The sequence below is a fragment of the Xiphophorus maculatus genome, chromosome 14 (assembly GCF_002775205.1).
Source record: "Xiphophorus maculatus strain JP 163 A chromosome 14, X_maculatus-5.0-male, whole genome shotgun sequence".
NCBI lineage: Eukaryota > Metazoa > Chordata > Actinopteri > Cyprinodontiformes > Poeciliidae > Xiphophorus > Xiphophorus maculatus.
In genome coordinates, this window is record NC_036456.1 from 24002664 (window position 1) to 24127285 (window position 124622).

Consider the following 124622-nt stretch of genomic DNA (forward strand, 5'->3'; position numbering starts at 1 on the left):
CACATTTAATTCTGCCGTGATTTGGGCAGCCGTGGTTTTATGTTTTTTGGATACAATCCGGGTTAGCACCCGAACATCCCTTTCAGACAGCTTCCTCTTGCGTCCACAGTTAATCCTATTGGATGTGGTTCGTCCTTCTTGGTGGTATGCTGACATAACCCTGGATACCGTGGCTCTTGATACATCACAAAGACTTTTTAATAATAATTCTTTATTTAATCAGGTAAACCCCGTTGAGATCTAGATCTCATTTTCAAGAGGGACCTGCTGTCTTGGTCACAGATGCGCCAGCAAGACGTGCACCAACAATTTGTCCTCTTTTGAACTCTGGTATGTCACCCATAATGTTGTGTGCATTGCAATATTTTGAGCAAAACTGGGCTCTTACCCTGCTAATTGGACCTTCACACACTGCTCTTATTGGTTCAATGTGCAATTAATGAAGATTGGCCACCAGGCTGGTCCAATTTAGCCATGAAACCTCCCACATTAAATGAGAGGTGTATCAGTTTCATTGTCCAACCCCTGTAAGTAGGGGGTGTCTCTCAGAACACCAGAAGAACAGGACAAACAATTGATGCTGAGGAGACGAGACATAGGATGAGCAAAGAGAGGTGTGTTTCAAGCTGAATACAAAGACAGGAGAAAGAATTTGATGGGGGGAGAGGAAGCAGGTTGGGTTGACCACTCAAATAGCACAGAGACAGCTGAGGTGGCAAGTCTGATTATCCCACCAAAGAGCAGGAGGAGAAAGGTGTCTTTCAGACCAAGTACAAAGTATTGGGGGGAGAGGAAGTCTAGACCACTAAAGAACAGCAGCCTTTCAGACTCACCAACAGTACAGGGCTGTGATAAAGAATTACAATAAGCCAATAACATCCACTCTATCTCATGACATCAAGCACTACGACCCACAGCGGGAAGAGGTGTCAAATTCATTAACATATACAGTAAGCCCCCTCCCCCATACTCCTAATTATTCATGTTCCTATTCATAACCTGTCATATTGCTACATTAGCTGGCTAGCATGTCGCTAGCTGCCTAGCTCAGCTAGTTTCTGTTAGCTCCCAAAAATGACTGGATTTTTAACCCTGATAGGTTTTTTAAACTGGATTCTCCCTGGGAAAGGAGGCCATAATATTAACACATTTCTAAATTCATACAATTAAATTACAAGTTTACGTTCTTCAAAGTTTCGGACAGCTCCAATGACAAAATGATCGCAATTGTGGGTAATTCTGACTTTGACTGAACTTTAGTTTGGGGAACCATAATTAAACAACCTTACCGAGAACTCAAAACAAATTTATTATTGGCATAAAATCTGTCTCAAGTGCTACTGAACAAACATACAGACATTTACAAACTTAAAGCAAGTCATGAAACAAAAACAGAAGCTACCACTGCTGATGGACAAAAACCTTCATCAGTGTTCTTCTCTAACACGTAATTTCTCCTTTTCATGGAGCCTAAACTGTATGAATGGACATTATTTAGTTTATGTACAACTAAATGCATTTTTAAAAAACGCATTTAAAAACAAAATTTTAGGATTTTTTTTTTTTTTAGGATTTATTCATTTAGATTAAGAAACTTTTAAGAAAGTTTCTTAAAACTTTTTTAAAAAATCCTAAAATTAAGAAATTTTAGGATTTTTAGGATTGCAATACTTAAATCACACAATGTAATTTTACTTGTCTTTTAACAGAACACAATAACATAACATAGAGTTTATTATTAACATCACCAGCTTACCTGTAAATCAAAATATCTCTACTAGGAGTACAGCTACACAGCGCTCATAAACATCAGTGTTAGCGACCGTTATCTCTTCTTCTTCTTCTTGATGAAATTTATTGGCGGTTGGCAAAAAACGTTGGGTGAGCATTACCGCCACCAACTGGTAAGGAGTGTGGACCACATGACAACACAAACAAACAAAAAAAAAACTATATCCTATTATATAACTTACTTTGTTTCAAAAAAATCAAATATAGCCTGATATCCTCTGCTTCCCGAGTCCTTTTGCAATAAATCAACAATATCAAATTTCATTTTCATATTACTAAGGTTTCTTATTAACTTGTTTCTCTGAAACAGATCATTCCTGCAACTTAACATAACATGCTCCAATGTCTCATCTTCCCTGCAGTCACATTTCCCTGTCTGATGTTTCCCTATCAAAAATAGTGATCTATTTAGACCAGTGTGTCCAATCCTAAGTCGTGATGAGAAGAACCATGTTGGAATGTATATTGTAACTTTTTACTTTGTAAAAAAGTCTAATGTTATTATATCAGGTTATAGTCTTTCAGGTTGAAACTCAGTTGTAAAGTTAAACACTGAATTATTATACATGTTTTAGAGTTTTAGAATTCACTTTAAAAGCTGATTTTTCTCATAATCTGTATTACTAACACATCACATGAAATAACACATAGATGGATGTGTGAATAACTTTATTTCTGTTGAAAGATGATTTTACATTTACAAGCAATGAAAACATGACATTTAAAATTACAACATAACATTAAACCACTAGAAAAACATATATAGTACAGAAATATATACAGAAACCAAGTCAACCATTAGACCAGAACCATGCTTCTGGTTTAGTGTATGTCGTAGAGTTTTCTGAGACACCTCTACATCCAATGTATATAATAGTGTATATGTAGATTAAAGTCCAGGAAACATTATTGCTGAAGCAAAATTTGTCTGTGACTACACCAGTGCATACAGGAACGGCTAACAGTAATCATGAAACTAAAACAAAGTACAACAAAAAATAAACACACAAGGACTACAAAAGTTTAAATCTAAAACTAAAAATGTTCCAATGCATTGTTCCTTTAAAACGTTACAAATACACAGTACATTATTTCAAAAACACTTGAAGATTAAAAGTTCCCTTAAAATAAAAAAAAAAAGTTTCATGGAATGATAAAACTACTTGATACTTGAGGTTCAAATGATGCCGTTCTCATATGAACATTTAAACTTAATTTCTTGAGTGAAACTTTTTCCACAGGTCACACATAAGAAAGGCTCCTCACTTGTGAATCAGCATGTGACGATTCAAACTAAATTTGCTGGAGGTTGGTAGATAAGTATAAGTAAGTTTCCTCTGGTCCAATTCCTTTTCTGGGCTGGACAAACAGGAGTCTAAAAAGTAATTGCTAACGTAGTTTTCTGGATTCTAAGTTTGTTCTAATCCCTGTTCTGGGTTGTTAGATAAGCATAAGTATTCTCTGGACTTTCTAAGTATGCTCTAAATTTGTAAAAGTAATGAGTACTCCTCAGTTTCTAAGTAATAATAAAAACTTAATGTTCCTGTTCTGAATGAATTTTTTCTGGACTCTAAGTTTGTTCTAATTCATTTTCTGGTTGCAGTAATAGGAGTCCATCTGCATAATAATCTAAACATTAATCTAAGAAGTATAATATTGGTCTACATAGTGAGTACTGTACAGTTCGTAAAAAAAAATAAGCTAAAGAGTGACTAATAAACTAGAGTCTCTTGATTTCAAGTTTGTTCTAATTCCTTTTCTGGGTTAAAAGTGAGAACTCCACAGTGTCTAACAGGCAATAATCTAAAAAGTAACTGATAAGTAGGATGAAAAGACAACATTAGGAAGGATATGGCACATATGGCAAGACAAAAAAAAAAGCTGGCAAAGACATTGAGGTCAGGGAGTGTGTGTCTGTAACTATGATGTGTTTGCAGATTAGCCCATGTCTCTCACAGCCTGTTCTCCAAATAAGTGTCTGATAAAGGTGGAATAATCAAGAGCGAATCCTTGAGAGTTCAGCCATAAGATTCCCCGGGTGACTTCAGGAGGGTGAGGAGATGGGAAGGAGACGTTTGTTTACAAAAACAAGAACATTTCACTGCTTTCATTTCTAAAGTATTTTACATCCAGTCATACACAGAAACTTCAAATAAAAGCTAAACTCAATTATTCTACATGGTACAGAACTCCATGAAAACTGAAATGCACAGAAATTAATCCTGTCTGAATGTGTTCCCCTCTTTAACTTCAGTATCTAATGGGATACTGATGGGGATCTTAAGTACAAATACGACTGAGAATTAAAACAAAAAACTGGATTAAGGAAAACAAGCTGCTAGGCAAAAGTAGACCTCAGGTTTATCTTGGTCAGACAGTGAAAGACACAATCACAGTGAATCACTAGCAGCCTGGAAGAATCTGTTGACTTTAATATGTTCAACTTGCTGTTTACATCATCTGACCAGATTTTCCATAAGATTAGATGCCAAATTGGATCGGATCTGTTTTGGACCTATGGCTTCTCATCAGAGTGAGTCTTCATGTGACGAGATAAATAACTTCTGTTACTGTAACTTTTTCCACAGCTCCTACATGAGAAAGGCTTCTCACTTGTGTGAATGCTCATGTGATTAGTTAAAGTCCCTCGTTCACTGTAACTCTTTCCACAGGTCTCACATGAGAAGGGCTTCTCACCTGTGTGAATTCTCATGTGAACATTTAAATTACCTGTTTGAGAGAAACTTTTTCCACAGATCCCACAAGAGAAAGGCTTCTCACCTGTGTGAATTCTCATGTGATGAGTTAAAGCCCCTTTTTCACTGTAACTCTTTCCACAGATCCCACAAGAGAAAGGCTTCTCACCTGTGTGAACTTTCATATGAGCATTTAAATGAGTTTTTAGGGAGAAACCTCTTCCACAAGACCCACAAGAGAAAGGCCTCTCACCATTGTGAATTTTCATATGAACATTTAAATAATCTTTGCAAGAGAAACTTCTTCCACAAGACCCACAATAGAAAGGCTTCTCACCTGTGTGAATTCTCATGTGAACATTTAAATGAGTTTTTAGGGAGAAACCTCTTCCACAAGACCCACAAGAGAAAGGCTTCTCATCTGTGTGAGTTATCATGTGGACATTTAGAGAGTCCTTTCGAGAGAAACTCTTTCCACAGGATCCACAAGAGAAAGGCTTCTCACCTGTGTGAATTCTCATGTGATAAGTTAAAGTCGCTCGTTCACTGTAAGTCTTTCCACAGGTCTCACATGAGAAGGGCTTCTCACCTGTGTGAATTCTCATGTGAACATTTAAATGACATTTTTGACAGAAACGTTTTCCACACGACCCACATGAGAAAGGCTTCTCACCTGTGTGAATTCTCATGTGCCGAGTTAAAGGCCCTCTTTCACTGAAACTCTTTCCACAGGTCCTACATGAGAAGGGCTTCTCACCTGTGTGAATTCTCATGTGAACATTTAAAGTACCTTTTAGAGAGAAACGTTTTCCACACGACCCACAGGAGAAAGGCTTCTCACCTGTGTGAATTTTCATGTGCCGAGTTAAAGTATGTTTTTCACTGTAACTCTTTCCACAAGTCCCACAAGAAAAAGGCCGCTCATCTTTGTGAATTCTTATGTGTCTCAGCAAGATATCTTTTTGAGAAAAGGTTTCATCACAAATTTTACAAGAATATAATTTTTGCCCTGCGTGAGCTTTCTTGTGCTTTTCTTGTTTTGAAGTGTCAGTTCTGCCTTCCTGCTCTTTGGTTTTCTCGTATTTCTCCTTTTGTTTCTGTTCTTCCTTTCTCTTTTTTGCTGGGTGTTCAGAATTGATTCCTTCCTGATTCTCAGTTTCTGCAGAGCCATGAGAGATGAGTTGGTTCCTCTGTGGTTCTGTTTCATTGAGAACCTCCTCCTCTTTACACACACAACATTGTGGGAGATCTGGACAAAAAGACAAAACAAAAGCCTTTAAATGTCAATCAAACAAGGAATCCTTCACTTTAATCTCTTGATGCATCAAAACAGGATTTTCTTGGGTTATTCTAAAATTATAATCTTACAAGAATTAACATTAACTCAACAAATGAGGTTCTTCTGACCAGAATGTAATTAGATGTGAGTCAAAATATGATATTATGGACCTCCAGGTGAGCAAACAAGATGGCGATAGCTTAACTTAGTGGCTTCCTGACAAATATTACAAAAAGTTTTCTTTCTCTATGTAGCTACACGATATACTGTATATGACATTAAAGAGTGACATAAAATGCCTTACGCAAAACACTAAATGGTTTTTTAATCTCAACCATTGATATTGTCAGACATTGCTCCACTCACACACTCAACACAAACTTTCAAAAGCACGACTAAATCTCAGCCTTTACTTTCCTGCAATTCGCAGCAGAATTGGTAACAGTGGGGTGATTGTTGTTGTAGCAAACCCCCGCAACCCCTAAATGAAGTATTTTGGCTTGACTGATGAACAGTGAGGTTTATTGAACGTAAACCTTGAGTTTCACCATAAAAGCTGTATGCACAATCACACAAACAAAAAGACAGTGAAAGCTACAAAAACACGCTCTTACAACCAAACGTATCAACTAAAAATAACGTTCACTACTAAAAATATTACAACAAATAAGTTGGGGTTATTTCCACTCCTGCCAAAATTATAACTAATTGGTTTACACAAGAACAGAGATAATTTTAACAAAATAACCCATGTAGACATTACCTTAAAAACCTTCTAACAGAATAAAAACATGTCATGACTGTTCAGGTTATTTACAGTCAGGGTTTCACTATATCCATGACTTCATAAAATCCTTAATGAAGTACCACTGAGTGACTGAAGGCATTCGGCGCACTGCTAACAGTCCTTAAACAGTCCAAGCTACATTGTGTGAAGGGAGGAGACGCTTCAAACGCTGTGCAGGTAGGTCACTCATTCTCATCCCTCTGGAGCTCTGCGAAGCCTGCGACCGATGACACACTGGCGGATAAATGAAGCAACAGTTCTGCTTATCTCAGGGATTCAATGACCAACCCATCTGATTTTCCTTATGGTGAATCCTTTTTCTTGGTGCTTTACTTTGCCGTGGTTTTGAGATATGAAGAGTTTGCTTCGTTAATATTCCTTTGGGATCACATCTGGGTGCTTGAAGGAGTCCTTGAAAGATGGAAGTCGTCCTCCCACCTTGAGGAGACCGTCCATATCCATGACAACATCTAGTTAATGCAGTTTGTTGTGATGTGGTAGCTGGTTGCCTTTGGGTGTGGTAAGTGCAATGTTCACCCTGCATTCCTTTGTCGTGCACTTCTTCCACATCTTCAATTATATCATTCTTGTGTGCCACATAGTCCTTATTGTAACTTTCTTAATTGTTAAACCTTTGCTTTGAGTGTTTCAATGCGATTTCTGCAGGCCTTTTATTATCTGATGGGTCTGACGTTTGTTTAAATGGAAGAGCCTTCTCACTGTGTCTTTGTTTGTTTTTCTGTACGTTTATCCAGAAAAATGTGATTCTTTTGTGGGATTCTTTCATCCTTTACCTTTCCATCCTTAACACTGATCATATCCATTAGTGCTACAGAAGACCGTTCCTTTACCATAACTCTGTGGCACAGACTTGTTTCAGTTTCGTTTGACTCTGATGTGAAGCTACCAACAATGCTCCACCCTAGATCCATCTGTATAGCAAATGGCTCATTGTCCTTTCCCAGTAGAACCTTTTTTGGAGCTAAAGCTCTGGCACAATTAAATCCAATAAGTAATTCAGCATTGCAACTCAGGAGAGGAGGTAACTTATCCTCTATGTAGCTACAGGATATACAGTATATCACATTAAAGAATGACATAAAATGCCTAACACAAAACACTAACTGGTTTTTTAATCTCAACCTTTGATATTGTCAGACATTGCTCCACTCACACACTCAACACAAACTTTCAGCCTTTACTTTCCTGCGATTCGCAGCAGAATTGGTAACAGTGGGGTGATTGTTGTTAACATAAAGAAATTAATGGCAAAATGATCCTATGTTATGTTGCTGATTTAAGAAAAGCAGGGTTTCACAAGAAAAAGCCTTTTCACCTGTGTGAATCTTCATGTGATAAATTAAACTATTCTTTTGACTGAAACTTTTTCCACAGGTTGAAAATGTTAACGACTTCTTGTGTGAAGTCAAGCAAACATTTAGAGAGAAGGTTTTATCACAAACTTTACAAGAATATAATTGTTGGACTCTGTGAGCTTTCATGTGCCTTTTTTAGTTTGAACAATCAGTTTTACCTTTCTGGCATCTTTTGTTGTGTTTCTGTTCTTCATCTCTCTTTTCTCCTGAGTCCTCAGAATTGCTTCCTTCCTGATCCTGGTTCTCATCCTCAGCAGAGCCATGAGAGATGAGTTGGTTCCTCTGTGGTTCTGTTTCATTGTGGATTCTTTGCACATTAAGAGAATTCACCAAAATGTCATCAGTCTCTTGTTTCAGCACAAGCTGCTCTTCATCCTGACTGATGCAGAGTTGCTTCTCTTCCTCTTTGAACTCTTGATGTTCTGGTTCTTCTTTATCTGAAGTGGACTTCCTCTCCTGGTTGCTGAATTCATTGAGAACCTCCTCCTCTTTACACACCCAGCACTGTGGTAGATCTGCACAGATACACAAAACAAAAGCTTTTAAATGTGAGTAAAAGAAGGAGGTATTGATTTTAACCACTTAACGCCTTTTCAAGTTATTCAAAGACAAAAATTACAAATTTATAAGTATGAAAATTAATTTAAGCAATTTAGTCCTTCTGACGGGAATGGATATAGAAATCAATACTATGGATCTGCAGGTGAGAAAGCAAGATGGCGACAGCTTAACCTAGTGGCTCCCCAACAAAAATATTCCAAACAGCAGCTTGATTTAATCAAGCTTAATACCATAGAGTCTTAAACGTAGTTCTATACTGAAAACATTTAATACATAGAACAGTTTGTTTTCCAATGCACATTAAAGAATAAATAAGAGTTTCTTGTTTTTATTCCAGCCATCATTTCATAATCTTCTTTTCTTTATCACTGAAACGACAAAAATTAAAGTTGTAAACAACTTCGAAAAGCCCTTGTACTTCAGCAACGCTCTGGCGAATGTCGCTTCACCATTCCAATCCTACCAATGAGCGAAGCTCTGATCAGGTTTCTGTTGTCGATTCCAATACCAATCACGCATGAGGGCCGATCATTGCCGATCAACCTGGATTGGCTGTTAGCTTTTTTTGCGCTACGTATAAATGCTACTATGTTATCTGGCAAAATGAAAAAATGATCTGGCAATAATGTCACCGGATTTGGACAAAAAACATGGAAAATACTTGCAGCCCAATACAGCAGCCATTAAGTCAAAAAGACAACTGAAAAACCTGCAATCAGCAAAATAACATTTAACAGTATGGGCCTCAGTAGCCTAAATTATACATATGTCAAATAAATCTCATAACAGTGCCTATATCAAATAATATCAAATAAAAGAAGAAAACATTAATTCAAAGTCAAATGCAGGTTGCATTCAATAAACATCCCTAAGTTGCTAAATCAAAACTTTCTGAGAGCAGGTCCAGCTGATTAATGCTGGTTCTGGTTGGTTGTTTCTGACCAAGCTGAGTAATTCTGCAGAACACAGGAGGAGGCACAGGAGCTTTTTATTCAGAGATTATCTGTCTCATGTTAGGACAGCAAACTTCTTAATACATATGTAAAAAGTAGTTTTTTAAGCTGCAGCTTTAAGCAGACGTTCAATGTGAGAGTTTAATGTCTGGTGGAGGTCGAACGGCGATACGTCTGCGAAATATCAGTAGAGCATAGCGGTGGTTCAACAGCGAGAGCAGAACTCAGCGTCTTCCACTGCTGGTCCAATGATTTTAGTTATTTTTTGTGTTATTTGTTTAGTCTCTGACCGTCATGCTCATCCGGCTGAGTGTTGGTAGTTGTGTGATGCTTTACCTGCTGCCTAATCGCTCTGGATGTCTTTTTTTTCCTGCAGTGAGCCTTGATAACTCACCAAACCCACTCTGTGTTTGATTTTTGCATGTCATATTAAATCGTGTTGATGCATTTTGACGTCGTTCACCTTCCAGGTATTTTTCCGTCACTACATGCAAACTTCCCCTTTCACTCTCAGAGCATTAAAGTTCCACACAACATCACTTAGGATTTGTTGCCGCATGTTTTCGCAGTGTGAAGGAAAGAGGAGATCAGCTGCACAGAGGGTCTCTGCAGGCTGCCAAGTGAGATACAGGTGATCAGCAACAAAAAACAGTGATCAGCGATCACATACTTTTTCACGTTAATCGGCTGATCGACAGCCACTGATAAGCGGAATTGCAATAAGCAATTGAGAATGACTCTTTGTTATGTTCAGTCAGTCTCAGTTTAGCTCCGTGGAGAATATTCAATATTTGTCAGGAACCTAACGTTCAAGTTAAAGCCACTTCCTGTTTGGTGGCACAGGAACAATTAAGACTTCCTGTAGAAATTTACACTTTAAATTATTACGCATTATTATACAGTGGTTGAAGTGGGTGATGTCAGGACAGTCAGAATAAGTTCTGCTAGGCGATGAATTGTCCCAGAAATTATTGCGGTAAACGATAATATTGTTGTTTTGAGACCAATTTCAAAAGTAACATAATGTTAATAATAATGTAAGAACACATGTTGCAACAAATAAAAAAAAGTTAAGAAATCTCTATAAACAAAACTGTCTTTCAAAAAAGGGCTGGTTAAATCATGATTGTTCCTCATATTTCATTTCTTAAGCACACACACACACACACACACACACACACACACACACACACACACACGGACAGATCTGAGTATAAATACTTCCTGCTCTCAGCGAGAGTTGGGCGTTTCTGTGAAAATATTGAGAATATTATTTGTGTAAAGCCCAGAACCCTCCAACGTTGGCCCAAATGAAGCAGACATAAACGCCAGCTTTGGCCGAAAAACAACCGTTTCTACCTCTTTCCCGCCGTGCTCTTGTTTTAACATCCTCCTGTAAATATTCCGTGTTATGCAGCAGCACCCCTCCACTCTGACAGCCGCACCGGACGGAGACATCTCCCGTATTCTCAGATCCAAACCATGACACGGCTGACTAAAACGTGAAGGTGTTTCGTACCTATCCGGTGTAAGATGATCCTCGGTATCCGGGTAAAATCCATCAGTCTGCGCTGATCCTCCATCTCTTCCTCCATCTTAACGTTGATTTCTTTCCACTCTGTGAATGTTTCTCCAGCAGGAGTTACCTGCTCGTTGATAAACTCTCTCTGAGGCGGAACTGAAGATATTTTCACTGAAAACACGGAAATATTTACCGAAAACACCAAACCTGTCTTCAAACTACCTTCTAAGAGGAGCTAATGCTACCTCGTGAGCTCCGTAGCTTCCTGTGTGTTTCACTTTGGCTGCACTGAAGAAACTGTAAACGATTTTTAGTTCCCGCTTGAATTTTCCGCTTTGAGCCTCCTCTCAACATAAAGTTATATTAAATATTTTACAACATTAATAAAAGGTTCATATATTTCAGTGAGTGAAACACAGTATTAAAGTAATTACACAAACACACGGATGTTTCCAAGCCTTTTATTTCTGTTAATTATGAGGATTTTCCACATTTAATGGAAACACAGCATTTATGATTAGAATAATACATCATACTGACACTAATGAAAAAAAGAATTATTTAAAAATGTGAGCTTGGAGTCAGTTATCAGAAAATACTTTTAATCTTACAAAAGAACCATATTAGAAGGTATTTTAATTTCTTGTGTGTGATCGTTTCAGCTTGTGAAACAGAGTCTAATATTATAGTTTTGTATTTTGTGTATCAGTTTTGAAGTTAAACAGTAAATGGCTACATATATTATAGAGGAACGTGGAGAATTGTTGTGATCGTTTTAGCTTGTAAAACAGTCTAAGTGGTATCAAAACGTGCGGCTCAATCCCGGCATTTAGCTATTACTGTTATTGGGAATCGGAGTTACGATGGCGACGTAAAAAGCTAAAAACGAGCAAAATTTCCAACTGCAGAAACACAGAGCATAACTGAAACCAACTGCCGCCCCTTTAGAGTGAGAAATGAAGTGGATTTTTGACCCCAAAACAATTTAGAAATCGCCGTCACGCCCACAAATATCGCCCGATTGGTGTCAAACTCGGTCATGACATCGATACGCATGCCTGCTCCGGTAAAATGTTTTCAAAATTTCTCTAGGGCTTACGGTTTTCTGACAAGGTGCGTCAGAGCGAAATCATGCGGCAGGGTAACTGACGCTCTCCCAGATTCACTTCCATGTATTTCTGAAAAATTTCAGAACTCGGCGCACACCATCTATGTCTCATCACTGTTATTACTGAGAGTGAGGTAGAGATATGAATCGCGGGCAACAAATAGCCCTCTCATACGCTTCAAACTGTTTTATAAAATATCTTTCAAATGCAAAAGATATTTCTGACTTGTTTTTGTGTCACATTACAGTATTGTAGATCGTCTGCAATGTTATCTCTGGATACAGTAACTGAAATGTGCATGAAACGTCCATAAAGATGTAGTTTCTGACAATGCAGAATTAATTAATAACTAATGAAAACATTACATTTGAGATTAGAATATTAAATCAGACTAATTGATGAAAAAATACTTTTAATTTTGTAAAATGTAATGAATGTGACATTTTTTGAAAACTGTCTTGAATTCTGATATTGAAGAAATGAAAAAAATTCAATTTGTGTAAAAACTCATGTTTTACTGTTATTGCAAGGATCTTTAGATGCTTTACTTAAAGCTGACATTTAAAAATATGGCAACAGTTAATGACGATGACAATCACTGAATAATCCATCAATATTTATTCAAGTCAACAGTTGTTAAAAAGTATATTCTGCTCAAAATACTAGTGTATATTTTAACATACCTTTTTAATAATATACTTTTCTTCTCATAGCAAAGTGTAACAATGACAAAAATTTGGGAAAATAAAAACCTCTTTGTGGTTAGCTCTAAATCAAAATCTGACCAGATCAAAATTATTTTAGAGATTTTTTTCAAACAAACATCAGAGTTTTATTTATGGAAAAACAAGAACATTTCACTGCTTTCATTTCTAAAGTATTTTACATCCAGTCATACACAGAAACTTCAAATAAAAGCTAAACTCAATTATTCTACATGGTACAGAACTCCATGAAAACTGAAATGCACAGAAATTAATCCTGTCTGAATGTGTTCCCCTCTTTAACTTCAGTATCTAATGGGATACTGATGGGGATCTTAAGTACAAATACGACTGAGAATAAAAACAAAAAACTGGATTAAGGAAAACAAGCTGCTAGGCAAAAGTAGACCTCAGGTTTATCTTGGTCAGACAGTGAAAGACACAATCACAGTGAATCACTAGCAGCCTGCAAGAATCTGTTGACTTTAATATGTTCAACTTGCTGTTTACATCATCTGACCAGATTTTCCATAAGATTAGATGCCAAATTGGATCGGATCTGTTTTGGACCTATGGATTCTCATCAGAGTGAGTCTTCATGTGACGAGATAAATAACTTCTGTTACTGTAACTTTTTCCACAACTCCAACATGAGAATGGCTTCTCACCTGTGTGAATTGTCATATGATCATTTAAAGTTCTTTTCAGGGTGAAACTTTTTCCACAAGTCCCACAAGAGAAAGGCTTCTCACCTGTGTGAATTCTCAGGTGATAAGATAATTGTTCTTTTTGTGTGAAACTTTTTCCACAACTCCCACAAGAGAAAGGCTTCTCTCCTGTGTGAATTCTCATGTGAACTTTTAAAACACCTTTTTGAGAGAAACGTTTTCCACACGACCCACAAGAGAAAGACTTCTCACCCGTGTGAATTCTCATGTGAACTTTTAAAACACCTTTTTGAGAGAAACGTTTTCCACACGACCCACAAGAGAAAGGCTTCTCATCTGTGTGAATTCTCATGTGATTAGTTAAAGTATGTTTTTCACTGTAACTCTTTCCACAGATCCCACAAGAGAAAGGCTTCTCACCTGTGTGAATTCTCATGTGATGAGTTAAAGTACGTTTTTCACTGTAACTCTTTCCGCAGATCCCACAAGCGAAAGGCTTCTCACCTGTGTGAATTCTCATGTGATGAGTTAAAGTTCGTTTTTCACTGTAACTCTTTCCACAGATCCCACAAGCGAAAGGCTTCTCACCTGTGTGAATTCTAATGTGCCGAGTTAAAGTCCCTCTTTCACTGTAACTCTTTCCACAGGTCCCACATGAGAAGGGCCTCTCACCTGTGTGAACCTTCATATGAGCATTTAAATGAGTTTTTAGGGAGAAACCTCTTCCACAAGACCCACAAGAGAAAGGCCTCTCACCATTGTGAATTTTCATATGAACATTTAAATAACCTTTGCGAGAGAAACTTCTTCCACAAGACCCACAAGAGAAAGGCTTCTCATCTGTGTGAGTTATCATGTGGACATTTAAATTAGTTTTTAGGGAGAAACTTCTTCCACAAGACCCACATGAGAAAGGCTTCTCACCTGTGTGAGTTTTCATGTGGACATTTAGAACGTCCTTTCGAGAGAAACTCTTTCCACAGGATCCACAGGAGAAAGGCTTCTCACCTGTGTGAATTCTCATGTGAACATTTAAATTAGTTTTTAGGGAGAAACCTCTTCCACAAGACCCACAAGAGAAAGGCCTCTCACCATTGTGAATTTTCATATGAACATTTAAATAATCTTTGCGAGAGAAACTTCTTCCACAAGACCCACAAGAGAAAGGCTTCTCATCTGTGTGAATTCTCATGTGGACATTTAAATTAGTTTTTAGGGAGAAACTTCTTCCACAAGACCCACAAGAGAAAGGCTTCTCACCTGTGTGAGTTTTCATGTGGACATTTAGAACGTCCTTTCGAGAGAAACTCTTTCCACAGGATCCACAGGAGAAAGGCCGCTCATCTTTGTGAATTCTTCTGTGTCTTAGCAAGATATTGTTTCGAGAAAAGTTTTTATCACAAATTTTACAAGAATATAATTTTTGCCCTGCGTGAGCTTTCTTGTGCTTTTCTTGTTTTGAAGTGTCAGTTCTGCCTTCCTGCTCTTTGGTTTTCTCATATTTCTCCTTTTGTTTTTGTTCTTCCTTTCTCTTTTTTCCTGGGTCTTCAGAATTGATTCCTTCCTGATTTTGGTTCTCAGTTTCTGCAGAGCCATGAGAGATGAGTTGGTTCCTCTGTGGTTCTGTTTCATTGAGAACCTCCTCCTCTTCACACACACAACATTGTGGAAGATCTGGAGAAAAAGACAAAACAAAAGCCTTTAAATGTCAATCAAACAAGGAAGTCTTCATTTTAATATTTTGTTGGATAAAAACAGGATTTTTTTCTGGCTCTGGAAAGAGGTTCTGCAGCATCCGGTGCAGGTCCACCAGGTTCCGAAACAGCTTTTTCCCACTTGCCATCAGACTGCTGAACTCTTAACTGGACTGCACTCAAAATCTGGTCTCCACTTCATACCATGCACATGTACAGAGCTAAATAACTTCCATTTTACTGTCAGTCCTGCTCTTTATATTTTATATTCATATTTATATTCATATTTTATACTGTATTTTATTTTATTCTGGAGTAACCTCACAACATTGGAACCTCAAAACATTGTCCTGAGCCGTATGCAACGAAATTTCGTTCTGTATACACCCTGTGCATGCAAAATGACAATAAAGTCAGTCTAAGTCTATTTGACTATTTTGTTGATGTAACCAGGATAATTTTTCTATACTAGATTTAGTTATTTTATTTTTTATTTTGTTAGATTTAATTTATTTTTATTTAAAAGTTTAATTAAAATCCCCCTTTAATTTATTTAACACCAACCAGGTGAGAACAACATTGTTCTCGCGCGGGTTTGACGTCATGTGACAGCTGCACGTCAGCGTCCTAAATTGACAGCTACGGCTTATATGGCTGCTAACCGCACCTTAGATAGGAAACGCTGTCAGACCCTGACGTACAGGTAGGCTTCTGGTCTGTTCCCAAAGCGGTTTTCAGATATCTATTGTATATTCTTCAATCGTGTACCTCTGTTAACTTGCAGACGGGTGATTAATCAACTGAACGTTGTAAAGATCACGGTTGGTCAAGAGGGAACTGGTGAGTGTTTGCTCGGGAGCTAGCATGCTAGCGCTAGTCTCCCCAGCCTGTTGTAATTATACACCGATCTAAAGCACATTCAAATTGAAATGCTTACTGAAACTATTGTGTAAAAATACTGTTTTGCATAAGTTGCATTTAATTATTATGTAAACTCCTGCAATTATAAGAAAAACACATGTACATGTAAATTGATTATTTAGGCCTGTTTACACAGGCCAGGTGTATTGCAGATCCCTCGCTCAAGGAGTGGCTGAAGGGTCTGGAATACAGCAAGGATTGTCTGGCTTCATGCTGACCAGACTGGCGAGCTAACCGTTTAAGCGGATCCGGAAATACAACACCTATTATCTGAGGAAACTCTTCCGAACTGGTTGGAAATTCAGCTCAACAAGTCTTCACTGAAGGAATTGGATTATTATTATTATTTTGTTTTTCCCTTTCATCATCAACAAAGACTGGTTGACTTCCTTGGTGTAAGGAACTCTTTTGGACTCTAAACTGTGGACTAACTTGTACATATTGTAAATATTAATACAACTCACCAATTTTTGCACCATCTAACTGTCTCTGTGTTTTTACAAATTGCCACCTCCTCCAGCAGACGAACTAGTTTTTAAGGGATCACTTGGATTGATTTTAATTTGGATTATTTCAAATTCTACTAATCCTAGCATGTAACACGGGTTACATTACTTGGCGAGCTAGCCAGGAGGTTGTTGGCATTTTGTTAAACACATAATTTTTTTTTTCTCCTTCTGTCATCATCAATATGGATGAATTTCAAAACCTTGACGTAAAAATTCCAAACTCTGTTTTGGTTGAAGGTATTTCAGATGAAGATGATAAAGAGGAAGTATTTGACTTTTTGAAACAATATGGTAAGATAACAAAGACTGAAATCATTTCTGAAGCAGATTCTGAGTTTGAGGGCCAGCTTGTGGTTGAATTTAGCAGTGGTACAGCAGTAGCTGAATTGCGTTCCATTCTACCATATTCATTCAAATCATCTGAGAAGTCAGATACATTTTTATCTCTGAATTAGCTGTTGTATATGCAGAACATGTTGCACAGAATAAAACTCATTCTTATTTACTTGAGTTACAGAAGCTTGCAAAGCATTCCGGCATGGATTTTGCGGAGGTGTTAAAATCCACGATGACTCAGATTGGACAATCAGTTGCTGAACTACACTCAGCTGTTAAGATGGAGGATCCTGATGAGAAGTCTGAGGTTATTTCCTTTAGCGCAGCTCCATCTAATGGATGCATAACGTAACTCCAGCCTCTACTGTAGCGTCTATCCTATGCGCCTTAAACACGATGCAACTTATATATGAAAAAAGTTTTAAAATAGGCCATTCATTGAAGGTGCGCCTTATAATGTGGTTCGCCTTATAGTGCAGAAAATACGGTAATTATGCTTTATAATAATTGTAAAAAATAAAGGTAAATGCTTCACGGATTTCGCCTATCATGGGTTCTTTTGGGAACACAACCCCCGAGAAAAACGAGGGTTCACTGTATAGGTACATGTTTAAATAAAATGAAGATTGTTGAACTACTGACATGTCTCTGAAATTCCGAGCAAAAACTTTGTGTTTATTTTCAGAAAATGAGAAAAGGTCAAAATAATTTAAAAATGCAGTGCTTTCAGACCTTGAATAATGCAAAGAGAACTAGTTCATATTCATTAAGAAACAACAAAACAAATGTTTTAACTCAGGAAGAGTTCAGAAATCAATATTTGGTGGAATAACCAGGAGGTTTTCAATGGGGTTTAGTGCAGTGGTCTCTTCATTTTTTCCAGACCTGTATGTAGTTGTTAACGGTTTTAGTTGGACAAAACTATTTAATTTCTTATGTGAATGTATGTAAATAAGCAGTGAAGTTTAGAAAAATGCACCAACAAATAACTTCTCTTGGTCCTTAGCACTGCTGGGGGCTAAGGACCCCTAAAGGTCAGATCCTAGAATCGCCCCTGGGTTTAAATATTCTGCTATTAGAGCAGAATACTCCAGTCCAGGTTTGAAGAGTCTGGGTGTTGTAGTTTTTAAACTAGAGTCGATTAAACATGCGGAAGGAAAAAATAGGTGGAATCGCCCTTTAGCCATTTCCCGAATCGGAAGCTTGAATTGGAAACCAACTTCAGCTTCGTCTTTCTTAAACCTGATTAATCAGTAAAACATGAAGGTGTTTCGTACCTATCCGGTGTAAGATGATCCTCGGTATCCGGGTAAAATCCATCAGTCTGCGCTGATCCTCCATCTCTTCCTCCATCTTAACGTTGATTTCTTTCCACTCTGTGAATGTTTCTCCAGCAGGAGTTACCTGCTCGTTGATAAACTCTCTCTGAGGCGGAACTGAAGACATTTTCACTGAAAACACGGAAATATTTACCGAAAACACCAAACCTGTTTTCAAACTACCTTCTAAGAGGAGCTAATGCTACCTCGTGAGCTCCGTAGTTTCCTGTGTGTTTCACTTTGGCTGCACTGAAGAAACTGTAAACGATTTTTAGTTCCCGCTTGAATGTTCCGCTTTGAGCCTCCTCTCAACATAAAGTTATATTAAATATCTTACAACCAGTGTTGTATAAAGTACTGAAATCTCAGAGTCAAGTAAAAGTACAAGTACCTGTCCAAAATATGACTTTGGTAAAAGTCCAAGTCACTGACTGAAATGTTACTTGAGTTAAAGTCTTAAAGTATCTGAAACTTCTTGTACTTAAGTATGGAAATTACTGTAAAAATGGATGTACTCAAGTAATGTAATGAAAAGTACAAGTAAAAAGTAAAACAAAGCAAATGCAGTTTGAATGACATTTTTTATATTTTGGTAAACTTGTCAAATACACTTAAAATAATGTACCCAACCAAGTGCAGGCAAAATTAAACCTGCTAATAGATATACCTGCAGGCATCGTTTAGTTAAGAAATTTAGGTGCTTTACCTATAGCACAAGGTTAACTTAACCTGCTTTACAACTGAACCAGCTTCTTAGTAAACCCTCCAGGACAGAAAATACAAAGTTTTTGTAAGCCTTAAGTTTTCCCTTCAAGTAAGGTCAGTGCTGAAAATGAGAAAAATAAATAGTACAGAAAATGCTGCCACATTCCCTCCTAATTCAGGGATTGTGGTTTCTTAATTTCAGTGTTTATGCTACTGGACAAGAAACAGAGTTAAAATTGTCTTTTGTTCCTCACAGCACCTGTGCAGATCGATCACTGTGCGGTTTGAAGAGTTGGGTAGGAACTGTGTTTGCAGCCCCGGCCCTCATAATGAAGAACGGCTCTAGGAGCCGGTTCCCGTGGTTCAATTCAAAGAACCGACTCTAACAGCCCAAACATTCGGGACCGACCCATCAGCTAGATTCAGCAACCTATCTGTTTTTATTACGGATACGATAGTTTATAAAAACAGACATAGTATAAAACATATTTACTGAGATTACATTATAGAGTTCCAATTATAGCAGCATATTTTATGTTTCAGGTCAGTGTTGCTTCATAGACTGTCAGCTCCATCAGTATCAACCTCCAGGTAAAACAGCCGGTGTTGTTGCACAGGTGAGAGATCTCCTGCTGCATGTTTCATTGGTAATCGTTCTGCACTGATTGCTGGAGAACTCAGACTTCAATCATAGTAGCAGGCAGAAATGAGGAACCTTTACTGGGGTCAACAAAATGGAAGACACGGCGTGTCTGATCTCTCAAATATCAAATATCTCTACAAAAGGAAGAAAGGAGACCAACAGATTATTCAACCAGCTTTAGCTCTGTAGAGCAAATAATAATAATAATAATACAAAAGACTTTGAGGCATTTTTTTTAATCACATCACAAAAGAGAAAACTTTTGTCTAGATTAGTTCTGGAGAGCCGGTACCTCAGGCCAAACGGATTCAAAGAGAGACAGCAGACAGAAGCAGCACAAAACCAAGAGTAAAAAAAAAGACAAAAAGAAACAGATAATATTTCTGTGGGGACTTAATGGACCAAGAACTGATTGATGGATGTAAGCTCCCGCTGATCTCGATCATCGCTGAGTGTTTGTGCTGCCAAGCCTCTTGAGGGGTTTAAAGAAAGGCCAACAGGAAAACATCTAAACGCGAAAATGAATGTACAGAATCACAGAGGAGGACAAAAAAGTCCCAATACAAACAGATAGCCAGCAGCGACGCTACATATTAAAACAAAGATTTAAAGGAGAGTTTCATTTTTCTTTGCAGTTTTCAGGTTTGTAAAAGTGTGAGTGTGTGAAAACTTTTGAAAGGTTTTATGTTTCATTGGACACAATGAAACAAATCTGGAAATCTAAATTCACACATTTTATGTAAATATTGCCAAAAAAACGTCTCTCCATAAACTGCTTGTATAACAACATAGACAGTGTAACCAACGGTAACACATTCCAAAGATGAAGGAAAACTCTGTGATGTCACAACTAGAGTCATGCTTGTGATGTCATCAGCTCTCTATCTATGTAACAAACTTCTACCTTCTTGTCATTGCTTGCTGCACTACTGAGGAGTTCAGACGCACGCAAAGCGCTTTTACAGTGAGATTGTTAGCAGACTGATTTGAACAAGTACTATTTTGTCAAAACATGGCAGATCAAAGCCAAAATTGTTCCATCAGTGATTTAGCCAAAGGACGTCAGTATGGGTGGGTAGGGAACAGACCTCCTCCCTTTGATTTCCACATAGAGATACAACGACTTGCCTCTCTTTTAAAAATGGAGAAAGCAAAATTATTTGACCAGAACCAAAAGCTGGACGATACCCAAACAAAACTGGAGGAAACAAAAGCTGAGGTAGAGAGGCAGAGAGCTCTTAAGGAGATTTTCCTCAGCAGGAACATCGAGTTGAAGGAACAACTACAGGCAATTGAAAAGGGCAACAATCCAGAGATTCTCAGCCCAGCAATTATCGATTCTGAGGTGGACAGCCACACAAAACAGCAGCTGCAAGAGGACTTAGACCTAGCGAAGATAGATCATATTGCCACAGAGCGAGCGTTCATGTCAAGGATTAAGGAATTAAAAGAAAAAAACAGAGCACTCCAACAAGAGCTGGACGACATGAAGGCTAAATATGAGGAGCTTCAGTCCAAATCTGAAGCAGACATTAGTGAGATCAAACGTCAGGCTGACCTGCAGGTGGTCAATGAAGACAAGATCAGACAGGACCAAAATTTAATAGAGAAAATGTCCAAGGAGATCAGCAGCTTCAAGGAATCCGAGAAATACCTGTTGAGAGAACTGGAGCAGATTAATGGTTCATACGAAGAACTAAAGTCGAGGTATGAAGCAGATGTGACTCATATGACAGAAGCTAATTTGGAAAAAACCAAACATGATCTTGTTGAGCTCATCAAGGCACTCAGAGCAGAGAAGGACAACCTCAACCAGAGAAATGCAGAAGATATCTCTTTCCTGCAATGGCAATCAACTAAGGTAATAAAACATCTGCATTCTGTTCTGGAGTTCGCAACAGTTAATTACCACGAACTAAAAGCCAGATATGAAGGAAATGTTCTGACTCTAATGCAGCAGTTAGAAACATCTAAGCAGCATATACATAAAGAGATTAAAACTTATTCAGAGCAAATGATGAGTGTCCTGAAGATTATCACCGAGCTTAAAGCTGAGAAAGACAGTCTCCTAAAACAACTGACTGCTTTTCAACAACTTCCCTCCTGCTGTGAGCTTAACTCACAGCAGCAAAACATGAAAACTGATCATCAACTCAAACACGAATTAGGACCTGCGAGACAAAAAGAACCAAACGACAAAGACACTACCCCGGAAAACCAGGTTTCTGACACTGTGTCCTTGGATCAGGACCGTCTGACAGAGGAAACCCTGTCAGAAAACATTGATGTTCCTGATGCCTCTCCTAACCAGGTAAATGACTTTATGGAAAACATGCCGAGTAACTTAGAATCCATGGACGTGACGGACCGCTCTGTGGAAAATCTGTCACAGGAACCAGTGGGGGCAGTCGCCAAGGAAAAATCAGTGTGGAAGAAGATACGACACTGTTTGGGGCTCAGAAAACCACAAATGTTCAAGAAGAAAAGCAAAAAAGCCTCTGAGTCAAGCGATTAGGCAAAAATGTAATTTCTGAACCGTTTGCAACCCCAAAATATATTTCTTATTTTAGATCCCCCCCAAAAAAATGACCGTGGGTTTTTCTCCGGGTGCTCCGGTTTCCCACAGATTTCCAAAACCATATAAATTAGGGTTATTAACCAAAGTAAATTGTCCTCAAAAAAGGTAGTATTAATTTCTGGAAAATTTAATTTGCAAACGGTTCCGATTGGAGAAACATTTGTGGTGAGAAAAGCAAGAAAACCTCTAAAACAAGCAACTAGTTAAAGAGTCCAGGTCAGTCCTGAACCATTTTCAAAACCCCAAATTACATTTTATATTTTAGACTAAAAAACAAAAAAGGACAACACGGTGATGCAGTGGTTAGTGCTGCATCTTCACAGAAAAGCGTTCTTCATTCTCAACCAGGCGCCTCTTTCTGTGGGAGTTTGTCTGTTCTCCCCGTGTTAGTGTGGGGTTTTCTCCGGGTGCTCCGGTTCCCCCCAGGATTTCAAAAATGATTTAAATTGGGGTTATTGACTATAATGTACATTGTCCTCACAAAGGTATTAATTTCTAGAAAATTGAACTTGCAAATGGTTCAGATTAGAGAAACATAGTGAGAGTTGCCCTCCACAGGTTGCCCTCCGCAAGTTGCTCTCCGCAGGTTGCCCTCCGCAGGTTGCTCTCCGCAGGTTGCCCTCCACAGGTTGCTCTCCACAGGTTGCTCTCCACAGGTTGCTCTCCACAGGTTGCTCTCCACAGGTTGCCCTTCCTCACCAGTTTCTAGATGCAGTCAAGGTTTTTTAATGGGATCCGTTTTAGTGGCCTTAGCATCTCGTCTCTGCTTTTTGCAGATGTGATGAGGTCCTATTGGCTTCATCAGCTGTGGGCAAATAAACTTTGTCGTAGGCCTAACAAGGCGAATGCCTGAACTGGAAAAGGAGGGGCCCTTGCTGTTGCTGTTGAGCCATGTTGCATTGCTTGATAGCTAGTTGTTGCCAGGAATAAACCCAGTCCTGTTTTTTTCCTTTGCAAAAGTTGTTCTCACTGTTGCTTTTGATATATTTTAAAGAAATGTTTATTGTCACAATAGAAGGAGCAAAGAGTCGGGGAGGAGACAACAGACCAGAGGCCAGCAGCAGGACCATGATGTAGGATCTTCTCTTACCTGAGAATAATTTGCTTAAGACGAGCAAATTATTACAGACACACAATTACTTATCTTAGAGATACGTAATAATTTGTTTATTATCTTAGAGATAATTTATTTATCTCTAAGATAATAAGCAAATTATTACTTATTACAGATAATAATAAGCAAATTATTACTTATCTTAGAGATACGTAATAATTTGTTTATTATCTTAGAGATAATTCACTTATCTCTAAGATAAGCAAATTATAACTTATCTTAAATATCAGTGATAATTTGCTTATGCCCTAATTTCCACACGACTCACACAAACACAACCCTAATGCTCTTCATGTAAGTGGAGCACAAAATCAACACGATGTTTATGAGCCACACAAATACAGGCCACAAGCACACAAATGTGGACACGTTGTGTGTCTGACCCACACAAACACAAACACGCACAATGCAACACAGGCACACACATATATTCCTACATAGCTTATTTCTTACAAATGAAGTAAATCATAAAAATAGTAAAATAAACCCCAGCTAGTAGATATGAACGCTCCTCTTGCCGGTGCTCAGATTCTGTGTCTGTGACACCCAGAGGAGGTGAAATGATCCCATATGCCCCATTTATATTTTATTTGTAAATATTTCTGACAAACTGTTGTTGCACCAATTATTACAGTAGTTTAATTTTTAGCTTCACCGCACAGTCACATTTAGATATAGAAAAATCCATATTGGAATATTGGAATATTCCAATGTTAGCTATTGGAACAGTTAGCAGGCCATGACGGCAACACTGTCTTTAGAAGACTGCTTGATACTGGATATTACGACATTTAATTTCTATTTACATTGAACTGAATTTTTGATTTGCTGATGCATATTGGAGCATTAAATATTTGACCAATTCTGACATGTAGCAAGTGGTTACTGGACACTTTTGTTGTTCATACGTTGATTGATATGATTCCTTTGGAGCTGAACACAGTTCCCCGCCTGCTGCTGTTTACTCAGGATGATTTGCGTTCTCAGATCCTTTCTCAGGAATCATAAATGTTTATGCAGGAAATTACAACACCGTCTCTGTCCTGAATTTCAAATATAGAGGCAGAGGCGAAGGATGAGACAAAGTCAGTTGATTGTTTGAGAATAAATTCTCAGAAGGATGAAAGTTAGTCTCAGTTTAAACACAATCACACTGAAAATGTTCATGTCAATTGTAACAGTTATGGGCTAGGCAGCTAACTGCGGCTACATAAGCAGCATCAGAAGAGTGGCCTTTTAAGGAGCCTGAGGTGTGAAAAAAACAGGACGCAGTGCTTTTAGTTTTGGTGAAAATATATTAAGTGATTTGAATAAAAAAACATACAATTACAACAACACAATGAGACACATGAGAATTGAGTCAGAATAAATTGATTTCCAAATCATAAAGTCCATAGTCCATTTCTAGCTCGCCATCTTTCGATCCAGATGAGGATCTGATCCGACAGGTGAAAAAAAAAACCCGACCTAAAAGGTCAGAAAACCCGTTAAGTGTTTTATCAGAAACAATTATGTACAAATATAATACAAAGTAAATAATTATTAAATTTAAACATGTAGTTTATGCATACTAAATGCAAATGCAATATTTAGATTCCTAATAATTAAACAAACATTTCAATCAGGTTAAATTAACCATAATTTAAATAAAACAAAACTATCATATTTCAACTAACCAATTTAAAGTTAAAATGCACTTCCAAAATATCAATCAAGAAAAATAAAATAAATTAATCATCAAATACTCAAGCAGAGTGAGGGAAGGAAAATAAATAAATAAATAAATATACTGCGTAATATCAACTTAAGTGTAGCTACATTCTGTTCTGATCAATTTTATCTTAAACTTCAGTGCCTCAGCATCAATGTAAAGGTGTCAGAATACGCACAAAATTCAGCAACAAGTTACCTTTTAGAAGAGAGTGGGGCGTACTGAGCCACAATCAGCACTAACAGAATCCTGGTGGCGGTCCAGGTAAACAATGCCAGTGATTCTAATAAAACAACCCTCCAATGAGCAATCGAGCAGAAGTACCACATGAAAAAGTAATACTGTTAACAAATAACAAACTCACCCAGCAATCAAATCAATAGGTTCAAAGATTTTTGGAGGAATTCCTGAGGAAGACGCCAACAGCAAGCCACAATCAGTGGAACAGGTGAGGATCTTTTACTGCGCACTGGAGGCGTGGCTTTAAATAAGTTAGCAGAGTTCGGGCAACACAGGAAGTGGGCCCGCAAAAATAAAAGTCCTTTACTAATTGCGGGTTACACAATGCAATATAATCCCGTGAGTCCACTATGAATAATTCAGCTCCTCCGGGGGAATCCCGAGGCGTTCCCAGCCCAGAGACATAGTCCCTCCAGCGTGTCCTGGGTCTTCCCCGGGGCCTCCTCCCGGTGGGACGTGCCCGGAACGCCTCACCAGGAGGCATCCAGGAGGCATCCTGATCAGATGCCCGAGCCTCAACTGGCTCCTCTCGATGTGAAGGAGCAGCGGCTCTACTCTGAGTCCCTCCCGGATGACTGAGCTTCTCACCCTATCTCTAAGGGAGAGCCCAGCCACCCTACAGAGAAAACCCATTTCGGCCGCTTGTATCCGCAATCTCGTTCTTTCAGTCATGACCCAAATCTTATGACCGTAGATGAGGGTGGGAACGTAGATCGACCGGTAAATCGAGAGCTTCGCTTTTTGGCTCAGCTCTTTCTTCACCACGACGGACCGGTACAGCGCTCGCTTGACGGCAGACGCTGCGCCAATCCGCCTGTCGATCTCCAGCTCCCTTCTTCCCTCGTTCATGTACAAGATCCCAAGATACTTGAACTCCTCCACTTGGGGCAGGACATCCCCCCTGACCCGGAGAAGGCACTCTACCCTTTTCTGGCTCAAGACCATGGCCTCGGATTTGGAGGCACTGATCCTCATCCAGGCCGCTTCACACTCGGCTGCGAAGCGCTCCAGCAAGAGCTGCAGATCACGACCTGATGAAGCCAGTAGGACCACATCATCCGCAAAAAGCAGAGATGACGTCCTAAGGCCACCAAAACGGATCCCCTCAACACCTTGGTAAAAGGAGATAGGTAAACACCTGGTTTTAGACCACAATAACTTATTAGTATGGTGTAGGGCCTCCTTTTGCAGCCTTTTGCTGCCAGATATCACGTCTGGCAGCTGAAGGAGCAACAGCTTGTCCTGCTCTCTCCCGTCCTTACTGATAACTTTGCCTGAGCTACTTTTAAAGTGACAGTTTTTATAGTTATATTCACATTTTCAACGTCATAACTGGATTACTACAAACCTAAGGACTGGGGGATTTTCTTACTTTTATTTTTACCTTACTTTACCAACTTCATCTCCAAGCTGAACCAGGACAAAATGCCTCCGGCCGACCCCAAGGACATTAGCAGTATTATGCAACGACTTCAGTCTATAGAAATGAAGATCAAACAGCTGGAGGTGAACTTTGAAATCAACGCTAACTGTGGAAATCAGACAACTCTTCCTCAAATCAACGGAGAGGCTGTACGCCTCGCATCAAGCAGCTCACCCTGGAACGCTCTGGGTGCCAAGCCGAAGCAAACGTCTCACACCGCAGATCCAATGAGGCGACTACAGGGAGAAGCCCTCACCTGGACGAATCAGCGTGGCCGGCTCTGAGCCGAAACCCACCTTCAACCTCAACACCTGCTCCACCAAAGAAAAACAAACAAGCAGCTGCAACCAAAACGGTTCCACCGACCCCGCTCCCAAGGACAGAGCGACCAGCCAGAGCCTCAAAACATTCTGACTCTGTGGGAATCCCACTGAAAAACAGATTTTCTGTTCTCCAGCCTGAGCCTCTGAGTGAAACCTCGCTTTCAAACATCAACAATGAGGCAAGTCTAACACATCCACCCCCCAAAGCTCCAAAGGACAAAGCGGCTACTAGGAAAACGAAAGGTATGCCAAAAGTGCTTATTGTTGGAGATGAGGCAGTAAATGGAATCAGTCACGTTTGCAATCCCAAGAAAACGAGAGTGATTTCTTTTCCTGGTGACACTGTATCTGATTTAACTCGTAAAGTTCTTTCGCTGACCGCTGATCAGTCAGATATTGAGTCCTTAGTTGTGCATGTTGGAGCCAACGATGTGGCAAAGCAGAAATCTGAGATTCTGAAAAAGGACTTTAATATTCTTCTAAACACTATGGGAAAATTAAAAATGAAGTTATTTCTCAGTGGTCCAATTCCATCACCTCAATGGGGAGACGAAAAACACTCCAGGCTGGACATGATAAACAAATGGCTGATTAAAAGCTGCTCTGCCAGCTCAGTGACCTTCATCGATAACCTCTGGATCTATTGGCAGTGCTTTCACCTTTTTGGAAGAGGCGGACGCAATCTTAATAAACATGGGATAAAGCTGCTCACTGCAAATCTTTTTCACTTTATCAACAAGGACAGCAACGTGATCATCGCTTCAGAAGAACAGGCTCAAGGATTTCTGACTAGGAAGGAACCGTCGGCTTATCAGGCAAAAACAGCTGATATAACATCGACTGGAGACGGAGCGACTAGTTCCCTTCCTCCTTTTCCCCTCCCTCTCTGCTCACCCACTCATTCACAGGATTCACAAGATACACATGGAGAAATGTCTTCTGGACCGGAGTTTCTTAAATTTACAGATGGAATGAATCAACAGGTTGTACTTGGGATGTCTCTTCTTAGCGCTCACGTAGCAGACCTCACTTCATTTAAGCCACCTGACTCTAACGTCCCAGAGGATCCATCACTCTGCGTTTCTGAGGTCTGAGGCCGGGGTCCAGACTTTATCTTTACGCCCTTCTTGCTCCAGAATGTGTCTGGCCCCTCGGCACTGCAGAACAGGACATTACCTGTCCGGATCACTACAAGAAAATCTACAAGAAACAGAAACATAAAATATAGGGGACCTAATTCAAACCTCAGACTGTTCCCCTGCCTAAAGGAACCTCAGACTGAAGAACTCTTGGCCTCCAAGTCACTTAAACTAGCTTTTTTAAATACCAGATCTCTCTGTACTAAGGCTCTATTAATTAATGATTTCATCACTGAGCATAATATCGATGTTATGTTTCTGACAGAAACATGGTTGAATGATAATAATGAATCGATCGTACTAATTGAATCTGCGCCTCCTAACTACAATTTCTTCAGTGAGAATAGAAAACACAAAAAAGGAGGAGGCGTGGCTTCAATATTTAAGAAAACCATAAACTGTAGTAAAATCTCTTTGGGTCACTTCACCTCTTTTGAGTATCTTGGAATTGAGGTTAAAGGCCACAAACGAACTTTGACTGTAACTCTATACAAAACTCCAACTTTTGTGGAAAATTTCTTTACTGACTTGAATGAACTTCTATCTCTTATATGTATTGATTATGATTGTTTAATAATTGTCGGTGATTTCAACATTCATGTTGACAACCCCCAAGACAGAGGGGCAAAAAAGCTCGCTAATATTTTAGAGACTTTTTGTCTAACACAACATGTCAAACAAGCAACACACACTCAAGGACACACACTGGACCTGGTTATCAGTAAGGGTGTGAATATTTCCAATGTCTCTGTAACTGATGTCGCCTGTCGGATCACTTCCTGTTATCTTTGAAAGTTCTTTATCTTTTAACCCACTTGGACAAACAGCAACCATCACAAAACGTTCTCTCACTGAAAACACAGCAGAAACTTTTAATCAAATCTACTCTTCTTCTTCACCCTTAAGCTGTAATGATGTAGATAAGTTGGTAAATGATTTTCAGTCTAAAGTCTCAGATATTATTGATTCCATTGCCCCAATTAAAATGAAGGTTGTGTCTGGTAGGAAGAAATCTCCATGGAGAAATGCACAAACAGTTAGATCTGCAAGGCAACTCTGCCGTAAGGCAGAACGAAAATGGCGTAAAACTCAACTCCACGTTCATTGTGACATCTATAAATAAAGACTACGTAACTATCATTTAACACTAAAACATGCAAGAGAGGCTTTCTTTGCAGATGTCATAAACAAAAACATTAACAATGCTCGAGCTTTATTTGCAACAGTTGACAGAATCACAAACCCTCCTGTGACGTTACCGCCTGAATTCCAATGTATTGCCGCCTGCAACCAGTTTTCCAGCTTCTTTTCAGAGAAAATTCAAAAAATCAGAGGATTAATCTGTACATCCACTATAAAGTCAGTACCAATGCTGAGCCCAAACAAAACAAATACAGGAAAATGACCCAATTCCAACTACTTAATTATTAAACCCTACAGGAAATTATAAGTCAACTAAGCTCCAGTTCCTGCTGTCTGGATGTCCTAGATCTATAACTCTAGAACATTTCTTTAAGAAAGTCCTGCCTGTTATTGCTGCTGATCTGATCCAAATAGTAAACTCATCGCTCTCATCAGGCGTTTTCCCCCAGGCTCTGAAAACAGCAGTAATCAAACCACTTATAAAAAAGAACAATCTGGACAAATCACTAATGCAGAATTACAGGCCGACCTTTGACCTCCCATTCATCAGCAAACTTATTGAAAAAGCTGTGTGTAAACAATTAACTAGCTTCCTAACTATAACCAACCTCTTTGACTCCTTCCAGTCTGGTTTTCGTGCTCACCACAGCACAGAGACTGCCCTCGTAAAAGTGTTCAATGACATCCATATAAATACGGACTGTGGGAGAACCACAGTGCTGGTTCTGTTGGATCTCAGTGCAGCTTTTGACACTGTTGACCATGACATGTTACTGAATCAACTGGAGAGTTGGGTCGGACTCTCCGGTCCAGTGATTAACTGGTTTGAATCCTACATAAAGAACAGGGATTTCTTTGTTTCAATTGAAAACTTTTCATCAAAGAGGTCAAAGGTCACATGTGGGGTACCCCAAGGTTCAATCCTAGGACCCCTTTTATTCAATATTTATATGCTCCCACTAGCTCAGGTTATAACAGGAAATAATATTAGCTACCATAACTATGCAGATGACACACAGCTCTACATTACGATGTCACCAGGTGACCTTTGACCCAATCCAATCACTGAACAGATGCTTAGAACAGATAAATGTGTGGATGTGCCAAAACTTTCTCCAGCTGAACAGAAACAAAACTGAAGTTATTATTTTTGGACCTAAAGAGGAACAATCTAGAGTTATAGATCTAGAATCAATGCACAGCTTCAGTTATTACAACTGAAAACCAGCGATCAGCCCGAAACCTGGGAGTAGTGATGGACTCTAACCTGAACCTCCAGAGCCACATAAAGACAGTCTCAAAGTCGGCCTTCTATCACCTGAAGAACATTTCCAGGATTAAAGGACTAATGTCTCAGCCAGATCTAGAGAAACTCATCCATGCGTTCATCTTCAGTCGTATTGATTATTGCAACAGCGTCTTCACAGGTCTGTCCAGCAAATCAATCAAACAGCTGCAGCTGATCCAGAATGCTGCTGCTGGCGTTCTGACTAAAACCAGGAAGATAGAGCACATAACACCAGTTTTAAAGTCCCTCCACTGGCTCCCTGTAGCTCAAAGAATAGACTTTAAAATACTGTTGTTAGTTTATAAATCACTGAACGGCTTAGCACCACAATACATTAAAGATCTGCTGTTGTTGTATCAACCTTCCAGACCTCTCAGGTTCTGGTTCTGGTTCTGCTCTGCATCCCCAGAACCAGAACCAAACGAGAAGAAGCAGCTTTCAGCATCTATGCACCACGAATTTGGAACAAACTTCCAGAAAACTGTAAAACAGCTGAAACACTGACTTCTTTTAAATCTCAACTGAAAACCCACCTGTTTAGAATTGTATTTGAAATGTAATCAATTACAAATTTATTGATGTAACTTGACTTAATGATTGATTCTATATTGCATTGTGATTCTGTGTTTGTTATGATGTAAAGCACTTTGAAATGCCTTGCTGCTGAAATGTGCTATACAAATAAAATTTGATTGATTGATTGATTGAATACAGCGTCAATTCGTCTTGGGAATGGCATATACAAGTCCTGCACAGTGGTCAGAGGGATTTCAAGCCATTCTTCTTGCAGGATAGTGGCCAGGTCACGACGTGATGCTGGTGGAGGAAATTGTTTCCTGACTCGCTCCTCCAAAGCACCCCAAAGTGGCTCAATAATATTTAGATCAGGTGACTGTGCAGGCCATGGGAGATGTTCAACTTCACTTTCATGTTCATCAAACCAATCTTTCACCAATCTCGCTGTGTGTATTGGTGCACTGTCATCCTGATACACGGCACCTCCTTCAGGATACAATGTTTGAACCATTGGATGCACATGGTCCTCCAGAATGGTTCGGTAGTCCTTGGCAGTGACGCGCCCATCTAGCACAAGTATGGGGCCAAGGGAATGCCATGATATGGCAGCCCAAACCATCACTGATCCACCCCCATGCTTCACTCTGGGCATGCAACAGTCTGGGTGGTACGCTTGTTTGGGGCTTCTCCACACCGTAACTCTCCCGGATGTGGGGAAAACAGTAAAGGTGGACTCATCAGAGAACAATACATGTTTCACATTGTCCACAGCCCAAGATTTGCGCTCCTTGCACCATTGAAACCGACGTTTGGCATTGGCACGAGTGACCAAAGGTTTGGCTATAGCAGCCCGGCCGTGTATATTGACCCTGTGGAGCTACCGACGGACAGTTTGGTGGAAACAGGAGAGTTGAGGTGCACATTTAATTCTGCCGTGATTTGGGCAGCCATGGTTTTATGTTTTTTGGATACAATCCGGGTTAGCACCCGAGCATCCCTTTCAGACAGCTTCCTCTTGCGTCCACAGTTAATCCTGTTGGATGTGGTTCGTCCTTCTTGGTGGTATGCTGACATAACCCTGGATACCGTGGCTCTTGAAACATCACAAAGACTTTTTAATAATAATTCTTTATTTAATCAGGTAAACCCCGTTGAGATCTAGATCTCATTTTCAACATTACATTTGAGATTAGAATATTAAATCAGACTAATTGATGAAAAAATACTTTTAATTTTGTAAAATGTCATGAATGTGACATTTTTTGAAAACTGCCTTGAATTCTGATATTGAGGAAATAAAAAAAATTCAATTAGTGTAAAAACTCATGTTTTACTGTTATTGCAAGGATCTTTAGATGCTTTACTTAAAGCTGACATTTAAAAATATGGCAACAGTTAATGACGATGACAATCACTGAATAATCCATCAATATTTATTCAAATCAACAGTTATTAAAAAGCATATTCTGCTCAAAATACTGGTGTATATTTTAACAAACCTTTTTAATAATATAATTTGCTTCTCATAGCAAAGTGTAACAATGACAAAAATTTGGGAACATAAAAACCTCTCTGTGGTTAGCTCTAAATCAAAATCTGACCAGATCAAAATTATTTTAGAGATTTTTTTCAAACAAACATCAGAGTTTTATTTATGGAAAAACAAGAACATTTCACTGCTTTCATTTCTAAAGTATTTTACATCCAGTCATACACAGAAACTTCAAATAAAAGCTAAACTCAATTATTCTACATGGTCCAGAACTCCATGAAAACTGAAATGCACAGAAATTAATCCTGTCTGAATGTGTTCCCCTCTTTAACTTCAGTATCTAATGGGATACTGATGGGGATCTTAAGTACAAATACGACTGAGAATTAAAACAAAAAACTGGATTAAGGAAAACAAGCTGCTAGGCAAAAGTAGACCTCAGGTTTATCTTGGTCAGACAGTGAAAGACACAATCACAGTGAATCACTAGCAGCCTGCAAGAATCTGTTGACTTTAATATGTTCAACTTGCTGTTTACATCATCTGACCAGATTTTCCATGAGATTAGATGCGAATTGGATCGGATCTGTTTTGGACCTATGGCTTCTCATCAGAGTGAGTCTTCATGTGACGAGATAAATTACTTGTGTTACTGTAACTTTTTCCACAAGTCCCACATGAGAATTCACCTGTGTGAATTCTCATGTGAACATTTAAATTACCTTTTTGAGAGAAACGTTTTCCACACGACCCACAAGAGAAAGGCTTCTCACCCGTGTGAATTCTCATGTGAACATTTAAATAACCTTTTTGAGCGCAACGTTTTCCACAGATCCCACAAGCGAAAGGCTTCTCACCTGTGTGAATTCTCATGTGATGAGTTAAAGTATGTTTTTCACTGTAACTCTTTCCACAGATCCCACAAGCGAAAGGCTTCTCACCTGTGTGAATTCTCATGTGATGAGTTAAAGTATGTTTTTCACTGTAACTCTTTCCACAGATCCCACAAGCGAAAGGCTTCTCACCTGTGTGAATTCTCATGTGATGAGTTAAAGTACGTTTTTCACTGTAACTCTTTCCACACGACCCACAAGAGAAAGGCTTCTCACCTGTGTGAATTCTCATGTGCCGAGTTAAAGTCCCTTTTTCACTGTAACTCTTTCCACAGATCCCACATGAGAAGGGCTTCTCACCTGTGTGAACTTTCATATGAGCATTTAAATGAGTTTTTAGGGAGAAACCTCTTCCACAAGACCCACAAGAGAAAGGCCTCTCACCAGTGTGAATTTTCATATGAACATTTAAATAATCTTTGCGAGAGAAACTTCTTCCACAAGACCCACAAGAGAAAGGCTTCTCACCTGTGTGAGTTATCATGTGGACATTTAGAGCGTCCTTTCGAGAGAAACTCTTTCCACAGGATCCACAAGCGAAAGGCTTCTCACCTGTGTGAATTCTCATGTGATGAGTTAAAGTATGTTTTTCACTGTAACTCTTTCCACAGATCCCACAAGCGAAAGGCTTCTCACCTGTGTGAATTCTCATGTGATGAGTTAAAGTCCCTCTTTCACTGTAACTCTTTCCACAGATCCCACAAGCGAAAGGCTTCTCACATGTGTGAATTCTAATGTGCCGAGTTAAAGTCCCTCTTTTACTGTAACTCTTTCCACAGATCCCACAAGCGAAAGGCTTCTCACCTGTGTGAATTCTCATGTGATTAGTTAAAGGCCCTCTTTCACTGTAACTCTTTCCACAGGTCCCACATGAGAAGGGCTTCTCACCTGTGTGAACTTTCATATGTGCATTTAAATGAGTTTTTAGGGAGAAACCTCTTCCACAGGACCCACAAGAGAAAGGCTTCTCACCTGTGTGAATTATCATGTGATAAGTTAAAGTCCCTCTTTTACTGTAACTCTTTCCACAAGTCCCACAAGAAAAAGGCCGCTCATATCTGTGAATTCTTCTGTGCCTCAGCAAGATATCGTTTCGAGAAAAGGTTTTATCACAAATTTTACAAGAATATAATTTTTGCCCTGCGTGAGCTTTTTTGTGCTTTTCTTGTTTTGAAGTGTCAGTTCTGCCTTTCTGCTCTTTGGTTTTCTCATATTTCTCCTTTTGTTTTTGTTCTTCCTTTCTCTCTTTTCCTGGGTCTTCAGAATTGATTCCTTCCTGATTCTGGTTCTCAGTTTCTGCAGAGCCATGAGAGATGAGTTGGTTCCTCTGTGGTTCTGTTTCATTGAGAACCTCCTCCTCTTTACACACACAACATTGTGGGAGATCTGGACAAAAAGACAAAACAAAAGCCTTTAAATGTCAATCAAACTAGGAAGTCTTCCTATTAATATTTTGTTGGATAAAAACAGGATTTTTGGAGGGTTATTCTAAAATCGCAATCTTACAAGAATGAACATTAACTCAACCAATGAGGTTCTTCTGACCAGAATGGAACTAGATGTGAGTCAAAATATGATATTATGGACCTCCAGGTGAGCAAACAAGATGGTGATAGCTTAACTTAGTGGCTTAATCTAGTGGCTTCCATTCAAATATTACAAAACGTTTTCTTCCTCTATGTAGCTTCAGGATATATATCACATTAAAGAATGACATCAAATCTCTAAAGCAAAGCCCTAAAGTGCTTTCAAATCTTGACCCACTGATATTGTCAGACATTGCTCCACTCACACGCTCAACACACACTTTCAAAAGCACGACTAAATCTCAGCCTTTACTTTCCTGCGATTCGCAGCAGAATTGGTAACAGTGGGGTGATTGTTGTTAACATGCAGAAAATAATGGCAAAATGATCCTATTGAAAATATTTGACATGAATGTTGGACACATTGGAAGATTAAATATGAAAGGTGAAAATGGACAATGATATAAATTATTTAAGTCATTTATTTAATGCAATGGGCCCTCCCCCCTGGACCACCCCCATCTTATGTTCCTTCGTTTGCCTCCTCTCCCCCAAATCCAGGCGACATTTCCCATATTCTCAAACCTACAGCTTGACAGGTATGGGGCAAGGTGAGAGTTCATCTATTAAACTCACTGAAGATGAATATATAAACTAAAAGCTGGAGTACAGACATTTTTTATAAGATAAGACTGTCACGGATCACAAACTGTAATTTAGATATTATATGATGAATAGTAAACAGTCCAGGTCAAAGTTGATCATTCCAAGTATTTTAAATACTTAGAACGATATGAGATGCGTTTAAGGCACTTTTTAAAGTAGGAAATTAAACCTCAATGACACCAATAAGCAACTAATTTGTAGAATAAAAGTTAAATTATAGCTAAAATTAAAAATAATTGAGACTTTTACTATTTTTATTTTTTTAGGGCTAGCAGAGAAGAACTTGCTGGCCCTTACAGCCAACCAGTGAGTATTTAATATTTATCATTTGTGCAGATTGTTTAAACAGTTTTGAGACACAGCGATGTTTAACCAGTCTCTCCAGTAAACTGTATTCGGTGTAAAATTTCCTTCAGTGTAACGTTTGTTTTGGTTTTTTTTTTTGTTTGTTTTTTGTCTTTAAGTAGTGTTAATCATTGATATTTTCAGGCTAGTATCCTAGCTTTCCTATACTGCTTTGCAATTCACTGAAATGTCTAAACTAGAGTCGATTAAAGATGCGGAAGGAAAAAATAGGTGGAATCGCCCTTTAGCCATTTCCCGAATCGGAAGCTTGAATTGGAAACCAACTTCAGCTTCGTCTTTCTTAAACCTGATTAATCAGTAAAACATGAAGGTGTTTCGTACCTATCCGGTGTAAGATGATCCTCGGTATCCGGGTAAAATCCATCAGTCTGCGCTGATCCTCCATCTCTTCCTCCATCTTAACGTTGATTTCTTTCCACTCTGTGAATGTTTCTCCAGCAGGAGTTACCTGCTCGTTGATAAACTCTCTCTGAGGCGGAACTGAAGACATTTTCACTGAAAACACGGAAATATTTACCGAAAACACCAAACCTGTTTTCAAACTACCTTCTAAGAGGAGCTAATGCTACCTCGTGAGCTCCGTAGTTTCCCGTGTGTTTCACTTTGGCTGCACTGAAGAAACTGAAAACGATTTTTAGTTCCCGCTTGAATGTTCCGCTTTGAGCCTCCTCTCAACATAAAGTTATATTAAATATCTTACAACCAGTGTTGTATAAAGTACTGAAATCTCAGAGTCAAGTAAAAGTACAAGTACCTGTCCAAAATATGACTTTGGTAAAAGTCCAAGTCACTGACTGAAATGTTACTTGAGTTAAAGTCTTAAAGTATCTGAAACTTCTTGTACTTAAGTATGGAAATTACTGTAAAAATGGATGTACTCAAGTAATGTAAAGAAAAGTACAAGTAAAAAGTAAAACAAAGCAAATGCAGTTTGAATGACATTTTTTATATTTTGGTAAACTTGTCAAATACACTTAAAATAATGTACCCAACCAAGTGCAGGCAAAATTAAACCTGCTAATAGATATACCTGCAGGCATCGTTTAGTTAAGAAAATTAGGTGCTTTACCTATAGCACAAGGTTAACTTAACCTGCTTTACAACTGAACCAGCTTCTTAGTAAACCCTCCAGGACAGAAAATACAAAGTTTTTGTAAGCCTTAAGTTTTCCCTTCAAGTAAGGTCAGTGCTGAAAATGAGAAAAATAAATAGTACAGAAAATGCGGCCACATTCCCTCCTAATTCAGGGATTGTGGTTTCTTAATTTCAGTGTTTATGCTACTGGACGAGAAACAGAGTTAAAATTGTCTTTTGTTCCTCACAGCACCTGTGCAGATCGATCACTGTGCGGTTTGAAGAGTTGGGTAGGAACTGTGTTTGCAGCCCCGGCCCTCATAATGAAGAACGGCTCTAGGAGCCGGTTCCCGTGGTTCAATTCAAAGAACCGACTAACAGCCCAAACATTCGGGACCGACCCATCAGCTAGATTCAGCAACCTATCTGTTTTTATTACGGATACGATAGTTTATAAAAACAGACATAGTATAAAACATATTTACTGAGATTACATTATAGAGTTCCAATTATAGCAGCATATTTTATGTTTCAGGTCAGTGTTGCTTCATAGACTGTCAGCTCCATCAGTATCAGCCTCCAGGTAAAACAGCCGGTGTTGTTGCACAGGTGAGAAATCTCCTGCTGCATGTTTCATTGGTAATCGTTCTGCACTGATTGCTGGAGAACTCAGACTTCAATCATAGTAGCAGGCAGAAATGAGGAACCTTTACTGGGGTCAACAAAATGGAAGACACGGCGTGTCTTATCTCTCAAATATCAAATATCTCTACAAAATGAAGAAAGGAGACCAACAGATTATTCAACCAGCTTTAGCTCTGTAGAACAAATTATAATAATAATACAAAAGACTTTGAGGCATTTTTTTTAATCACATCACAAAAGAGAAAACTTTTGTCTAGATTAGTTCTGGAGAGCCGGTACCTCAGGCCAAACAGATCCAAAGAGAGACAGCAGACAGAAGCAGCACAAAACCAAGAGTAAAAAAAAAGACAAAAAGAAACAGATAATATTTCTGTGGGGACTTAATGGACCAAGAACTGATTGATGGATGTAAGCTCCCGCTGATCTCCATCATCGCTGAGTGTTTGTGCTGCCGAGCCTCTTGAGGGGTTTAAAGAAAGGCCAACAGGAAAACATCTAAACGTGAAAATGAATGTACAGAATCACAGAGGAGGACAAAAAAGTCCCAATACAAACAGATAGCCAGCAGCGACGCTACATATTAAAACAAAGATTTAAAGGAGAGTATCATTTTTCTTTGCAGTTTTCAGGTTTGTAAAAGTGTGAGTGTGTGAAAACTTTTGAAAGGTTTTATGTTTCATTGGACACAATGAAACAAATCTGGAAATCTAAATTCACACATTTTATGTAAATATTGCCAAAAAAACGTCTCTCCATAAACTGCTTGTATAACAACATAGACAGTGTAACCAACGGTAACACATTCCAAAGATGAAGGAAAACTCTGTGATGTCACAACTAGAGTCATGCTTGTGATGTCATCAGCTCTCTATCTATGTAACAAACTTCTACCTTCTTGTCATTGCTTGCTGCACTACTGAGGAGTTCAGACGCACGCAAAGCGCTTTTACAGTGAGATTGTTAGCAGACTGATTTGAACAAGTACTATTTTGTCAAAACATGGCAGATCAAAGCCAAAATTGTTCCATCAGTGAGATAGCCAAAGGACGTCAGTATGGGTGGGTAGGGAACAGACCTCCTCCCTTTGATTTCCACATAGAGATACAACGACTTGCCTCTCTTTTAAAAACGGAGAAAGCAAAATTGTTTGACCAGACCCAAAAGCTGGACGACACTCAAACAAAACTGGAGGAAACAAAAGCTGAGGTAGAGAGGCAGAGAGCTCTTAAGGAGATTTTCCTCAGCAGGAACATCGAGTTGAAGGAACAACTACAGGCAATTGAAAAGGGCAACAATCCAGAGACTCTCAGCCCTGCAATTATCGATTCCGAGGTGGACAGCCACACAAAACAGCAGCTGCAAGAGGACTTAGACCTAGCGAAGATAGATCATATTGCCACAGAGCGAGCGTTCATGTCAAGGATTAAGGAATTAAAAGAAAAAAACAGAGCACTCCAACAAGAGCTGGACGACATGAAGGCTAAATACGAGGAGCTTCAGTCCAAATCTGAAGCAGACATTAGTGAGATCAAACGTCAGGCTGACCTGCAGGTGGTCAATGAAGACAAGATCAGACAGGACCAAAATTTAATAGAGAAAATGTCCAAGGAGATCAGCAGCCTCAAGGAATCCGAGAAATATCTGTTGAGAGAACTGGAGCAGATTAATGGTTCATACGAAGAACTAAAGTCGAGGTATGAAGCAGATGTGACTCATATGACAGAAGCTAATTTGGAAAAAACCAAACATGATCTTGTTGAGCTCATCAAGGCACTCAGAGCAGAGAAGGACAACCTCAACCAGAGAAATGCAGAAGATATCTCTTTCCTCCAAAGGCAATCAACTAAGGCAATAAAACATCTGCAATCTGTTCTGGAGTTCGCAACAGTTAATTACCACGAACTAAAAGCCAGATATGAAGGAAATGTTCTGACTCTAATGCAGCAGTTAGAAACATCTAAGCAGCATATACATAAAGAGATTAAAACTTATTCAGAGCAAATGATGAGTGTCCTGAAGATTATCACCGAGCTTAAAGCTGAGAAAGACAGTCTCCTAAAACAACTGACTGCTTTTCAACAACTTCCCTCCGGCTGTGAGCTTAACTCACAGCAGCAAAACATGAAAACTGATCATCAACTCAAACACGAATTAGGACCTGCGAGACAAAAAGAACCAAACGACAAAGACACTACCCCGGAAAACAAGGTTTCTGACACTGTGTCCTTGGATCAGGACCGTCTGACAGAGGAAACCCTGTCAGAAAACATTGATGTTCCTGATGCCTCTCCTAACCAGGTAAACGACTTTATGGAAAACATGCCGAGTAACTTAGAATCCATGGACGTGACGGACCGCTCTGTGGAAAATCTGTCACAGGAACCAGTGGGGGCAGTCGCCAAGGAAAAATCAGTGTGGAAGAAGATACGACACTGTTTGGGGCTCAGAAAACCACAAATGTTCAAGAAAAAAAGCAAAAAAGCCTTTGAGTCAAGCGATTAGTAAAAAATGTAATTTCTGAACCGTTTGAAACCCCAAAATATATTTCTTATTTTAGATCCCCCCCCAAAAAATGACCGTGGGTTTTTCTCCGGGTGCTCCGGTTTCCCACAGATTTCCAAAACCATATAAATTATTGTTATTGACCAAAGTAAATTGTCCTCAAAAAAGGTAGTATTAATTTCTGGAAAATTTAATTTGCACACGGTTCCGATTGGAGAAACATTTGTGGTGAGAAAAGCAAGACAACCTCTAAAACAAGCAACTAGTTAAAGAGTCCAGGTCAGTCCTGAACCATTTTCAAAACCCCAAATTACATTTTACATTTTAGACTAAAAAACAAAAAAGGACAACACGGTGATGCAGTGGTTAGTGCTGCATCTTCACAGAAAAGCGTTCTTCATTCTCAACCAGGCGCCTCTTTCTGTGGGAGTTTGTCTGTTCTCCCCGTGTTAGTGTGGGGTTTTCTCCGGGTGCTCCGGTTCCCCCCAGGATTTCAAAAATGATTTAAATTGGGGTTATTGACTATAATGTACATTGTCCTCACAAAGGTAGCAATTTCTAGAAAATTGAATTTGCAAATGGTTCAGATTAGAGAAACATAGTGAGAGTTGCCCTCCACAGGTTGCTCTCCACAGGTTGCTCTCCACAGGTTGCCCTCCACAGGTTGCCCTCCACAGGTTGCTCTCCATAGGTTGCCCTCCGCAGGTTGCTCTCCACAGGTTGCGCTCCACAGGTTGCTCTCCACAGGTTGCGCTCCACAGGTTGCTCTCCATAGGTTGCCCTCCGCAGGTTGCTCTCCACAGGTTGCGCTCCACAGGTTGCTCTCCACAGGTTGCTCTCCACAGGTTGCCCTTTCCCACCAGTTTCTAGATGCAGTCAAGGTTTTTTAATGGGATCCGTTTTAGTGGCCTTAGCATCTCGTCTCTGCTTTTTGCAGATGTGATGAGGTCCTATTGGCTTCATCAGCTGTGGGCAAATAATCTTTGTCGTAGGCCTAACAAGGCGAATGCCTGAACTGGAAAAGGAGGGGCCCTTGCTGTTGCTGTTGAGCCATGTTGCATTGCTTGATAGCTAGTTGTTGCCAGGAATAAACCCAGTCCTGTTTTTTTCTTTGCAAAAGTTGTTCTCACTGTTGCTTTTGATATATTTTAAAGAAATGTTTATTGTCACAATAGAAGGAGCAAAGAGTCGGGGAGGAGACAACAGACCAGAGGCCAGCAGCAGGACCATGATGTAGGATCTTCTCTTACCTGAGAATAATTTGCTTAAGACGAGCAAATTATTACAGACACACAATTACTTATCTTAGAGATACGTAATAATTTGCTTATTATCTTAGAGATCATTTAATTATCTCTTAGAGATAATTTATTTATCTCTAAGATAATAAGCAAATTATTACTTATTACAGATAATAATAAGCAAATTATTACGTATCTTAGAGATACGTAATAATTTGTTTATTATCTTAGAGATAATTCACTTATCTCTAAGATAAGCAAATTATAACTTATCTTAAATATCAGTGATAATTTGCTTATGCCCTGATTTCCACACGACTCACACAAACACAACCCTAATGCGCTTCATGTAAGTGGAGCACAAAATCAACACGATGCTTATGAGCCACACAAATGTGGACACGTTGTGTGTCTGACCCACACAAACACAAACACGCACAATGCAACACAGGCACACATATATATATTCCTACATAGCTTATTTCTTACAAATGAAGTAAATCATAAAAATAGTAAAATAAACCCCAGCTAGTAGATATGAACGCTCCTCTTGCCGGTGCTCAGATTCTGTGTCTGTGACACCCAGAGGAGGTGAAATGATCCCATATGCCCCATTTATATTTTATTTGTAAATATTTCTGACAAACTGTTGTTGCACCAATTATTACAGTAGTTTAATTTTTAGCTTCACCGCACAGTCACATTTAGATATAGAAAAATCCATATTGGAATATTCCAATGTTAGCTATTGGAACAGTTAGCAGGCCATGACGGCAACACTGTCTTTAGAAGACTGCTTGATACTGGATATTACGACATTTAATTTCTATTTACATTGAACTGAATTGGTGATTTGCTGATGCATATTGGAGCATTAAATATTTGACCAATTCTGACATGTAGCAAGTCGTTACTGGACACTTTTGTTGTTCACACGTTGATTGATATGATTCCTTTGGAGCTGAACACAGTTCCCCGCCTGCTGCTGTTTACTCAGGATGATTTGCGTTCTCAGATCCTTTCTCAGGAATCATAAATGTTTATGCAGGAAATTACAACACCGTCTCTGTCCTGAATTTCAAATATAGAGGCAGAGGCGAAGGATGAGACAAAGTCAGTTTTGCTTCGTTCTTTTCATATTTTCTTCAGTCACTTAAGGAACCGCAAAACTGTTTCTAAGTCAGATCAGGATAAAAAATTCAAGCTTATGATTTTTTACTAAGTGTCCAGATGAAAATCTAACTGGGACTTAATGGCCAACATGGTGGAATACTTCAATAGAGGCTAAAAACACGTTAGATAAACTGAATGCAGTTGACATAAACTTCAACTCCATGATGATCAAAACATTTGTTTTTTTGTTTTTTTTTGCTGATAAAAGAGTTAAAAAGTATTTTATTGTGATGTGATCTACTATAAAGATCTTATCAGAAATAGTTTCTTTACTTGATGTAGAAAGATCATATGATTGTTAGAGAATAAATTCTCAGAAGGATGAAAGTTAGTCTCAGTTTGAACACAATCACACTGAAAATGTTCATGTCAATTGTAACAGTTATGTACGGTGGCCGACAGGTGCAAATGCGCAGCAAAAGAGAAAACATGCAAACAAAAAAGAAGACACCCCCGAATGAAATGCAGCAAACAAAAAGAGAGACGCAAACACCCCCGAATGAAATGCAGCAAACAAAAAGTGTTGACAACGGAAGTGCTCCAGACCACTAGGGGGAGTCAAAGAAAATAGTATTCATTTCTATGGGACCAGATGCAAGATTCTTCTTCTTCTTGGTATTTATTGGCGGTTGGCAACAAACTTACAGTAGCATTACCGCCACTTACCAGTATGGAGTGTGGTTCGAGATGGTCTATAAACTTTCACTTTCTACCTTTTCCCTCCATTAACTCCTGATTAAACATACCCCCACACATACACACCTGCTTATATTATCCAACTTGCTTATAACTTTATATACCCCTCTTTGATATTCTTTACACATTCACACCCAAATTGCTCTACTCATATCCTATGAAATAGCTTTGTTTTTTTAAGATACCGAATAATTATTTGAATATGTCTACTCCCGAAATCTCTCCTCAAAAATTCTATGAAATTAAACCTTTCTTTAATACCTACACACTCTCTCAGCATGCATCTTCTCTCTTCTTCATACTTACAACACTCTAAAATAACATGCTCTATTGTTTCAGACTTCTCACAATAATCACACTTTCCAGATGCAAGATTCAGAGAGATACCTTTACTTTCTTTCAAATTTCTTTCTCTGAATCTTGCATCTGGTCTCATAGAAATGAATACTATTTTCTTTGACTCCCCCTAGTGGTCTGGAGCACTTCCGTTTTCAACACTTTTTGTTTGCTGCATTTCATTCGGGGGTGTTTAAGTCTCTCTTTTTGTTTGCTGCATTTCATTTGGGGGTGTTTGCGTCTCTCTTTTTGTTTGCTGCATTTCATTCGGGGGTGTCTTCTTTTTTGTTTGCATGTTTTCTCTTTTGCTGCGCATTTGCACCTGTCGGCCACCGTAGTTATGGGCTAGGCAGCTAACTGCGGCTACATAAGCAGCATCAGAAGAGTGGCCTTTTAAGGAGCCTGAGGTGTGAAAAAAACAGGACGCAGTGCTTTTAGTTTTGGTGAATATATATTAAGTGATTTGAATAAAAAAACATACAATTACAACAACACAATGAGACACATGAGAATTGAGTCAGAATAAATTGATTTCCAAATCATAAAGTCCACAGTCCATTCCTAGCTCGCCATCTTTCGATCCAGATGAGGATCTGATCCGACAGGTGAAAAAAAAAAAACCCAACCTAAAAGGTCAGAAAACCCATTAAGTGTTTTATCAGAAACAATTATGTACAAATATAATACAAAGGAAATAATTATTAAATTTATACATCTAGTTTATGCATACTAAATGCAAATGCAATAATTAGATTCCTCATAAATAATTAAACAAACATTTCAATCAGGTTAAATTAACCATAATTTAAATAAAACAAAACAAAACTATCATATTTCAACTAATCAATTTAAAGTTAAAGTGCACTTCCAAAATATCAATCAAGAAAAATAAAATAAATTAATCATCAAATACTCAAGCAGAGTGAGGGAAGGAAAATAAATAAATAAATAAATAAATATATATACTGCGTAATATCAACTTAAGTGTAGCTACATTCTGTTCTGATCAATTTTATCTTAAACTTCAGTGCCTCAGCATCAATGTAAAGGTGTCAGAATGCGCACAAAATTCAGCAACAAGTTACCTTTTAGAAGAGAGTGGGGCGTACTGAGCCACAATCAGCACTAACAGAATCCTGGTGGCCGTCCAGGTAAACAATGCCAGTGATTCTAATGAAACAACCCTCCAATGAGCAATCGAGCAGAAGTACCACATGAAAAAGTAATACTGTTAACAAATAACAAACTCACCCAGCAAGCAAATCAATAGGTTCAAAGATTTTTGGAGGAATTCCTGAGGAAGACGCCAACAGCAAGCCACAATCAGTGGAACAGGTGAGGATCTTTTACTGCGCACTGGAGGCGTGGCTTTAAATAAGTTAGCAGAGTTCGGGCAACACAGGAAGTGGGCCCGCAAAAATAAAAGTCCTTTACTAATTGCGGGTTACACAATGCAATATAATCCCGTGAGTCCACTATGAATAATTCAGCTCCTCCGGGGGAATCCCGAGGCGTTCCCAGCCCAGAGACATAGTCCCTCCAGCGTGTCCTGGGTCTTCCCCGGGGCCTCCTCCCGGTGGGACGTGCCCGGAACGCCTCACCAGGGAGGCGTCCAGGAGGCATCCTGACCAGATGCCCGAGCCTCAACTGGCTCCTCTCGATGTGAAGGAGCAGCGGCTCTACACTGAGTCCCTCCCGGATGACTGAGCTTCTCACCCTGTCTCTAAGGGAGAGCCCAGCCACCCTACGGAGAAAACCCATTTTGGCCGCTTGTATCCGCGATCTCGTTCTTTCAGTCATGACCCAAATCTCATGACCATAGATGAGGGTGGGAACGTAGATCGACCGGTAAATCGAGAGCTTCGCTTTTTGGCTCAGCTCTTTCTTCACCACGACGGACCGGTACAGCGCCCGCTTGATGGCAGACGCTGCGCCAATCCGCCTGTCGATCTCCAGCTCCCTTCTTCCCTCATTCATGTACAAGATCCCAAGATACTTGAACTCCTCCACTTGGAGCAGGACACCCCCCCTGAACCGGAGAAGGCACTCTACCCTTTTCCGGCTCAAGACCATGGCCTCGGATTTGGAGGCACTGATCCTCATCCAGGCCGCTTCACACTCGGCTGCGAACCGCTCCAGCAAGAGCTGCAGATCACGACCTGATGAAGCCAATAGGACCACATCATCCGCAAAAAGCAGAGATGCGATCCTAAGGCCACAAAAACGGATCCCCTCAACACCTTGGTAAAAGGAGATAGGTAAACACCTGGTTTTAGACCACAATAACTTATTAGTATGGTGTAGGGCCTCCTTTTGCAGCCAATACAGCGTCAATTCGTCTTGGGAATGGCATATACAAGTCCTGCACAGTGGTCAGAGGGATTTTAAGCCATTCTTCTTGCAGGATAGTGGCCAGGTCACGACGTGATGCTGGTGGAGGAAAATGTTTCCTGACTCGCTCCTCCAAAACACCCCAAAGTGGCTCAATAATATTTAGATCTGGTGACTGTGCAGGCCATGGGAGATGTTCAACTTCACTTTCATGTTCATCAAACCAATCTTTCACCAATCTCGCTGTGTGTATTGGTGCATTGTCATCCTGATACACGGCACCTCCTTCAGGATACAATGTTTGAACCATCGGATGCACATGGTCCTCCAGAATGGTTCGGTAGTCCTTGGCAGTGACGCGCCCATCTAGCACAAGTATGGGGCCAAGGGAATGCCATGATATGGCAGCCCAAACCATCACTGATCCACCCCCATGCTTCACTCTGGGCATGCAACAGTCTGGGTGGTACGCTTCTTTGGGGCTTCTCCACACCGTAACTCTCCCGGATGTGGGGAAAACAGTAAAGGTGGACTCATCAGAGAACAATACATGTTTCACATTGTCCACAGCCCAAGATTTGCGCTCCTTGCACCATTGAAACCGACGTTTGGCATTGGCACGAGTGACCAAAGGTTTGGCTATAGCAGCCCGGCCGTGTATATTGACCCTGTGGAGCTACCGACGGACAGTTTTGGTGGAAACAGGAGAGTTGAGGTGCACATTTAATTCTGCCGTGATTTGGGCAGCCGTGGTTTTATGTTTTTTGGATACAATCCGGGTTAGCACCCGAACATCCCTTTCAGACAGCTTCCTCTTGCGTCCACAGTTAATCCTATTGGATGTGGTTCGTCCTTCTTGGTGGTATGCTGACATAACCCTGGATACAGTGGCTCTTCAAACATCACAAAGACTTTTTAATAATAACTCTTTATTTAATCAGGTAAACCCCGTTGACATCTAGAATTCATTTTCAACATTACATTTGAGATTAGAATAATAAATCAGACTAATTGATGAAAAAATACTTTTAATTTTGTAAAATGTCATGAATATGACATTTTTTGAAAACTGTCTTGAATTCTGATATTGAGGAAATGAAAAAAATTCAATTTGTGTAAAAACTCATGTTTTACTGTTATTGCAAGGATCTTTAGATGCTTTACTTAAAGCTGACATTTTAAAATATGGCAACAGTTAATGACGATGACAATCACTGAATAATCCATCAATATTTATTCAAATCAACAGTTATTAAAAAGCATATTCTGCTCAAAATACTAGTGTATATTTTAACATACCTTTTTAATAATATACTTTGCTTCTCATAGCAAAGTGTAACAATGACAAACATTTGGGAACATAAAAACATCTCTGTGGTTAGCTCTAAATCAAAATCTGACCAGATCAAAATAATTTTAGAGATTTTTTTCAAACAAACATCATAGGGTTTTATTGATGGAAAAACAAGAACATTTCACTGCTTTCATTTCTAAAGTATTTTACATCCAGTCATACACAGAAACTTCAAATAAGAGCTAAACTCAATTATTCTACATGGTACAGAACTCCATGAAAACTGAAATGCACAGAAATTAATCCTGTCTGAATGTGTTCCCCTCTTTAACTTCAGTATCTAATAGGATACTGATGGGGATCTTAAGTACAAATACGACTGAGAATTAAAACAAAAAACTGGATTAAGGAAAACAAGCTGCTAGGCAAAAGTAGACCTCAGGTTTATCTTGGTCAGACAGTGAAAGACACAATCACAGTGAATCACTAGCAGCCTGGAAGAATCTGTTGACTTTAATATGTTCAACTTGCTGTTTACATCATCTGACCAGATTTTCCATAAGATTAGATGCCAAATTGGATCGGATCTGTTTTGGACCTATGGATTCTCATCAGAGTGAGTCTTCATGTGACGAGATAAATTACTTGTGTTACTGTAACTTTTTCCACAGCTCCCACATGAGAATGGCTTCTCACCTGTGTGAATTTTCATATGAACATTTAAATAATCTTTGCGAGAGAAACTTCTTCCACAAGACCCACAAGAGAAAGGCTTCTCACCTGTGTGAATTTTCATGTGACGAGTTAAAGTATGTTTGTCACAGTAACTCTTTCCACAGATCCCACAAGGAAAAGGCTTCTCACCTGTGTGAATTCTCATGTGAACATTTAAATGAGTTTTTAGGGAGAAATCTCTTCCACAAGACCCACAAGCGAAAGGCTTCTCACCTGTGTGAATTTTCATGTGACGAGTTAAAGTATGTTTGTCACTGTAACTCTTTCCACAGATCCCACAAGGAAAAGGCTTCTCACCTGTGTGAATTTTCATATGACGACTTAAAGTATGTTTGTCACTGTAACTCTTTCCACAAGACCCACAACAGAAAGGCTTCTCACCTGTGTGAGTTATCATGTGGACATTTAGAGCGTTCTTTCGAGAGAAACTGTTTCCACAGGATCCACAGGAGAAAGGCTTCTCACCTGTGTGAATTCTCATGTGATGAGTTAAAGTCCCTCTTTCACTGTAACTCTTTCCACAGGTCCCACATGAGAAGGGCTTCTCACCTGTGTGAACTTTCATATGAGCATTTAAATTACCTTTTTGAGAGAAACGTTTTCCACACGACCCACAAGAGAAAGGCTTCTCACCCGTGTGAATTCTAATGTGCCGAGTTAAAGTATATTTTTCACTGTAACTCTTTCCACAGATCCCACATGAGAAAGGCTTCTCACCTGTGTGAACTTTCATATGAGCATTTAAATGAGTTTTTAGGGAGAAACCTCTTCCACAAGACCCACAAGAGAAAGGCCTCTCACCTGTGTGAATTTTCATATGAACATTTAGAGCGTCCTTTCGAGAGAAACTCTTTCCACAGGTCCCACATGAGAAGGGCTTCTCACCTGTGTGAACTTTCATATGAGCATATAGAAGGCCTTTCCGAGAGAAACTTTTTCCACAAGTCCCACAAGAGAATGGCTTCTCACCTGTGTGAATTCTCATGTGAACATTTAAATAACCTTTTTGAGAGAAACGTTTTCCACACGACCCACAAGAGAAAGGCTTCTCACCTGTGTGAATTCTCATGTGAACATTTAAATAACCTTTTTGAGAGAAACGTTTTCCACACGACCCACAAGAGAAAGGCTTCTCATCTGTGTGAATTCTCATGTGATGAGTTAAAGTATGTTTTTCACTGTAACTCTTTCCACAGATCCCACAAGTGAAAGGCTTCTCACCTGTGTGAATTCTAATGTGCCGAGTTAAAGTCCCTCTTTCACTGTAACTCTTTCCACAGGTCCCACATGAGAAGGGCCTCTCACCTGTGTGAACTTTCATATGAACATTTAAATGAGTTTTTAGGGAGAAACCTCTTCCACAAGACCCACAAGAGAAAGGCCTCTCACCATTGTGAATTTTCATATGAACATTTAAATAATCTTTGCGAGAGAAACTTCTTCCACAAGACCCACAAGAGAAAGGCTTCTCACCTGTGTGAATTCTCATGTGAACATTTAAATTAGTTTTTAGGGAAAAACCTCTTCCACAAGACCCACAAGAGAAAGGTTTCTCACCTGTGTGAGTTATCATGTGGACATTTAGAGCGTCCTTTCGAGAGAAACTCTTTCCACAGGATCCACAGGAGAAAGACTTCTCACCTATGTGAATTCTCATGTGATGAGTTAAAGTCCCTCTGTTACTGTAACTTTTTCCACAAGTCCCACAAGAAAAAGGCCGCTCATCTTTGTGAATTCTTCTGTGTCTCAGCAAGATATCGTTTCGAGAAAATGTTTTATCACAAATTTTACAAGAATATAATTTTTGCCCTGCGTGAGCTTTCTTGTGCTTTTTTTGTTTTGAAGTGTCAGTTCTGCTTTTCTGCTCTTTGGTTTTCTCATATTTCTCCTTTTGTTTTTGTTCTTCCTTTCTCTTTTTTCCTGGGTCTTCAGAATTGATTCCTTCCTGATTCTGGTTCTCAGTTTCTGCAGAGCCATGAGAGATGAGTTGGTTCCTCTGTGGTTCTGTTTCATTGAGAACCTCCTCCTCTTTACACACACAACATTGTGGGAGATCTGGACAAAAAGACAAAACAAAAGCCTTTAAATGTCAATCAAACAAGGAAGTCTTCATTTTAATATTTTGTTGGATAAAAACAGGATTTTTTTCTGGCTCTGGAAAGAGGTTCTGCAGCATCCGGTGCAGGTCCACCAGGTTCCGAAACAGCTTTTTCCCACTTGCCATCAGACTGCTGAACTCTTAACTGGACTGCACTCAAAATCTGGTCTCCACTTCATACCATGCACATGTACAGAGCTAAATAACTTCCATTTTACTGTCAGTCCTGCACTTTATTTTATATTCATATTTATATTCATATTTTATACTGTATTTTATTTTATTCTGGAGTAACCTCACAACATTGTAACCTCAAAACATTGTCCTGAGCCGTATGCAACGAAATTTCGTTCTGTATACACCCTGTGCATGCAAAATGACAACAAAGTCAGTCTAAGTCTAAGTCTATTTGACTATTTTGATGACATTCCCTTTAGCGCAGCTCCATCTAATGGATGCATAACGTAACTCCAGCTTCTACTGTAGCGTCTATCCTATGCGCCTTAAACACGGTGCAACTTATATATGAAAAAAGTTTTAAAATAGGCCATTCATTGAAGGTGCGCATTATAATGTGGTTCGCCTTATAGTGCGGAAAATACGGTAATTATGCTTTATAATAATTGTAAAAAATAAAGGTAAATGCTTCACGGATTTCGCCTATCATGGGTTCTTTTGGGAACACAACCCCCGAGAAAAACGAGGGTTCACTGTATAGGTACATGTTTAAATAAAATGAAGATTGTTGAATTACTGACATGTCTCTGAAATTCCAAGCAAAAACTTTGTGTTTATTTTCAGAAAATGAGAAAAGGTCAAAATAATTTAAAAATGCAGTGCTTTCAGACCTTGAATAAAGCAAAGAGAACTAGTTCATATTCATTTAGAAACAACAAAACAAATGTTTTAACTCAGGAAGAGTTCAGAAATCAATATTTGGTGGAATAACCAGGAGGTTTTCAATGGGGTTTAGTGCAGTGGTCTCTTCATTTTTTCCAGACCTGTATGTAGTTGTTAACGGTTTTAGTTGGACAAAACTATTTAATTTCTTATGTGAATGTATGTAAATAAGCAGTGAAGTTTAGAAAAATGCACCAACAAATAACTTCTCTTGGTCCTTAGCACTGCTGGGGGCTAAGGACCCCTAAAGGTCAGATCCTAGAATCGCCCCTGGGTTTAAATATTCTGCTATTACAGCAGAATACTCCAGTCCAGATTTGAAGAGTCTGGGTGTTGTAGTTTTTAAACTAGAGTCGATTAAACATGCGGAAGGAAAAAATAGGTGGAATCGCCCTTTAGCCATTTCCCGAATCGGAAGCTTGAATTGGAAACCAACTTCAGCTTCGTCTTTCTTAAACCTGATTAATCAGTAAAACATGAAGGTGTTTCGTACCTATCCGGTGTAAGATGATCCTCGGTATCCGGGTAAAATCCATCAGTCTGCGCTGATCCTCCATCTCTTCCTCCATCTTAACGTTGATTTCTTTCCACTCTGTGAATGTTTCTCCAGCAGGAGTTACCTGCTCGTTGGTAAACTCTCTCTGAGGCGGAACTTAAGATATTTTCACTGAAAACACGGAAATATTTACCGAAAACACCAAACCTGTTTTCAAGCTACCTTCTAAGAGGAGCTAATGCTACCTCGTGAGCTCCGGAGCTTTCTGTGTGTTTCACTTTGGCTGCACTGAAGAAACTGTAAACGATTTTTAGTTCCCCTTTGAATGTTCCACTTTGAGCCTCCTCTCAACATAAAGTTATATTAAATATTTTACAACATTAATAAAAGGTTCATATATTTCAGTGAGTGAAACACAGTATTAAAGTAATTACACAAACACACGGATGTTTCCAAGCCTTTTATTTCTGTTAATTATGAGGATTTTCCACATTTAATGGAAACACAGCATTTATGATTAGAATAATACATCATACTGACACTAATGAAAAAAAGAATTATTTAAAAATGTGAGCTTGGAGTCAGTTATCAGAAAATACTTTTAATCTTACAAAAGAACCATATTAGAAGGTATTTTAATTTCTTGTGTGTGATCGTTTCAGCTTGTGAAACAGAGTCTAATATTATAGTTTTGTATTTTGTGTATCAGTTTTGAAGTTAAACAGTAAATGACTACATATATTATAGAGGAACGTGGAGAATTGTTGTGATCGTTTTAGCTTGTAAAACAGTCTAAGTGGTATCAAAATGTGCGGCTCAATCCCAGCATTTAGCTATTACTGTTATTGGGAATTGGAGTTACGATGGCGACGTAAAAAGCTAAAAACGAGCAAAATTTCCAACTGCAGAAACACAGAGCATAACTGAAACCAACTGCCGCCCCATTAGAGTGAGAAATGAAGTGGATTTTTGACCCCCAAACTATTTTGAAATCGCCGTCACGCCCACAAATATCGCCCGATTGGTGTCAAACTCGGTCATGACATCGATACGCATGCCTCCTCCGGTAAAATGTTTTCAAAATTTCTCTAGGGCTTACGGTTTTCTGTCAAGGTGCGTCAGAGCGAAATCATGCGGCAGGGTAACTGACGCTCTCCCAGATTCACTTCCATGAATTTCTGAAAGATTTCGGAGCTCGGCGCACACCATCTATGTCTCATCACTGTTATTACTGAGAGTGAGGCAGAGATATGAATCGCGGGCGACAAATAGCCCTCTCATACTCTTCAAACGGTTTTCGAATCTGTATCACGGTTCCCGAACGGGAAGGAGCTGTTCGGACTGCTTTTTTAAATAAAAACTGACTAGGTGTCTCACAAAGATTGAATTCTTTTCCACCTTTCTGTCTCACACTCACACAACAGCTGAGCTGCTCTTTAGAACTACAATGACTGAAGGTTAGGACTACAACATGGCGGACACTCAGTGCCTACAAAAGAGGTCAGAGCTGAATGTCAGAACTACAAACATGGTGGAACTGTCAGTTACTACAGAGGAGGACTGAGCTGGCCTTTAGAATTACTTGTGTTTTGGGTGTTTTATAACTGATTTAAAATTAAGCTTACTCATTACATTTGTGTAGCCCTTTCAAAAAAAGCTTACAGAAAATTTCAAAATAAAAGCCTTGACAATTTTTACATCAATGTTCCATTCATCCATCCATCCTCTGTTCACCCTTGTCCCTAATGGGGTCAGGAGGGGTGCTGGTGCCTATCTCCAGCTATGTTCCAGGCGGGAGGCGGGGTCACCCTGGACAGGGCAACACAAAGACATACAGGATAAACATTCACACACGTGTGGAGAATTTAGATAGACCGATTAACCTAACAGTCATGTTTTTGGACTGTGGGAGGAAGCCGGAGTACCCGGAGAGAACCCATGCATGCACAGGGAGAACATGCAAACTCCATGCAGAAAGACCCCGGCCGGGAATCGAACCCAGGACCTTCTTGCTGCAAAGCAACAGTGCTATCAACTGCGCCACTGTGCAGCCCCTAGATCAATGTTACTCATGGAATTAGTTTGGACATTTAAAATGAAGCTTACTGAAAATTTCAAAATAAAAGCCTTAATATTCCTCTATGGTTAAATTAAGGCCATAGGTGGTGCAATAATATTAGCCTGCATTATCTTTTTCTCTCAGGTTAAGCATTTTCCCTAAAATAAGATTTTAGCTATTTTTCTTAATTATTATCCATGTTTAGGACACTGAATGTAGGAAGTCCATGTAAGACAACATTCTAATGATAGCCCACATGCTACTGGCAGCATTTAGGCTTACATTAGCATTTTGGCTCATTTTAGATTATACATTAATATTAACATACTGAATGGTGCAAGACCATGTTAATCAACATGCTTGTTACTCTCCACATGCTATTGATTACATTGCAGGTTTCTTTAGCATTGATGCTAATTTTTAGCATCAGAACGCTGGGTACAAACCGACGGGCACATTTTGGCAGGCCCCGGTTGAATTTCTTCAGGAATTTTCTAGTTTTGTATTTTGTGATTCAGTCTTGAAGTTAACAGTAAATATATACATATTTTATAGAGGAGCGCAGAGATTCGTTGTTTTGACTTGTAAAGATGGAGAATAACTGACTGTGTTGTGAAAAAAAGGTTCATGTTGCCAAAAAAGTAGTGAAAACATGAAAGGTCCCTGAAGAGACAAGAAGTGAGACCAAGACACATCACTTTAACTAAAGCCATCAAAACAATAAAAGTCTTCTGGTTATTTTGAAAAATTCTTGGCCTGTTTTTATGTCTGATATTTTTATAAGACAGATCACTTTAATTACAGCCATAAAATCAACAATTTGATTACCAACAAAACTGAAAAGGATCATTAATCCAAAGCTCTTAACAACAGAAAGCATTGGGCGAGTTGATTAATTTATGGATTTTTGATGGGTTTTTAAAAAAATATCCTTCAAATGCAAAAGATATTTCTGACTTGTTTTTGTGTCACATTACAGTATTGTAGATCGTCTGCAATGTTATCTCTGGATACAGTAACTGAAAGGTGCATGAAACGTCCATAAAGATGTAGTTTCTGACAATGCAGAATTAATTAATAACTAATGAAAACATTACATTTGAGATTAGAATATTAAATCAGTCTAATTGATGAAAAATACTTTTAATGTGGTAAAATGTAATGAATGTGACATTTTTTGAAAACTGTCTTGAATTCTGATATTGAGGAAATGAAAAAAATTCAATTTGTGTAAAAACTCATGTTTTACTGTTATTGCAAGGATCTTTAGATGCTTTACTTAAAGCTGACATTTAAAAATATGGCAACAGTTAATGACGATGACAATCACTGAATAATCCATCAATATTTATTCACATCAACAGTTATTAAAAAGCATATTCTGCTCAAAAAACTAGTGTATATTTTAACATACCTTTTTAATAATATACTTTGCTTCTCATAGCAAAGTGTAACAATGACAAACATTTGGGAAAATAAACACCTCTCTGTGGTTAGCTCTAAATCAAAATCTGACCAGATCAAAATTATTTTAGAGATTTTTTTCAAACAAACATCAGAGTTTTATTTATGGAAAAACAAGAACATTTCACTGCTTTCATTTCTAAAGTATTTTACATCCAGTCATACACAGAAACTTCAAATAAAAGCTAAACTCAATTATTCTACATGGTCCAGAACTCCATGAAAACTGAAATGCACAGAAATTAATCCTGTCTGAATGTGTTCCCCTCTTTAACTTCAGTATCTAATGGGATACTGATGGGGATCTTAAGTACAAATACGACTGAGAATTAAAACAAAAAACTGGATTAAGGAAAACAAGCTGCTAGGCAAAAGTAGACCTCAGGTTTATCTTGGTCAGACAGTGAAAGACACAATCACAGTGAATCACTAGCAGCCTGCAAGAATCTGTTGACTTTAATATGTTCAACTTGCTGTTTACATCATCTGACCAGATTTTCCATAAGATTAGATGCCAAATTGGATCGGATCTGTTTTGGACCTATGGCTTCTCATCAGAGTGAGTCTTCATGTGACGAGATAAATTACTTCTGTTACTGTAACATTTTCCACAGCTCCCACAAGAGAATGGCTTCTCACCCGTGTGAATTCTCATGTGATGAGTTAAAGTCCCTCTTTCACTGTAACTCTTTCCACAGGTCTCACATGAGAAGGGCTTCTTACCTGTGTGAACTTTCATATGAGCATTTAAATGAGTTTTTAGGGAGAACCCTCTTCCACAAGACCCACAAGAGAAAGGCCTCTCACCATTGTGAATTTTCATATGAACATTTAAATAATCTTTGCGAGAGAAACTTCTTCCACAAGACCCACAAGAGAAAGGCTTCTCACCTGTGTGAATTCTCATGTGCTGAGTTAAAGGCCCTCTTTCACTGTAACTCTTTCCACAGGTCCCACATGAGAAGGGCTTCTCACCTGTGTGAATTCTCATGTGATTAGTTAAAGTCCCTCTTTCACTGTAATTCTTTCCACAGGTCCCACATGAGAAGGGCTTCTCACCTGTGTGAATTCTCACGTGAACATTTAAATTACCTTTTTGAGAGAAACGTTTTCCACACGACCCACAAGAGAAAGGCCTCTCACCTGTGTGAATTCTCATGTGCTGAGTTAAAGGCCCTCTTTCACTGTAACTCTTTCCACAGGTCCCACATGAGAAGGGCTTCTCACCTGTGTGAATTCTCATGTGAACATTTAAATTACCTTTTTGAGAGAAACGTTTTCCACACGACCCACAAGAGAAAGGCCTCTCACCTGTGTGAATTCTCATGTGATTAGTTAAAGTCCCTCTTTCACTGTAATTCTTTCCACAGGTCCCACATGAGAAGGGCTTCTCACCTGTGTGAATTCTCACGTGAACATTTAAATTACCTTTTTGAGAGAAACGTTTTCCACACGACCCACAAGAGAAAGGCCTCTCACCTGTGTGAATTCTCATGTGCTGAGTTAAAGGCCCTCTTTCACTGTAACTCTTTCCACAGGTCCCACATGAGAAGGGCTTCTCACCTGTGTGAATTCTCATGTGAACATTTAAATTACATTTTTGAGAGAAACGTTTTCCACACGACCCACAAGAGAAAGGCTTCTCACCTGTGTGAAATCTCATGTGCCGAGTTAAAGTCCTTCTTTCACTGTAACTCTTTCCACAGGTCCCACATGAGAACGGCTTCTCACCTGTATGAATTCTCATGTGAACATTTAAATTACCTTTTTGAGAGAAACTTCTTCCACAAGACCCACAAGAGAAAGGCCGCTCATCTTTGTGAATTCTTATGTGTCTCAGCAAGATATCATTTTGAGAAAAGGTTTCATCACAAATTTTACAAGAATGTAATTCTTGCCCTGTGTGAGCTTTCTTGTGCTTTTTTTGTTTTGAAGTGTCAGTTCTGCCTTTCTGCTCTTTGGTTTTCTCATATTTCTCCTTTTGTTTCTGTTCTTCCTTTCTGTCTTGTCCTGGGTCTTCAGAATTGATTCCTTCCTGATTCTGGTTCTCAGTTTCTGCAGAGCCATGAGAGATGAGTTGGTTCCTCTGTGGTTCTGTTTCATTGAGAACCTCCTCCTCTTTACACACACAACATTGTGGGAGATCTGGACAAAAAGACAAAACAAAAGCCTTTAAATGTCAATCAAACAAGGAAGTCTTCATCTTAATATTTTGTTGGATAAAAACAGGATTTTTTTCTGGCTCTGGAAAGAGGTTCTGCAGCATCCGGTGCAGGTCCACCAGGTTCCGAAACAGCTTTTTCCCACTTGCCATCAGACTGCTGAACTCTTAACTGGACTGCACTCAAAATCTGGTCTCCCCTTCATACCATGCACATGTACAGAGCTAAATAACTTACATTTTACTGTCAGTCCTGCACTTTATATTTTATATTCATATTTATATTCATATTTTATACTGTATTTTATTTTATTCTGGAGTAACCTCACAACATTGGAACCTCAAAACATTGTCCTGAGCCGTATGCAACGAAATTTCGTTCTGTATACACCCTGTGCATGCAAAATGACAATAAAGTCAGTCTAAGTATATTTGACTATTTTGTTGACATTCCCTTTAGCGCAGCTCCATCTAATGGATGCATAACGTAACTCCAGCCTCTACTGTAGCGTCTATCCTATGCGCCTTAAACACGGTGCAACTTATATATGAAAAAAGTTTTAAAATAGGCCATTCATTGAAGGTGCGCCTTATAATGTGGTGCGCCTTATAGTGCGGAAAATACGGTAATTATGCTTTATAATAATTGTAAAAAATAAAGTTAAATGCTTCACGGATTTCGCCTATCATGGGTTCTTTTGGGAACACAACCCCCGAGAAAAACGAGGGTTCACTGTATAGGTACATGTTTAAATAAAATGAAGATTGTTGAACTACTGACATGTCTCTGAAATTCCGAGCAAAAACTTTGTGTTTATTTTCAGAAAATGAGAAAAGGTCAAAATAATTTAAAAATGCAGTGCTTTCAGACCTTGAATAATGCAAAGAGAACTAGTTCATATTCATTTAGAAACAACAAAACAAATGTTTTAACTCAGGAAGAGTTCAGAAATCAATATTTGGTGGAATAACCAGGAGGTTTTCAATGGGGTTTAGTGCAGTGGTCTCTTCATTTTTTCCAGACCTGTGTGTAGTTGTTAACGGTTTTAGTTGGACAAAACTATTGAATTTCTTATGTGAATGTATGTAAATAAGCAGTGAAGTTTAGAAAAATGCACCAACAAATAACTTCTCTTGGTCCTTAGCACTGCTGGGGGCTAAGGACCCCTAAAGGTCAGATCCTAGAATCGCCCCTGGGTTTAAATATTCTGCTATTAGAGCAGAATACTCCAGTCCAGATTTGAAGAGTCTGGGTGTTGTAGTCTTTAAACTAGAGTCGATTAAACATGGGGAAGGAAAAAATAGGTGGAATCGCCCTTTAGCCATTTCCCGAATCGGAAGCTTGAATTGGAAACCAACTTCAGCTTCGTCTTTCTTAAACCTGATTAATCAGTAAAACATGAAGGTGTTTCGTACCTATCCGGTGTAAGATGATCCTCGGTATCCGGGTAAAATCCATCAGTCTGCGCTGATCCTCCATCTCTTCCTCCATCTTAACGTTGATTTCTTTCCACTCTGTGAATGTTTCTCCAGCAGGAGTTACCTGCTCGTTGATAAACTCTCTCTGAGGCGGAACTGAAGACATTTTCACTGAAAACACGGAAATATTTACCGAAAACACCAAACCTGTTTTCAAACGACCTTCTAAGAGGAGCTAATGCTACCTCGTGAGCTCCGTAGCTTTCTGTGTGTTTCACTTTGGCTGCACTGAAGAAACTGTAAACGATTTTTAGTTCCCCTTTGAATGTTCCGCTTTGAGCCTCCTCTCAACATAAAGTTATATTAAATATCTTACAACATTAATAAAAGGTTCATTTATTTCATACTAAATCAGTCTAATTGATAAAAAAATACTTTTAATTTGCTAAATATATTGAATATGACCTTTTTTTAAAAACTGTCTTAAATTCTGATATTGAAGAAATGAAAAAATTCAATTTGTGTAAAAACTCATGTTTTACTGTTATTGCAAGGATCTTTAGATGCTTTACTTAAAGCTGACATTTAAAAATATGGCAACAGTTAATGACGATGACAATCACTGAATAATCCATCAATATTTATTCAAATCTACAGTTATTAAAAAGCATATTCTACTCAAAATACTAGTGTATATTTTTTTGAGATTTCTTTCAAACAAACATCAGAGTTTTATTTATGGAAAAACAAGAACATTTCACTGCTTTCATTTCTAAAGTATTTTACATCCAGTCATACACAGAAACTTCAAATAAAAGCTAAACTCAATTATTCTACATGGTACAGAACTCCATGAAAACTGAAATGCACAGAAATTAATCCTGTCTGAATGTGTTCCCCTCTTTAACTTCAGTATCTAATGGGATACTGATGGGGATCTGAAGTACAAATACGACTGAGAATTAAAACAAAAAACTGGATTAAGGAAAAGAAGCTGGAAAACAATCTGGTTTAAAACATAATCTTTAACCAGTATGAGTAAAGATAAGACTGTCACGGATCACAAACTGTAATTTAGATATTATATGATGAATAGTAAACAGTCCAGGTCAAAGTTGATCATTCCAAGTATTTTAAATACTTAGAACGATATGAGATGCGTTTAAGGCACTTTTTAAAGTAGGAAATTAAACCTCAATGACACCAATAAGCAACTAATTTGTAGAATAAAAGTTAAATTATAGCTTAAATTAAACATAATTGAGATTTTTACTATTTTTATTTTTTTACGGCTAGCAGAGTAGAATATGCTGGCCCTTACAGCCAACCAGTGATTATTTAATATTTATAATTTGAGCTGATTGTTTAAATAGTGCCCTGCGACAGACTGGCGACCTGTCCAGGGTGAACCCCGCCTCTCGCCCGGAACGTAGCTGCAGATTGGCGCCGGCAACCCTCCCGACCCGACTAAGGACAAAGGGTGAACAGAAAATGGATGGATGTCTGGATGTTTAAATAGTTTTCAGATACAGCGATGTTTAACCAGTCTCATCAGTAAACTGTGAAAGTGTTTCATGAGTTTTCGGTGTAAGATTGCCTTCACTGTCCGTGTACTTCCTTAAACTGGCGTCACGGAAACTGTAATTGTGAGATTATATGATGAATAATAGTCAGGGTTGTGATAGAATAGTCAGCAGTGATAGAAGTTTAGTAATAATGCAAATCTTTCATCACATTTGCCCCACATTCCCTCCTAATTCAGGGATTGTGGTTTCTTAATTTCAGTGTTTATGCTACTGGAGGAGAAACAGAGTTAAAATTGTCTTTTGTTCCTCACAGCACCTGTGCAGATCGATCACTGTGCGGTTTGAAGAGTTGGGTAGGAACTGTGTTTGCAGCCCCGGCCCTCATAATGAAGAACGGCTCTAGGAGCCGGTTCCCGTGGTTCAATTCAAAGAACCAACTAACAGCCCAAACATTCGGGACCGACCCATCAGCTAGATTCAGCAACCTATCTGTTTTTATTACGGATACGATAGTTTATAAAAACAGACATAGTATAAAACATATTTACTGAGATTACATTATAGAGTTCCAATTATAGCAGCATATTTTATGTTTCAGGTCAGTGTTGCTTCATAGACTGTCAGCTCCATCAGTATCAACCTCCAGGCAAAACAGCCGGTGTTGTTGCACAGGTGAGAAATCTCCTGCTGCATGTTTCATTGGTAATCGTTCTGCACTGATTGCTGGAGAACTCAGACTTCAATCATAGTAGCAGGCAGAAATGAGGAACCTTTACTGGGGTCAACAAAATGGAAGACACGGCGTGTCTTATCTCTCAAATATCAAATATCTCTACAAAATGAAGAAAGGAGACCAACAGATTATTCAACCAGCTTTAGCTCTGTAGAACAAATTATAATAATAATACAAAAGACTTTGAGGCATTTTTTTTAATCACATCACAAAAGAGAAAACTTTTGTCTAGATTAGTTCTGGAGAGCCGGTACCTCAGGCCAAACAGATCCAAAGAGAGACAGCAGACAGAAGCAGCACAAAACCAAGAGTAAAAAAAAAGACAAAAAGAAACAGATAATATTTCTGTGGGGACTTAATGGACCAAGAACTGATTGATGGATGTAAGCTCCCGCTGATCTCCATCATCGCTGAGTGTTTGTGCTGCCGAGCCTCTTGAGGGGTTTAAAGAAAGGCCAACAGGAAAACATCTAAACGCGAAAATGAATGTACAGAATCACAGAGGAGGACAAAAAAGTCCCAATACAAACAGATAGCCAGCAGCGACGCTACATATTAAAACAAAGATTTAAAGGAGAGTATCATTTTTCTTTGCAGTTTTCAGGTTTGTAAAAGTGTGAGTGTGTGAAAACTTTTGAAAGGTTTTATGTTTCATTGGACACAATGAAACAAATCTGGAACTCTAAATTCACACATTTTATGTAAATATTGCCAAAAAAACGTCTCTCCATAAACTGCTTGTATAACAACATAGACAGTGTAACCAACGGTAACACATTCCAAAGATGAAGGAAAACTCTGTGATGTCACAACTAGAGTCATGCTTGTGATGTCATCAGCCCTCTATCTATGTAACAAACTTCTACCTTCTTGTCATTGCTTGCTGCACTACTGAGGAGTTCAGACGCACGCAAAGCGCTTTTACAGTGAGATTGTTAGCAGACTGATTTGAACAAGTACTATTTTGTCAAAACATGGCACATCAAAGCCACAATTGTTCCATCAGTGAGATAGCCAAAGGACGTCAGTATGGGTGGGTAGGGAACAGACCTCCTCCCTTTGATTTCCACATAGAGATACAACGACTTGCCTCTCTTTTAAAAATGGAGAAAGCAAAATTATTTGACCAGAACCAAAAGCTGGACGACACCCAAACAAAACTGGAGGAAACAAAAGCTGAGGTAGAGAGGCAGAGAGCTCTTAAGGAGATTTTCCTCAGCAGGAACATCGAGTTGAAGGAACAACTACAGGCAATTGAAAAGGGCAACAATCCAGAGACTCTCAGCCCAGCAATTATCGATTCCGAGGTGGACAGCCACACAAAACAGCAGCTGCAAGAGGACTTAGACCTAGCGAAGATAGATCATATTGCCACAGAGCGAGCGTTCATGTCAAGGATTAAGGAATTAAAAGAAAAAAACAGAGCACTCCAACAAGAGCTGGACGACATGAAGGCTAAATACGAGGAGCTTCAGTCCAAATCTGAAGCAGACATTAGTGAGATCAAACGTCAGGCTGACCTGCAGGTGGTCAATGAAGACAAGATCAGACAGGGCCAAAATTTAATAGAGAAAATGTCCAAGGAGATCAGCAGCTTCAAGGAATCCGAGAAATATCTGTTGAGAGAACTGGAGCAGATTAATAGTTCATACCAAGAACTAAAGTCGAGGTATGAAGCAGATGTGACTCATATGACAGAAGCTAATTTGGAAAAAACCAAACATGATCTTGTTGAGCTCATCAAGGCACTCAGAGCAGAGAAGGACAACCTCAACCAGAGAAATGCAGAAGATATCTCTTTCCTCCAATGGCAATCAACTAAGGCAATAAAACATCTGCAATCTGTTCTGGAATTCGCAACAATTAATTACCATGAACTAAAAGCCAGATATGAAGGAAATGTTCTGACTCTAATGCAGCAGTTAGAAACATCTAAGCAGCATATACATAAAGAGATTAAAACTTATTCAGAGCAAATGATGAGTGTCCTGAAGATTATCACCGAGCTTAAAGCTGAGAAAGACAGTCTCCTAAAACAACTGACTGCTTTTCAACAACTTCCCTCCGGCTGTGAGCTTAACTCACAGCAGGAAAACATGAAAACTGAACATCAACACAAACACGAATTAGGACCTGCGAGACAAAAAGAACCAAACGAGAAAGACACTACAACGGAAAACAAGGTTTCTGACACTGCGTCCTTGGATCAGGACCGTCTGACAGAGGAAACCCTGTCAGAAAACATTGATGTTCCTGATGCCTCTCCCAACCAGGTAAACGACTTTATGGAAAACATGCCGAGTAACTTAGAATCCATGGATGTGACGGACCGCTCTGTGGAAAATCTGTCACAGGAACCAGTGGGGGCAGTCGCCAAGGAAAAATCAGTGTGGAAGAAGATACGACACTGTTTGGGGCTCAGAAAACCACAAATGTTCAAGAAGAAAAGCAAGAAAGCCTCTGAGTCAAGTGACTAGGAAAAAATGTAATTTCTGAACCGTTTGCAACCCCAAAATATATTTCTTATTTTAGATCCCCCCCAAAAAAATGACCGTGGGTTTTTCTCCGGGTGCTCCGGTTTCCCACAGATTTCCAAAACCATATAAATTATTGTTATTGACCAATGTAAATTGTCCTCAAAAAAGGTAGTATTAATTTCTGGAAAATTTAATTTGCAAACGGTTCCGATTGGAGAAACATTTGTGGTGAGAAAAGCAAGAAAACCTCTAAAACAAGCAACTAGTTAAAGAGTCCAGGTCAGTCCTGAACCATTTTCAAAACCCCAACTTACATTTTACATTTTAGACTATAAAACAAAAAAGGACAACACGGTGATGCAGTGGTTAGTGCTGCATCTTCACAGAAAAGCGTTCTTCATTCTCAACCAGGCGCCTCTTTCTGTGGGAGTTTGTCTGTTCTCCCCGTGTTAGTGTGGGGTTTTCTCCGGGTGCTCCGGTTCCCCCCAGGATTTCAAAAATGATTTAAATTCGGGTTATTGACTAATGTACATTGTCCTCACAAAGGTAGTATTAATTTCTAGAAAATTGAATTTGCAAATGGTTCAGATTAGAGAAACATAGTGAGAGTTGCCCTCCACAGGTTGCTCTCCGCAGGTTGCTCTCCACAGGTTGCTCTCCATAGGTTGCCCTCCGCAGGTTGCCCTCCACAGGTTGCCCTCCGCAGGTTGCCCTCCACAGGTTGCCCTCTGCAGGTTGCTCTCCGCAGGTTGCCCTCCACAGGTTGCCCTCCACAGGTTGCCCTCCACAGGTTGCCCTCCACAGGTTGCCCTCCGCAGGTTGCCCTCCACAGGTTGCCCTCCACAGGTTGCGCTCCACAGGTTGCTCTCCACAGGTTGCCCTCCACAGGTTGCCCTCCGCAGGTTGCCCTCCACAGGTTGCCCTCCACAGGTTGCGCTCCACAGGTTGCTCTCCACAGGTTGCTCTCCACAGGTTGCCCTTCCCCACCAGTTTCTAGATGCAGTCAAGGTTTTTTAATGGGATCCGTTTTAGTGGCCTTAGCATCTCGTCTCTGCTTTTTGCAGATGTGATGAGGTCCTATTGGCTTCATCAGCTGTGGGCAAATAAACTTTGTCGTAGGCCTAACAAGGCGAATGCCTGAACTGGAAAAGGAGGGGCCCTTGCTGTTGCTGTTGAGCCATGTTGCATTGCTTGATAGCTAGTTGTTGCCAGGAATAAACCCAGTCCTGTTTTTTTATTTGCAAAAGTTGTTATCACTGTTGCTTTTGATATATTTTAAAGAAATGTTTATTGTCACAATAGAAGGAGCAAAGAGTCGGGGAGGAGACAACAGACCAGAGGCCAGCAGCAGGACCATGATGTAGGATCTTCTCTTACCTGAGAATAATTTGCTTAAGACGAGCAAATTATTACAGACACACAATTACTTATCTTAGAGATACGTAATAATTTGCATATTAATAATAATTATCTTAATTAATAAGATAATTATTACTTATCTTAGAGATATGTAATAATTTGCTTATTATCTTAGAGATAATCCACTTATCTCTAAGATAAGCAAATTATAACTTATCTTAAATATCAGTGATAATTTGCTTATGCCCTAATTTCCATACGACTCACACAAACACAACCCTAATGCGCTTCATGTAAGTGGAGCACAAAATCAACAAAATGCTTATGAGCCACACAAATGTGGACACGTTGTGTGTCTGACCCACACAAACACAAACACGCACAATGCGACACAGGCACACACATATATTCCTACATAGCTTATTTCTTACAAATGAAGTAAATCATGAAAATAGTAAAATAAACCCCAGCTAGTAGATATGAACGCTCCTCTTGCCGGTGCTCAGATTCTGTGTCTGTGACACCCAGAGGAGGTGAAATGATCCCATATGCCCCATTTATATTTTATTTGTAAATATTTCTGACAAACTGTTGTTGCACCAATTATTACAGTAGTTTAATTTTTAGCTTCACCGCACAGTCACATTTAGATATAGAAAAATCCATATTGGAATATTGGAATATTCCAATGTTAGCTATTGGAACAGTTAGCAGGCCATGACGGCAACACTGTCTTTAGAAGACTGCTTGATACTGGATATTACGACATTTAATTTCTATTTACATTGAACTGAATTGGTGATTTGCTGATGCATATTGGAGCATTAAATATTTGACCAATTCTGACATGTAGCAAGTGGTTACTGGACACTTTTGTTGTTCACACGTTGATTGATATGATTCCTTTGGAGCTGAACACAGTTCCCCGCCTGCTGCTGTTTACTCAGGATGATTTGCGTTCTCGGATCCTTTCTCAGGAATCATAAATGTTTATGCAGGAAATTACAACACCGTCTCTGTCCTGAATTTCAAATATAGAGGCAGAGGCGAAGGATGAGACAAAGTCAGTTTTGCTTCGTTCTTTTCATATTTTTTTCAGTCACTTAAGGAACCGCAAAACTAATTTTGTGGTAAAATTCTGCAGAATTCATGTGGTTTGTTTCTAAGTCAGATCAGGATAAAAAATTCAAGCTTATGATTTTTTACCAAGTGTCCAGATGAAAAGCTAACTGGGACTTAATGGCCAACATGGTGGAATACTTCAATAGAGGCTAAAAACACGTTAGATAAACTGAATGCAGTTGACATAAACTTCAACTCCATGATGATCAAAACATTTATGTTTTTGTTTTTTTTTACTGATAATAAAAGAGTTAAAAAACATTTTATTGTGATGTGATCTTCTATAAAGATCTTATTAGAAATAATTTCTTTACTTGATGTAGAAAAATCATATGATTGTTAGAGAATAAATTCTCAGAAGGATGCCGGAACGCCTTCTCTAACACGTAATTTCTCCTTTTCATGGAGCCTAAACTGTATGAACGGACATTATTTAGTTTATGTACAACTAAATGCATTTTTAAAAAAACGCATTTAAAAACAAAATTTTAGGATTTTTTTTTTTTAGGATTTATTCATTTAGATTAAGAAACTTTTAAGAAAGTTTTAAGAAACTTTCTTAAAAAGTCCTAAAATTAAGAAATTTTAGGATTTTTAGGATTGCAATACTTAAATCACACAATGTAATTTTACTTGTCTTTTAACAGAACACAATAACATAACATAGAGTTTATTATTAACATCACCAGCTTACCTGTAAATCAAAATATCTCTACTAGGAGTACAGCTACACAGCGCTCATAAACATCAGTGTTAGCGACCGTTATCTCTTCTTCTTCTTGATGAAATTTATTGGCGGTTGGCAAAAAACGTTGGGTGAGCATTACCGCCACCAACTGGTAAGGAGTGTGGACCACATGACAACACAAACAAACAAAAAAAAACTATATCCTATCATATAACTTACTTTGTTTCAAAAAAATCAAATATAGCCTGATATCCTCTGCTTCCCGAGTCCTTTTGCAATAAATCAACAATATCAAATTTCATTTTCATATTACTAAGGTTTCTTATTAACTTGTTTCTCTGAAACAGATCATTCCTGCAACTTAAAATAACATGCTCCAATGTCTCATCTTCCCTGCAGTCACATTTCCCTGTCTGATGTTTCCCTATCAAAAATAGTGATCTATTTAGACCAGTGTGTCCAATCCTAAGTCGTGATGAGAAGAACCATGTTGGAATGTATATTGTAACTTTTTACTTTGTAAAATAGTCTAATGTTATTATATCAGGTTAGTCTTTCAGGTTGAAACTCAGTTGTAAAGTTAAACACTGAATTATTATACATGTTTTAGAGTTTTAGAATTCACTTTAAAAGCTGATTTTTCTCATAATCTGTATTACTAACACATCACATGAAATAACACATAGATGGATGTGTGAATGACTTTATTTCTGTTGAAAGATAATTTTACATTTACAAGCAATGAAAACATGACATTTAAAATTACAACATAACATTAAACCACTAGAAAAACATATATAGTACAGAAATATATACAGAAACCAAGTCAACCATTAGACCAGAACCATGCTTCTGGTTTAGTGTATGTCGTAGAGTTTTCTGAGACACCTCTACATCCAATGTATATAATAGTGTATATGTAGATTAAAGTCCAGGAAACATTATTGCTGAAGCAAAATTTGTCTGTGACTACACCAGTGCATACAGGAACGGCTAACAGTAATCATGAAACTAAAACAAAGTACAAGTACAACAAAAAATAAACACACTACAAAAGTTTAAGTCTAAAACTAAAAATGTTCCAATGCATTGTTCCTTTAAAACGTTACAAATACACAGTACATTATTTAAAAGACACTTAAAGATTAAAAGCTCATTTAAAAAACATGAAAAAGTTTTATGAAAGATAAAACTATTTGATACTTAAGGTTCACATTATCCCATTCTTATATGTACAGTTAAACTCTTTTTTTTTTTTTGAGTGAAACTTTTTCCACAGGCTACATGAGAAAGGTTCCTCACCGGTGAAACATCATGTGACGATTTAAACTAAATTTGCTGCGGAAGCTTTCTCCACAAGTCACACAAGAAAAAGGCTTTCTACCTGTGAGTCCTCATGTGATAAGTTATTTGCCATTTATAGAAAAAAAACTTTTATCAGCTTGTTCATGAGAAATTAAGCTCACCTGTGTGAATTCTCATGTGACAATTTAAATTAGATTTGCTTTTATAGCTTTTCCCGCAATTTACACAAGAAAAGGGCTTTTCACCTGTGTGAATCTTCATGTGACTCTGTAACTCATATTTGCTTCGAAAACTTTTTCCACAAGTCACACATGAGAAAGGCTTCTCACCTGTGTGATTTCTCATGTGACGATTTAAATTAGATTTGCTTCGATAGCTTTTTCCGCAATTTACACAAGAAAAGGGCTTTTCACCTGTGTGAATTCTCATGTGACTCTGTAAATAACACTTCATTCGATAGCTTTTTCCGCAATTTACACAAGAAAATGGCTTTTCACCTGTGTGAATCTTCATGTGACTCTGTAACTCATATTTGCTTCGAAAACCTTTTCCACAAGTCACACATGAGAAAGGCTTTTTACCTGTGTGATTTCTAATATGTACATTTAATTGGCCTTTACAGATGAAACTTTTTCCACAGGTCCCACAAGAGAAAGGCTTCTCACCTGTGTGACTTCTCATATGTACATTTAATTGGCCTTTACAGATGAAACTTTTTCCACAGGTCCCACAAGAGAAAGGCTTCTCACCTGTGTGACTTTTCATATGAACTTTTAAAGTGTCTTTTTTGGTGAAACTTTTTCCACAAGTCCCACAGGAGAAAGGCTTCTCACCTGTGTGATTTCTCATATGTACATTTAATTGACCTATACAGATGAAACTTTTTCCACAGGTCCCACAAGAGAAAGGCTTCTCACCTGTGTGACTTCTCATATGTACATTTAATTGGTCTTTACAGATGAAACTCTTTCCACAGGTCCCACAACAGAAAGGCTTCTCACCTGTGTGAATTCTCATGTGACAATTTAAATTAGATTTCCTTCGATAGCTTTTTCCACAATTTACACAAGAAAAGGGCTTTTCACCTGTGTGAATTCTCATATGACTCTGTAAATCACACTTCATTCGATAGCTTTTTCCGCAATTTACACAAGAAAAGGGCTTTTCACCTGTGTGAATTCTCATGTGACAATTTAAAGGATATTTGCTTCGATAGCTTTTTCCGCAATTTACACAAGTAAAGGGCTTTTCACCTGTGTGAATCTGCATGTGACTCTGTAAATCACACTTCCTTCGATAAGTTTTTCCACAGGTCACACATGAGAAAGGATTTTTACCTGTGTGAATCACCATGTGACTCTGTAAATCACACTTCCTTCGATAACTTTTTCCACAGGTCACACATGAGAAAGGTTTCTCACCTGTGTGAATCATAATGTGCCAATTTAAAGTTCTTTTGGTGCCATAGGTTTTTCCACAGGTCACACATGAGAAAGGCTTCTCACCTGTGTGAATTCTCATGTGACAAATTAAACCAGCCTTTTGTATGTAACTTTTCCCACAGGTTGAACAAGTGAAAGGTTTTTGTCCTGTGTGAGTTATCATGTGTCTCATCAAGTTACTGTTTTGAGAAAAGATTTTATCACAAATTTTACAAGAATATAATTTTTGCTCTGCGTGAGCTTTCTTGTGCTTTTTTTGTTTTGAAGTGTCAGTTCTGCCTTTCTGCTCTTTGGTTTTCTCATATTTCTCCTTTTGTTTCTGTTCTTTGTCTCTCTTTTTTCCCGGGTCTTCAGAATTGCTGCCTTCCTGATCCTGGTTCTCATCCTCAGCAGAGCCATGAGAGATGAGTTGGTTCCTCTGTGGTTCTGTTTCATTGTGGATTCTTTGCACATTAAGAGGATTCACCAAAATGTCATCAGTCTCCTGTTTCAGCACAAGCTGCTCTTCATCCTGACTGATGCAGAGTTGCTTCTCTTCCTCTTTGAACTCTTGATGTTCTGGTTCTTCTTTACCTGAAGTGGACTTCCTCTCCTGGTTGCTGAATTCATTGAGAACCTCCTCCTCTTTACACACCCAGCACTGTGGGAGATCTGCACAGAAACACAAAACAAAAGCTTTTAAATGTGAGTAAAAGAAGGAAGTATTGATTTTAACCACTTAAAGCCTTTTCAAGTTATTCAAAGACAAAAATTACAAATTTATAAGTATGAAAATTAACTTAAGCAATTTAGTCCTTCTGACGGGAATGGATATAGAAATCAATACTATGGATCTGCAGGTGAGAAAGCAAGATGGCGACAGCTTAACCTAGTGGCTCCCCAAAAAAAATATTCCAAACAGCAGCTTGATTTAATCAAGCTTAATACCATAGAGTCTTAAACATAGTTCTACACTGAAAACATTTAATACATAGAACAGTTTGTTTTCCAATGCACATTAAAAAATAAATAAGAGTTTCTTGTTTTTATTCCAGTCATCATTTCATAATCTTCTTTTCTTTATCACTGAAACGACAAAAATTAAAGTTGTAAACAACTTCGAAAAGCCCTTGTACTTCAGCAACGCTCTGGCGAATGTCGCTTCACCATTCCAATCCTACCAATGAGCGAAGCTCTGATCAGGTTTCTGTTGTCGATTCCAATACCAATCACCCATGAGGGCCGATCATTGCCGATCAACCTGGATTGGCTGTTAGCTTTTTTTGCGCTACGTATAAATGCTACTATGTTATCTGGCAAAATGAAAAAATGATCTGGCAATAATGTCACCGGATTTGGACAAAAAACATGAAAAATACTTGCAGCCCAATACAGCAGCTATTAAGTCAAAAAGACAACTGAAAAACCTGCAATCAGCAAAATAACATTTAACAGTATGGGCCTCAGTAGCCTAAATTATACATATGTCAAATAAATCTCATAACAGTGCCTATATCAAATAAAAGAAGAAAACATTAATTCAAAGTCAAATGCAGGTTGCATTCAATAAACATCCCTAAGTTGCTAAATCAAAACTTTCTGAGAGCAGGTCTAGCTGATTAATGCTGGTTCTGGTTGGTTGTTTCTGACCAAGCTGAGTAATTCTGCAGAACACAGGAGGAGGCACAGGAGCTTTTTATTCAGAGATTATCTCATGTTAGGACAGCAAACTTCTTAATACATATGTAAAAAGTAGTTTTTTAAGCTGCAGCTTTAAGCAGACGTTCAATGTGAGAGTTTAATGTCTGGTGGAGGTCGAACGGCGATACGTCTGCGAAATATCAGTAGAGCATAGCGGTGGTTCAACAGCGAGAGCAGAACTCAGCATCTTCCACTGCTGGTCCAATGATTTTAGTTATTTTTTGTGTTATTTGTTTAGTCTCTGACCGTCATGCTCATCCGGCTGAGTGTTGGTAGCTGTGTGATGCTTTACCTGCTGCCTGATCGCTCTGGATGTCTTTTTTTCCTGCAGTGAGCCTTGATAACTCACCAAACCCACTCTGTGTTTGATTTTTGTATGTCATATTAAATCGTGTTGATGCATTTTGACATGTTTACATTTTAGCCTTCCTTATTTCAATGTATGTTATTTGTTATTATGGGTTATCTGCCATTGCAATGAGAAATCTATAGGCTATTAGTTTAAAAAAGAAAGAAAGAAAAAAGTGTAGAGGAATACAGTTATGTTAAGAGTTAATAATTAAGTTGTTTGCCTGGTTTTTACTACAGTATGTTTCCAGCAGAAGGAAATGTACTGTGTCAAATGGACTGGGTCTCTCTGACCTAGAAGTCAGGAAGGAATTCAGATTTGGAGAGAGATGGAATAGCGATCACTAAACTGCTGTAAACACGTTTCCAGCCAAATGTTGAAAGGTCCCAGCTGTGGACAATTCCAGGAAGCTCTGTTAGCATTTCAGGAAATTACCAGCCAAGAGATATGCGTAAACCAAATAAGGACCTGGACTGGCTGAGGAGGCCGCACACACACACACACACACACACACACACACACACACACACACACACACACACACACACGCCCACACACACACACACACACACACACACACACACACACACGGACAGATCTGAGTATAAATACTTCCTGCTCTCAGCGAGAGTTGGGCGTTTCTGTGAAAATATTGAGAATATTATTTGAGTAAAGCCCAGAACCCTCCAACGTTGGCCCAAATGAAGCAGACATAAACGCCAGCTTTGGCCGAAAAACAACCGTTTCTACCTCTTTCCCGCCGTGCTCTTGTTTTAACATCCTCCTGTAAATATTCCGTGTTATGCAGCAGCACCCCTCCACTCTGACAGCCGCACCGGACGGAGACATCTCCCGTATTCTCAGATCCAAACCATGACACGGCTGACTAAAACGTGAAGGTGTTTCGTACCTATCCGGTGTAAGATGATCCTCGGTATCCGGGTAAAATCCACCAGTCTGCGCTGATCCTCCATCTCTTCCTCCATCTTAACGTTGATTTCTTTCCACTCTGTGAATGTTTCTCCAGCAGGAGTTACCTGCTCGTTGATAAACTCTCTCTGAGGCGGAACTGAAGACATTTTCACTGGAAACACGGAAACACCAAACCCGTCCTCTAACAAACTTGTAAGGGAACAGCGGTCCTGACCCAGGACTCGCCCTCCCTCTTCATGCTCATGCTCATATTGAAGGGTTTGAGTTCGCAGTTTGTCCCACATTCTCCACATCCGCCCTTCGCCCAGCCCATCTCCGGTCCTATTTCCGTCCTTTTCGAGGCGGACTTGCAGAAATCCATAATTCATTGCTGCATGTGACGTATTCAGTTAAAAAGTAGAATCCATGCAACCTGGGTATCTGGACTGGGCCAATAGCTAACGCTACCATCTGAGCTATGTGACTTTCTGGGTGTTTCACTTTGGCTGCACTGAAGAAACTGTAAACGAGTTTTAGTTCCACCTTGAATTTTCCGCTTTGAGCCTCCTCTGAACAAAACAAAAATAGTATATAGAATAATTACACACAGAGATGGATGTTTCCATACCTTTTATGTCTATTAATTATGAAGAAACGCAGAATTTATGAGGCGAATATTTCATCAGACTAATAAAATAAAGTTACTCAAAAAATGTGGGTTTGGAGTCAGTTATCAAAGGTATTTTGAGTCTTACAGAAGAAACATGCTGGATATATATATTGTAATGTAAGTATGATCTTTTTAGTTTGTAAAATAGTCTAAAGTTATATCAGTGTTGGAGCTATTTATTCTTTATTTCTTTATCCATTTGAATTTTGTTTGTTTATTCTTAAATTTCTAGTTTGTGTATTATTTGCAGAGTTTATTTGCAGGTTAATAATTGTTGATTCTATTTCTCTTTTGTTTTATTATTTGTTCTTATTTATTTGTTTTCTAAGACAGGAAGTAAGGTGGATCAGTCCACTTTCTATAAGTGGTAAAGGACCAGCAGGCATTTGGGTTTGGGGCCTTTGGTTTTTACCAGAGCAACAGAAGTAGACAGGAGAACAAAGGAAAGTTTGAACGTTGTAAATTTTTGCTGAAAAGGAAAATAAAAGCAACCAAGACAATCAACAAGTTTGGACATTAAACCTCTTTTGCCTGCGTGAAGAATCTTGACCCCAGTACCTTATAGTGGCTGATGGAACTTTTATCGGATGTTTGGTTTGACAAACAATCGCCACTACAATCAGGTTATAGTTTTTTAGGTTGAGACTCAGTTGTAAAGTTAAATAGTGAATTATTATATGTTTCAGAGGAACACAGAGATTTGTTGTTTTGACTTGATAATTGATTGTATTGTGATAAAAGGCCCATGCTGCCTTACAATGAGGTGAAAACATGAAAGGTTACTGAAGAGACAAGTAGTGAGGAGAGGAAATCACTTTAAAAGCTAATTTATCTCATAATATTTATTACTAACACATTACATGCATTAATAACACATAGATGGATGTGTGAAAGCCTTTATTTCTGTTGTTGTGACCAGTTAATGAGTAGTGAGAGGAGCAGAGGAAAAAGCTAGAGAGGAAGGAAGAGAGGCGTCTTGAAAACAAACAGGCAATTTTATTTAACTCATTTTATTATTGAGCTCATTTGCATTTATTGAGTGATTATAGTTTATAGTGACAAGGCTAAGTACAATGTGACTGAGAAGTAAAACAAAAAACAGGTTTAAGACAAAAGAGCTTATAGACAAAAATAGGCCTCAGGTCTATCTTGGTCAGACAGTTGAAGACATAGTTACAGGGAATCACTAGCAGCCTGGGCAGCCCTGTTGACTTTAACATGATCTATTTGATGTGTACATCATCTGACCAGATTTTCCATTAGATCCAATACCAAAAAGCATCCAAGGTATTTTGAGCCTAAGACTTCTTATCTGAGTGAGTCTTCATATGATGAGTTAAACTACTTCTATGACTGTAAATTTTTCCACAGGTCCCACATGAAAAAGGCTTCTCACCTGTATGAATCCTCACGTGATTAAGTAAATGCATTTTCCTCCCGAAACTCTTTCCACAGGTCCCACAAGAGAAAGGCTTCTCACCGGTATGAATCCTCATATGATTAAGTAAATACATTTTCAACCGAAAACTTTTTCCACAAGTTCCACATGAGAAAGACTTCTGGTCTGTGTGAATTTTCATATGATGATCTAAAGTTTGCTTTAGGGTGAAACTTTTTCCACATGTCCCACATGAAAAAGGCTTCTCACCTGTGTGAATTCTCATGTGAACATTTAAATGGCCTTTATTAATGAAACTCTTTCCACAAGTTCCACAAGAGAAAGGCTTCTCACCCACATGAATCGTCATATGATTAAGTAAATGCATTTTCAACAGGAAACTTTTTCCACAGGACACACATGAGAAAGGCTTCTCACCTGTGTGAATCTTCATATGATTAACTAAATACATTTTCAACCGAAAACTTTTTCCACAAGTTCCACATGAGAAAGACTTCTGGTCTATGTGAATTTTCATATGATCATTTAAAGTGTGTTTTAGGGTGAAACTATTTCCACATGTCCCACATGAAAAAGACTTCTCACCTGTGTGAAATCTCATGTGAACATTTAAAGTATCTTTTCGAGAAAAACATTTTCCACAGGCCACACAAGAGAAAGGCTTCTCACCTGAGTGAGTCCTCATGTGAACATTTAAAATATGTTTTCGAGAAAAACTTTTTCCACAGGTTACACAACAGAAAGGCTTCTCATCTGAGTAAGTTCTTACATGATAAATTAAACCAGCCTTTTGTTTTGAAGTGTCAGTTCTGCCTTTCTGCTCTTTGGTTTTCTCATATTTCTCCTTTTGTTTCTGTTCTTCCTTTCTCTTTTTTCCTGGGTCTTCAGAATTGATTCCTTCCTGATTCTGGTTCTCAGTTTCTGCAGAGCCATGAGAGATGAGTTGGTTCCTCTGTGGTTCTGTTTCATTGAGAACCTCCTCCTCTTTGCACACATAACATTGTGGGAGATCTGGACAAAAAGACAAAACAAAAGCTTTTAAATGTCAATCAAACAAGGAATCCTTCACTTTAATCTCTTGATGAATCAAAACAGGATTTTCTTGGGTTATTCTAAAATTACAATCTTACAAGAATGAACATTAACTCAACCAATGAGTTTCTTCTGACCAGAATGGAACTAGATGTAGTCAAAATATGATATTATGGACCTCCAGGTGAGCAAACAAGATGGTGATAGCTTAACTTAGTGGCTTCCTGACAAATATTACAAAACGTTTTCTTCCTCCATGTAGCTACAAGATATATGTCATATTAAAGAGTGACATAAAATGCCTAATGCAAAACACTAAATGTTTTTTTTAATCTCAACCATTGATGTCAGACACTGTTTCACTCACACACTCAGCATAAACTTTCAAAAACCTTTACTTTTCTGCGAGTCGCAGCCGAATTGGTAACAATCAATCAATCAAATTTTGTTTGTATAACACATTCCAGCAACAAGGCATTTAAAATTGCTTCACATCATAACAAACACAAAAACACAAAGTCATGCAACATAGAATCAACAATCAAAACATTACATTAAGTAAAGCGCCATCGGTAAATTTGTAATTGATTACCATAATTTCCGGATTATAGGCAGTTTTGGAGGTAATATCGTGTAACAGGTTTGCCAGGCAAACATTTAACTGTAAGGATATTGTGAAATTAATAAATTGCACAGCTTTGCGTCTGCAGCCCAGTTATGGTTCAAACAAAAATAATGTGGCTTCCATTAAGTGAGCAAGGAATTAGTTTGCATGATATCAGAACCGTTTACATTTATTGACATCTTTGCAGAACATGTCAGTCAATATAAGACCGAGAAGATGTAAAATAATCATCGGTACTCTAACAATGCTGGGTGATGGTAGAAATTCTTACAGATTAGCACAGTCTCCTCTTGAAGTGTGGTATATTTTGGTGATATTTCAATATATTCTTGAATATTCCTTCACATACAAAGAATTATTATTGTTTTGAAGAGATCATAGAGAAAGAGACATTTTCTAATCCATTTATTTACGTTCGTCGCATTTTGATCAGGAAACGACACAGCCACCTAATTTTTTTTACAAACATCTGCGTTGAGGACCCCGTTTGACTGTCACTAGTTAATTCAGGTCTTAATGAGGCTTGTTTTGTTTTTAAATTTCTTTCCCCTCGTCACCAGCCTGCAAACTGGTTCCCAGTAGAGAACACACAGACAAATACTGTAGATATGGCTCATAATCTGTTGGTGGGATCTGACAGTAATGTAGGAACATTTATTATTATAATTTTGGTTTGTCAATTTGGATATCACCACCATCTACGACATTGGCTGTTAACTTTATATCATTTAGATGAGATTTTATTGCAGTATAACTTATCGACATTACTTTATATTCCTCTCTACTTGGACACATAAACACCACAAGCAACACCATCAGGTATGTGATTTACATTCTATTAAATATGATGACACCAACCTCATTGTTTAGCGACACTTACTGTGAGTAGTGTCGCTAAAAAAAACAGAAAGTTCAGAAACAGTGAGGTTGCATTGCAGGATCTGAGCCAAAAACACTCACTGGGCTACAAGTGTTAAGCAAATCACATTGAAAGGCACTAGAGAGTCAATTCCAATGTTTTTCTGATCAGTGCTGGTTACAAAAAGCAGAAACCTTCCATTTAGGTTTACATTGTGTCTATTCATGAGATTAAATTAATTTATTCTGGTGAACCTGACTGAATGGGATTGTCGTGTTACTCATTGATCTGGTTTTGCTCAAATTCATTGTTTATGTGGCGCACTGAACGCTGCTCTGTATAAACTTGTTTTGAAACATAATTTTCACGTGCAGCATTAAACATATTTGCTTCAAATGGGATTTATAATAAAGTTTTGAAGACGGTTTTGTCACACAAGTAGCATTTTTCAACAGGCATCAACACAGCCACCTACAATATAGAAACATGTGCGGTGCGCATAGGTTTCAACCAGTTAATTTAACCACCAGTTAATCTGTAACACCGGGCTCCTCGTCTCCAACCACAGAGCGCAGCAGAAAACCCGGTGGGGAGAAGCGAGTTGAGGAAACGCAGGTTTAAAACCTGATGCAGTCTGGGAGCGCTGGACCGCAACACGGTCACTCAAACTGAATGGAACCAGTGAACCTGTGAACCCACTGAACCTTTAACCCGTATCATTAGTAAAAAAGTAAATTAAAAAAAGTTTTTGTACCTATCCGGTGTAAGATGATCTTCGGTATCCGAGTAAAATCCAGCAGTCTGCGCTGATCCTCCATCTCTTCCTCCATCTTAAAGTTGATTTCTGTCTGATCCTCCATCTCTTCCTCGAGTTTGACGTTGATTAGTTTAAACTCTGTGAATGTTTCTCCAGCAGGAGTTACCTGCTCGTTCATACGAGGCTGAATTGAAGACATTTTTTACAGCAAATACTCCCGTATTTACCCAGGACACTAAATCTAACAAAGGAAAAGCTAACGCTACAGCGTGGTTTGTGCTTTTTCGCGTGTTTCACTTCGACTGTCCTGATGAAACGAAACAAGCTTTTTGTTCCACTTTTAATGTTCCGCTCTAATTTAAGACTAATACATTTACGCGAAGACCTGCATCTAAATCTTTACATGTAAATGTGAGTTCCCACATTTAAGCAAAAATAAATAAAAATAAATTAGCAAATATTCGATGGGCATCCACCAGGAATCTATGAACATTATACACCGAATATGTGGCAAGTAAGCAGCAATTTACATTTATTCAGTAAATAAGAATATGATTTAAAGACCCGTTTATATCACAATCTTTATGCATTAAAACACACAGATGGATGTTTGAAAGCTGTTAATAAAATATGATGATTTTCAATTTATAGGAAATGAAAACATGACATTTAAAATTACAACATAACATCAAACTATTATAAAACCCAATTTAACACGGAAATGTGTGTGAGATGCATGATTAACGGTTGTTACTTTGTCTGCAACAATGGTGTTTATTTAGATTCAAATTCTGAAAACATTATTCTCAAAGCTCAATTCATTTGTGCTCAAAATACTGTTATATATTTTAACATATCTTTTCAATAAACTGCATTCTCATAGCAAAGAATAACAAAAATTTGAGAAAATAAAAAGCTCTCTGTGGTTAGCTCTAAATCAAAATCAGACCAGATCTCATTTATTTCTTTTTAGATTATTTTTCAAACATCACAGAGTTCTAGCTACATAAAAAAAGAACATTTCACTGCTTTAATATGGGAAGTATTTTACATCAAGTCACACATGGAATCTTCAAAAATGTAAAAGCTAAGCTCATTTATTCAACATTGCACAGAACATCAAGAAAACTGAAACCCACAGAAATGAATCCTGCCAGAATGTGAGCCCGTCTTTAACTCCAGTATTTAATGGGATACTGTTGGGGATCTTCAGTACAATTAGGCCTGTTGCAGTAACAAATTTTGCTGGCCGGTTAATTGTCCCAAACTTTGTCATCCAGTCTCTTTGGTAGGAAGAGAGAGACACAATGAAAACAAACAGTTTTATTTCCCTCATTTTATTATCGAGCTCATTTACATTTATTGAGTAATTAGTTGATTTATTGTTTATCGTGACAAGGCTAAATACAATGTGGTTCAGAAGTAAAACAAAAAACTGGTTTAAGTCAAAAAAGCTTATAGATGAAAATAGACCTCAGGTCTATCTTGGCCAGACAGTTGAAGACGTAGTTACAGGGAATCACTAGAGGCCTGCAAAGCCCTGTTGACTTTTACATGATCTATTTGATGTACATCATCCAACCAGATTTTTCATTGGATCTGATGCCAAAATGGATCTGAGGTGTTTGGGGCTCAAGACTTCTAGTCTGAGTGAGTCTTCATGTGATGAGTTAAACTACTTCTATGATTGTAACTTTTTCCACAGGTCCCACATGTGAAAGGCTTCTCACCTGTATGGGTCCTCACGTGATTAAGTAAAGTTGTTTTCCTCCCAAAACTCTTCCCACAGGTCCCACATGAAAAAGGCCTCTCACCTGTGTGAATTTTCATATGACGATCCAAAGTTTGTTTAAGGATGAAACTCTTTCCACAGGTCCCACATGAAAAAGGCCTTTCACCTGTGTGAGTCATCATGTGATCAAGTAATTGCCTTTCCCTCGAGAAACTTTTCCCACAGGTCCCACATGAAAAAGGCCTCTCACCCGCATGAATAGTCATGTGATTAAGTAATTGCCTTTCCTTCAAGAAACTTTTTCCACAGGTGCCACATGAGAAAGGCTTCTCACCCATATGAATTCTCATATGACCAAGTAAATGCATTTTCCTCCGGAAACTCTTTCCACAGTTCCCACATGAGAAAGGCTTCTCACCTGTGTGAATTTTCATATGAATATTTAAATTGCCTTTTAGGGTGAAACTCTTTCCACAGGTCCCACATGAAAAAAGTTTCTCACCTGTGTGAATCTTCATGTGGTCAAGCAATCTTATTTTCTTTTGGAAACTCTTTCCACAGGTACCACAAGAGAAAAGCTTCTCACCTGTGTGTATTTTCATATGATCATTTAAAGTTCCTTTTAGGGTGAAATTTTTTCCACACATCTCACATGAAAAAGGTTTCTCATCTGAGTAAGTTCTTACATGATAAATTACACCAGTCTTTTGTTTTGAAGTGTCAGTTCTTCCTTTCTGCTCTTTGGTTTTCTCATATTTCTCCTTTTGTTTCTGTCCTTCCTTTCTCTCTTTTCCTGGGTCTTCAGAATTGTTTCCTTCCTGATCCTGGTTCTCAGCTTCTGGAGAGCCATGAGAGATGAGTTGGTTCCTCTGTGGTTCTGTTTCATTGAGAACCTCCTCCTCTTTGCACACATAACATTGTGGGAGATCTGGACAAAAAGACAAAACAAAAGCCTTTAAACGTCAATCAAAAAAGGAATCCTTCACTTGTTTTCTTCCTCCATGTAGCTACAAGATATGTATCACATTAAAGAGTGACATAAAATGCCTAAAGCAAAACAGTAAGGTGTTTTATAATCTCAACCATTGATATTGCCAGACATTGCTCCACTCACACACTCAACATAAACTTTCAAAAGCACGACTAAATCTCAGCCTTTACTTTCTTGCGAGTCGCAGCCAAAGTAGTAACAATCAATCAATCAATCAATCAAATTTTGTTTGTGCAGCATATTTCAGCAACAAGGCAAAACATTACATTAAATCAAGTGCCACATTAAATTCGTAATTGATCACCGTATTTTCCGGACTATAGAGCACACTTTACTATAAGCCGCAAGCACAAAGTTTTTTATAAAAACTGGAAGCGGACATATATGAGCCGCACCGGGCTATAAGCAGCTGGTATCACCACCGTTCTCGCTTTTCCAATCTGCTATTAAGGACGCAGCCCTTTGTCTCCAATCATGGATTTGTTCACGCCGAGCTTACCTGCAGCGGCTATCGATCGAAGTTATAGGCTATCGATCTGTACTGACAGATCGATAGCCTTTAACTTAAAAGCTGGGGGTATGAGTTTGAAAACATTTCTCACTCGTTTCTCAAATCAGCACTTTCTTCTTTGATTTCCAATTTTGACTTCCAATGATTCACTTCCTGCTAAAGAGCCCCCTGGTGGTTGAAGAAAAATCCACAGAAAAGCTCCGGGCTATCCACCTTATTCCCAGCCCCCATCAGGCTTTGCGTAATTTATGGGCGTGACTTCCGCCGCAAACAGGAACCTCCATTTGTTTACATGTTAGCAACTCGCTAACCGGATTTCCACAGAGGTTTTAGGGTATGAAACATGTGGGAACTCCTGGTATCACAGCTTAAATGTGGCAATATTGTTCTACCGCTACCTGCAGCTGTTGAGTGGAGGGATGGAGACTTGAAGAAATGGCCGCAAATAACCCGCACTGGCATAGTTAGCTACTTCACTGACTCAGCTGCTGAGGATTTTCGGGTTTTCTTCTGTTGCGTTTTGTCCTTTTGTCACAAGGAAATTATGACACATAAAACATGTTGGGTTTTCTGTTCAAGTTTAGAATTATTAGCCAAATTCTTTTTGTTTCCTTATCTGTCAGTAGATGATGAAAACTACCTCTTATCACAGATACTCTGCCTTTTTGTTTTGGGAGCAGGTTCAAGACACATTGCTGCTGCAGCCACTAACTAAGCTTGGTCAGATTATTAGAGTACAGCTACGAACAGCCAGAGATGGCATAGATACTTTGAAAAAATAATTTTAATCCGATTACTGATTACTCCTTGAAAAATTAACTTTCTAGTTAATTTCAGCAGCTGCTAACAACAACGCTCCGCCTCCTGTTAAACTTACATTGAGCTTTGCTAATACTTAATTGCAAGTTATATTTTATAATGATTACATCAACAATGTATCTCTACTTATAAGGTTGAACTGAAGGGGAGATTGTTTAATGGATACAATAGTACAAAGAAAAACTTTAATAATTTGTGCGTGTTTCAGTTTTGTCTGGAAAAAGGATTTTAGACCTTTGAACCTGTGAAGCCGCCATGTGCTAAAACAGTAGCAACTAAACAATACAAACAACATGTCTGCACCTCATATCCAACGATGCAGGTGGTTGTATCAACTTTCCAAGACCTCTCAGGTCTTCTGGTTCTGATCTGCTCTGCATCCAGAACCAGAACCAAACATGGAGAAGCAGCATTCAGAGCTCTTTGAGTTCAGACCTGTCTCCAATTCCCTTTAACCTGCATCATCAGTTTAAAACATTAAGGGTTGTTTCGTACCTATCCGGTGTAAGATGATCTTCGGTATCCGAGTAAAATCCGGCAGTCTGCGCTGATCCTCCATCTCTTCCTCCATCTTTACGTTGATTTCTGTCTGATCCTCCATCTCTTCCTCGATCTTTACGCTGATTTCTGTCTGATCCTCCATCTCTTCCTCCATCTTTACGTTGATTTCTGTCTGATCCTCCATCTCTTCCTCGATCTTTACGCTGATTTCTGTCTGATCCTCCATCTCTTCCTCGATCTTGACTTTAATTACTTTAAACTCTTTGAATGTTTCTTCCGCAGGAGTTACCTGCTCGTTCATAAGGGGCTGAATTGAAGACATTTTTTTTGTTTACAGCAAATACTCATTTACCTAAGACACTAAATCTAACAAAGGACAAGCTAACGCTACAGAATAGTCTGTGCTTTGCCGCGTGTTACACTTTGACTGTACTGAAGAAACTGTAAACGAGCTTTTTGTTCCGCTTTTAATGTTCCGCTTTAAGTCCCCTCTTAGCGTACAATTATATTAAATAAATTTGAATGTTATTGAAAGATTCATTTATTTTACTTAATTCATCCAAGTGAAACACAGTACATAGAATAATTACATAAACAGATGGATGTTTCCAAACCTTTTATTTCTGTTAACTATGGGAAAACGCAGCATTTTATGATTAGAATATTACACTATACTGATTAATAAAAAATCAGTTTGGAGCCCACACTCCAAGAAAAGTGAGCTTGGAGTTAGTTATCCAAAGATACTTCTAATCTTACAAAATCACCATATTGGAACGTATATTGTAATTTTTTGCGCATGATCTTTTTAGTCTAATGTTATATCTGGTTGCAGTTTTGCAAGTTGTGATTCAGTACTAAAGTTAAACAGTGAACAACATATATTTCAGAGGAACACAGAGATTTATTAATTTGACTTGAAAAGATTCAGAATAACTGACTGTCTTGTGAAAAAAGGTTCATGTTGTCATAGAAAGAAGTGAAAACATGAAAGGTCACTGAAGAGACAAGATGTGAGAAAAGAGGAGATCACATTAATTAGAGCCTTCAAAAAAGTATTCTGGTTATTTTGAATGATTCTTGGCCTGTTTTTTAATATTTGATATATTTTCATTCATATATTCAGCTGTGTAGATACCAAACACACAATTTACTAGTTTATAAACGGTTCATTTAATGATACTGATATTTCAAGAGTGATTAGTGAATCGTAATGTAGTTATTGGTTCAGCTAGTGAAACTAAAATTAAACACTGTCATAATTTTATTGATTTTGATGTGGAAAACTGATTGATTTGAAAATATCTGATAAGGTGATTGGTCAGAGGAAAAGATAATTTAAGACAGTTAATACATTTACATGAAGACCTGCATATAAATGTAGGCCTTCATTTACATGTAAAAATGGATTCCCACATTCAAGCAAACAAAAAAAAGAAAGAAAGAAAAAACCCCCAGCAAATATCTGATGGGTATCCACCAGGAATCTATGAACATTATGCACCAAAGATGTGGCAAGTACGCAGCGATTTACAGACTCATTCAATAAATTATATAATTACCTAAAAGCCCTTTTAGCTCATAATCTTTATAACCAAGTCTAACTCGTTATATGCATTAAAAACACATAGATGATGTTTGAAAGCCTTTATTTCTGTTGAATACAATGATTTTCCATTTACAAGTAATGAAAACATGACATTTAAAATTACAACATAACATCAAATTAATTTAAAAAACATATAAAATAAAGAAATGTGAGTGAGATGCATGGTTAACAGTTGTTACTTTGTCTGTAACAATGTATATCAAATGCTGAAAACATTATACTCACAGCACAGTTCATTTGTTACTCCACCACTTCATACTGTAACAGCTAACATGTATCCACTAACCAATATATATATATATATATATATATATATATAATAATAAGTACGACAAATGATAATGACAAATGTTATCCACTCCCTTCCCGGCTAATAAAATACAAGCCCTAACTGAAGGTTTTCAGATCGAACGGTGAGCAGCTTGTAGAAGCAGTTTGCTGTGTCGTCTCCTTTTGCTAAAGCTTGGTTGAAAACTAAAAAACGTTGTCTGTGGTTCTTTTGTATGTAGGTTAAGAAAATACCTATCAAGGTGTTTTAGTTTAACTAGAGTAGATAAAAGATACTGAAGGTAGCAAATGAATAGGTGGAATTGTTCTTTAGCCATTTCCTGAACAGGAAGCTGCAATCGGAAACCAACTTCAGCTTCATGTCTCTTAGCATAATATCCTCATCTGGAACATCTCTAGACTGTAGGAAACATTGTAAATCATCCTCCACGTCTCTCATTTAAACTAAACCACCACTACCAGCTTTGCAGAAGCATAAACAGCCTTTTCACCCAAAAGAGAAATCCATGATTTTTCATAACGTTTCTCGGGATCTTGAGAAACTAAGTCGGGATTGTTTTTTTTCTCCATGTCCCCTTATGGACTGCATAATAACAAACACAAGAACTCCACATATTTAAGTCTAAATCTAATGTTCCTTTAATACTCTATAAATATCACTTGTAAAATAAATCTACAAACTATGTACATAATACTTTCTTTAAAGACACTTCCTCACTTAAAATAAACATTTTAAAAAAGGTAAATGGAAAGATAAAACTACTTGACTTTTGAGGTTCACATGCTATTCTCATATGAAGAAACTTAATTTTTTGGATGAAACTTTTTCCACAGGTTACAAATGAGAAAGGCCCCTTATGTCTGAGAATCCTTTCTCATTCATCACATATGTGACAATTTAAATTTGATTTGGTTGTGAAGCTTTTTCCACAGGTCGCACATGTGAAAGGCTTCTCATATGTTTGACATTTAATGTGTGGATCACAACAACCTTTTAGAAGGACACATTTTACACAAGTCTCACAAGAAAGGCTACTCGGCAGTGTGAATATTCGTGTGACGATTTAAATGAGTTCTACTTCGGAATCTTTTTCCACAAGTCCCACAGAAAAAAGGCTTTTCCCTTGAGTGAGTCATCATGTGATAAGTTAAACCAGCTCTGTAAGTAAAACGTCTTCCACAAGTCACACAAGAAAAAGGCTTTTCACCTGTGTGAATCTTCATGTGACTAGTTAAGCCACTGCTACAAGCAAAGCTTTTTCCACAAGTGACACATTTGAAACAATTCTCACCTGTGTGAAGTTTAATATGTTGATCTAAACGATCTTTTACAGGGAATCTTTTTCCACATGTCGCGCACGAGAAAGGCTTCTCACCTGTGTGAATTCTCATGTGACGATTTAAAGTAGATTTGCATGTGAAACACGTTCCACAGTTCACACACCAGAAAGGCTTCTCTCCTGTGTGAGTCCTCATGTGATAAGTTAAATTATTTCTATGGGCAAAACGTTTTCCACAGGTCACACACGAGAAAGGCTTCTCACCTGTGTGAATTCTCATGTGAAGCAGTAACTGAAATTTTGTTAGGAAACATTTTCCACAGGTCCCACATGAGAAAGGCTTCTCACCTGTGTGAGTCATCATGTGATAAGTTAAAGAAGCTCTTCTGGCAAAACCTTTTCCACATGTCTTACACGAGAAAGGCTTCTCTCCTGTGTGAGTCCTTATATGAATAAGTAATTGTGATTTCGTCCTGAAACGCTTTTTACAGGTCTCACACAAGAAAGACTTTACATATTTGTGAGTCTTCGTGTGAGAAGCTAAAAGAATTTTAGAGAAGAATTTCTTCCCACAGCTCGTACATGAGAAACGACTATCACTCGTGTGACTCCGCATATGACGATTGAACTGAGATTTGAATTGAAAGCTTTTTCCACAAGTCCCACAAGCAAAACATTTTTCACCACTGTGAGTCTTTATGTGGTAAGTTAGACCAATTTTATTAGAAAAGCTTTTTTCACAGCTTGTACATGAGAAAGGCTTCTCACCTGTGTGAGTCCTCATGTGATGAAGTAAATAAGATTTTCTTGTGAATTTCTTTTTACAGGTTACACACGAGAAAGGCTTCTCATTTGTATGAATCATACTGTGACGAGTTAAAGAGGATTTGAATCCGAAACACTTCCCACAGTTCACACAGCAGAAAGGCTTCTCTCCCGTGTGAGTCCTCATGTGATAAGTTAAAGTAGCTCTTCTGGCAAAACCTTTTCCACATGTCATACATGAGAAAGGCTTCTCTCCTGTGTGAGTCCTCATATGAATAAGTAATAGTGATTTCGTCCTGAAACATTTTTCACAGGTCTCACACAAGAAAGGCTTTTCACAATTGTGAGTCTTCATGTGAGAAGCTAAAAGAATTTTAGAGAAGAATTTCATTCCACAGATTGTACATGAGAAAGGCTTCTCACCTGTGTGAGTCCTCATGTGACGAAGTAAATAAGATTTTCTTGTGAATTTCTTTTTACAGGTTACACACGAGAAAGGCTTCTCATTTGTATGAATCATACTGTGACGAGTTAAAGAGGATTTGGCTCCGAAACACTTCCCACAGTTCACACAGCAGAAAGGCTTCTCTCCTGTGTGAGTCCTCATGTGATTAGTTAAGGTAGCTCTAGTGGATAAACCTTTTCCACAGGTCCCACATGAGAAAGGCCTCTCTCCTGTGTGAGTTCTCATGTGATAAGTTAAATTAGGTCTTATTGCAAAACTTTTTCCACAGATCACACATGAAAAAGGCTTCTCACCTGTGTGAATCATCATGTGACGAGCTAAATGTCTTTTGCTTTGGAAATCTCTTCCACAGCTAACACATGAGAAAGGTTTCTCTCCTGTGTGAATCATCATGTGAAGAAGTAACTCAAATTTTGTTCGGAAACTTTTTCCACAGGTCTCACATGAGAAAGGCTTCTCACCTGCGTGAATCATCATGTGACGAGTTAAATGTGTTTCGCATCGGAAACTTCTTCCACAGCCACCACATAAGAAAGGTTTCTCGCCCGTGTGAATTCTCATATGCAAGTTTAAAGCTGATTTCTTACTGAAACTTCTCCCACAATTAACGCATGATATCCATTTAGCTGTGTGAGTTCTAATGTGAACATTGAAAGAATTTTTTATATAAAAACTTTTTCCACAGGTTGTACACGAGTAAGGCTTCTCACCTGAATGAAGTCTCATGTGAGTCTTTAAAGCTTTTTCTTGACGGAATTCTTTTCTGCAAGTAACACATGTGAACGGTTTTTCATCTGTGTGAATTCTCATGTGATCAATTAAACTAGCCTTGGAACTTAAACTTCTTCCACAGGTATAACATGTGAAAGGCTTCTCGCCTGTATGAGTTCTCATGTGTTTAGTTAAGTAGCTTTTTTGAGAGAATGTTTTATCACAAACTTTACAAGAATATAATTTTTGGTCTGGGTGAGCTTTCTTCTGGCTTTTTTGTTTTGAACTGTCAGTTTTAATTTTCCACTGTTTGGTTTTCTGACATCTCTTATTTTGTTTCTGTTCTTCCGTTGAGATGAGTTGGTTCGTCTGTGGTTCTGTTTCATTGAGGATTTTTTGCACATTAGAAGGATTCACCAAAATGTCATTAGTCTCCGGTTTTAGCACAAGCTGCTCTTCATCCTGACTGATGCAGAGTTTCTTCTCTCCTTCTTTGGACTGTTGATATTCTACTTCATTTTGCATCTGATTTTTCTGCAGACGTTCTCGATCTGCGAATGAAAAAATAAAAGCTTTTAAAGGTGAACAAAATAATGAAGCTTTGTTTTAATCACTTGAAGCCTTTTCTTGGTTTATTCTCAAATTACAAACTTATAAATCGAAAAATTTACTTAACCAGTGTAGTCCTTCCGATGGGAAGGTATCTAGAAATTAGTCAAAATATACTTTGGATCTCCAGCTGAGAAAGCAAGAGGCCGATAGCTTAACTCTTTATGAACTAATTTTCAAATGTCCGACTGGATATTTTTGCTTGTTTTTATTGTAAGTAGTTCTTTAAAAGTCCTGTGAGTAAATATATTTTCCCATTTATCCATAAGAACTGGAACTTTCATTATCCAGCAAGTTATTTTTACATTTTACTGACTATTAAAAGAGTGCCCCTCAGATTAATTTCACTCCCTGCTACGGTAGATGTGAAATTACCGTAACAACCCGATATTGGCCCGTTGGAATTTTTCAGATAGCGCAAAGTGTGGCGGAATTACGGTACTGCAAATTTGGCTGTGTCGTCTGCGCTATGTTCATTCTGGAAGGGTTAACCTAGTGGTACCCCAAAAAAAATAATCCAAACAGCAGCTTGACTTAATCTTGTTGTAGAGTCTTACTCATAGGTCAACACTGAAAGCATTTAATGCACAAAACAGTTTGTTTTCTACTGCATATTTAAAAAATAAAATAAAAATAAATACAATGAGAGTTTTAAATCCTTTTGATGGTTTTGGTAGGCTTCATGTCTTTATTTCAATTGCATAAACAGCTGTTCTTCATTACTGAAACAATAAAAATTAAAGTTGTAAGCCCCTGCACTTCAGCAACTCTCTGACACTGCAAACTCATCGCCGCGTCGCCATTTGAATCCTACTGATCAATATTGCATATCGCCACTGAGCAGTGCATTGACAAAGACTTTATATTACATTCACTCACGAGACACAACTGTGTAAATTATTCTAGGGAGAGCACTTTATTCAAATTTCAATGTAATCCTAATGAGCTGATTGGTGATGACTAAGATCATTCATATGCAGTCTGGAGAAAGTTTTCTTCGGGATCTGAAGCAGACCAATCATAGCAGGTGTTGAGAATAAATAAGTCTGTGTTTTCTTCTATCTGTTTAGCTATTTGCATACATGCACTCATATAGGGCACATGCACGCAAAGCTAAAGTTAAAGGAAATGACACACTAGGGAATGCCCTCTTTGGGGCTAACACAGAAAACTACAAACTATTGCTTGGGGCCATTTTGCTCTGCTAGCCCATAAGGATAGCATGAACAATGGACCAGCTGTGTTTTGGTATTAATAAATGGAATTCATGAATTTAACTCGCTGACTCTTCTTCAGCCTCATACATCAAGAACCTAATAGAGAAAGGATAATTCTCCTTCACAGGTTTCGTGCCTCTGTGACTTTGTTCTTAGGAGTCATAAACATTTGTTTTTTTCTTTTCATGTAGTTAGAGTTTAAAGTTTGAGGCCCCCACTCCTTTATCATGCACGAAAAGTTAGAATTTTAATAACTTTAGATTTGTCGTGCCTTATGAGTAAACTCACCAAATTTCAAGCTGATCGATTAAAACCTCTAGGAGCATTCAATCAAATGCAAAGGCTAAATCACAATTCAATCCAAGATGGCCGACTTTCTGTGTGTTGTGGAGAATGTGTGCAAAAAACTTACTGGTACTTAGTACGATTTACAAGTGTACCAAATTTCATACCTCTATGATAAGAAGCTTAACGAGGAGGGCGGTTTAAGAACTGCTGGGGGCGCTGTTGAGTTATTTTTATTGAGGTTGCAAAACACTTGAAATATTTCAATTTTTTCTTTGTTTTTGTCTAAATTAAGGTGATTTTTATTTATTTGTTTATTTATTTATTTATTTGCCAGATCATACTAGCAGATACACCTTTAACAACAAATTAATAGCCAGTCCAGTGATTGGTCAGCAAAGATCGGGACCCATGGCTGACCGGTATTGGCAGCAAAAAACCTGATTGGAGCATGCTTACTAATTAATTATAAAACATGATAGGAATATTTTCTCCTAACACACGCACTCACACACACACACACACACACACATGCACACCCCCACACGCAAACACACACAGACTTCTCCAAATATGCTGTCCTCTGCCTTCAACGGTCTGAAAACCTCAACTTCCTCGATGCCCCGTTGCTATGGAGACTCACTAGTCTGAGGAACCTGAACTTCCCCTTTTTGTGATTTTACAATCTCCTGTCCATTTTACTTCTCATTGATTGTATGTGTATATTCAGTCATTACGTTAGTCTACATTTTTAAAATGGTTAAGGTTAAAATCTTCTGAACTTTTATAAACAACATTAAATCATCAACAAACCGACACAATTAACAGAGAAACTCTATACTTACACAAATAGAGAAGAAAAACTATGAACCATAACTTAAAATAGAAATTATCTAAATAATAAATGTACATCTTAGAAATCTGATGTATGAGTTTAGGTACCATTCCATGAACCTCAGAATAAATTTATTATGGCCTTAATAAACCCACAGTTCATCGTTACAGGGTAACATTCACAGCTTTGGCGACACTGGTGCAGTTATCTGCATAATTCATGTAATTTTTAGGGGTGCAAGATAAATATTGGCCGATTATTATGGGTTTGATAACAAGAAATTATGACTCCATTCTTACTGGTCCAATAAGACAGACTGATCTTTGTCCTTATAAGCTGTATTCAAAGGAGAGCAGCGTTCGAAGACCGTTGAATTAGTCAGAGAATTTAAGTTGCACACAGTTATTTCCAGTTATTTCCCCACATCCGACTTACACACACTCATGCACCCCCCCCCCCCCCCACACACACACACACACACTCACACACAAACAAGTGTGAGATGAAGAACAAAAGGAGGAACTCGGCCTCTGTCAGTAGAGAAGCAGGAAAGAAACATGTCAGCATGTGAAGATACACTCATGCCAAACTGCAACCTCAGGGTGAATCTGTTTCCTGCACCAGAGTTAAATTTTTAATATTCAAACAAAAGATGTCACATATTTTACCGGCTGAAATACATTTTTTTAAATTTGTATTCATTTAGAATGCCTTATCAACTTTAGAGACCTTGTTTTGTTTTTTTACATCTAAAATGAATAGATTTTTATTTGATATTGTTCATATATTTTTGCAAATGTCGGCTTAATAGTTTTTCATTTCAAAATTGTATATATTTTAAGGTTTGCTGTTTGTGATCTTGTTTAGAATATTGATGTCGACGCTTTACATTTTTGCTAACTAGTTATCAGCGTTTTGACTGAGAAAACTAAGATTATCAATTTAAAAAAGTTATAGTGCACCCTGTGTCTGAGATAATGTTTTTATAAGGATAATTAAATATATAATTAAATACACATAGTTAAACACAAACTCTAACCAGTACTTCCTTAAACTGGCTGGGTAGGCATAAGGGCGTTACAGATCACAAACTGTTATTGTCATTTTATATGATGAATAATAGTTCAGGTCGCAGTTGATCATTTTTAAGCATTTAATATTTACAGCTGTTGCGGATTTGCTATTACAGAGTCTTTTAGTTTGGTGTAAAAGCTCCAATTATTTTTAGCCAATCTCCAACTCTCTTTATTACATCTACAGCTTTACTCAACCTGATTAATCAGTAAAACATGAAGGTGTTTCGTACCTATCCGGTGTAAGATGATCCTCGGTATCCGAGTAAAATCCATCAGTCTGCGCTGATCCTCCATCTCTTCCTCCATCTTAACGTTGATTTCTTTCAGCTCTGTGAATGTTTCTCCAGCAGGAGTTACCTGCTCGTTGATAAACTCTCTCTGAGGCGGAACTGAAGACATTTTTTTACAGCAAATATTCACATATTTACCTAAAATACTAAATCTGCGCGCAGCCTTCTAACAAAGCTAAGGCTACCTCGTGCTCTGTGTCTTTCTGTGTGTTCCGCTTTGGCTGTACTGAAAAAACTGTAAACGAGTTTCAGTTCTGCTTTTAATGTTCTGCTCTAAGACCACTTTTTATATACAACTATATTAAATAAATTACAAAGGTTAATTTATTTCAGTAACTCAATTCACCTGAGTGAAACACTTTATATAGGATAATTACATACAGATGGATGTTTCCAACCGTTTTAGTTTGATTAATTAGCAGGAAACACGACATTTAGGATTAGAATATTACATCAGAATGATTAATAAAAATCACTCTGATGAGTTATTTTAAAATCCTAATTTTAGAAATTATGATTTTTTAAATCTTCTTTCATAAGATTTTTTTAATCTTATGAAAGAACCATAACATATGTTACATTTTTTTGAATATACATTATGTATGTATAAACTGTATAGACTCTGTTTTACAAACTGTTTAAGTTTATAAAACAGGGTTTAATGTTATTATATCAGGTTGTAGTTTTGTAGATTGTTGTTCAGTATTAAAGTTAAACACTGAATGACAACATATATGTTAGTGGAACACAAAGATTTGTTGTTTTGACTGGAAAAGATGGAGAATAATTGACTGTCTTGTGAGGAAAGGTTCATGTTGAACGTAGGAAGAAGTGAAAACATGAAACTGAAGAGACAGTTGTGAGAAGATGAAAAATCACTTTAATTAAAGCCATTAAAACAATAAAAATATTCCCCCGTTTTGTCTGAAGAGGAAGCGGCTGATTAAATTTCAGATATAACGAGACAGAAGTAGAGGAGGCAATTAACAAATTGAAAAAACAATAAATCCCCAGGGCCTGATGGACAACCTGGGGAATTTTATAAATGTTTCAAAAACATCACCAACATTAACTAAAGTCTTTAATTATGCACTTAAAAAGGGTGAAATATCAGATTCCTGCTCTGAGACCATAATTTCAGTTATTCATAAGGAAGGAAGGGATATAAGCCAATTAGTTTGTTATGCACAGATCTAAAGCTACTGACCAGTACTTTAGCTGAAAAGATACAGAAACATATTGAAATTCACCTGGACCAGATGGGATTTATCCCAAACCGACATGGTGGAGAACCCTGAATGTTGTAAGACAAGCCAAAGGGATTAGACAAGGGTTAAGGTTAAAGCTATGGGCTTTCATCCACAATTTGTGAAATGTAAAAAAAATATACATAAACCCTAAATTATGTGTTAGGGTTAATGGATGTTGCTCTGACTTCTTCATGCTTGAAAGAGGAGATGATTCTGATCACTCTGGCAGCAGAAATTACAATGAACAAGGTTTTTAAAGTTATTAGAGGCAAAAATACTACAGAACACAAGATTTCACTTTTCGCTGATGAAATTTTGACTTGTATACCCGGTGATGTTTGTTCCCCTCACTCATGGGGGAATATGGTAAACTTTCGGGTTACCAAATCAACCAGTCCAAATCTGAAGCGATGGCAATACACTTACCTGTAAATTTAACAGTTCGATTCAAATTTAAAATATCCTACCAGGGATTCAGATATTTGGAAATTTTCATAACTCCTCACCACAACTTTTCAAAGCTAATTATGGAAAATGAATGGATGAGATCAAGACAGATTATGTGAGATCTCACTTGTAGGAAGGATCGAAACCATCAGAATGAAGATTCCTCCGAGACTCCTCTTCCTCTTCCAAACCCTACCTATAAAAATACCCATATCCATATTTAATATACTGAATAAATGGCTCTCAAACTTTACTTGGCGCCCAGGAATTAGATTGAAAATTCTTATGTATCCTAAAGAGATTGGGGGACTAAATATACCAAATGTAATACTACTGGCCTGCCCAAACTAGGTCAATAGTCACATAGATACGCCGAGATGAAGATTTGTAAACCAAAACACATGGCCAAAGAATAAAATTCATAATGAAGTTTATCATATTGATAAGGTCAAAGATCAAAAAGATACTAAATCTACCCAACTCTTTATGTAAAGCTATACAAATCAACCATAACTCTGAATTTCTTCCTACGTTTGGATTACATAACTGGATTGAACAAGAATTAATTTTGCTAGATCAAATGTTTGAGAACAAAAGCATAATGTCCTTCCAACAACTTCAACAAAAATATAGTCTTCCAACCCATAACTTGTAAGAATATCCACAAATAAGACATTACTTACATAAACATAAGGAATGGAAAACCTTACAAATGCCTCTAATATGGAAATTTTTTTCTCTCAGTAATGAAAGGAAATATAACTACCAGACTCATATCCAGTATTTACAAAATATTACAAGAAGAAGTCATAGAGACATAAAAGACATTAAGATGAAATGGGAGTTAGAAATGAATGTGATAATCAAAGATGAGGACTGGGAGGAGATGTTTCGAGAGGGTCATAAAATATCAAATAGCCCAACATTAAGAGAATTTGAATGGAAAATCAAAGTGAGATTCTTCAGGACTCCAGTTCTCACATCTAGATTCAGATAAATGAATCTAGATTGATTGATTGGAGATTTCACCCATACATTCTGGGGCTATGATGATCCTATTGGAATACAACAAACACAACAACAGTAATCATGAAACTAAAAGCATAACTATGACAAAGGATAAACACACAAGGACGCCAAAAGTTGAAGTCTAAAACTAAAAATGTTCAAATGCATTGTTCCTTTAAGACGCTGCATATAGCACTTGTAAAAACTCACTCACACATTTGATTTAAAAGGTAGAGCAAACTTTTGGAAATATCTACAGATGAGACATTGTGTTACCTCAAAATTTAAAAAGATGATTTGTTGAACTATATTGGGATGCCTCGTGATCGACACACTACCTCTCAATTTTATAAGCTGTTAAGTTATAATTTGAGTAGTGAATCGTCAAATATTAAACTTTTATGGCAGAGAGATTTGAGAATAGAGTATACAAAAGAAAAATGGTTGAGTGTGCCGTCAGAAAGTGGTAAATATGTGGCAGAGGACAGAAGTAAATTCATACAGTAGAAGGTGCTATAGATATTATAATACGCCTACCAGACTACATAGAATGAAAATAAAGTCAAACAATATGTGTTGGAAATTTAAGAAAGAGGTGGGCACATATTTGCACCGTTTATGGGATAGTTCTCTGGTTTCACCATTTTGGATTAAAATCTTGGGGGCTCTGAGTGGCTTGGCTCAGAGACCCCTCAGACTCCAGAACTGTGTCTACTAGGAGGCAGATCTCAAATGCCAAACACCCCAAAAGGACTTTTTACAGTTATGGTGGACGGTCTGGTGACAGCCTACAGGATCATCTTAAGACATTGGAAGACCACAAAGTTTCCCGAGTTAAATGAGTGGATTAAATCAATGACGGACACAGCTTCCCATAAAGCCATGCTCAACAACATGGAAAGGAACAGGGACATGGACCTCTAGGAGCATTCAATCAAACACAGAGGCTACATACAATCAAAACACTTTATAAATCACAAAAGGATTATCGGTTATCAGTCTTTATAATGAGAAAACTATGGGTTATTGATTTTTTAAAAACTTATAGTGCACCTTGTGTCTGACATAAAGTTTTTATCTGCACATAATATAATTAATCATAAACTTTAACCAGTGCTTCCTTAATCTGGTTGGTAGGCATAAGGGCGTTACGATCACAAACTGTATTTCTCATATTATATGATGAATAATAGTTTCACCAGGTCGCAGTTGATCAATTTTAAGTATTTAATGTTTAGAGCTGCGACGGATTTGCTATTAGAGTCTTTAAGTTTGGTGTAGAAGTTCTTTGAGTTCAACACTCCTTAACCAGTCTGCATCTCTTTAGTATATATCCAATTTTACTCAACCTGTATCATCAGTAAAACGTGAAGGTGTTTCGTACCATTTCCATTAGCTGAGGAAAATTCTCATAATTAACAGAAATAAAAGGCTTGGAAACTCCAGTTAGTGTGTAATTATTCACAGTGAGTGATTAACTCACTGAAACAAATGAACGTTTCGTTCATATAATAAAATATTTAGTATAATTGTATGTTGAGAGGAGGCTCAAAGCGGAAAATTCAAAGGGGAACTAAAAATCGTTTACAGTTTCTTCAGTGCAGCCAAAGTGAAACACACAGAAAGCTACGGAGCTCACGAGGTAGCATTAGCTCCTCTTAGAAGGTAGTTTGAAAACAGGTTTGGTGTTTTCGGTAAATATTTCCGTGTTTTCAGTGAAAATGTCTTCAGTTCCGCCTCAGAGAGAGTTTATCAACGAGCAGGTAACTCCTGCTGGAGAAACATTCACAGAGTGGAAAGAAATCAACGTTAAGATGGAGGAAGAGATGGAGGATCAGCGCAGACTGATGGATTTTACCCGGATACCGAGGATCATCTTACACCGGATAGGTACGAAACACCTTCATGTTTTACTGATTAATCAGGTTTAAGAAAGACGAAGCTGAAGTTGGTTTCCAATTCAAGCTTCCGATTCGGGAAATGGCTAAAGGGCGATTCCACCTATTTTTTCCTTCCGCATGTTTAATCGACTCTAGTTTAAAAACTACAACACCCAGACTCTTCAAACCTGGACTGGAGTATTCTGCTCTAATAGCAGAATATTTAAACCCAGGGGCGATTCTAGGATCTGACCTTTAGGGGTCCTTAGCCCCCAGCAGTGCTAAGGACCAAGAGAAGTTATTTGTTGGTGCATTTTTTACAATGGTTCTCCCTCTCTTCACTTCTATTGGTCCAAAGTAATCAGCACCAACATAAGTAAATGGTGGAAGATCAGTTGAGATTCTGTCAATAGGAAGATCTGACATTTTTTGCTCACCTGGCTTTTGTCGTTGTCTTTGACACACCATACAGTCTCTGATGATCTTTCTGGCTGCTGAATTAGCATGAGGGATCCAGTACTGTCGTCGAAGGGTAGAAAGCATGTGGTTTCTTCCTCTGTGTCCAACCTTTTCATGGATATGTTGAAGAATGAGCTTTGAAACATGGCTTCCTTTAGGCAATATTGCAGGATGTTTTGTTTCTTCAGGTAAGGCTGCTTTGCTCACTCTGCCTCCCACTCTCAACACACCATCATTAACAACAGGATCAAGCTTGAACAGATGACTTGACTTCTTCACTGCACCAGAGCTCAGGGCAGCCATTTCATTGCCATAATGTTTTCTCTGCACAACTCTCACTATGGCTTCCTCTGCCTTGGACAGATCATCAGTAGTGAGCTGAACATCTGTTTTATTGTCCTGTTTATCACACATTTGATTTCCACAGTGTGCAGTTAGCAACTTCTTTGTTTGTAGCATTTCTTTTAGTTTCAGGAGCCATGCTACACATCTTTTTAGCTTTGTCCAACTGGAAAAATACATTAGCAGCTTGGTGGTGGGACACACTTCTTCCAGCACAGCTGCACATGTCAGGACTTGATCTTTAACCTCTGGATCAGCTTCCAAATGGACAGGCAATTCTTTAATCACTGCTGGCCATTGGATCTCAGGTTTTGTGAGGAATTCTGGCCCACTGATCCAGGTGGAAGGCTTTAAAAAAGAGCCAGCCTTCATGCCTCGAGAGGCTGCATCAGCTGGATTCAACTTTGAGCTGATGTATCTCCACTGAGTAACCTTTGTAAGATCAAGAATGATGGACACACTATTAGCTACATAAGTCGTGTCGTTGTGTTTGCATTGTACTGCAGGACGGTTGTGCTGTCAGACCAGAAGACTGATTCACTCAGATTGAGTCCAAGTTGAACTAACAGCATTTTGTCAAGACGCACAGCTAAAACTGCAGCAGCAAGTTCAAGTCGTGGTATAGTGATTTGTTTTAATGTGCTTGTTTACAATGCTAAAGGTGAAAACATCCTGGTCAACATCCCATTGCACCCCCAGGGCTCTTTCAGTGGGAAGCTGGTCCTGGCTTAGATCTAGCATCCTTACACCTGTTGCTCTGTTTTCCTCAGGGATCTGCGAGAGGACAGAGCGCTCACTACACACCCATTTATTGAGCCTAAATCCCCCCCTTGGCACACACCTCAGTGAGCTGTTGATAAAGAGAAATGGCCTGCTCAACTGTCTGTACAGACCTGAGACAGTCATCTACATAGAAGCTGTGTCTGATTGTATTAATAACCTCTTCTGGGTGCAGATGTTGGTTGTCATCAGCAGTCTTTAAAAGTGCATATGTGGCACAACTAGGGGAAGAGACTGCACCAAAAATATGGACCAACAATCTATGCTCAACAAGCTCTTTTGTGATGTCACCGTGGGGCCACCAGAGAAAACGTAAGTAATTTACATGTTCCTGAGCAACTCTGACTTGGTGGAACATCCCTTTAATGTCTGTCATAAGGGCTATTGGACCTTGCCGAAAACGAATGAGCACACCTAATAAGGTGCTAGTCAAATCTGGTCCCAGTAACAGCTCTTTGTTCAGTGATGTTCCAGCAAACATTGCAGCACAATCATAAACAACCCGCAGTGTTTTCTTACGGGGGTGGTAGACCCCATGATGAGGTACGTACCACACCTTTCCTTCCTCATGTTCCATTTGATCTTGTGGTACGATTTCTGAATGCCCTTCCACACTAACATTATGCATAAATTCTTTGTACTCTTCAAAGAATAACTTATCCTTCTGAAATCATTTTAACAGACATTGCGCCCTCTGCTGGGCCACCTGTTTGTTGTTGGGCATTTTTACTTCAGGATTACGAAAGTGTAACTTCAGGTAATAATGACCATCTTTAAGCACCTCTGACTGTGACATGATATCCATGAACTGTTTGTCTTCTACAGACATTTCAGTTCACTCATTGCACTTGTGCTCTATAAAATCCTGATTATACTGACTGACCAGCATTTCTTCCAAACTGCTTATAGAGATACGGTTCACCTGAATAGAACTAGCAACATGTCCATTTCCTTCACTACCCTGATTGAGTGGACCATTAACAACCCAACCAAGGCGTGTTAGCACAGCATAAGGCCCACTACCTTCACTGTTAACTATTTTCCAAAGTTCCAATGCTTTGGGAGAATTTACACCAATGAGCAGCCCGATGCCAGCATCTATTGGTGTCAACTCAACAACTTTTAGATAAGACCATTTTCTTAAGTCTTCTTCTTTAGGGATGTTTTCTTTAGTGACAGGAATGGACTGTTGAGTATAAACATCAGGCAACTTCAAGTACTCATTTTCTTTTAAAGCAGCTACGTCCAAACCAGATAATCTATAGCTACTTATAGGTTTTTCCTGACCCATGGTTTTTAGCATGATTTCCACTTTCTTTCCAGATGCATTTAACTGCATCATCAAAGCCTCTGTACAAAATGTTGCAGAGCTGCCTAGATCTAGAAAGGCATAAGTCTCCACAATCTTTGTCCCCTTTTACAACTTTACTTTTACTGGGACGACTGACAGAACCACTCATTAGACCCAGCCGCAGTGTAGCTACCAACATTCAAAGATACAAGAGCATTTGAGATTGGTGACTCTTTACCCTCAGCCTTAACTGCTTGGTACTGCTGCTCTGTTGGTTCAATATGCAGAACAGTAGGGTGACTTTTATTACAGGTGAGGCATGTTAGACGTTGTGGACAGTTCTTACTCATATGTCCCTTCTGTAAGCAACCGAAGCATAAACCTTTACTTTTAAGGAATGTCACCTTTTCTGTGTTGGCTTTCTGCTTGAATGAGTCACATTTTTCCATGCAATGATTTCCATCACAAAATAAGCACCGAGCTTGAACCAGCTTTGTAACCTCATGGTTAAACTGGACCTGTTTGTCACTGGTCTGTTTAGAAACCACAGCAACAGAAGTGGCAAAACTGCTGCTTTTAGTTTTAAAAGGAACCTTTGATGGTTTTAAAGCCATCTTTTCTTTTGCAGTTTGACCTTCTCCATAAACAGGATCTAATGCAGCTTTTGTTTGTTTTTCCAGAAAATCAAGAAGATCTTTAAACTTTGCTCTATGATCATACTTTTCTGCTATGTCAACCACAGTTAGTCGCCATGTATCACGAAGTCTAAAAGGCAACTTTGAAACAAGAATTCTCATATTGGTTGAGTTTTCAAGCTCTTCAATAAACCCAGCTTCATCCATTGTGTTGAAACAACTTCTTTAAAAGAATGTATAAGCTCTTAAAGCTGCAGCATCATCAGACTTTAAAACTGACCAATTCAGAGCTTTGCCTATAAATGCAGATGTTATTTTTGCTCTGTTACCAAAGTTCCACCCAAGCTGTCTTTTTGCTTCCGGATAAGCAGTTTGTGGACTCATGTGCATACAACTTCTCACTAAAGCTCTAGGCTGACCTGTGGTAAACTGCTGAGTGAAGCTGACACCCCACCCACGTCAAAAAATTCAGCAAATAGTCTGAGTGGTTAGTGCTCCGTTAGTGCAGGTTTGTGCCGTTAAAATTTCCGTTTGTGCAGCTTTGGTTTTCAAGATATTAAAAGTTATTTTTTAGGTCTTCCGAGTTCACCATCCCCCCATGTTGCTCCAAAACAAACCAAACTCGGCTACTTCGTTAGTGCTCCGTTTGTGCAGGTTTGTGCAGTTAAAATTTTCGTTTGTGCAGCTTTCGTTTTCGAGATATTAAAAGTTATAATTTTGGCCGATGACGTCACCATCCCCCCATGTTGCGCCAAAACAAACCAAACTCGGCTACTTCGTTAGTGCTCCGTTTGTGCAGGTTTGTGCAGTTAAAATTTTCGTTTGTGCAGCTTTCGTTTTCGAGATATTAAAAGTTATAATTTTGGCCGATGACGTCACCATCCCCCCATGTTGCGCCAAAACAAACCAAACTCGGCTACTTCGTTAGTGCTCCGTTAGTGCAGGTTTGTGCCGTTAAAATGGACGTTTGTGCAGCTTTGGTTCCTGAAATATTAAAAATTATTTTTTAGGTCTTCCGAGTTCACCATCCCCCCATGTTGCTCCAAAACAAAACAAACTGGGCTACTGCTCATCATGAGATATTACATAATTTTCTTTCATACGCCAACTGACTTCACCTAAATTGATGACTGTGGCCTGCTCTGGACATAACCACAAAGCAAGCGGTTATTAATTTCGTATGTTATTGTGTAAGTTAAATTCTGCTGTTGTACAATGTGTACCTTCTTTTGTTTTGAACTTCAATAAAGATTTAGAAAAAGAAGAAATTTGTCTCATTTCAAGAAATGTTTTTAGATAGTAATGTTTTCTCACCAATGTAACTTTCTCCACAATAATTGAATCCTGTCAATACAGGACATGCGGCCGTGACCATAACGTAATGTGTGTATTTGTATGACTGTTCAACTGTGCTTTGGTTTCAGAGGTGGTTTCAACAATTATATTCACATTGTTAACTTACTTTCTGCTGATTATGCAGCAAAAGGGTAAAAAACGACAACAACAAAAATCCATAGCTAACATGCTAGTTGCTTGAGCAAATAAAGTTTTTGCAGAGTAAAACCGGAAGTGCATGGCAGCGTCATTGGTTCAACAAAGTTCATCCAAGTAATGTACTTAATATTTAGTAAATATATTTTATATTAAAAAAATATATAAAAACAGTATATAAAAAAAATTGCTTAAATAGTAGAAATGAGAAACTGGGAAAGCCAACTTAACTTTTTTTAATTCAAGACTATTGTAATTGTGCAGCCTCTGCTAGAATGTCAATGTTTTGTGGCTTCTTCAAAATTATGTAGACCAGAATTATTATTTTGAGCAATGCTAATCAAAGTCTTTTTATTTTTTAACTAGATGCCTCGACAGCCAGCAGTGGACAGAGAGTCTCTTTTCACAGTTCTCTGCAAGTCAAAAGAGGCTATCCTAGAAAACGGCAATATAGCCACTCCAGCTGCCGCTGTCTGGACAAAGCTAAGTCAGCAGTTGGGAAATAAAATGTCTGCAAAAGCTCTGTACACATTTGTAAAGCTAAACAGACAAAACATATGGTCAAGCTTGGAAATAAATGATCAAGAAAGTGATCCTGAAAGCCCCGTGGACACAGAGTTTCACTCAGGCACAACTTCTTCTGGACAATTTACAGATTTTCAGCTTGAAGTTCCATTTGAAGAATGGATTAAATTTAAACCAGAAAGAGTTGAATACAATGACAAGTTTTCATCATCTGGCAAAAGGGAATACACAATTTTAAAACCTGGCACTTGGAGTCACATAATTAATGATCTGGTTTGGAAAAAGTTGAAAAGCACATGTACATTTGTATTGCAAAGAGCAAAAGTTTATCCAACTGTCACTAGTAAGTACATTGATATCAAAGGCTTCTGTAAAGAGAGTCAAGGTCATGTTAAAACGACATGTGACAGAGAGCCAACAGCCCAATGGTGCTCCAGTGCTCCATCCAAGGTGCCGACATCTCCCTGCACACTGCCCAGTCCAAAAGATTCATGTCAGGAACCCTTCATGCACAGGTTTCAAAAGAGTTGTGTGAGGGTAGGATGGAACCAGCTGTATGTGGTCAGCAAAGGCATCAGAGTTGATGGATATTGGAGATCCCGAGCCAAGTCACCTTCCAAACCTGGCAACCTTACGAAAAGCCAAGCAGGAGAGAAAAGATTTGAAATTATGTATTGACAGGATTCAATTATTGTGGAGAGAGTTATATTGGTGAGAAAACATTACTATCTAAAAACATTTCTTGAAATGAGACAAATTTTTTCTTGTTCTAAATCTTTATTGAAGTTCAAAACAAAAGAAGGTACACATTTTACAACAGCAGAATTTAACTTACACAATAACATACGAAATTAATAACCGCTTGCTTTGTGGTTATGTCCAGAGCAGGCCACAGTCATCAATTTAGGTGAAGTCAGTTGGCGTATGAAAGAAAATTATGTAATATCTCATGATGAGCAGTAGCCCAGTTTGTTTTGTTTTGGAGCAACATGGGGGGATGGTGAACTCGGAAGACCTAAAAAATAATTTTTAATATTTCAGAAACCAAAGCTGCACAAACGTCCATTTTAACGGCACAAACCTGCACTAACGGAGCACTAACGAAGTAGCCGAGTTTGGTTTGTTTTGGCGCAACATGGGGGGATGGTGACGTCATCGGCCAAAATTATAACTTTTAATATTTCAGAAACCAAAGCTGCACAAACGACCGTTCTAACTGCACAAACCTGCACTAACGAAGTAGCCCAGTTTGGTTTGTTTTGGAGCAACATGGGGGGATGGTGAACTCTGGATGACCTAAAATATAATTTTTAATATCTCGAAAACCAAAGCTGCACAAACGAAAATTTTAACGGCACAAACCTGCACTAACGGAGCACTAACCACTCAGACTATTTGCTGAATTTTTTTACGTGGATGGGGTGTCAGCTTCACTGCTCTAAGTAATAAAGCCTGTCCTGCATGTTATCTGTTGTAGTTTCTATTCCTTGCTCAAATGCCTTAAGAAAGGACCTAAAATGCAAAGGATCTCCACTAAAAACAGGGATTTCTACAGATGGCAGGAGTGACAGTCTTTGTTGTTTTACAAGCATCTCAGTGATTTCATTCTGCTTCATCATAATCTCTGTTAATGCACTACTATGAACATCAACCTGAGAAGATATTCGTCTTGAGCTCTCCCCGTCTGGTTTCACTTTTAATGTTTCATTAATAGGTGTATCTTGGGGCATTGGCAAAGGTGCAAGAGTAGACAATCGTTTCTGTGTTCTTGGAGCCTTTTGAGCTGTAGCAGCGGGTATGAACTCAGTAGATATCGCAGAAACTGATGTATCCTGATTTATGACACCAGAGCTGGAAACATGACTTTTCTGATCTTGCATAGAGTTGTAGATTTTCATCTTTGCATCCGCCTTCACCAGTTTGGTTCTCAAAACCAATGCTTCTTTTCTTGTTTTTAACTGAAGTTCTTCCAGCTCAAGCGCATGTTTTTCTTGCAGCGCAACCACCTCCGCTTTCAGAGCGGCTCTTTCCACCTCGGCTTCCATCAGCGCCATTGAAGCCGCACAGGAACTCTTACTCTGCGAACTAGACGCTTTACTCACTATACTGGGCGCAGTGCTGACTGGTTTAGCTGGGAACCCAGATAGCCTTTCAGAGTCTTTGCCGATCGTTTGTTGCGCAGTCTGTGAGAAGAAGAAGAAGAATTACTTTATTCATCCCAGCAGGGAAATTATTTCGCAGTTACAGCAAGAATTTTTTATACACAGATTAACACACACGACAGGAGCTGCATCTGCAGGCAGCCAGCTGAGCCGGCGCCATTTTTGAAGGAGGACATGCGGCAAAGGTCGTCGGGACCGGGAGTCGAACCCGCGACATCCGCGGGTCCAAGGCCTCCACATGTGGGGCGTGCTAACCCCCTGCACCACCACAGCACGCGTGAGACGCTGTCATCCGACTCAACGTTGCGGTCATGAGATGCCGCCTTTGATTCAACGTCAAATGCTGAACGTACTTCGCTCTTCTGTGCATCTGGATCGCTGTCCATCCAATTTTCTATGTCATCCAAGAACTCTTTAAAACTGATCAGCTTTGGTTCGTACCAATCGCCGTGATCGGTTTCTTTTTCATCATCGCTAAGCAGTCTTTGAACTGAAGATTGCAAGTCCTTAAACTCCGCTAAATAATTATTAAAAGTTTTCATATGCTCTTTTATGGAAGATTTTGATTCTCCAGCATCAATTAAAGCGTGAATGTAGGCCTGTCGCGATAAAAGATAAATCGATTAATCGTACGATAAATTAAAACTATCGACGTCATTTTAATTATCGGCATTATCGTCTCTTCCGGCCTTTTCCTCTTTCTGTTAATGACACTGAATGAAAAAAGGCTCAACTCCGGTGCTCTCCACTGACTCCTCCCTTCCTCATTTCCTTAGTGTAAAGCCCAGCGCACACGACACGATCTTAGAGCTGTGCCGATTGTCGGCCCATTTTCAAAACCTGACAGATCAAACATTAGCCGACAGAAATCCTAGGTATAACGGTTCGATCGGGTTCGGTCCTGCCGTGTGGTGTCCAACAATGGGCACAAAATAATGGCTACAAGTTCAGTGAACTAATTTTAAAACCAGGCATTAATCAATGCTTTACTGCAATCTACCTGCAATGCATGTGGCTAGTGTCAGCGTAAAGTCCTGACTGAATGAAAATCATTATAACCTATTTACGTCACGTTAACGAAGAACAGCTGAAAAGTTACCGGGTTTATCAACTGCGGTAGCAATTTCGCTCCAACTCCTCCCCTTGTCATTTCTATATTCTTTGCATGTTGAATAAACATTAATGTTGTTTCCACATATCATCTCCAATGTCCGCTGGACTTCAGGTTGCGCCGTGTCAGCTGTTTGGGATTCCCCTCTGTAATTTCCCCTCAGAAAAAGGAGAATCAGTGCTTTCTGATTGGCTATGATTGGTCACATTGAACAGGTGTAGTTAAAGCTCCCAGTCGGGGAAACCCCTGATTTAGATCGGAGCGGCAACGACGATCTACCGTAACAAACCACACAATCTTAGAAAGACCAACGTTCTAAGATTGTTGTAAGGGGAAAAATAGGAGCAAAAAATCATATAGTGTGAACTATTGCATCAGGTAGTGGATGTGCCCGTCTTCTCTATTTAAACCTAATTATTACTGAAGGGCAACATAATATACAGACTTCATAATATAATATCAAGTACATTTTTTGTTAATGGAGACTGAGAATCCATTTTGTTTTTGGTTGTTTTGTTTATTTTGTTTATCAGCTCCAGTGCTAAATATTCTTTTGAAAATAAAGTGTATCTATCTTTGGCAGGAAATCACATGCATTATTACGTCATTTCCATTAAATCAGTGTAAAAAGGTCTTCAAACAATATTATCGTTTATCGCAATAATTTTTTGAGACAATTAATCGCTCAGCAAAATTTGCTATCGTGACAGGCCTACGTGAATGTCATTTCTTTTTCTTGTCAGCACGCTGAGTTTGGCTCTGCTCCTTTTAATTGCATTAAAGAGTTCTTTTCCTTTTTGAAATCCTTCATCTTGTTCATCCATTTTCAACACAAATTTTGTTTCTCCAAATCCAAACGAAAATTGTCCAAAACAAACTTTTCACTTTGCAGTTCAGTCTCTGCTCTTTCCAGCAAAGCACCACATATATATATTCTGTGCATTTAGTAAAATGTTCTTCAAATGACTGGAAATGCATAGTTTTAAGTAGATTTTATTTTTAATTTCCCCAGGATCAGACCCCACTAGGACTGAGTGACTCCACAGCTGCTTGTGTCTCATTAATGTTAGCAGATGTTAGCAGCTATGATGTAATCTAGAGATTCTGTTTCAAACTGAGTTTATGCACCTCTGGGAAAAATTTTAAGTTTCTCTGATTTTATTATTTTTAAGTATATGTTTGAGTAAAATGAACATTGTTCTTTTGTTCTATGAATAGCTGACAACATGTCTCTTAATTTTGTTTGTGAATGCATGTAAATCAGCAGTTAGATTTAGAAAACCGCACCAACAAATATCTTCTCATGGGTTTTAGACCTGCTGGGGGCTCAGCACCCCTAAAAGTCAGATCCTAGAATCGCCCCTGTCTGGCAATATCAATGGGTCAAGATTTAAAAGCGCTTTAGAGATTTTATGTCCATCTTTAATGTGATATGTATCCCGTAGCTACATAGAGAAAGAAGACTTTTTGTAATATTTGTCAGGAAGCCAATAAGTTAAGCTATCACCATCTTGTTTGCTCACCTGGAGGTCCATAATATCATATTTCGACTTACATCTAGTTCCATTCTGGTCAGAAAAACCTCATTGGTTGAGTTAATGTTCATTCTTGTAAGATTGCAATTTTAGAATAACCCAAGAAAATTCTGTTTTAATGCATCAAAATATTAAAGTGAAGACTTCCTTGTTTGATTGACATTTAAAGGCTTTTGTTTTGTCTTTTTGTCCAGATCTCCCACAATGTTGTGTGTGTAAAGAGGAGGAGGTTCTCAATGAAACAGAACCACAGAGGAACCAACTCATCTCTCATGGCTCTGCAGAAACTGAGAACCAGGATCAGGAAGGAATCAATTCTGAAGATCCAGGAAAAAATAGAAAGGAAGAACAAAAACAAAAGGAGAAATATGAGAAAACCAAAGAGCAGAAAGGCAGAACTGACACTTCAAAACAAAAAAAGCACAAGAAAGCTCACGCAGGGCAAAAATCTTATTCTTGTAAAATTTGTGATAAAACCTTTTCTCGAAACGATATCTTGCTGAGACACATAAGAATTCACAAATATGAGCGGCCTTTTTCTTGTTGGACTTGTGGAAAAAGTTTCTCTCGGAAAGGCCTTCTAAATGCTCATATGAAAGTTCACACAGGTGAGAAGCCCGTCTCATGTGGGACCTGTGGAAAGAGTTACAGTGAACGTGGGACTTTAACTAAGCACATGAGAATTCACACAGGTGAGAAGCCTTTCTCCTGTGGGACCTGTGGAAAACGTTTTTCTCAAGCAGATCATTTAAATGTTCACATGAGGATTCACACAGGTGAGAAGCCTTTCTCCTGTGGGACCTGTGGAAAAAGTTTTTCTAAAGCAGATTATTTAAATGTTCACATGAGGATTCACACGGGTGAGAAGCCTTTCTCCTGTGGGACCTGTGGAAAAAGTTTTTCTCAAGCAGATTATTTAAATGTTCACATGAGAATTCACACGGGTGAGAAGCCTTTCTCCTGTGGGACCTGTGGAAAAAGTTACGCTGATAGTGGGACTTTAACTAAGCACATGAGAATTCACACAGGTGAGAAGCCTTTCTCCTGTGGGACCTGTGGAAAATGTTTTTCTCAAGCAGTTCATTTAAATGTTCACATGAGGATTCACACAGGTGAGAAGCCTTTCTCCTGTGGGACCTGTGGAAAAAGTTTTTCTCAAGCAGTTCATTTAAATGTTCACATGAGGATTCACACAGGTGAGAAGCCTTTCTCCTGTGGGACCTGTGGAAAAAGTTACTCTGATAGTGGGACTTTTACTCGTCACATGAGAATTCACACAGGTGAGAAGTCTTTCTCCTGTGGGATCTGTGGAAAGAGTTTCTCTCAAAAAGGTTATTTAAATGTTCACATGAGTATTCACACTGGTGAGAAGCCTTTCTCCTGTTTGACATGTGGAAAGAGTTTCAATATTAAGAGTAGTTTAACTAAGCACATGAGAATTCACACAGGTGAGAAACCTTTCTCCTGTGGGACCTGTGGAAAGAGTTACAGTTATAGACATAATTTAACTCGTCACATAAGGATTCACTCAGACTAGACGCCTTAGGTAGGAAACACCTCAGATCCGTTTTGGCATCAGATCCAAAAGAAAATCTGGTTGGATGATGTAAACAGCAAGTTTAACATATTAAAGTCAACAGATTCTTGCAGGCTGCTAGTGATTCACTGTGATTGTGTCTTTCACTGTCTGACCAAGATAAACCTGAGGTCTACTTTTGCCTAGCAGCTTGTTTTCCTTAATCCAGTTTTTTGTTTTAATTCTCAGTCATATTTGTACTTCAGATCCCCATCAGTATCCCATTATATACTGAAGTTAAAGAGGGGAACACATTCAGACAGGATTCATTTCTGTGCATTTCATTTTTCATGGAGTTCTGTACCATGTAGAATAATTGAGTTTAGCTTTTACATTTTTGACATTTCCGTGTATGACTGGATGTAAAATAGCAGTGAAATGTTCTTGTTTTTCCATAAATTAAACTCTATGATGTTTGTTTGAAAAAAATCTGTTGGAGAAATTGTATACATTTATCAGACATTTGCTTAAACATTGTATATTCTGAATTGCTTTAACTATATTTCTGAGTATGTTGAAGGATGCAGAGACAGCCGGCGCCAGCTTGTTCTAATCAGACGGCTGCTCAGCAGAAGGACATCCTATTCTTCATGTTTATAATAAGATAATTTAAAACGTAATGGTGCTTATTAGCCTTACACAGTCATACTGTCGTAGTAAATGTTCTAGTTTATCTTATGAAACTGAATTATATGTTTTTGTTTCCTCCTTTTTACCCTGTAGAGCTCAATGTAATACGGACGTCTTTTTCAGTAAAAAGAGAAGTGCGGCAGAATGTGTTTTTAGAATAGGCAGAGATTGTAACTGAAACACATCTCTGTCTGTTCTCACGAGTAAAAAGAATCTAACTCTCTCTTGTCTCTCCTTGTCTATATTTGATGTTCTAGATGCGTATACCTGAAAAACTCTAAAATAATTTTGATCTGGTCAGATTTCGATTTAGAGCTAACCACAGAGAGGTTTTTATGTTCCCAAATTTTTGTCATTGTTACACTTTGCTGTGAGAAGAAAAGTATATTATTAAAAAGGTTTGTTAAAATATACACTAGTATTTTGAGCAGAATATGCTTTTTAATAACTGTTGACTTGAATAAATATTGATGGATTATTCAGTGATTGTCATCGTCATTAACTGTTGCCATATTTTTAAATGTCAGCTTCAAGTAAAGCATCTAAAGATCCTTGCAATAACAGTAAAACATGAGTTTTACACAAATTTAAATTTTTCATTTCTTCAATATTAGAATTTAAGACAGTTTTTAAAAAGGGTCACTTTCATTAAATTCAGCAAAATTAAAAGTTTTTTTGTTATTTATTTAATATTCTAATCTCAAATGTAATGTTTTCATTAGTTATTAATTAATTCTGCATTGTCAGAAACTACATCTTTATGGACGTTTCATGCACCTTTCAGTTACTGTATCCAGAGATAACATTGCAGACGATCTACAATACTGTAATGTGACACAAAAACAAGTCGGAAATATCTTTTGCATTTGAAGGATATTTTTTTAAAAACCCATCAAAAATCCATAAATTAATCAACTCGCCCAATGCTTTCTGTTGTTAAGAACTTTGGATTAACGATCCTTTTCAGTTTTGTTGTCAAATTGTTGATTTTATGGCTTTTGTTAAAGTGATCTGTCTTCTTTTGACATCTTGTCTCTTCAGTGACCTTTCATGTTTTCACTTCTTTTTTGGCAACATGAACCTTTTTTCCACAACACAGTTATTCTCTTATCTGCAAATCAAAGTCAAAACAGCAATTCTCTATGTTGCTCTATAATATATGTAGCCATTTACTGTTTAACTTCAAGACTGAATCACAAAATACAAAACTATAATATTAGACTCTGTTTCACAAGCTGAAACGATCACACACAAGAAATTAGAATACCTTCTAATATGGTTCTTTTGTAACATTAAACAGTTTTTGTTAGTGTCAGTATGATGTAATATTCTAATCATAAATTAGCTGCAGAAAATCCTCATAATTAACAGAAATAAAAGGCTTGGAAACTCCCGTTTGTGTGTAATTACTCACAGTGAGTGATTAACTCACTGAAATAAAGGAACCTTTCGTTCATGATCTAAAATATTTAATATAACTTTATGTTGAGAGGAGCTCAAAGCGGAAAATTGAAGGTGGAACTAAAAATCGTTTACAGTTTCTTCAGTGCAGCCAAAGTGGAACACACAGAAAGCATTAGCTCTTCTTAGAAGGTAGTTTGAAAACAGGTTTGGTGTTTTCGGTAAATATTTCCGTGTTTTCAGTGAAAATGTCTTCAGTTCCGCCTCAGAGAGAGTTTATCAACGAGCAGGTAACTCCTGCTGGAGAAACATTCACAGAGTGGAAAGAAATCAACGTTAAGATGGAGGAAGAGATGGAGGATCAGCGCAGACTGATGGATTTTACCCGGATACCGAGGATCATCTTACACCGGATAGGTACGAAACACCTTCATGTTTTACTGATGATACAGGTTGAATAAAGTTGGAGATCCTGTATATTAAAGAGTAACAAACTGGTTAAAGAGCGCTGAACTCAAAGAGCTTTTACACCAAACTGTAATAACGAATCCGCCCCAGCTGTAAATATTAAATGCTTAAAAATGATAAACTTGAACAGGTGTTATGCCGAGAATTGCATGCCCTGTCGCGGGAGCGCGCATCGCTCTAAACTCTCGCATATTGATGAGAAAACGGACTGAAATATGACCGAAGAGGAAACTTTTAAAGATATTTGTAACATTATCACGTTTCTTAACCATGTAAGCCGTAAAACGGTGGGTTTTATTTCGCGGATTAATTGAAATAAATACGGTTTTTACAGCTTTATTGAGACATACTGTATGAGTCGAACGTTTTTCAGTCAGTGTCTGATGAAAATGTTCTCCGCAGATGGTTTGAAATTCCCCGATTTTTCTTTTAACACCATAATGGCTTAAAGCATTACAAAACAGAAGCCCGTTATGTAAAACATTTTATATCATCCTTTACTGTCTAGTCTATTAATGTAGGAGGATGCATTTTAATTTCTGAGCCTGACAATATTTGTATCTCCTGTCTATTGTCCTGTTGATATGAAACTTACAGAAGTAGCTCAGAGAACAAGTGTCATTACGTAGAAAAGGTGAAATCACTCTTAACTCTTTATTTCTCCATTTTAGCAGGGAATGCATTTTTTGGCATAGCAAATTATTAGCTTATATGCAGGCCTTATATATTTTCCCAAAATATTATTCTGTTGATATAAAACGTATACCAGCACTTCATAGAACAAGTATGGAACATATGGTTTCATGCTTCTTATATAAAAGTCTTTAATTTTTTTTTGTTTGTTTGTTTTTGGCAGATTTATACAAATAAATACAGTTTTGACATGTTTAAACAGGATTTTATTTGTAAAAATGTTTGAATCACGCATAATCTTTTTTATACTTCACAATTGTAAATCACTTTGTTTTGGTCCTCAAATGTCAATGAAATATATTTTTGTTTGTGGTTGTAAGGTAACAAAATCTGGAAAAGTTTAAGGGGTATGAATACTTTTCACAAGCCACTATAAGAGCAAGTATGCATGTGTGTCTGGTTTAGGATTTCTCACCTTGTCAGCCCCAGTTTTCTAAAATATACGGCATTGTGAGGACTCAGGTCTGTTTCTGAGTTAGGTTTCAGACTAAGGTTTAAGCTACAGAGATGTTAATGTTTTTATGCTATTTCTAGTGATTTATGTCACAGATTTCTCTTGTAAATGAGACAATGAGTCTCATAAGATCTTTCCTTTATAAATAAACAATTATACAAATGAATGAAAATTGATTGGAAGTCAATCCTAAAGACATGCTATGTGTGTGAGTGTGTATAAACTTCAGACTGAAGTTGAAGTGTTTGAAGGTTTCTGATGAGGATGACTCTTCAGGAACATTTTGTCATTACACTGAGGGAAGTTGCAGATTCCACAACAAGATTTGCATATAAAACCTGTTAGCTCTGCTTCCAGGTCGACCTGGTCTTAGACTTGTTAAACCTGTTATTTTGACGTCAAACAGAAGACTGAACAGCAGTGCTGCTATTTTTTCTGATGGGATCCATCAACTCTTTACTCCTTCAGTGTAAAGAAAATGTGAGTTTTAAATATATATTTTGATTCTTAATTGATTATGTTAAAATGACAACTGAAGACGTTTCTGCTGCTCTGTTTAAGCCAAGTTCATAATTTAATCTGGTGTTTATGGGTTAGTGTTTTCATGGTAAATGCTCTCAGTGTTGATGTTTGCTTAAAGTTCATGTTTGTGTATAACAGCTGGAGCTCTGATTGTTTGGCTTTAGGAACAATTACAGCTTTTTGTAGAACTTCTGCCTTTAAATATGAATTATAAATAATTTTTTTTGTAATGTTCTTCTCAGTACAAACAGATAGGACTTATTTTATCTGGCTTCATTGGCCTGTTGTCTTTAATAATGATTTCAGAATATTTTTTCAAGCTTGATGTTACTATTCAAATATTATTTTCTTTATTGTTGGACCACCTAAAGAAATCAAATTTATTTTACTGCAGATCTGGTCTGACACTCAGATCTTCATCATATCTGTACTCTATACTTTGCTCAAACAAGGATTCAAACTCTTTTAGGTTCACTGTCTCCATCTGATTGTTTTTACTGAAACTGTTATGAACCCAAATGCTTGCTCTGTGTTAGAAGATCTGGGCTGTTGCAGTTTGTTGCAGCTAAGAAGATTGTTTTTTAAGCCAACATATATCTACTTCCTTCACTGGAAGGAAGTAGATATATTCCTTCTGTTTGGTTCTAACCTGTTTGGTTAGATTTTTTGAGAAAATCTAACCAAACAAGTTGGATCAGGAAAGTTTGGAAAAACCCTTTGTTGTTTGGTATGTCTTGACGTTACTACAGGTAACTTTGAAACACCAGGTCCAAAGGTTTTTCTACTTTGGAGAAATCTAAGCTACAAAACATTTAATTTAAATAGTTTCAAAAACATTCAGTACGCTTTCAGTATTTTACAGGAAATACTCACTTATAGCATTGACCAACAAAAAACTTAAAGGGAGTGGCTGTATAATAAGCTGTTTTTCATCATTTGATTAATATGTACACTCAATCTTTTCATAAACAAAAGTAACATATATTTATTTTTCACATTAAATTCATTTATCCAAAGCCTAAAAAAGTATCTCATGGTTGGAGTAGAGATTATATATTAAGTATGATCATATATTAAATATAAAATATTTAATATAAAGATCAGATATTAAATATGTAGATATTCAAAGGATGATTTAGGAGTCAGTTTAAATATTTAAGTTGCTGACTTTGATGTTTTGCATTGAAGTCATCATTAAACCACTCACTAAACTATACTGCACAATATGAATCCAGTCGCTATGTAAAGTATCTTCAGTTTAATTCAACTAGAGTTAGATTCCAGAAATGTAAAGTAAAATCTGACAACATTGTTTTCCTGCAGATTTTTGTCTTTGTGTTTATTCTGTCATTTTGTGACGGAGCAAAAACATCCCAGAATGATGATGATCTCATTCATAGATGTATGAGAGAAATTACATTTTGATGACATTCAACTTCTACTTTATTATTGCTGTTACATACTATAAAACACCTTCATAACGCATATTTATGTTAAAAATTATTAGAGACTTTTATTATGATATATTACAATTTAATGAAACTAATAATAACTAATTTAGATACAGGGCTCAGATTTAAGTTCTGGTGTCAGCGATCGATTTAATTTAATCTCCAGTCCAATCTGTTGTCATGGAGACAGATCTATGATGCTGTCCAGAAGAAGAGACGGAGCAGACTGTATTTATTAATCATTAAATATTTGTGTTTATTGATTACCTGAGGATTAATTTATTACTTTAAGTCAGAAATTGTAGTTGTTGGTTGCAGTGTGTGAGGAATGATGTTCCTGATGTTCTGCTGCCTCTCCTCCTCTTCCTCTCTCAGGATGAAGATGATCTCCAGGATCCTGCTGCTCCTCATCCTCAGCTCATGTCTCTGTGGTCAGTCTCCATCTTGTCTTTGTGACAGAAAGCTCTCTAGATGGAGCTGAAAGACTCCCATGTTCCAGTTCTCAGTGTGTCTGCTCCTCTCTTTCCCTCTCTGTCTCCTCAGCAGCAACATTTGTAGTGAATGTGACACAGAGCAGCTATCAGGCAGAGGAGAACCACAGCATCACTCTGGAGTGGACCTTCACCACCAAGACTCACACATCGACCGACTCCTTCTTCATAAACTGTGATCTGATCACTGATCACGGAGTCCTTGTCCTCTATCATGTATATAAAGGTGTTGAGCTGTCAGAGTTTCAGGATGAACAGTTTTCAGGACGAGTCCAGATTGACAAAGACGTCCTCAGAAAAGGACGAATCAGACTCCATGTGTCCAGACTGAGGACTGAAGACTCTGGTCTGTATCTGTGTGACTTAAAGACAAATGATGGATTTGGGTCTGCAAAATGTCAGGTTAAAGTTCACCTTCAATCTCAGATGGAAAAGAAACAGGGACTTCTCTCGTCAGTTATGTCAACCAAACGTAACGTCAAACCTCAAGGAACGACTGTGAATCCACAACCAATGGTTTGGGGACGGATTCCCATCTATATATTAGCAGGACTGACAGCAGCATTCTCTGCAGCTCTATTGGTCAAAGTGCTGCTTCGTGCTAAATTATCCATTTTTAACAAAGCTCCTATAAAAACTGTAGACCTTTCTGCCTGTTTCAGCAGCAACATTTGTAGTGAATGTGACTGTCGGAGTAAATTCCTCTTGTCTCTGTGCTCCACCAGGTCCGTTAACCAGTTTCAGGACTTGACCAGAACCCCTGAGTATAAATTACCTTGAGAAATAATGAGGTTTTATATATAAAAACAGGCTGAAAAATGATCAAATGTTACAAGCCATACATGTCATACAAACGGAACAGATACAGAGTTTCATTCACCGTCCAGCGCTGATGGTGAATGAAACTCTGTGTCATTCACCGTGATGATACAGATCACGGTGAATGATACAGTCCTTAGGGACACCAAGTGAGGTGAAGGCTGTAGGGCGAGTTTAGCTTTTATTCTTCTCTGCAATCTGTTTCCTCCCAAAAGGGTAGTCTAATCAGTTTCAGTCTGTTTATGTATGACTGAGAGCAGACACACATAAAGTTATATAAGCTGCAGCGTGGAAGCAGATAAGAAAAAAAGACAGAACCTACAACATGACACAGAGCAGCTATCAGTCAGAGGAGAACCACAGCATCACTCTGGAGTGGACCTTCACCACCAAGACTCACACATCGACCGACTCCTTCATAAACTGTGATCTGATCATGAAGTCCTTGTCGTCTATCATGTATATAAAGGTGTTGAGCTTCCAGAATCTCAGCATGAACAGTTTTCAGGACGAGTCCAGAGTGACAAAGACGTCCTCAGAGAAGGACGAATCAGACTCCATGTGTCCAGACTGAGGACTGAAGACTCTGGTCTGTATCTGTGTGACGTGAAAACTGAACATGGATTCAACTCTGGAAGATGTCAAGTCAGTTCTCTTTCATAATAAAATATTTATGATCTGATTGTTATTACACTACCAGACATTTCTGTACTGTTGTGAACTAAATAAAATGTATCCAATTTGCAAGCAATACCTTTAAGTCATACAAACTTATCTGTAAAGTTTATCTGTGTAAAGTTCTTGTCAAAAGAGAATTTGAGATTTTCCTACAACTCGTGGTTAGATTGTAAATCAGGTCAAGCTGCCATATGATGGAAACTAACAACATTTAGCCACTACACACTCAGGGATAAAGAGACTTCTAGCGTACACACACTGCTACTAGTGTGTCACTAATTTATATTCACCTGTTAGATACGAGAGCAACAGTGAGTGTTTCAGTTGGTCAAGTTCTTACTTTGCTGAATTACTCAACGTGTTCAATATTCCCTCTGGTGGCGAACTGCTGCAACTACACGTTGCTAATCACAATATTCTACCAAACAGAAACAAGAAAAAAACCATTATGGCAAATAATCTTTATTATCTGAGAATTATGAAGAAAGTTTTTTTGCAAGTATTTTTTCTATCTATAATTCAAACCACATCATCAATACATGTTCTGTCCAAAACATAAAAACCATGTCAAAGACAAAAAAACTTTACAGTTTAGAGTAACTAACAAGAATAAAGTCAATGCAGATATTTAAACAAACAAAAAGGGAAAACATCTCTGATCATTATTTAGCACAATTTCATTCCCCAACCAGCAGCTTTGATGGTGATGAAAAGTGTGACTTAAGTCTTAAGTCATATCTCACTCAAAATATCCCTTTTAAATGGAAAGATAAAACTGTGAGAACAAAGTGAATGTTTAAGTATTTCAGCTAAATCTCCTATTTGAAACAAAGCTGTTACAATTAAAAATGTGATCCAGCTGCAGTTACTCCTCTTCTAAACAGCAAGTTACTGAGAATCTTGGTACATTAAGTTCACATTATTCCATAAAACCTGTGTGTGTGTTCTCATGTGAACGGTTAAATTTGTTTTACGAGAGAAATTTTTTCCACAGGTCTCACAAGAAAAAGGTTTCTCGTCTGTGTGAATGCTCATGTGATAAGTTAAATTACATTTTTGATTGAAACTTTTTCCACAGGTTCCACAGGAGAAAGGCTTCTCACCTGTATGGATTCTCATGTGATAAGTTAAATTACATTTCTGACTGAACCTTTTTCCACAGGTTTCGCAGGAGAAAGGTTTCTCACTTAAATGGGATTTCATGTGATAAAGCAAACTAGAACTAAACATAAAACATTTTCCACATGTTTGACAAGAGAAAGGCTTCTCACCTGTGTGAATTCTCATGTGAGCAGTTAAACTTTTTTTGTGTGCCAAACTCTTTCCACAAATCTCACATGAGAAAAGCTTCTCACCTGTGTGAATTCTCATGTGATGAGTTAAACTCTTTCTTTCACTGTAACTTTTTCCACAGGTCCCACAGGAGAAAGGCTTCTCACTTGTGTGAATTTTGATATGATCATTTAAATTGCCTTTTCGACTGAAACATTTCCCGCAGGTCCCACATGTGAAAGACTTGTCACCTGTATGGATTCTCATGTGAGCGGTTAAACTTTTTTTATGACTTAAACTTTTTCCACAGATCTCACACGAGAACGGCTTCTCACTTGTGTGAATTCTCATGTGGAAATTTAAACTTTTCTTATCAGTAAAGCTTTTTCCACAGGCCCCACATGAGAAAACCTTCTCACTTCTATGAGTCTTCATGTGATAAGTTAAACTGTATCTTTGAGAGAAACTTTTCCCACAGGTCCCACATGAGAAAACCTTCTCACTTCTATGAGTCTTCTTGTGATAAGTTAAACTGTATCTTTGAGAGAAACTTTTTCCACAGGTCCTACATGAGAAAGGTTTCTCACCTGTGTGAATTCTCATGTGATTAACTAAGTCAGATTTACACACAAAGGTTTTTTCACAGGTCCCACATGAAAACGGCTTCTCAGCAATGTGAATCCTCATATGACGAAGTAAGTTATATTTACTCTGGAAACCTTTTCCACAGGTCCCACATGAGTGAGGCTTCTCACCTGTGTGAAGTCTCATGTGAATGCTTAACGTGCTGTTGTAATTGAAACCTTTTCCACAAGCAACACATGTGAATGGTTTTTCACCTGTGTGAATTCTCGTGTGATTAATTAAACAAGCCTCTTGACTGTATCTTTTTCCGCAAGTTGAACATGTGAAAGGTTTCTTGTTTGTGTGAGTTCTCATGTGTTTAGTCAAGTATCTGGTTCGAGAAAAGGTTTTATCACAAATTTTACAAGAATATAATCTTTGATCTGGATGTGATTTCCTGAGTCTCTTTTGGGTTGAATTGTCATTTCTGCTTTTCTGCTGTTTGGTTTTCTGATATCTCTCAGTTTGTTCCTGTTCATTTCTCTCTTTTGAGTTTTCAGAATTATTTCCTTCCTGGTCCGGGATCCCAACTTCAGGAGAGATTAGTTGGTTCCTCTGTGGTTCCCTTTCATCTTGGATTCTTTGCACTTTAGAAGGCATCATCAAAATGTCATCAGTCTCCTGTTTCAGCACAAGATGCTCTTCATCCTGACTGATGCAGAGTTGCTTCTCTTCCTCTTTGAACTGTTGATGTTCTGGTTCTTCTTGCTCCTGTTTTATCTGCAGAGGTTCTGGTTCCTGTTTTATCTGCAGAGGTTCTGGTTCCTCTTGCTCCTTTTTTATCTGCAGAGGTTCTGGTTCTTGTTTTATCTGCAGAGGTTCTGGATTCTCTTGATATAAATTGGAGTTTTCCTGCTGGTTGCTGGGCTCATTCAGAACCTCCTCCTCTTTACACGCCCAACATTGTGGGAGATCTGGACAAAAAGACAAAAAAAAGCTTTTAAATGTGTAAGAGAATGAGCCCTTCACTTTAATGTCTTAGTGTATCCAAAGGGAATTTTTTGGAGTTATTCTAACAAATGTAGTTCTTCTGACCAGAAGAGAACATGTGAGTCAAAATATTATATTACCGATTTTCAGGTGAGTAAACAAGCATACCAAGTTTTAGTTTTAAAAATGAGGGAAAATTTTTAGTAACACTTTATTTATTTGAAGGGGTGTGTATAAGACTGACATGACAGTGTCATAAACATGACATAACATCTGTCATAAACGTAATGGAGTCTTTATGAATGAATATGACTTTTGTCGTGAAGCGTCTTTCAGTAAATAACACTTTTAATGAAAAGTTGCATTAAAAGTCCATTAAGACTGCCAACTTTGCATTAAAAGTGTCATTGTGTACCGAATGACGCTCCATGACAACAGTCATAGACATTCATAAAGACTCGTTCATGTTTATGACAGTGTCATGTCAGTCTTATGCACAACCCGTCAAATAAAGTGTTACCAAATTTTCTACCGGGTGCTGCAAGCCGTTCCACCAGTCCAACCAAGATTAATTTTACAAGATATTTAAAATAACTACCTGTCAATAACTTATAAATTACGATCAGGTGCGCAGAATCTGATGGACCTCTTTGTTAACAATGAAATGCTGTGGACATCCATAAGTAGTAAATCCCTCTAATAGAGCCTAAATGAAAACACAAAATGGAATTGGAGAACATTTTTAAAGTTTGTACATTTATCAACCTTATTTATATGATACAATTATGTTGAGTTAAAGTCATTTCTGCCAAAAATTACAATTCATTGTGCAGGAAGTGAGTCTTAATCACTTTTTGGTAGAAAAACAATTTTAGCATTTTCTCACAGTTTTTTGTTGTGACACAAAATATTTAATAATTCAAACATACAGAGCATGTTCTGTGTATAAGAGTCCCAAACCTGTCTCTTCTGAATTTAGAAGATTAAATAAAATACCACAGTAGAAAAGTGGCATTTAACTATTTATTATTATTTTACTTAGCTACATGTATCACAGAACAGTGGTCATGAAGTGATTCTAAATCTGAGCAGCCTTAGTGCAGATAACCCATGAAAAAACACTTTTACTGCTGTAAGCACATTAAAATGGGCAAACATTGCAAATAACTCTTATAGATTGAACACTCTAAGTTTTAGGGAGAGACAAAGATAAAGGAGACAAATCTTTGTTGTAATCAAAGCTTACAGTTTTATGTCCAAGTTGTAATATTCCCATTTCTTCTGGAGAATATGTTTAAGTCCTGGCATGATATTCAGACAGAGGCCAAGAAGCAGTTAGCGTTAAAATCCCACACTTACTCCCACACAATCTCCTATTATCAAAATATTAACCCTCTCCTAATAATTCAATTAGGTTTCTGTTTCAGTGGTCAGAATCTGCTTGGGTTTCAACAAAGTGGCAAAGTGAATCCAAAGGTATTTTTTATTCATCAATGGTAAATTTCATATACACAAATGTACATTTTTAAAGAGAAAACCACACAAAAGCAGTTCAAAATTAAAGAAATTTATTTTAAAAACTAAAATAAAGGTCAAGGCAAATATTAAAAACAATTGCACTTCAGTTAGAGGGGTTCAGGTGTGGAGTAGTTGTTGTGAAGAGTAAAAACTATATAAATAATTCGCTAAACAAATACTACTTTGATAGTTTGTCTACTGATTTAACTGGATTTCCATTATCCATACACAAAATATACAGAAAAGAATCTGCTGCTTTGTTTTTAGTGATGAATTTGTTTTCATGTATAACAAAGTTAAAGCGTAATAAGGTTGAGCTTCTACCTACACTTTTTTTTATGTCCACACTTTGTGTTCTTGCCATTGATAGGAATTTAATAATTATTTATCTATTTCTGTACTAGTTTACTCCCAGTTTAGGATTACCCACAATCTGTTTTAAATTCATTTAACACGAGGTTCTTTGGAAATAAAGTGACATTGTGTATCATTTTAGTTTTCTCTCTCCTATACTATTGTGATTCTGTCATTATCTTATTATTATTATTTTTATTATTTATTGTCCCCATGGCTAACCTTCTGGTGTTATGTGCCTGTTGCAACATTTACGTGTCCTGTTGCTATTCAATTATACAGAAATATTTTTGAGAGGCGGGTGGAATGGCCTAGAAATAACATAATTAAATCGAATAATTTTTAACAAACTCTTACCATTAATTTAAGAAACTAAACAGTTTCTTAAACTGGTGGAGTAGAGATTAGGGAGCCACAGATCAGAAACTATAATTTAGATATGTGATGAAGAGTAGATTGTAAAATCACAGTTAATCGTTGTTGATTATTATAGATTTATAGTTTAATGTAAAAGCCTTTAAATAGACTGACGTCGCACCAAACATTTACTTAACCTGCCTCCGACTCCCTTTAACCTGATTAATCAGTAAAACATGAAGGTGTTTCGTACCTATCCGGTGTAAGATGATCCTCGGTATCCGGGTAAAATCCATCAGTCTGCGCTGATCCTCCATCTCTTCCTCCATCTTGACGTTGATTTCTTTAAACTCTGTGAATGTTTCTCCAGCAGGAGTTACCTGCTCGTTGATAAACTCTCTCTGAGGCGGAACTGAAGACATTTTTAAAGCAAATACTCAGATATTTACCTAAAACGCCAAATCCGTGTTCGTACAACCTTCTAACAAAGGACAAGCTTACGCCAATCTCTCTGTGCTCCTCTGTGTGTTTCACTGTGGCTGCACTGAAGAAACTGTGAACGACTTTTAGTTCCGCTTTGGATTTTCGGCGTTGAGTCTCCTCTTTTAATGTACCGTCATACTAAATAAACTAGAATATTGTGGAAACTTACTTAATTTCAGTAACTCATTTCAACCCTATAGTGAAATACTATACAGAATAGTTAAACACAGACTAATGTTTACAAGCCTTGTTTACGTTTAATATGATGGGTTTCTACTTACAGGTTGGAACTCTTGAATTCATAAATACAAACATATTTTAGGATCTGTTTAAAAATCACAGTAATTATGAGATCCTGAAACATTTTCTATTGATTATTTTTATTTTAGTTTTTATAAAGATGTGCTCAATGTGCTCTCTGGTGGCGAAATGTTGCAACTACATGTCTACTGTCCCCATAAGTGACAACAGGAGAATAATTTACATATTAAAACAGAACAGTATTCTCTTTAAATAAAATAGGCGATGGAGTGTAATTATGTACATCTATTTTGACACACAATGTTCTACTAAATGAAATAAAGAAAAAGACCATCAATGTGGTAAATACACTTTATTATCCAAGAATTAAACAGAATGTTCTTTTGAAAATCATTTTTCTATCTTGAATTTCATATCATCAATACATTTTCTACTATCCAAAAGATAAACACCATGTCAAAGAAAAAATGACCAAAAAAAAGACATGGGTAAAAAGCTACACTTTTACAAGAGAAGAAGAATAAAGACAATGCAAAGTCAAACAAAAAGCATTTCAGACTATTATTTAACACTTTCTCTTCTTAATCAAAACCTGCAAAAACAGAAAAAAATTATGGCTTTAGATTAGATTCAGAAAACATTACTCCCATTAATTTGTGACCCCGTGTACATGCAGTAGCAGCTAACATGCATCCATTTCACAGAACCACTGAAATAAAAGACAAAAGTACAAAGAAAAAACACACAATAAAGTCTCAAAAACTTTACAAGTCTAAATCTGAAAGCATTCAAACAAATTTTCCTTTTGGAGATTACCAATATCTCTCTTACTCTCATTAAAAAAAATACAAATGAAAACATAAAATTGCAAGAATAAAGTGAATGTTAAAGTATTTCAGCTAAATCTCCGATTTGAAAAGCTTTTCAAGCAAAGCTGCTACATTTACAAAAACAATCCAGCTTTATATTACGCCACTTCCAAACAGCAAATTACTGATAATCTTGGTACTTGAAATTCACATTATGTCATAAAACTTGCATGAGTTCTCATGTGAACGGTTAAACGTCATTTGAGCAAAACTTTTTCTAAAGTACCCTCAAGAGAAATGCTTCTCACCCGTGTTAGTCCCCATGGTAACCATTTCTGGTAACCATATTATCACTACATCTGACCAGTCTGCTACTGATGGACGTCTACATGGTCCTGGCTTCTATTTTTTTTACTGACTGTTATACACATACCATTGGGCCGGGCCAATCTGTCCCCATTAACTGGTTAATTTCAGTTAGGATTACATACAGGGAGCAAATATACATAACCGTACCCATTCAGTGAACTTTAATAACCTTAGACTTTTAGAAAAACATTATCTACCACCCACAATTAATGTTAACAGTTCACCTGAAACCCTAAATATGGCTCTTTTAAATGTCCACTCACACAAATGGCTTCTTTCCAGTGTTATGGCTCCTGCTTGTGGAACCATCTGCCAGAGAACCTGAGGGCCACAGGAAATGTTGCCATCTTCAAGAGCTCAACACCCGACTTTTTAACTATTTCCTGGATCATTTCTGCTCACTCGGTGCATTTTCCATGAAGTTGTGTGTTATTCCATGTGGGGTGGGTAATTGTCTTCTGTGAGTTTGTTTTTATTGATCGGTACAGAACTTTGAGCTGCTTTTAATATGAAGGGTCCTGTATAAGCAACATTGACTGACTGACTGATTGATTGATGTGATTAAGTAAACTAGATTTACACACAGAACATTTTCCACAGGTTCCACAAGAGAAAGGCTTCTCAACTGTGTGAACTCTCATGTGAGCAGTTAAATTTATTTTATGAGCAAAACTTCTTCCACAGGTCTCACAAGAGAAAGGCTTCTCACCTGTGTGAATTCTCATGTGATTAACTAAGTGTGAATTGTACACAAAACTTTTTCCGCAGGCTGTACATGACAAACTCTTCGCACCTGTGTGCAATGTCATGTGAGCAGTTAGACTTTTTTTATGAGTGAAACCTTTTCCGCATGTTCCACAGGACAAAGGCCTCTCACCTGTGTGAATTCTCATGTGACTAACTAAGTTTGATTCATACACAAAGTCTTTTCCACAGGTCCCACAAGAGAAAGGCTTCTCACCAGTGTGAAATCTCATGTGAACAGCCAACTTTTCTTTATCAGAGAAACTTTTTCTACAGGTCCCACACGGGAAAGAATTCTCACTTGTATGAGTCTTCATGTGAGGATTTAAAGAGTTTTTTCTAGCAAATTTTTTTCCGCATGTCCCACATGAGAAAGGCTTCTCACCTGTGTGAATTCTCATGTGATTGTCTAAGTCGGGTTTCCTTCGGAAACATTTTTTACAGGTCCCACATGAGAAAGGCTTCTCATTTGTGTGAATTCCCATGTGATTAACTAAGTGAGATTTAGACACAAAATTTCTTCCACAAGTCCCACATGAGAAAATCTTCTCACCTGTGTGAAATCTCATGTGAACAGTTAAATTTCTTTTATGACTGAAGCCTTTTCCACATGTCCCACAGGAGAACGGCTTCTTGGCTATGTGAATCATCATGTGTTCAAGCAACAGAGATTTACACAGAAAACCTTTTCCACAGGTTGTGCACGTGTAAGGCTTGTCACCTGCGTGAATTCTCATGTGAACCTTTAAAGTGTCTTTGTGGTAGAAACTTTTTCCACAAGCTGCACATGTGAACGGTCTTTCCCCTGTGTGAATTCTCATGTGATAAATTAAACGACTCTTGCAGGGATAACTTTTTCCACAGGTTGCGCATTTGAAAGGTTTCTTGTGATTTCTCATGTGTGATGTCAAGGAAACTTTTTGAGAAAAGGTTTTATCACAAAATTTACAAGAATGTAGTTTTTGCTTTGGGTGAGCTTTCTTGTGTATTTTCTGTTTTGAAGTCTCAGTTTTGCCTTTCTGCCGTTTGTTCACCAAAATGTCATCAGTCTCCTGTTTTAGCACAAGATGCCCTTTAACCTCGCTGATGCAGAGCTGCTTCTTTTCCTCTTTGAACTGTTGAGGTTCTGGTTCCTTTTGCTCCTGTTTTATCTTTTGAGGTTCTGGTTCCTCTTCCTCCTGTTTCATCTGCAGAGGTTCTGGTTCCCTTTGCTCCTGTTTTATCTTTTGAGGTTCTGGTTCCTCTTGCTCCTGTTTCATTTGCAGAG

General features: G+C 38.0%; 9 protein-coding genes and 1 pseudogene across 14 annotated transcripts in view; 1 reads left to right on the forward strand and 9 right to left on the reverse strand.

The window, feature by feature from the left end:
* Window positions 1-3304: 3304 nt before the first annotated feature.
* Window positions 3305-11227, reverse strand: LOC111611173 (gastrula zinc finger protein XlCGF57.1-like). Of its 2 annotated transcripts, XM_023346937.1 has the most exons (3): window positions 10963-11227; window positions 8088-8444; window positions 3305-5736 (listed from the first exon to the last, which is right to left on the reverse strand). In XM_023346937.1, the coding sequence occupies exons 1-3, from the start codon at window positions 11036-11038 to the stop codon at window positions 4307-4309; spliced, it is 1863 nt and encodes a 620-aa protein (XP_023202705.1). In that variant the 5' UTR covers window positions 11039-11227; the 3' UTR covers window positions 3305-4306. The 2 variants fall into 2 exon arrangements, with proteins under 2 accessions (XP_023202705.1, XP_023202706.1); XM_023346938.1 differs by lacking the exon at window positions 8088-8444.
* Window positions 11228-12673: 1446 nt separating this feature from the next.
* Window positions 12674-18458, reverse strand: LOC111611171 (gastrula zinc finger protein XlCGF26.1-like). 2 transcript variants are annotated; one of them, XM_023346934.1, is made up of 3 exons: window positions 18184-18458; window positions 13761-15120; window positions 12674-13676 (listed from the first exon to the last, which is right to left on the reverse strand). In XM_023346934.1, the coding sequence occupies exons 1-3, from the start codon at window positions 18350-18352 to the stop codon at window positions 13349-13351; spliced, it is 1857 nt and encodes a 618-aa protein (XP_023202702.1). In that variant the 5' UTR covers window positions 18353-18458; the 3' UTR covers window positions 12674-13348. The 2 variants fall into 2 exon arrangements, with proteins under 2 accessions (XP_023202702.1, XP_023202701.1); XM_023346933.1 differs by having other exon boundaries at window positions 12674-15120.
* A 14005-nt stretch (window positions 18459-32463) lies between these two features.
* On the reverse strand, window positions 32464-36593 carry LOC111611174 (gastrula zinc finger protein XlCGF57.1-like). Its single transcript, XM_023346939.1, has 3 exons — window positions 36313-36593; window positions 33457-34819; window positions 32464-33372 (listed from the first exon to the last, which is right to left on the reverse strand). Exons 1-3 carry the CDS (start codon window positions 36479-36481, stop codon window positions 33138-33140), a joined length of 1767 nt encoding a protein of 588 aa, XP_023202707.1. The 5' UTR covers window positions 36482-36593; the 3' UTR covers window positions 32464-33137.
* An 18308-nt stretch (window positions 36594-54901) lies between these two features.
* Window positions 54902-77831, reverse strand: LOC111611177 (gastrula zinc finger protein XlCGF57.1-like). 2 transcript variants are annotated; one of them, XM_023346945.1, is made up of 4 exons: window positions 77548-77831; window positions 75105-75288; window positions 56615-56996; window positions 54902-56026 (listed from the first exon to the last, which is right to left on the reverse strand). In XM_023346945.1, exons 1-4 carry the CDS (start codon window positions 77747-77749, stop codon window positions 55577-55579), a joined length of 1218 nt encoding a protein of 405 aa, XP_023202713.1. In that variant the 5' UTR covers window positions 77750-77831; the 3' UTR covers window positions 54902-55576. The 2 variants fall into 2 exon arrangements, with proteins under 2 accessions (XP_023202713.1, XP_023202712.1); XM_023346944.1 differs by lacking the exons at window positions 75105-75288; window positions 77548-77831 and adding an exon at window positions 58613-58893 and having other exon boundaries at window positions 54902-57180.
* Window positions 67223-72693, reverse strand: LOC106700406 (oocyte zinc finger protein XlCOF6-like). 2 transcript variants are annotated; one of them, XM_023346919.1, is made up of 3 exons: window positions 72207-72693; window positions 68339-69918; window positions 67223-68086 (listed from the first exon to the last, which is right to left on the reverse strand). In XM_023346919.1, exons 1-3 carry the CDS (start codon window positions 72595-72597, stop codon window positions 67967-67969), a joined length of 2091 nt encoding a protein of 696 aa, XP_023202687.1. In that variant the 5' UTR covers window positions 72598-72693; the 3' UTR covers window positions 67223-67966. The 2 variants fall into 2 exon arrangements, with proteins under 2 accessions (XP_023202687.1, XP_023202686.1); XM_023346918.1 differs by having other exon boundaries at window positions 67223-69918.
* A 547-nt stretch (window positions 77832-78378) lies between the features above and the next one.
* Window positions 78379-82514, reverse strand: LOC102230585 (oocyte zinc finger protein XlCOF6.1-like). The gene is made up of 2 exons (XM_023346983.1): window positions 82099-82514; window positions 78379-80210 (listed from the first exon to the last, which is right to left on the reverse strand). Exons 1-2 carry the CDS (start codon window positions 82424-82426, stop codon window positions 79192-79194), a joined length of 1347 nt encoding a protein of 448 aa, XP_023202751.1. The 5' UTR covers window positions 82427-82514; the 3' UTR covers window positions 78379-79191.
* Window positions 82515-86571: 4057 nt separating this feature from the next.
* On the reverse strand, window positions 86572-91745 carry LOC111611183 (annotated as a pseudogene).
* A 4104-nt stretch (window positions 91746-95849) lies between these two features.
* On the forward strand, window positions 95850-109119 carry LOC111611176 (gastrula zinc finger protein XlCGF57.1-like). 2 transcript variants are annotated; one of them, XM_023346943.1, is made up of 3 exons: window positions 95850-96130; window positions 106646-106870; window positions 107090-109119. In XM_023346943.1, the coding sequence occupies exons 1-3, from the start codon at window positions 95962-95964 to the stop codon at window positions 107986-107988; spliced, it is 1293 nt and encodes a 430-aa protein (XP_023202711.1). In that variant the 5' UTR covers window positions 95850-95961; the 3' UTR covers window positions 107989-109119. The 2 variants fall into 2 exon arrangements, with proteins under 2 accessions (XP_023202711.1, XP_023202710.1); XM_023346942.1 differs by having other exon boundaries at window positions 106646-109118.
* A 6990-nt stretch (window positions 109120-116109) lies between these two features.
* Window positions 116110-121203, reverse strand: LOC106700294 (zinc finger protein 260-like). Its single transcript, XM_023346927.1, has 2 exons — window positions 120943-121203; window positions 116110-118444 (listed from the first exon to the last, which is right to left on the reverse strand). The coding sequence occupies exons 1-2, from the start codon at window positions 121109-121111 to the stop codon at window positions 116523-116525; spliced, it is 2091 nt and encodes a 696-aa protein (XP_023202695.1). The 5' UTR covers window positions 121112-121203; the 3' UTR covers window positions 116110-116522.
* A 1692-nt stretch (window positions 121204-122895) lies between these two features.
* The window catches only part of LOC111610947 (putative uncharacterized protein DDB_G0287113), a 5291-nt gene continuing 3564 nt past the window's right edge, over window positions 122896-124622 (reverse strand). The window contains exons 2-3 of the mRNA XM_023346146.1: window positions 124619-124622; window positions 122896-122932 (exon numbers count right to left, since the gene is read on the reverse strand). The exon at window positions 124619-124622 is cut by the window's right edge and continues 192 nt beyond it. Coding sequence (XP_023201914.1) covers window positions 122896-122932; window positions 124619-124622 — 41 coding nt within the window. The remainder of the gene's footprint in view (window positions 122933-124618) is intronic.

Excerpts from the sequence above, each read along its gene's own strand:
- LOC111611173 (XM_023346937.1), bottom strand. The coding sequence starts at position 11,038 with ATGGAGGAAGAGATGGAGGATCAGCGCAGACTGATGGATTTTACCCGG. Across the intron at positions 8,445-10,962 it reads GATCATCTTACACCGGATAG|ATCTACCACAGTGCTGGGTG; the intron begins GTACGAAACACC and ends GTATCTGTGCAG. Across the intron at positions 5,737-8,087 it reads CAACAAAAGATGCCAGAAAG|ATCTCCCACAATGTTGTGTG; the intron begins GTAAAACTGATT and ends CTTTTTGTCCAG.
- LOC111611171 (XM_023346933.1), bottom strand. The coding sequence starts at position 18,352 with ATGTCTTCAGTTCCGCCTCAGAGAGAGTTTATCAACGAGCAGGTAACT. Across the intron at positions 15,121-18,183 it reads GATCATCTTACACCGGATAG|ATCTTCCACAATGTTGTGTG; the intron begins GTACGAAACACC and ends CTTTTTCTCCAG.
- LOC111611174 (XM_023346939.1), bottom strand. The coding sequence starts at position 36,481 with ATGTCTTCAGTTCCGCCTCAGAGAGAGTTTATCAACGAGCAGGTAACT. Across the intron at positions 34,820-36,312 it reads GATCATCTTACACCGGATAG|ATCTCCCACAATGTTGTGTG; the intron begins GTACGAAACACC and ends CTTTTTGTCCAG. Across the intron at positions 33,373-33,456 it reads AAGCCTTTCGCTTGTGGGAT|CTGTGGAAAACGTTGCGCTC; the intron begins CTGTGGAAAGAG and ends CGCTTGTGGGAT.
- LOC111611177 (XM_023346944.1), bottom strand. The coding sequence starts at position 58,781 with ATGTCTTCAGTTCCGCCTCAGAGAGAGTTTATCAACGAGCAGGTAACT. Across the intron at positions 57,181-58,612 it reads GATCATCTTACACCGGATAG|ATCTCCCACAATGTTGTGTG; the intron begins GTACGAAACACC and ends CTTTTTGTCCAG.
- LOC106700406 (XM_023346918.1), bottom strand. The coding sequence starts at position 72,597 with ATGAATTATGGATTTCTGCAAGTCCGCCTCGAAAAGGACGGAAATAGG. Across the intron at positions 69,919-72,206 it reads GATCATCTTACACCGGATAG|ATCTCCCACAGTGCTGGGTG; the intron begins GTACGAAACACC and ends GTTTCTGTGCAG.
- LOC102230585 (XM_023346983.1), bottom strand. The coding sequence starts at position 82,426 with ATGTCTTCAATTCAGCCCCTTATGAACGAGCAGGTAACTCCTGCGGAA. Across the intron at positions 80,211-82,098 it reads GATCATCTTACACCGGATAG|ATCTCCCACAATGTTATGTG; the intron begins GTACGAAACAAC and ends CTTTTTGTCCAG.
- LOC111611176 (XM_023346942.1), top strand. The coding sequence starts at position 95,962 with ATGTCTTCAGTTCCGCCTCAGAGAGAGTTTATCAACGAGCAGGTAACT. Across the intron at positions 96,131-106,645 it reads GATCATCTTACACCGGATAG|ATCTCCCACAATGTTGTGTG; the intron begins GTACGAAACACC and ends CTTTTTGTCCAG.
- LOC106700294 (XM_023346927.1), bottom strand. The coding sequence starts at position 121,111 with ATGTCTTCAGTTCCGCCTCAGAGAGAGTTTATCAACGAGCAGGTAACT. Across the intron at positions 118,445-120,942 it reads GATCATCTTACACCGGATAG|ATCTCCCACAATGTTGGGCG; the intron begins GTACGAAACACC and ends CTTTTTGTCCAG.